Source organism: Barbus barbus, assembly GCF_936440315.1.
Source record: "Barbus barbus genome assembly, chromosome: 28".
Taxonomy (NCBI): domain Eukaryota; kingdom Metazoa; phylum Chordata; class Actinopteri; order Cypriniformes; family Cyprinidae; genus Barbus; species Barbus barbus.
In genome coordinates, this window is record NC_136756.1 from 18532255 (window position 1) to 18647196 (window position 114942).

At 37.0% G+C, this 114942-nt stretch overlaps 6 protein-coding genes across 9 annotated transcripts; 2 read left to right on the forward strand and 4 right to left on the reverse strand.

Moving 5' to 3' along the window:
- Positions 1-2138: 2138 nt before the first annotated feature.
- Positions 2139-9765, reverse strand: LOC306848344 (TBC1 domain family member 25-like). Of its 2 annotated transcripts, XM_079382832.1 has the most exons (8): positions 9573-9765; positions 8973-9027; positions 7932-8041; positions 7611-7765; positions 7083-7207; positions 6473-6661; positions 5312-5587; positions 2139-5223 (listed from the first exon to the last, which is right to left on the reverse strand). In XM_079382832.1, exons 4-8 carry the CDS (start codon positions 7705-7707, stop codon positions 3511-3513), a joined length of 2400 nt encoding a protein of 799 aa, XP_079238958.1. In that variant the 5' UTR covers positions 7708-7765; positions 7932-8041; positions 8973-9027; positions 9573-9765; the 3' UTR covers positions 2139-3510. The 2 variants fall into 2 exon arrangements, with proteins under 2 accessions (XP_079238958.1, XP_079238957.1); XM_079382831.1 differs by lacking the exon at positions 8973-9027 and having other exon boundaries at positions 9573-9760.
- Positions 9766-10887: 1122 nt separating this feature from the next.
- On the reverse strand, positions 10888-20575 carry LOC306848345 (5'-nucleotidase domain-containing protein 2-like). The gene is made up of 14 exons (XM_079382833.1): positions 19947-20575; positions 19454-19638; positions 18507-18581; positions 18350-18405; positions 18164-18257; positions 16967-17095; positions 16037-16097; positions 15418-15520; positions 15128-15229; positions 14444-14525; positions 13638-13724; positions 13294-13434; positions 12150-12214; positions 10888-12059 (listed from the first exon to the last, which is right to left on the reverse strand). The coding sequence occupies exons 1-14, from the start codon at positions 20314-20316 to the stop codon at positions 11798-11800; spliced, it is 1812 nt and encodes a 603-aa protein (XP_079238959.1). The 5' UTR covers positions 20317-20575; the 3' UTR covers positions 10888-11797.
- A 489-nt stretch (positions 20576-21064) lies between these two features.
- Positions 21065-39282, reverse strand: LOC306848471 (coiled-coil domain-containing protein 22-like). Its single transcript, XM_079383036.1, has 16 exons — positions 38901-39282; positions 38584-38761; positions 33062-33194; positions 31875-31981; positions 31676-31760; positions 31302-31471; positions 29933-30145; positions 26947-27138; positions 26646-26765; positions 26370-26486; positions 24631-24732; positions 24086-24193; positions 23839-23934; positions 23120-23179; positions 22687-22761; positions 21065-22570 (listed from the first exon to the last, which is right to left on the reverse strand). Exons 1-16 carry the CDS (start codon positions 38948-38950, stop codon positions 22457-22459), a joined length of 1920 nt encoding a protein of 639 aa, XP_079239162.1. The 5' UTR covers positions 38951-39282; the 3' UTR covers positions 21065-22456.
- Positions 39283-40681: 1399 nt separating this feature from the next.
- Positions 40682-59106, forward strand: LOC306848472 (sodium-coupled neutral amino acid transporter 3-like). The gene is made up of 16 exons (XM_079383037.1): positions 40682-40849; positions 50148-50286; positions 51030-51099; positions 51416-51531; positions 51933-52006; positions 52493-52585; positions 53219-53300; positions 53512-53594; positions 54316-54374; positions 54566-54682; positions 54929-55008; positions 55278-55378; positions 55589-55713; positions 56751-56895; positions 57164-57261; positions 57387-59106. The coding sequence occupies exons 2-16, from the start codon at positions 50228-50230 to the stop codon at positions 57489-57491; spliced, it is 1407 nt and encodes a 468-aa protein (XP_079239163.1). The 5' UTR covers positions 40682-40849; positions 50148-50227; the 3' UTR covers positions 57492-59106.
- Positions 59107-63228: 4122 nt separating this feature from the next.
- LOC306848538 (actin nucleation-promoting factor WAS-like) lies at positions 63229-68701 on the forward strand. 2 transcript variants are annotated; one of them, XM_079383148.1, is made up of 12 exons: positions 63229-63540; positions 64107-64247; positions 64577-64663; positions 64788-64884; positions 65000-65026; positions 65109-65144; positions 65457-65649; positions 65736-65778; positions 65927-66080; positions 66514-66905; positions 67233-67344; positions 67944-68701. In XM_079383148.1, exons 1-12 carry the CDS (start codon positions 63439-63441, stop codon positions 67997-67999), a joined length of 1440 nt encoding a protein of 479 aa, XP_079239274.1. In that variant the 5' UTR covers positions 63229-63438; the 3' UTR covers positions 68000-68701. The 2 variants fall into 2 exon arrangements, with proteins under 2 accessions (XP_079239274.1, XP_079239275.1); XM_079383149.1 differs by having other exon boundaries at positions 66517-66905; positions 67944-68189.
- An 8-nt stretch (positions 68702-68709) lies between these two features.
- Positions 68710-105296, reverse strand: LOC306848534 (semaphorin-3F-like). 2 transcript variants are annotated; one of them, XM_079383143.1, is made up of 18 exons: positions 104816-105296; positions 90614-90745; positions 77447-77607; positions 77187-77249; positions 76961-77080; positions 76643-76736; positions 76118-76237; positions 75869-76014; positions 75580-75694; positions 75416-75485; positions 74331-74475; positions 74013-74235; positions 73762-73850; positions 73608-73649; positions 73227-73384; positions 72909-72976; positions 72694-72821; positions 68710-71794 (listed from the first exon to the last, which is right to left on the reverse strand). In XM_079383143.1, the coding sequence occupies exons 2-18, from the start codon at positions 90711-90713 to the stop codon at positions 71378-71380; spliced, it is 2259 nt and encodes a 752-aa protein (XP_079239269.1). In that variant the 5' UTR covers positions 90714-90745; positions 104816-105296; the 3' UTR covers positions 68710-71377. The 2 variants fall into 2 exon arrangements, with proteins under 2 accessions (XP_079239269.1, XP_079239268.1); XM_079383142.1 differs by having other exon boundaries at positions 68716-71794; positions 72694-72818; positions 104816-105186.
- Positions 105297-114942: the final 9646 nt, after the last annotated feature.

Here is a 114942-nt window from a genome sequence, read left to right on the forward strand (position 1 = left end):
ATGAGGTGTGTTTACCCATCCGTACGGCTTGCTGTCTGTCCTTCAGGAAGCTGGAGATCCATTGGCACAAGTATGTGCTGAGACCAAGGACCTCCAACTTGGAGGTGAGTGTGGAGGGAATTATGGTGTTAAACGCTGAACTGTAGTCCACAAACAGCATTTTTACATAATTCCCTTTTCTGCAGTCCAGGTGACTTGTTGTGGTGTGGAGGAGGTGTGAGATGGCATCCTCCGTGGAGCGGTTATGCCTGTATGCAAACTGTAGTGGATCCAGTGTGTCTGGTAGTGATGCAATGATGAAGTCTCTGACCAGTCTCTCAAAGCACTTCATCACCACTGATGTGAGGGCTACAGGGCGATAGTTGTTTAGGCAGGTGGGTTGGGGTTTCTTGGGGACAAGAACAATGGTGGACTGCTTAAAGCATGAGGGGACTATGGACTGTTCCAGGGAGAGATTGAAGATCTCAGTGAACACCGGTGCTAGCTGGTCAGCGCAGGCCTTCAGAACCCGACCTGTGATGCCATCTGGTCCTGCTGCCTTCCTGATGTTCACTCTCCTGAATGCCCTCCTCACTTAGGTTTGGAACTACTCTTCAATATGGTGGCCATGATTGTTTTCACTCCAACAGTGCAATAATATAAGTGGCATAGGTAATTTGCCATATGTTCCGCCCCCTCATTGGAGAAAAATCACATTCAAAAAGAAGACACGTGACGCTGTAATGATAGAAGCAGACGTAGAGTGGGATGACTTTCTTTTAGCCTATTTTTTTTTTTACAATGTTTTTGTAATGTATTAATGATCACGTGCTGTAATAAAAAACAAATAATCATATCCTACTAAGAGTAAATACATAAAAAAAAAAAAACATTTTTTTACCTCAAAATAAAGCACTTTCTCTCTGTGTATGGCTGTGGGGACGAGTAGTGTTGTGGTGCTTGAAATTCTTTATAATTAATTAAAAACAAATATTGCCACATTGATGGCTCAAGAAGGTGTAATTGTTCAAATGACACATTGTTTCATTTTAAAATATATACAAATTGTAACCAAGTGTTTTTCAAGTGTAATATTTCTGTGAAGGCTAGGGACAGAAAAATTGACATTTCCATAGAATGACCCCAATATATTTTAGGCTATAAATATGTGCCTATAGTACAGCTCCCCTCACAGGTGATTGGAGATGAGTTTTTTTTCCTACTTGTTGCAGTTTGCTGATTTTTGTCAAATAGCTTGTTTTTGCTTTTCAGATAAAAGAGTGGTTTCAGTTTAATATGTTGCAGGCTCATTTATTGGTTATAAATAATTGTTAATAAATAATATTGATGATAATAAATCATGGGCTTGTTTTGGGCTTGTTTTTGAAGCCGTGTTCCGTATTGTAGTGGGTATGATGTTCGCCTTCACACTTCCCGTCCCTTAAAAAACTCTCTTGAACATTCTTGATTTTATCTATCTTATGACCATCCCAGTAGAATCCTGCAAGCCAGTAGACAACTACCGCATTGCCCTGATCGAAACTTTTGCACAATAGTGGAAGCTGGAAATCGCACTTCTAATAAAATATGCTTAGGTCACACAATTACATTAGAAAGCCCATGCAAAACAAAACAATAAAATGACATAAAGCTGTGTGCCTAGAATATTGCTTTTACAGTTATCCAATAGCCAAAGATAGCCTACATGAAATAAGTTATTTCATCAAACCAACAATGCTTCCAAGACTTACCATTTTCCCGACCATTTCAAACTAAAATCTACACATTTCTATCAACAACAAAAAACTCAAATGGCCTATGGTGTTACAACAAGAAGTAACAAACATAATAAATTAATTGATAAATAAAAAATAATTTAAAATAAGAAAGCTTTCTCTTTGTAATCACTTCCACATTGAACTTCAGTGTTTTGGAACATGGTAACTGGTCATTAGCCGAGTGACCAGCTATCATATTCTAAAAACCAGCTCGACCGGCCAGTTGCAGGTTTGTTGCTTGTCCAAGATGATCTACCACCTTGCACCAGCTAGAAACCAGCTACCATGTTCCAAAAAAAAATTAAAAAATCAAACAAATTAAGATGCAATTCCAGCAGGGATTTAATTAACTCTTTTTGTGTCTAAAGAAAGGTCACTGATCAATTAATATTCAGTGAATTTATTGTACAAATAGGAGTATTGCAAGCATTCAATCTAGCAAGTCTCTCCATTGGTATGAGTAAAATACTATCATACAGAACCAAACCAAAATCAGAGAAACAAACATACAAGTATACGCAGGACTCATCACTGTTCCACTTTCCAGGAAAATCATTTTTTAGTCCATGTGCAGGTTTATCATTTTAGCACTTAGAAAAAAAAAAGAGAAAAGAACACTTGGTATTAAGACATAAAGAATGAGTCTAAGGTCTCCAATGAAATGCATTCTGCTAAAGGCATTAAACACTTTTATAATACTCTTGTGTAATTCTTTTTTTAAATTTATTGTGTTGCCTCTTGATGATAAAGTCGTTATGGCAACAAAATAACAGACAAACTTTTGGCGGATGAAAGATGAAAGCAATGAAATTATATTTACCTACAGAAGAAAGAAAGACAGAAATGCCTAATTCAGTGAAACGAGGCACTTCTCCAACAAAGGCGAGGATAAGTGAAACCAAATTACCAGCCATTCTCCATGCTGAGTGCTGCTTTACCAAAACACCCACTGCATGTAGAGCTACAGCTGACAGGTCAAATAGCTGTTGTACACTAGAGAAGATTTCTACTCGTAGTTCAGAGATCAATTGAAGATTGGGGCTGAATGTTACCTATTCTACAACAGGTGGTTTCACATTGATGGGACACTGGATAATGCATCAGCACCTTCATCTCTGGTCAAATGTTTCGTACAAACAAAAGTCAAGGCTTAAGGTTCTCATAAAGCACAAATGACAAGTATCAGTATAACAAATACACCCTTGCTGCTGGCAATGTCAAACAAAATTCATGAATACATTTCAGAGAGCGTCTCAAAAGCTTTACTTGAGTAAACATTCTCCGCCCTACAACATCAAAGCCACGATAACCTCAGAGGACGCTAATGACACCCTTTTTGCCAAAATAAAGATTGCACACAGAGAAATAAATAACAGTATAATCTTGTTGTTTTGTTTTACGCAAGTTAGGTTACTATAACGGGTTTTACATGTCCATAATTTGTCTTTTGAAAGTGTTATTTACAAAGTGAAATGAGACACAAACGGGCCTGCCCTTTCAAAGGACAATCAATAAAGTGCAATTAAAAAAAAAAAATACAGTACAATGAAAGGGGCTTGACTTGTTGGACATGGAAAAGGAGACATGAGAAAGTCACTAAGCTTTGGTTGTTAACATAAAACAATACAAGTCTTATTAAGCATGTGTAAAGCACAAAGGTATGCTGTGATTCGGCAAGGTACAGTAAAACTTGCTTCTGGGTCCGTTTGTGGTCCGGAGCTGGTTTCTGGAGATAATCTCCTACTGCACAGAATCAGGAATCAGATGGATAGAGAACAACAGGAGTTGTTGGCGAGGGAATGGTATTGGCAAGATTATAGGTTGAATTCGGTAAGGTACCCTGAGAGGGCTGTACATTGAGGAAAGGAGGTCTAGTTGTGGGTGTTTGAGGGGATGTTGCTGCTGTGGTTGGGGAGTCCAAGCTGACTTCATCCCCTTCCTCCGAGTCCCATACCTCACTCTGCAGGTAGTCTGCAAAGAGGGCTTTAGCTCGCTGCAGAATACGCCCAAGGTTGTGGCGACGGACCAGGCGGTCAAAGTGCATGGCCAGCTCATTGTAATCCAGGCTGTTTTTGACAATGTGGTCACGATGTTCCAGCAGGATAGACAGGCAAAGGAAAAGCATGAAGGGATTCCCTTTCCCAAACTCTTGAGGAGGAGGAAGCGAGCAGGGTTTAATTCCGCCTCCTTCTGGTTTGTTTGTGTTTGGAGAGGTTACGCCAGACCCAGTGGGTCTGCATGGTGAGGGAAGATTGCTGGAGAATGCTTTGGGCAAAGATGGTGACTTGCCAAAGGATGAAACAGGCGAAGAGAGAAGCGAACGATTATAACCCTGCGATGGAGACACCAGTAAAGATTTCCCTGGGACCACTGATGGGGACTGAGCCCCAGTTTCATTTATTACAGCTTGTGAGGACGTGAACCCCCCAGGAGGTTTATCAGGAGACACTCCTTTGTCTCCACTAGAGGAAGAGGATGTGCATTTTGAAAGGGCATCGGGAGACGCCGTTCTCCAGCTGGATGGAGAATTAGATGCTTCCGGTGAATGATTTGAGCTACTCTTCCAATTTGGTAGACCAGAAGGAAGAGATGATGCTGGGGAAGCTGCTTGACCATTGGGAGAGTCTCTTTGCCCTGGAGAAGACGGTGTATGATTACCGATAAGAGGTTCCTGCTCTCCAGGGTCATCCTCACTTTCCTCTGTGGACTGACGGACCGAGAATGACAATGTGGAGTGTGCAGACTGAAACCGTACTGGAGATAACGTAGGATCAGAGAAATCGTTTTCATTCATGTCAAAGCTGTCCTCGTTTCGGCCACTATAGTACTTGAATTCCCCAAAACTTGCCTGCTTCTCAAATGAGGGAGCTGGAGCTTTGACATCATTCTTGACCATGTCATCTACACCGTTCTCTCCTTCACCTTCCTTCCGAGGCCCCTTCTCCTCCTCTACGATGAAGTTACGTCCCCCATCTGCCTCCTCTCGGGATGGTCTTAGCATGTGACGTTTTCTCTGCCTTTCTGTCTGCTTCTCTTCCATCTCCTCCATGTCCACATTCTGATGGAGATTCTGCAAGCCATTGGACTGATCTGCCTCAAGCGCTGGCCCCATAAGCTCCACCTCTGTCTCAGGTGGATCAGGCGGCAAGGAGCTCCAGGTGACCTCCAGCATTCTCAGGGCATCATCAAAAGCAAATTCACGCTTTAGCTCCAAAAGCAGCCAGCGGTAACAGAAAAACAGATCATCTGCACCTTTAGAGACTAGGTAGGCATAAAACTCAGGGTCTGAATACTGCAGAAGCAACTTGAGATGCTGGAACTTAATGGACATAAGTTGTCCGTCAGGGCGGAAGTTGCCCTCAAGACGTTTCATAATGCCACAGAAGCAGATAAAGGCATGAGCTTCGTTGTCCATGACGGCGAGGATTGGCGAGGCTATGTCGCTCATGCCTTGGCAATAAGACACCTGTGAAACCAAAAGAGGACCTTTTATTTCCCACAGAATTAAAAGGCACATCCTAGTGTTAGATTGAAGGGTATTACTGTGTGTTTACCTGTGGGTGTGTAATAGCAAAGGTGGTGAGGAGGTCTGTCAAGGCGGTGAGATGTGGGCTGTCCTCTGAGCCTGCGTAGTAAGGATGTGCTCGGTCTGTTCGAAGAACATCTTTCAGAACGTTTCCCCTGATGAACTCCAGGTCCTCTGCGCTGACCCGTTCTGTCCATTCGCTCTTCAGCTGGTCGTACTCTCTTGTCTTCCTCTTCATGTAGTCCATTCTCTCTTGCCCTGTCAGACCATCTGGGTACACATTAAGGAGGTATCGCCAAACAACCTGTCACAAAAATGCAGAGATGGAAGAGAAATTCAGCTAAAAAGAGGACTGTCTGCCACATAAGACTCTTTAAAAAGCTTTTTAAAATGTGCACTTTATTATTTTATGCATATATGATATAAAATAATCCATAATGTAATTTATGGTAATTAATTATATAAAATATTTTCCAGCCCTGAATAAAAATGATTGAGCTAATTAAGTGTTTTATTAGCTTTTCATTAAATAAATATTATAAAAAAACTAATAAAAAAACCATTAACTATAATCATTTGTATTATTTTGTTAAAACAAAATGTCAAAATTACAGAAAGTAATATGATGATATCCTCTAGTGGTAGATTAGTGAAAGGGTTCATGAACTGAGAAATCAAAATTCCCTTGATCTTTTGAGTCTTGGTCATTGTACTATAAAAACATCCTGTAAGTTTCAGAACTCAAAACTTTCTCATTAATCTAAAAACATCTTATATTGAAGCTGCCAAAACAATAAGTTGTGGAATGTGCCACTTTATGTGGATTTGTTTACAAACAAGGCAGTCTGACAGGATTTTCAGAAATATTGAAAGACGATGATCTGCTGACTATATTGGATATGACAGTTATGTTGCAAAACACACAAGTGTTTTTGAGGATGTACGCTGTGAATCATACACAACTGTTAGCCAATTGTACCAGTGGGCTTTAACTTCCGAGTCTACAATCTGCCACGCCTATTCAAACAAAATGTTCTGATGAGGGGGGTCAAAACAGGACAGAAAATAGCCTATTGCTTCTAAATTATGATATTTTTGAGGTAAAAAAATCTTGATAACATTATGTACACCTCAGAGAACAGTAAAAAATACTGACCGCTTTAAAAAAAGGCCAAGTCAGTCTGATTACCTTGCGTAAGGATGGCTCAACTCCACCATGATATATACGAAGTCTAAGTTCCTCTGGTCGGGTCAGTTGACCTTGGCTGTTCAGGTAACTGTGGAACTCAGCATCACTTAAGGGAGGTTTGAATGGTTTCACCTCCTCCCCATAGGACCAACTCAAGGCCTGCTGCACACGTGACAGAGTGCGACCCACCTAAACGTGAAGTTAGTTACAAAGTGAGAAACAGTCATAAAAATGTTCACTATTTATATAGCCTTTTTGCAAAAATCTATGGTATTAGGTGGAAGACAGGTGGAAATAAACATTTCTATCACATAAGATATCTGGCCCATAATTAACTAGCTATCAGTGAGATGCAGAAAATATTCCCTCTATTAAAATTAATATATCAAATTAATATATCAGTTTGTAAGCACAAAAGCATCACAAAGTTGCTTCTCACAAGAGCAAAAGTGGCCTTCAAGGACTCCTGAAATATCTAATGACTTCAACTGTTTGGGGATAATTGCCATCAATTAAAGTATCAAGGCAGTAGACTGCAAACCTGACTGACTGCAGCAGACACTAGCTGGAAAAACAGCTGGCTAATAGGGTGAAGAACATCATGACTGACCTGGGACAGCAGCGTTTGTGTGAAAGGAAGTGCGGCAGAAGCCAAAGACCTCTTCTCTCCCTGCAACTGGTCTGAGCCGATCACATCCTTAGGGCTGATTATGTCCCAATCCTCCAAAACAGGACCTTAGGGAGAATATGGTGCGAAATCATTAAAGAATAATGATAATATTTTTTTTAAAAAGCATTCGAGACTGGATTAGTTTTATTTGCAGGTAAATGCAGAATGTTAAAATAATTCTTGTAACCAATAAATACAATATGTAGACTCTACAAAACAACAAACATAGTGGAAAAATGTGCATATTCTCAGGAAAATACACAATCATTTGAAATGAACAGCAAATACCAAAAAACAACTTATAATTACACAGTTTTTTATTTATTGATTGATCGATTATTGATTTGAGGTTGAATGGCTAAACTGGAGAAATCATAAGGGAGGCAGAGCAGTCGAAGATTTTCAGAATCTACTGAGTTTGCCAGACATTTAATCCTCTCCAAATAGAAGGATGTGGAGTTCACTCACTGTCCTCTGATGGTTTGATGTCCATCTTGAGCTGGAGGAAAGGCTTTGCCGCACTGACAAATGCTGCATCTAAATCCCAGTCGGACAGCAGAGACATGTAGAGCTCCACACCTCCGCGTTCACGGGACAGGTAACTTATCCCAAAGTTGCGTTTCCTATAGGGAACCAAAGAAAAAAGACAGCATTTATGTTTGCTGCAGTTCATCTACCTATAATTGCTATTAAACATTCATAAAAACTGGATTACCACTGTATTTTTTTTTAAACATATCTAAATGAGAATTAACACAAAACAAATATATTTTGCAATTTCACACTCACCCATTCAGCTCAAATGCTCGTATCAGGATATGCTGCAACACCTCCAGTGAGGTTATTTGAGGATCAACAGCAAAAGAGCGGAACTCCACCGGTAACACCCCTTCACACTTCTGCAAACAGACAGATTTTAAAGGTATGATTTTAGAAAAACGGGTAACAATGCGTATTTTACATAACCCAACTTTGTAAATTATTTTAAGGTCCTGAAAGGCTAATCACACTATCCTCTGAAATACAAATCACCTAATGAGGTAACATTATACTTATTCAGGTGGATTTACTGCCTGTTGAGTCTCTGTGAATGTTGCAACCAACCATGGGAAACTGACTGTGGCTTTCAGATTGCTTGAGTTGGAACTTTACTAACATGAGCGAAAACACCTGCTAAACACCGCACTACAAGGTCATCTGTCCCAAGCAGACCATACTGCAGCACACCTGTCAAGGTTCACACTGAACTTAAATTCTTTTATTATTCCAAAATTAAAATTGAATCAATTTTCTAAAATAGTCACTTATGTGTCTCCAGCTATTTTTTTTTATCTCCCTTGCCAAAACGTGGTTTACTTGTTATTTCAGTATTTCTTATTTACTATCATAGCATTAATATTTTGAATTCTTTAATTTTTATATTTTAATTTTAAGTTTAAAATCTTAAAAATACTCACACAACCATATTTCATACATACTAAATTGCATTTTGTTTGTCACTTTTCTCAAAATCATCTAATTACTTGTGTACAAGCTGTGTGACAGCTGAGAGGAAAAAACATGCATGTAACCACAAACTGAGTGGTTTGAGTTGTAAAATCTTGCCATTAAAATAGCAGATCATTTTAATTCCATATCTCAAGAATTAGTGTCATGGCAGTGATTAATCAAAAGTTCACTGTGATTTAACTACAATTCAGTGACCTACATTCTCGTCTAAACAGACTTCTTAAAGAAACAGAGGTGGTGTTTTAAAATGGGCCAACATGTCAAGTGCCATTTAATCATTTATGTTGGTTCTCTTAGGCCTGCATCTGAAACAATACCTACATGGCTTTCAAAATGCGGAGCTTTTCGTATTCATCACAGCAGACCTGAGAAATGACTGAAAAACAAGCGAGGGAATTCATGGCAGGTTGATCATGTGACACTTGAGAGCAAACATGACACTATCAGGTCAGTTAAGTTTTTCTCTTAACGACGTGGCTTCACAAATAAATATACAGACATAAACATTATTACTATAACACAGAATGATAACGACGTAACTGCAAATGATTGACATGTTTATGTCGAACAGCTATATGACACGAACAATAAAATATAACTAAAACAAATTAAATAGAACAACAAATGAACATATTTCTACATAAAGTGTGTGTAATTTAAGGATTAAAGCAATATGATTATTACACACCCTTAAAGAATGCACGTATGCTCAGTAAACGAATGATTAAGATGTGATCACGATTTGTAAACAACAAAGATGCCAGCGAAGCCAAGCGATGATGGGCTGATTAAAAAAGCTCCTCGACAGACGCAGACACTGTCTCCTGGCCTGGCCGTACTACATGGACTGCTGTGTGTGTGTGTGTGTGTTAGTGTGTAGTTGGGGTCTGTACCTGCCGCTCGGTCCCCACAATCTCTCACCTTGACTTTGACACGAACTACCCCCCTCTCCTCCTCAGCCGACATGGTGGGTAGTCCGCTTTAGGGGTCCCGTTCAGAGATGCGTTGTCGTCATCCAGTAAAAAAGAAATTAAAAGTACAATAACAATGGATGCGGTTACCCGTTACCCCTCTCTCACTGCTAGGCAGGTTCAATGAAAACACCGTTAACAAGAGACTAAAAACAACCAATATCCTACTGACACCTTTCAAAATAAAAGCCCCGGTGCAAGACAGCAAAAGGCTTTCGTGTCTTAAAAATGGGAAATTTTGATTGTATTTTAATACAGTTCGTGTGTGATTGACTCGGGAACCAGAGCTTCGTCTATTTAGATAGATAATCATGATATAATTAAGGCGGCATTACGTTTGCTACGTGAGATAACAGCAACAGGATATGACGCCACTTTGGCATTACATCATTGGATTCATCTGGGAATGCATGATGCATGTACAACAAAAAGAAAACAAAATATTCAACGATGATTTACGGTCTGACAGATGCAGACATGTAGCTATTATTTAAATGGATTTTTACAAATATGTTACCTATGACAAATACTATTAAGCTATATAATAAATAAAATTACCAAAAATATTTGTATAAGCGAACATATCTACAAAAATATGTTTGCGTATGAATTACACCATGAAGTAGCGGTAGACGTTTTATCATGCATAACACAAACAAACAAAAACACATAGCTTTGCCTTGAACTTCTGCCGTGACCCGGATTCGAACCGGGGTTGCTGCGGCCACAACGCAGAGTACTAACCACTATACGATCACGGCGAGCTATTTGGCAGCTGCACGCAGATGGCAGTTTCAGGCCATATAATTAAACGCAACAGATTTCTTGTTTATATATCAGTTTCTCAGAGAGATTTTGTGATTATACGGACACTTTTTTTTTTGGATTCTTTAATGAAAGAAAAGAGTTTAAAATAGTTTTTTTTGGAACGTTATAAAGCTTTTTACTATTTTGATCCATTTCTGCCTTTGCTGAATAAAATTATCAATTTGTTAAAAAATTCCCAAACTCCTGAATGGCAGTGTATCAAGGTTTCCTCAAAAAAATAATCTGTTTGTAACATTAACAATATTATATCTTTTAGAATGATTTCTGAAAGATCATGTGGCACTGAAGAAAGGAGTAATGCCTTTTTTTCTATCACTGTTCTAAAACAATATTTAAATAGAAAATCATTATTGTAGTAATAATTCGCTTTTTTTCACAACTTTTAAAAGATGTGGGTTATGTTTCATTCCTTAAAGTTATTACAAACCAACACAACATGTATTAATACAAAGCCTTTTATTAAATTTTATAAATTGCAGAGCAAGTAAACACAAAATATGACATCTTTCTTGTTCCTGGAAAACTGAATTAAGCAGCATAGCTAGTCACAGATTTAACTGTAAGCAAACAATGCTCTCATTGTACAGAAGCTTATTCTAAAGACACAAACAGTAAGAGCTTTCAAGGTCAAAAATAACAACAGCATTTGGTTTGGCCCTCCAGGTGCTTCCATATATGTAAATACAGCTTTCAATTGAAAAAGAAAGAAAAACAATTCTACTAAATAATGAGCTGTGGAGACTGGTATTACTTGCTCAAGTTTAAACTTTTATGAGGCTTGGCTACATTATTACTGCAGTGTGGGGAAGGCAAGTAACATTACAACACCAAATCTATGAAGCTATTTGACCTAATCATATTTGTAATCAGACCTACTGTATTTGTAACTCATATTGTGCATTTTTGGCCAGCGGCTTAATACTTTGGCCTACCAGAATAAAAATTTTTTAAAAAAGTCTGGGTACCCCAAGTATAGTTTCATTCCTGCTGCTATCATGATTCATGTTAATACAACCATCACCCTGTTGCAACTACAAAACTCGTGACGTACAGGTTAATCTACAAAACTGACAGAACTGTAAACCACTTAACATCTAACCTGGTTTAGTAAGACGTAATGCAACAGCATTAAATGTAAAAAAGTTAGAGATAAGAACATGAACAAGCCAGTCTTTAACTGAGGCTTGAGAACATTAAGATGCATGGTAACATAACATCCAGCAGGTGGCCCTGTTGTATGTGGAGTTCATGCAAAAAGTGCCACGTCTCCAACGCTGTAGAGACAAACATACCCCCCCTTATTTAACTTTTCAGTTCATATTTGCACATTAAACCTTTTTAGCGGTTTTAACGAATATGGGCCATGTCCTCCAAGAAGGGTGTCTTCATGCAGCCAGTGCAGAGCTGGTCCATCCAGAGGGGGGCTTCGTGCTGCAGGGGCGTTCGGCGAGGGTAAAAGGTGTATGAGAGGTCGTAGTTCAGAAGGCAGCTGATAGAGGCCATGTAGAGATCTGAAAAACGGCACAGGCGGCGGGAAAAGTAGGTGGGGTTGTGGCAAGTACGGAATATGCTGCCAAAGTGAGGGTTGAAGAGGTTCTTGGTGACGGCCCTGTAAAAGGAAATTGGGAGACGTGTTACAGTCCTTGATCTGTTCATCAAGTGAGTTCAAGAACTTGTCTTTTTGTCTTGCTTTACTCACCGTAGCTCCTCCCTCTCTTTCAGCCACTCCTGCAGAACCTTCTTGGACTCAGGATCCCGATGCATCTGAAACCCAAAATGGAAATAAGTCACTTGACTAAAGAAAGTGTTTCTTTTTTTTTTTTTCTGCGAATCAACAGGGATAAAAAAGACAAAGACTTTTATTATAACTAATATTTCATAAATATATACACTATCATTCAAAAGTTTTAGGGCCAGTAAGATTATTATAATTTTTTTTTTTTAAGAAAATAAGACTTATTCAGCAAGGGTGCATTAAAAGTGACAGTAAAAACACTTAATGTTACAAAATATTTTTTTTATTTCAAATAAGTTGTTCTTTTGAACTTTTTGTTTATAAAATAAATACTGAAAACAAAAGATCACATTTCCACAAAAATATTAAGCAGCACAATTATTTTAAACATTGATAAGAATTGTTTCCTTTGCACCAAATTAGCATATTAAAGCATAAGCATAAACATTAATTGAAAATTCAGCTTTACAATCAGGAATAAATCATATTTTAAATTATATTCAAACAGAAAACAGTCTGAAATTGTACATTTTAACAATATCACATTCTCCTGTAAAGGCAGCCTTGGTGAGCATCAAATCTGATCACTTCAGAATTTTATTGGAACAGTGTCTGCTTAAATTTTATTCCTAAAAGATTCCATAGCATTTCAGTACCAGATATTTTACTGTAGCACAATTTAAAACAATTGTCACCCAAAACCTTAATCCAGAATGCATTTGACCCCATATTCTGTTATATAAACAGAAAAACCGATCACACCAAACGTTTCTTACATAAAGATCCAACTTTAGAAACGAACACTCAAAACAGTCAATTCAGATCAATGAAAAGCGAAAGGACCGCTGCCAAACCTATCAGGTCATTCCTATGCAACCATATACTATAGAAGCAGATCTAATGCAGATGTTTATTTTGCTCTCATTTGTTCTCTAGAAATTTGCTTATAGAGATACATTAAAGTTAACACAAAGAAAGTTTGAATACTTAAAATGACTTTATTTTTATACTTTAACCTGAAATTGAATAAAGTAGACACTCATCAGGATAATATTTTTCTATTCTAAACGAGAAGAGTGTTGGTGAAGTTCAGAGCCCCACTGCATACCTGCATGCGCTCCAGCATTCCGGTGAGTGCCTGCAACCACGTGAGACTTTGAGCGTACTGCTCTGTGTTCACCACCTTCGTCTCCACCTCAAGTTCAGGCACGATCGCTCCTGTCCTCCACCCATGACGCAGCATCAGGTCCTAAAATGCCAGGACGCAAGATGTTTAGACTAGAAGCCACTTCAAGAACCTTTTAACAGTCATTGTTACTGTGGACTCTGAAAACTACAGGCTGAGATTTATTTCCACTGTTGTTGGAATCACTGAGCTGAACGAGTAAATACAAAGTGAAGAGACATATGCGCAACAAATGTGAACAATACAGAAGCATGAGGATGACTCACTGCCAAATCACTGTAGAGATGATCTCCAAAATAGAAAACCCTGGATCCTCGCCATCCTGTTAGCTTCAGAAAATCCACAAGGTTTCCCTGAAATAAAGCAAAACAAAAAAGGCAGTTTGATTAGCAAGTTGCTAATATTGTGATTGATTTCAAGGTTGAGCTAGAAACTACAACACCCTGCGGTTTTTCCCCCAGTACTCATTCGGGTTTCTGGAAGCAACGAGTCAACAGACCTTTCATTAGTTTTGTATGGCAGGAACAGTTAGTTCCAAATTTCCTGCCAAGGAACTTTCCCAATCTAGGATGGTTTTCATATGCTGCTTTAACTTTATTTTGCCCGAGGGCGGGTATGTTGTCAGGCTAAGCCTCTGTTCTGGTCAGCCAAGTCTTTTTGTACATGCCTGACACCACTAAACTGTTAAATTGATTTTCCATTCAGTCTGAAGTTGACCTCGCCACATTCTTTTCAACTTTTTCCAAATTAGCCAAATTAAGTGGATAAATCATTCTACAATTAACAGACACTCAATGCTGAGCTGGAAAGATTTGGGTTTATTCCCACAGGGACAGGAAAATGTTAACCATGTAAGCTTTAAAATAACATATTTTTGCAAGTTGAGGACATATAAATGTCCTAGTTTCTGAAAACATTTCACCAGATGTATTTGTAATCTCTGATTTAATCCAGACTCAGAGATGAGTCAGCATAAATGTACCAACTAAAAGCTTCTAATCTGCCTGTATTGTTCATAATCATTTTACCAGAATAAACAGACATGATGCAGGACAAAACAAATCTGTGTTACCTGTTTATAGATCTGTCCCTTATCCAAACTCTTGATTCTATCCCACTGTAAGTCTCCATTGCTGTCCAAACGTCTAAATGGTCTGGAAAATTAAGAGATAGAGATGCTTTAAATCACTGCAAAGTAGTAACTCCATATAAAACTAAAAACACCCCTGCTGGAGAAAATATCATTTATTAGGAATCAGTACATTACTGTTTATCATCCATTAAAGTCATCAATCAAAAGATATTTATAATGCCATAAAATACTTGTCTTTCAAAACAAATGCTGCTTTTGTTTTGAACTTTCCATTAAATCAAAGAATGCGGATACATTATCACCATTTCCACAAAAATATTCAGCAGCAATTCGGTTTTTAACATTGATAACAATAATAAATGCTTTTGACAACAATATCAGCATAACAGAATGATTTCTGAAGGATCATGTGACACTGAAGACTGGCTTAATGGCTGCTGAAAATTCAGCTTTACATCACAGAAATAAATTAAAATGTATAACAAAACTTAATATTTTACAATATTACAGTTGTACTGTTTTTTTAATTGAATAAATGTAGCCTTAAATGTTTGAATATTGGATAATAAATCACCTCTTTTAAAGTGCACAATGAAACATTTTAAAGCAGAACTCTAATGACTGTAAATGAGATATTTTCCATTCACAATAAAGCAGACTTACTTTACACAGTCATTAAAAAAATGAGGTTTGTCAGCTTGAACAATGACAACGTCAAAGAAGTCCCTCCACTCCTTTCCAACCATATACTTCATGCCTTTATCACTGAAAAAAATACAGAAATAAACCCCACACAATTACATAATCATAACAGTGAAAAAAAACAAAACATAAACTAATGTTTAAATTTATGACTATGTAAGAAAGTGATTGTATGGAGAAATTCTGAGTTTCACTTTGAGGTCCTTTATGAATTAACCTGCTGAATATGATACAACAGAAAAGAAACTCACACAAAGCTGAAGGGGCTGTTAGTAATAAGGAAAAGCTTCTTCCCATCACTGGCCAGTCGGTGCAACACAGCGTATGTCTCGTCTCCTCTGAGAATGTATTTCTCTGGGGACCAAATAAGGAAGGAAAAGGGGTCAGAAAAAACACAGCCTTTTAAAACCAAGTCTATTCTGACTAAAACCAAATCAATCAATTTTACAGACTTTTATGAATGTAATACAGATTCTGATCAAATCTATTTTCCTGTTTGCCTAACAAGTGCAATGGAAAACCTGTGATAAGGATTTGCAGGTTCCCTGCTTGTCCGCAAAGATACAACAAACATTAAAACCAAAGATTAGATTGGGCTAGCCCAACAGAACTGCTCGCTACAAATCTCATTCTCCAGAGAGGTCGGATTATGCAACAGTCTGCTCTGAAAACAAAAGACTGCTCTCCACCTATATACACGCTGCACAGACTAGGTCGGGAGAGTCAACTTCAAGTCTGGTTGTCATTAGTTTCAGGTTTCAATAACAATCTTTACTTGGCTCAGTGCAAATCTTACTGTAACTAAGATTTTAAGTCATTTTTGTGCCACATGTTTGGGTAATGCACATAGTAATATTTGTTCCTACTTACCAAGATCTTGCATGATCCATTTGTACATGTAACCCTTGATATGCACCATTCCAATTGCATCCTGAAAATACAGATTTTGTCCATCAATCCAGTGCTCATATTTCTCAAACTATAAGAGTTTATCAAACTCTAACAGGCGTTTTCACAAACCAGTGCTCAAGGCAAACACTTTCTATTCTCTTTTTTTTTCACCTTTGTTTGCAAAAAATTATTTTAAAACTAATCCTTCACAAACTTTACTTTGATCTGCTGCCAGGTTTCCGGTTCCCTATGACATCTTACGTATCCACACGTCACACTGCGAGTACAGTACAATCTGTTCTACCAGCGCAGACAGAAGTCAGTTCAAAAAGCTGCGCTTGAAAGATAAACAAGCTCAGATGACGCTCTACTTCCTGACAAGCACACTAGTGAATGTGTTAATGAGGCAAACCCACATACTGCAGAAGAATTCATTTGATTCTTGTTGACACTTTGGAGCTCTGACAAATTTGAGATTTTAGCCATTTATTGCTCAGCTAATTTGTATTTTCTATTAGTCAGCGAAAGCTCAAGTAAGGAGGAGTAAAGAGTGGGGCTGAAAAGCAGAAGTGAAAGACAAGACTACATTCTGCAAGTAAATTGACCCAAAACAGCATGAAAAAATAAAGTAACCCAATTCAGGACCACCGTGATCTGGGCTTAATGAAAACAAATCAGTCAGCTGCACTTAGCCACAGGCAGAAGAAAGAATCCGCTCAGCTTGACAACAGAGTTTGCAAAACGACAGACAAGAAACCGCTCTCACGGATTTAAATTACAAAAGCAGTTTGTAAACTATTCCCACAGTCTGTAAAAACAGCCTGGCTTTATTGTGCAAATGCTCCTAATCGTCAGGAAGACAAGTGGTTTGATCAGGATTCACGAATGGTATATTGACTTCACACTTACTGAGACATCTTTGTAGAGATGCACTGGGTCGTACTCTATGTCATTTGAGATGAAGTAATCATTCGCAGCTGCCAAGAGAGTCATCTCAGGGATAGAGAACACGTCCATAAACTGCTTCATTTTGGGACCCTGGAACAAATAATAAAATGCATGTATTTTACAACAGTAATGAATAAGTAAAGCTTCTTTATATGTAAATTACATGTCTTCTCTAAGAGAAGTTGGAAAATTTGGTTGGTCTATTGTGAGGAAATTGCAGGTCATATATTTTAATGACCATTTCAGTGCAAAACCTCACACAAACAAAAAAACGTTAACCATTTTTTTTTTTTACAAAAATGTCCAGAGCCATGAATGTGCATGACAATATCAGTCATTTGTGATAAGAAAAACATCAACAAATAAATTCAGAACGAATCTTCAATGCAGTGGTTCTCAACTGATTTTGATCTAACAGAGTGCTAAAAATGTATTGTAAAAAAAAGTAGCCATATATGTCCTTAAAATCAAACATTATTTATTTTTAAATAAATAAAATAAAAAAAAAAGTTAAAATTTTTACTAAAATAAACTGCATGGCTTTCACATAAATCATAGCCTGTACAATTTAACAGGACAGTTGTGGATGTACCTTTTTTCCCAACAATGCTTGAATTTTATTATTTATGGTTTTCACTACTTTCTGTGACCTCATCAGAACCACTGCTCTAACGAATCATTCATACAGGTTTGCAAACCACTTTAAACATTTGACAAAAAATTGTTATTCACACAAGTCAGACAATACTAGGCAAGCAAGTCTTACTGCACCCTAAAGCAATATTTAGCTAATGAAACATTTAGCAATAGAGCATAAGAAAAATCCTCATTAAGTATCTTTGACTTTTTTCCAGAATGCAAAACACCATTTTATAAATCCCTGATACATTTTTGTTTCCCTTGACTGTGGAAATCCTGCAGAGAAGAAAGTGCCTTATAGCCATCTGATAACAAAAAGGGCTGTAATGTTTTTGTTGTAGATATACAGCGCACATCCACTTACTCATGGTGACTGGACACACAATATCAGATCTGAGCTCCTGACAGGGTGGTACCATTTTAGCCTCACTGACCTCTTAGTAATGAGGCACAAAAATGTAAGCATGCCAATAAAACCATGCAAACTTGAAATGAAATGAAAATGCAATGTGGAATCACCTTGCCGTAAAATCCACTGACTTGGTGGAGGGGAACATGATTAGAACCTCCATAAAGTTTCATGACCTCATCATCAGGTACAGGCTTCAGACCCCTGCGAATACAAGAAACAAAGTCTGAGAATAACATAACACAGTTCCCCACACAAACACACCGATTAAATTGATCAAATGAGGGTCAATTTACCTATAAACAGTGCCCAACTGGATATAATGGAAGGCATCAATTTTCATCAGTAGTCCCTGTGGCATTGAAATAATAAAAAATTTTTTTTTATTAATTTTATTGCACAGCTACAATTAAACAATGCTGCAAAAACTCAAACAAAGAAGGTTAAATGCACCTTTTGGATGTCATAGTGAAGTCCCCGAGTTGCAAAGTTGGGAATGTAGTCGTACTTACTGATTCCCTCGGGATACTAGTGAAAGAAACAAAAGTCAAGTTATCTCAAACATGCCAACCTTTAACCCCAAACACTGGGACTCCACATGATCCCTCAGGCAGGTCACCATCATTAGAACTATTAAGCAAAACAGACCTACATATAATCTGAGGACTTGAGCTAAAAGCCCAGCATACATTTGTATGGGGCCGTTCACTCAAAACACATTTGTGTGTTACACGGCACTGCTTTTCCACTGTTATCTATGCTAATATGAGCTAGATGGACATATTTTGACTGTTGCGCTCGCGTCTTTTGCAGCGACCGAAGCATAACGGTGCTCTAAAAAAAATGAGTAAAAAAAAAAAAATGAAAAAATGAAAAGGTCTGGAGACCTTGTGTTTTTATTTGTTCCTATTCCAGTGCGTCTCACATTTTTAAAAGCAAAAACGCAGTCTGTACATGGCCTCTTAGACTTTCTATGGGGGCGTTCACACAGAATGCTTTTTTGACTCCACTGCACTGCTTTCCATAATTTTTCTATGTAAAAGTTTGCTAGACAAACCAGTTTGACCATTGCTCGGGTCTTTCACGGTGTTCTAGAAACGTGGCACTAAAATTAAAAGAAGCTGACTTAAAAATAATAAACTTTTTTTTTTGTCTTGCATATATAAATATAAAAGTTAAACTTTAAAATAGACGTTTCCTAACGTTTTTTTCTTCTTTCCCCCATTCCACAGCCCCGCCTCTCGCGTTTTTAATCTCCAAAACGTGTTCTGTGTGAATGGACCATAAGTGTTTATTGGTTATGCGTTTTACTTCATAATAGCGCTCGGTAATAATAATTATTTGGTATCATAACAATGAAATATGCAAATATGGCATTAACTTGGATATTTTTCTCGGACCTTGTAGTGCTGGACGAGAAACTCTCGCGCCTTGTTGTATATCATCTCGTCCAGCGCGCTGGAATAGAGCGCGAGCGTGTAATCATAGTCAAAGCCGTAGATGTCCACCTCTTCCAGATTCACCTCATTGTTGGCATAAATGGTGGAAGGGTTCAAAAGATTGCACACCCCAGGAGGAATCAAATCTGTGGGGCGGCAAAGGGAGATTTTAAGTTTATTATTACATATTTAAAAGCATTGTGTGTCTTAAATACTGTTTCTTCTGTGCATAAACAAGGCAATTATGAAAAATCATGTCTCTTACACTTGAAATAGTTATGAACATAAAATGTCGATCAAGCATTGGACATGTGAATGGCAGCTGGCAGTTGTTTACAAAATGTCCAGAGGCCAGCGCCTCTTTGGAATGGAGGAAAAGTGGACAAATAAGTTTTGCAATAGGTGCAGAGATTACAGAAAATCACATATGAAAACTAAAATTAAATCAACATACCGTGCACGAGCCGTTTCATCTCATTGTATCTCGCCCACAAGTACGTTTTATTGTTGATCTGCGGGGCCGTGGATGAGAAAGCCCTGCCAGATTTGGCGAGAGATTCTTCGCCTCTATTTTTGCCCACGATCTGGTGTTTTTGCGGTGTGACTGCGGCTGCAACAGGGCTATGATTAGCTGCTAAATTTCTCGTCGGGCCACAGTCGTGTCCATCTTTGCAACAGTTCTGTCCGTTCATTGTTGCACCAGCCGAGGTGAAGCTTCCACAGGCAAAAGCAGGAATATTCAATCCTGCGCACAGCGAAACTCTGCAAGTGGAGCTTCTTTGCCACACCGCGTTACTTACACTGCCTAATTTTTTGCAAGCCATGTCTAAACTATACTAACAAAGTTGTTTACTTCTTTCACCCGTGCTTGCCCCGCGTGTTCAGTAAGATCGCTTCTGTGGGAACTGATACAGCTTCGTTGAGGGCGCAAGCTGTCTTAATAACCAATCAAATACCAGACTTGTAATGATTGACAGTTCGTTAAACCAATAAGACGTGGATTCTGCTGCGTCGCTCATCTAGGGGTTTGGTTTAGCAGGAAAACGTGTTTACATGCCAGTCCAGCCAATAAGTTTCCCTGATGAAAATTTTGCAGTATTTCATGCCTAATGATTGGTCAGACGACCTGGCAACTGCCTACATGTGCTACGTGACTGAATATGCGTTGCGTACTTTTTGTTCCTAGAGACATCATGCATGTACAAGATGTGACCATAGAAGCCACTGGAAAACAGGATTTTTTTTAAGTGTATGACTTCAGGACTGCGGCCAGCCTAAAACACTGGAAAAGAGACGCATTATGACTGTGGTTTAATGTAGTAACAAAAAGTCCGATGTAATTAGTTTACCGCTTTTGATTATGTTCGACTTATGTTACTATCTTATCCTAACCGATAGACAAAATAGATTTTTATTTATGAGGCCCTTCCGGAGTGCACACTTTTTTTGTCAGCGAGTCGATTTTAGGCGCTGCAGTGAATCGTAAAGTCACGTTTCGCACACATTCACAAGTTGTCAAAACGTGTTTACTAGGCTAATCAGCTTAGAAGCATAAAATAAGAAGTGCAGAATAGTTAAAATGTTGTCACTTTATAGCCACTCTTGTCTGAAGTAACTGTTTGTTTACAGTTGCATGTATTGGTGTTCATACAGCATTCGTTTGAATGTGTAGTACATGGTGGCAGAAGCAACAGGAACGTGTCCCAGGAAAATCCTCATAAAACCATGCAGAAACTGATACAAATAAATTACATTTCCTTAAAAGACAACGAAGCCTATCTTTTTCTACCGTTTAGGACAACCTTCAGTTGGAGTGAAATGTGGGAAAGGTTTTTGTCAGATTTGATTATCTGATAACTTCCTCAGGACAGTAACTGGTAGCAAATTGGTGAAATATCAGGACATCAAGTTAAGAGATTGAGCATATGTATACAAGTCATGGTAAATTACAAAACATTAATTACAATATAAATTATCAATTACACTTTTTCCCCAAATTGTGCAGCCTTACTCTAAATGTCTAATTATTACAGCAAAGGTGGACAATTGACTTAATAACAAAGTCAACGTGTCCAATACCTCATTTTAAGAGTCAACACAATAAAAACTGGTGGCAACATGGTGAAATATCAGAACATCTTGTTCAGAGATTGAGCAGATGTATACAAGTCATGGTAAATTACAAAACATTATTTTCGATATCATCTCTAAAATCAAACATTCCAAAAACAGGCATAAACTTTGAAACTGTTTTGAAAACCAGTTTGATTGGGCCAATCATCAGTGTTAATCAATCAGACACTTAAATGTGTTCACACAGCTTTCCTACAGGCAGCCTGACAAGAGCACTTTTCTATCACAGAGGTTCAATGACAATATAACTTTCAATGACGAGTATTTGAGCAGCTCTATGGATCCATCAGAGCCAAACAAGCAGATACAATATCAAATGTATGCTTTAATATGAAACAGGCAAGCTGTTTATGAGTATTCACTTGTTATCAGTCCACTATTCTCCAAGCTCAATCAAATCGCTTAAATTTTGTAATGTTCATGAGCAGCTCAACCCATATGATGAATAACAATCAGAGGTCACTGTTAACGGACACTTTCATGTACATAACATGGTTATCGCCGTATAACTAAGATGTTTTATCAAGCCAAACCACCGGTACCAGTCCTTCTCAAATTATTGCAGTCCAAGCTTTTTGTTAAAAAACAGAATCTCATCAATGATCAGAATTAGCTTTAACTAACATTTCTTCAAATTTGTGTCATTTTGATGCAAAAAACTTTTGTGTTCAAACCCTCAGTAAAAGCTGAAATTTGCTAATGTGATGAGGATTATTTCGGATGGAGGGCTGACGCAGATGGGAGCCAAACTGACGTCTCTCACAGCAGCGCTCATTTCAGCAGGCCGGGTTTTCACTCTGCAGTACCATCAAACATGGACGGAGCAACAGGTTAACCTTCCCGGATCTTCGCAGCAAGGGCCGAGTTCTCCTGACGAATGGCCTTGTAGTCTTCAAGGATCTTCTCTAGATTGCTAACTGTTCTTTTGCCATTTTCAGTCTCAATCTACAACAAATATATACATAAATTAACCGATGGCAGTTGAAAAGTGACAATGAAATGTTTAGATCTAATTGATATGGCTAAATGGCCATCTAAATGGCTTTGGCTTGTTTTTGCACCTGCTCCTCAAGATCTCGGATTTCTCTCATGATGGTTCCCGTGTCCTCAATAGTCTGAATCAGCTGAGTGCAGTTCTGAGATCACAAAAATGTTAGAATGCTTAAACTGACAATTCTCAGGCAAAACAAAACAGCCAGAATCCGCAAGGGCATTAGCTCTAAGTTCAGTTGTGTAGTTCAAAGGTTGAACAGATGGACTAAAGCACTGCTAATGGCCTGAGCTAAAGGAGGACAAGCCATTTTGTAGGTACACAAGCAGCTTGCCCTTTGGTGGTCTTGTCACGAGACAAAAATGTCTTTCAAACACAGTACCTGCATTTTAAGACTCCAATATGCTACTTAAAAAAAAAAAAAAATATATTCAAAACCACAGACAACATCAAAGAATACAATACATTATCACATTTATTCGTAATGATATACAGACTCGTACCTCATGTAAGGCAGCCAAGTACTTGTAGGATTTACGGACAGATTCATCTTTCTTGGCATCCTGCAGTTAAAAATTTCAGTTTTTTTATATTGAATTACTATTACAAAACAATAATTACTTCAGTTTATCGAAGAGGGTCTGAGATCACATTGAAAATAAACAATTTGCAATGTAAAATTAATAAGACATTTTTTTAATTTATATACACTATTGCTCAAACATTTTAAAAAGAAAGATATTAATATTATTATTCAGCAAGAATGCATTCTGCAAAAAGATCTGCTAACAAAGTAAATGATGTTCCTTTGAACTTTCTATTCAAAGACCCCTAAACTCCCACATTTCCACAAAAATATTATGTAGAACAAACAGCTTTCCAAACTGATGATAATAAGAAATGTTTCTTGAGCACCAAATCAGAAAATCAGAATGATTTCTGAAGGATCACTTGACACTAAAAATTCAGCTCTGCCATGTCAGGAATGAATTACATTTTAAAATACAAATCTGTTATTATATATATTGTAATAATTTTTAATAAAATTACAGTTTTTACTGTATTTTTGATCAAATAAATGCAGCCTTGGTGAGACTTTCAAATATATAAATATATATATATATATATATAAATAAAAACAAAAACCTACCCCAATTTTTTGAACAGTAGTGTATATATTTATTAAAAAAACATCTTTTGAACCTTTGGAAATAAGACTGACCTTAAACACCAGTTCATCAGTGACAGCAAATGTTCGGTCCAGTTTTCCTGTCAGGCCGTTAATCTCCTTCTGCAAGTCCTTCGTGTCGGACAAAATCTGCAGGGGGTCGATTAATAGGGTCAGAGGTCAAAAGGCTACTGAAGACCTGCCGACTTCAAACACAAAGCTAATGTCTGTGGACAGAGGTCATGAACTCAGATTAAGTATTTTATTGAGTGCTAGATAAAGGATAAACTCAATCAAAGACCTTAGTGATTTCCTCCTTCTGTTTCTTTATGTTGCCTACTATCTCCAAGATCCTCATGGTGTAGGCTGAGCGAGACACATCTTTAGATAGCGTCTCATACTCAGTTAGCTGTAGAATAATATTAAGAAGGAGAGTAAACAAGCACAGTGAATGTTAAAACAACAAACAATAAAAATTAGACAGACTTAAGATTTAAATAATTTTTTAGACCATGTCCTAACCATGACACAATCCCAACCAATCAGAATGTACATTTTTGTTTAATATGCATTTATGTGGAGTGACAATTTGAGACCCCAAAGGGAGTGGGGGGGGGGGGGGGGGGGGGGGGGGTTTACACAGTCAGATGTAACACACATGGAAACCAAAAGATCATATGTCTTGTGATGGCTAATGAGGACAAAAACTCATTTACATGGAACAGATGGCACTGAGCACTTGTTTTTGAGTGGTACGACTGGTTAGGACATGGTGTAAGTGCTAAATGCATGTCTTGGATGACTGAAAGGAGAGGGAAGGGATGAGAAAATAAAAATGTTTCGTACCAGCTGCTTATACAGACTCTCCTTCTTTTTGGCCTCCTCAGTAGACTGTCTGATTTTGTCATGCAGGTCTTTGATCTCTGACAGCTTCCTGGAGGACTCAGACTAAGCAAAAGTTTACATAACTGGTTACTTCATGAAGTTACACAATGCAGTCAAAGTTATAATAAGGGCTGCACAATTAATTCAAAAAAAGAAAAAAAAAAAAAAAACAGTTGTACTGTAAAATAAAATTTTACTTACTATTAATGCTCCATAATTTTCCATAACCTACTCCAATTTTAATTTTGGAGTACTTTTATTTTGCAATGAAACATCACAATAGAGATATTTCTTACATTTACTCATTTAGCAGATGCTTTTATCCAAAGTGGCTTACAATTGAGGAACACAATAAGCGATTCATTATAAAGGGCAAATAGACACAGGAAGTGCTTGTAATACTAAGTTTCAGGCATTGTTCAGAGTAAATACCAGCTAGACAGGGAGAGGTTAAGAGGTTTTTTTTGTTTGTTTGGTTTTTTTTCAAGTCAAGTGATGACAGAAGTGATGAGTTTTCAGGTATTGCTTGAAAATATTCTTATTTACTATTTTTATTTAGTAATAATAATAATAATAATAGATATTATTCTTATTCTTATCATTATTATCATCATTATTGCTGTTATTATGTTATGTTATGTTGATATACAATCAAAAATTTTTTGGGCAACAAATGTGCAGCCACAACTCAAATAAGCACTGTGCACAATACAAAGAAGCACAGCAAACCCAGCACTTAAAGTCAGCATGAAATCAAAATAGAAAATTCTTATTTTTTAAAGAAATATTATAGTGTTTATTATAAATAAATTATCCATGCACTTCATTATTTTTTTTAAATCCATGTGCCCTCGTAATCTTTAATCAAAAATGTTAACCTCCCCTCCCTGCCAAAACAATTCATCTTCTCTTCTGGTCACGAGCTATGGCGCAAGGTCGGAGCTAGTGACGTCAGCGGTAAACGCTGGGATAAACGACAGGGGGGAATGCTGAAGCTGATACTTCACTATAGAAATAAATGCATTGACCAGTGCTGATGTGAGCCATGGGGGAGTACACTAACCTTAAAAATTGAAAGGATATTACCACAACATTACTCTTAGGACAATTATACTTATTTCCCAAATTCGTGCAGCCCTTTTCATACTTTCTCAATGTTATAGCAAATGTCACAAAAATGACCTTAAAGCGATAGTTCACCCAAAAATGAAAATTCTGTCATTATTTACACACACTCAAGTAGTTCCGAACCTGTATGAATTTCTGTTCTGCCGAACACAAAGGAAAATATTTTGAAGAAAGTTTGTAACCAGGCTGTTTTGAGGCACCACTGACTTCCATAGCAGGAAAAAAATACTATGGAAATCAATGGTGCCCCAGAACTGCTCTGTTCCCCACATTCTTCAGGATATCTTCCTTTGTGTTCAGCAGAACAAAGACATTCATACAGGTTTGGAACTACTTGAGTGTGTGTAAATGATGACAGAATTTTCATTTTTGGGTGAACTATCCCTTTAAAAAAAATGAGTCAAAGAGTCAAAATCTCATTCTCAAAACTACTTCGCAAAAACAACTAATGTAGGATCAATAAATCAGCCTGTTATTATTCAGGAATTTGATTTGAATTGATGGCTGTTCAGACAGGAGTGCATATTAGAGTTAGATGACTACAGTTGTTAGGGGGCTGTAACACATGGTACCTCTCTGTTGCTGCACAGCTCTTTTAGTCTGCGGTGCTCGTCAATCAACGGGACTCTGTGTTTCTCCCACTGAGAGGCTAAATGAACCACTCGTTTAGAGCTTGCCTCAACCAGACTCTACCAAACACAAACACACAGGACAAAGAGAAACATGTCATTAGTCACACGGCTTAATTCTGTCTGCATTGTACTGTTATTCCTGTTTGTATTGTTTAGTGCTGAACGGGGGGGGTGGGGGGGGGAGATACAGGTGTGTACGGCGTGTGACTTGTGTACCTGCAATTTTAGCAGGTTGTTCTCAGTGTCAGGTAGCAAGTCAATGGTCTGTCTCTTCATTTTGATTGAATTCTCCTTCTCGTCATTAGTAACCTCTTTCTGTTGCAGCTCATCTGACACCTGCAGACAGGAATGCAACATATCAAGGATTAAAAATAACTTCTGCATTTATTCTCTAATTCACTGAAGATTCTGAGAATTAAAATATTTCCCCATATTATTATTGTTACATCACTACATTATGTGTGATATATATATGTGAGTGTGTGATATAATGTCATTTTATCTGACTGGTCACTACCTGCTGGATGGACACAGTGAGCTGCTTGATGTCTCCTCCCACTTCTTCCATTTGGACTGACAGCTGCTGCAACTGCTGCTGCAGAGCAGAAAGTTCTGCTTCCTGCTGGGCCTTTAGGTCCTCCTCTGATTGGTGAGAGCTGGGAAGTGCACTTGCTGCTGCTGCCATCTGCTGGGCTGCCTTCTCAGGTTCCTAAAAATCATTTTGTCCTTTTCTTTAATTTGCCTTTTTAGTTAAGAGCCTAAACATCTCAAGATCCACTAATTCAGATTACATGCAGATGAAATTAACTGGATAAAGAATCTAAAATTATGGTTTTAGTTTTAATAATAAATAATAATAATAATAAGAAATGGCTTTAAGTTATTCAAGTACAGTTTGACGAATACAAATTTTTTGCACTTTTGTAAGTGTTCAATTACATACACAGACATATATAAAGGTGCTGGTCATAAAATTAGAATATCATGAAAAAGTTGATTTATTTCAGTAATACCATTCAAAAAGTGAAACTTGTATATTAGATTCATTCATTACACGCAGACTGATATATTTCAAATGTTTATTTCCTTTAATTTTGATGATTATAACTGACAACTAATGAAAGTCCCAAATTCATTCTCAGAAAATTTGAATATTGTGAAAATGTTCAATATTGAAGACCCCTGGTGCCACACTCTAATCAACTAATTAACTCAAAACACCTGCAAAAGCCTTTAAATGGTCTCTCAGTCTAGTTCTGTAGGCTACACAATCATGAGAAAGACGGCTGACTGGACAGTTGTCCAAAAGACGACCATTGACACCTTGCACAAGGAGGGCAAGACACAAAAGGTCATTGCTAAAGAGGCTGGCTGTTCACAGAGCTTTGTGTCCAAGCACATTAATAGAGAGGCGAAGGGAAGGACAAGATGTGGTAGAAAAAAAGTGTACAAGCAATAGGGATAACCGCACCCTGGAGAGGATTGTGAAACAAAACCATTCAAAAATGTGGGGGAGATTCACAAAGAGTGGACTGCAGCTGGAGTCGGTGCTTCAAGAACCACCACGCACAGACGTATGCAAGACATGGGTTTCAGCTGTCGCATTCCTTGTGTCAAGCCACTCTTGAACAAGAGACAGCGTCAGAAGCGTCTTGACTGGACTGCTGCTGAATGGTCCAAAGTTATGTTCTCTGATGAAAGTAAATTTTGCATTCCCTTTGGAAATCAAGGTCCCAGAGTCTGGAGGAAGAGAGGAGAGGCACATAATCCACGTTGCTTGAGGTCCAGTGTAAAGTTTCCACAGTCATTGATGGTTTGGGGTGCCATGTCATCTGCTGGTGTTGGTCCATTGTGTTTTCTGAGGTCCAAGGTCAACGCAGCCGTCTACCAGGAAGTTTTAGAGCACTTCATGCTTCCTGCTGCTGACCAACTTTATGGAAATGCAGATTTCATTTTCCAACAGGACTTGGCACCTGCACACACTGCCAAAGCTACCAGTACCTGGTTTAAGGACCATGGTATCCCTGTTCTTGATTGGCCAGCAAACTCGCCTGACCTTAACCCCATAGAAAACCTATGGGGTATTGTGAAGAGGAAGATGCAATACGCCAGACCCAACAATTCAGAAGAGCTGAAGGCCACTATCAGAGCAACATGGGCTCTCATAACACCGGAGCAGTGCCACAGACTGATCGACTCCATGCCACGCCGCATTGCTGCAGTAATCCAGGCCAAAGGAGCCCCAACTAAATATTGAGTGCTGTACATGCTCATACTTTTCATGTTCATACTTTTCAGTTGGCCAACATTTCTAAAAATCTTTTTTTTTTTCCATTGGTCTTAATTGATATTCTAATTTTCTGGAATACTGAATTTGGGACTTTCATTAGTTGTCAGTTATAATCATCAAAATTAAAAGAAATAAACATTTGAAATATATCAGTATGTGTGTAATGAATGAATCTAATATACAAGTTTCACTTTTTGAATGGTATTACTGAAATACATTTTTCATAATATTCTAATTTTATGACCAGCACCTGTACATATAATTAGACTGCACTGATATAAACATAATTTATCATTTTTTCGTATTGAACAGGAGGGTGGCTAATCACACACAGATCCACTCAAGACTGGAAAAGTCCACAAAAACATTTTTTTAAATTATATAAATTGCATCATGCAAAATGTGCAATGTGTATGCGCGTTAAAAACAGATGGACATGAGCAAGTAGACATTTCAGCACAATGCTATCTTCAGTGCTCACTCAAACAACATTCACCTTTTTATTTTTTCCTGTTCGGAGCGCTACAATTTTCTCTAAATTTACTTTTTTTTTTGGAAAGGTTTATGTATCGTTTATGATTTATAAATATTATTACTACTACTACTATATAATAATGTTTATAATAATAATAATAATTTAGTTTTTTGTAATGTTTATGTATAATTTATAAAGCTGTATTATAGTCCATTAGTTTACTGGAATAATCACACACTGTAAGAAAATTGAAAAAACTGCAATGGCCAATCACAGAGTCCTGCTGAGAAAGTAAAGTATATTATCAGTATTAATAGTTTATCTATGTTTATCTCAGCCTAAATTACATGATGACAGCCTACTGGCACACCACTATTTTTACCACAAGTTTACTGTGAGAAACAGTCAATACATGCAAAAGTACTATATAGATGTGGCATATTAGCACTTTGCTTCTCACTCAAAACAAAAACTATTTCAGACACATATTTCTTTTGATTGAGCTTTTGGCATGCATTTCTGGTACATTTCCATGTCTGGCAAGCTTAGTCACAGCTGTAGTCCCAAAATGTCTACATTTTGAAAATAACCTTGTTAGTAACACAGTCATGTCACTATTATTTTCCATGACATTTATGAACTTTTTCATGACTGGAAAACAGCATTACAAACCCCAAGATTTTCCAGCATGTGGGAACCCTGGCCCATTGGTTTGAGTAAAAAAATTCTGACAGGTACCTGTGTAAAGGTGAATTTCTCTGTATGGGTGAAGCGTGTGCCTTTTGTCAGCACATCTCCCCCAGTGGAAGCACCACCGAATGACTGCAGCAGTTCAGCAAGGTCAGAAGTCGATCGTGTGGCTCCGTGTGTGTCAAGACGAGGCTGAGCCGCTGCCCTTAGCTGCTCCTCGATACGCTTCTGCAGTCGGGCCTTCTTTCTGGATCGGTACTCCTGAAGAGATGAGATAACAAGAGTGCCAAGGCTTTAAATCACCAAATGAAATGCTTAACATGATTATATTTCTTTAGTTGAATATCACATTTTATTAATTTACTAAATGATGACAGTTCTGAATGTGCTCTGGCTATTTCCAAACAGATACAACACAACAGAGCTCAAACACAGATAAAGCCTTGCGATTTACAAATAAAATACATGCCGAACCCTTGGAGAACATCTAGGGGTCAGACAATAGGTCAGTGTGTAAGTTAGTTGGAGGGGCAGGTGAAGTGAGAATGTGGAACTGAGATGCGAGCAGGCAGCCGTACAGTCAAAGGACACATACATGCTGAATGTCACACTTTTGTGAAAGACATCTTCTGTGTTCCATCCTCGTGTTGATACATGCCTTTACCACAGAGATGCCATCAAGGAAAACAGGACAGCAGCAAAAATATTACATAATATTAAGTTACATGCTAGTGTTATTGTTATTATCAAGACAGGAAACCTAGGTGCTGTGCTAGAGAGACGCCATGCTGAGGCTGTAAAAAAGACGTCTGTATGAGTAAACTGAGCCAAACTGAAATGAAGTGCTTGGCAATATAACTATACTATTAACATGAATTCCAGTTTCAGACATTGTTAAAGGATGCACAATGAGGAATTTATGAGCTTAATAATAATAATAATAATAATCAAATCTTAAAGGGATATCTACTCACCCTCAAGTTTTTTTCCACATACCACAAAATGTCATTTTTTTAAGAACATCATGGCTATGAGGATGGGGGCTGTCAAGCTTTAAAATGATAAATAAAGCATCATACAACTCATTCAAACTAATTTTTAGATTCAACTCAAATTAATCGTTCATCTACACATCGGACACTGTTAACTAAAACTATTCAAAGGGTTCTTGGTCATCTGAATTAAAATAAATTATTAGATGATTATATTCGATGAAAAAACTGTACATACCAATAAGTACCAGAATTACATTGATTATATAATTATAAAATATTAATATATAGTATTATAGCATATAAACAAAGCTAAAGTAACACTGTTATAAACGCCATGGAGACCTACAAATTATGTCACACCTATTACTAAGCAACTAATGACAGGATGTTCTCTTTAAAATTTAAGGGGGGATGAGAATAACCTCAGGTGTAAGTCTTGACAGAAGGCCTTGGCTGTTCCATTCACTCTCCCACTCCTGTGTGGCACTAAGTTCAGAGATGTGGTTCTCCAGGAGGGATGCTGGCACTGAGGCATGCTGGGAAGGCTGGGCAGTCACAGGCAGCAAATAATTCTTCCAGTATTCTTGCACCTCTGAGAGAATTCACAAAGAAACATCAAAGACATACTAATGTTATCTGAATGAATCATAAGAGCTGAATTTGGTTTTTGCCAAATTCTTCCAAGGGGTAATCGCACTTCAGGGGCAAGTGGCAACAAGGCCAATACCACAATGTATAAGACATCACACCAAACCTAAGGGGGCTTATTGAGTTGAGTAAGTGAAAATGAGCATGCCTTTTGGCTGTTTCCTGGAAGAAACCTTCACTGAATATGGGAGGCTCAGTGGCTGGGCGTGGAAATTGTGACATGGGCCAGAACTCTGAAATTACATTGAAACACATTTGTCAGTTAGTTAGGTAGCTTGCAAGAAGGTTCTAGAGTTCTGCATATAAGCCTTAGCCATGGATTTCAAGATGTATGCATGCTGAGGTACCTGAGTTTTACGATGAATGGGGAGTCTACAGGACGGAGGGAGCCAAGGCACTGACAACTGCGCTTTAATTTGAGCAGCAATTGCTCTCTGCAACAGTGAAGACTTCCCTAAAAGAGAGATACATGCAAAAACCAGACAATTCTGAGAAACTAGCCTCACTAATCATTAAATGTTCATTTAACCCAATAATCAAAAGCAACATGTGACGCTACAAAGGCAAGCAAACTATTCTTCGGAAAAAAATTACAGTAATGTTTGCGATAGTGAGTCTGAACCAGTCTACACTGTTTCCCATTGAGTTTATAATCGCATTAACAAGCTATTAACTGAAATTGACTCTGGATTCTTTCCAAGATAATAAAACATTTTAATGCATTTTTAGGCAGTCAAGAGAGCTTAATTCATGTAGGAGAATTGAGGGGGAAGTATAATAATTTCTAGTTTATTGAAGAAAGCTGGGAATAATCAGCACTCTAAGCTCTTACATGAACACCCTAGTTAATCACATTGCCCTTTGATCCCAGCATGAAGACCACACACCCCAACCGCATAACTTTATTAATACGCAGCCAGAAATTAATCTCAGGTGTTGGAGAATTTGTTGGAGACTTTGAGTCACACCAGATTTAATATGAGGTGAATCACGGCAAATCACTATTACGTCATTATTCTCCAGTATTATCACACGGTGTGTAAAGTTACTGATATAAGAGAATTGCAAGTATAAACTCTCAGAAACAGGCTTCCATAGTTGCTAGATTGCAGTTTTACTATCAGTATTGCATCTAATAGATCATGCCGTTTAAGCCGAAATAAAAATAGCAACATCTTTTCTTCTATATCGTGACGTATTTTCTAATGAAACAAATTATTGGAAAAACAAAAAGCAGGGAAGGGACTTGGTTATAGTTGATCTGAATCTGAACTTGAGGAGGATTTTAAGAAATGGGCAAGCTTTAAGTCGACAAAATGATTGCAGAAGTCTGGCAAACATCACTAGAGAGAAGACTATTGTTTCAGCAAAAGATTAAATTATGACAGTTTGATTAAAAATTGGATGGATGAATAAATCCCAATAAGATGCATTTATAAAATAAACACTGTGAATTTCCATTTTATGCTGAGTTTAATATCATTATCAAGCATATGCCAATTACATAGATGCAAAAAACAGTAGTCAAAACTACCTGCAGGCTGGTCCGAGGCCTCTGCACTCTCTCTGGGCAGCTTCTCAACCAGAAACATGAACAGAGAACGAATCTCTGGCTCATTGCTGTAGAGAAATGTCTGGTAGCCAATTTCCCCTTTAAAACCCACATCCTAAACATACAGAAGAATGCAAAAATCAAATGTGAGAGTGAGTTACAAGTCATTGCTCAACCTTACAAGTCACTGCTCAAAGTTCAACATATAGTAAACTAAACGTAAGGTCTTATTTGTGACCCTGGACCACAAAACCAGTCTTAAGTTGCACTGGTGTATTTGTAGCAATAGCCAAAAATACATTGTATGGGTTAAAATTATCGGGGGGTTTTTTTTCTTTTATGCCAAAAATCATTAGGATATTAAGTAAAGATCGTGTTCCATGAAGATATTTTGTAAATTTCCTACCATAAATATATTAAAACTTAATTTTTGATTAGTAATATGCATTGCCAAGAACTTCCTTTGGACAACTTTAAAGGTGATTTTCTCTATATATATATATATATATATATTTTTTTTTTTTTTTGCACCCTCAGATTCCAGATTTTCAAATAGTTGTATCCCGGCCAAATATTGTCTGATCCTAACAATAACCATACATCAATGGAAAGCTTATTTATTCACCTTCCATATGATATACAAATCTCAGTTTTGAAAAATTGACTCTTATGGAAAAATTGACTCTTTTGTGGTCCAGGGTCACATTTGTTAACATTAGTTAATTAACTAACATGAACATGAATTTGTTAATTAACTAACACGTAGGGCTGTGCAATTAAATCAAATTCGATTATCAGACGCATCTCGTCAGTAAAGGCGGTTCAGTGATTGCCAGTAAATCATCATCACCTGCTTTCAAATGGAGCGGGAATTACTACACAGAGCTGTAGTTCACCAACAAGATGCAGACAAATCGCCTTCGATTATGAACACGAAATTGCCTAGCTTGTCAGTGAATTACGGTTCTGTGTAGTAATTCCCGCTCCATTTGAAAGCAGGTGATTAACTACTAATCACAAAACCGGTTTTACTGCAATTAATACGAATTCGATTAATTACACAGCCCTACTAACATGAACTATATATTTTTAATTTTAATTAAATTTTTTCTTTTTATTTCATTGAATTCTTAATTATATATATTTTTACCCCAGTTATTATCTTTTGTTAATGTTATCATCATCATCATCAAAACTTTACTAAGGACACACACAGTCCAAAAACATAGACAATACAACAGACAAAATAAACATCAATACTAGTTAAAAACAGACAGAATCCACAGCATCACAAATTTGCATACAGACTAAAATGCCAGTGGTTCCACAACCTGGAGAAAAATCTGACTGAACTGAATGCCAGGTTCATCAGCGTTGAATTTATACTATTTGCAGAATCTGATAATCTACACATACACTTGTGCAGCACAGCAGAGCAAGTTGGCACACCAGCACTGACAAACATTTGGCTTGCACTCTCCATCATTATAATGTAACCGTTGTAAAAACAATTCATGTTACACTGCCCTCCAAAAGTTTGGAAACGCCCTAGAAAAGTGGGGCTTTGGACAATATTGGCATGCATCCTTTTTAATTTGTGATTATTTTGCACTGATAAGGGACAACACAAACTACGAAAACATATTTTATTACATAAACAGTTTATACATAGAAAAATTACTTGCATTTCGATTCATCAAAACATCCACCATTAGCAGCTATTATAGCTATGCATAATCTGGGCATACGAGCTGTTAGTTTATTCAAACATTGACTTGATACTGTATGTTACTCCCCTATTATACTGTATATAAGCCTCCTGAAGGATTGCCCAAAGATGATTCACACTGGTTGGACACTTCTTACGGACATCACGGTCCAGTTCGTCCCATAGTAGCTCAATTGGGTAGAGGTCGGGTGATTGGGGAGGAGTTTCCTCTCCAAATAGGATGTGCACAGCTTGGAAGTGTGCTTGGGGTCATTGATAAGGATTTATGCTGATATCGTCCAAAACCACATTTTGCCAGGGGTGTTTCCAAACTTTTGGAGGGCAGTGTAGTTCACAGTACATTAAAGGGGTCATATGATGCGATTTCAAGTTTTACAAGCTGATTGTGCATAGATAAGATCCCTGAAGTTGCAAAGACTAAAGTCTCAAAACCAGAGATATTCTTTATAAAAATTAAGACTTGACCACGCCCGCCTAAAACGGCTCATTCAAACATGCCTGCACGTGTCTACGTCACCGTGTGCGAATGTATACGCAAAGAAAGAAGGTAGAACTTTTATTCTCGCTGTAGTATTGTTGCTGCTGCCAGCGCCATGTCCTGGAGACGCTGTGTTTCATTGTGAAAGCGAAAGTACTTTGTTTGGGTTTTCAAAAGAGGATACAACTGGAAATCAATGGTTAAGTTGTATTTACAACACTGTTCCAGAACAGTTCAACCCAAATATTAGAGTGTGTGCAGCGCATTTTACAGAGGACTATTTCCTGAACCTGGAAGTAGAGGTCTTCACGGGTACACTTGGATCCGAAAACCCGAGGTCCGACCCGAGACCCAAGCGAGTTCGGGTCCAAAACTTTTATGAGTGCCTCAACACGGGTCGGGTTCGGTATTAGCAGCCTCGGGTCTCAGGTAATTAAAATAAAAGTGCTTTTCCTAAATGGACCCAATTAGACGCAAATTCTTTTTAAACTTTCCCGGATGCGTACCCTACTTCTGCGTTAATTTTTGAGAAACGCATGTAAAAAAGGAACATACGTTTGTAACCACAGAAATCCATCTTATAGATATGGGATCCATCAGGAAAATCCACTCACTTCATTACGCTGCGTGTCAATGCAAGGCTTTTCTTTTTTCCTTTCACCAGCCTTTCACCAGAGATGAGGTAGCCTACATAACATTGCAGACAAAACTAGCAAATCCATGATTTATTAACCTATCGATTTCATTTTTATAAAACGATCACGTTCATATTTCAAATCCACTGGTTACAACTGAAAGCCAAACATGTATCCATCAGGCAGGCAAAAATATAAAGTAATATGCTAATAAATAAGTAAATAAACCGAATGAAAGTAATGGAGCACCGGCCAAATCAGTCAGCAGGAGCCCGGGGTTTTTCTGGACCGATGCAGGATGTGCATATGTCAATGCAGTTTATGTTCGGGTCCAGTCGGGTTCGAAAATAAATGCGGTCGGGTCTGTCTCAAGTCGGGTTTATCTTTTTTTTTTATTATTATTTATGCACGTCGGGTTCGGGTAAGTGATTCGGGTCAGGTACGGATTTTCAATAAAGTGATTCAAAAGGACCATAATGATAAAGATCTCAAAGGCTGTTTCTATAAAGTGGGAAATTCCAACTTTGCAAGGACAGTCTAGCGCTTGTGACTCACAGCCTGTATGTATGTTTTCTTATTTAAAGAATTTGCCACTGACTATTCAAACGCGAGTTTTAAGCAGTGTAGAGTAGCTATTGTTGTTTGTTGTTTCTCCGATCACAAATGCAGACACGGCATCACAATACAGTCCGGGGTGAAACATTTCCGTCACACGCTTGGGGAATTCGGTTATCCAGTTATTCACTGGATAACTGGCCAATCAGAGCATGCTTAGCTTCTCAGAACGATGAACTTTGTAAAAAATCTACGCGTTTCAGAAAGGTGGAGCATAGAGGAGCAAAAATAACGTAATATGTGTTTTTTGAACCTTAAACCGCATAAACACATTGCATTACACCAAATACACAAATTAATGTTCTTTATAGCAACATCATATGACCCCATTAACTAATGTCAACAAATACAACATTTGATTCTAATAATGTATAAATAATGTTGAACAAAAGCTAAGATTAATAAAAGTATTTTCATCGTTAGTGCATGTCAACCAATTTAGTTATGTAGTTACAAATGAAACCTAACTGTGTTTCCGGGACCAACTACTTATGAAACAAAACTGCCAAAAAGGATAATTATTGATATTACAATAATAACAATAAAATATTTTACTTTCCTCTGTAACAGTTAAAGGTCATCTGAATGAAATCACAACAGATTAATTCAATCACAGAATATCTACTGTAAGATTCTACAAAATCTATTGTATGCCATAATGCAGTTTGTTCATAATTTATCTACAAAGTCTAGTTAACTGATCTTGGTAATATTATTAGAAAATATGGGATTAGCTTCCATTGTTATGCTGATGATACTCAACTATATATTTCAAAAAGACCAGATGAAACTTCAAAATTAAGATAACAGTGTGTTAAAAATGTAAAATATTGGATGACCAATAATTTTCTCCTATTAAATTCAGATAAAACAGAGATATTACATATTGGACCAAAAACAAAACAACAGTAAACAGAATCTCTTGGATTAGAATTTGCAACTAGTATTGGTGTTATATGAGACAGCAACGTGTCTTTTGAAAACCATATTTCCAATGTTACAAAAACAGCACACTTCCATCTTAGAAACATTGCCAAGCTACAAAACATGTTACCTGTTCCTGATACAGAAAAGCTAGTTCATGCATTCCTACTTACCTATAAGGCCCTTAATGGTTTAGCTCCTGTGTACCTAACTAGTCTTCTACCACGCTACAATCCATCACACTCCCTAAAGTCGCAAAACTCTGGACTTTTGGTAGTACCTAGGATAGCAAAGTCCACTAAAGGAGGTAGAGCTTTTTCGCATTTGGCTCCCAAACTCTGGAACAGCCTTCCTGATAACGTTTGCGGTTCAGACACGCTCTCTCAGTTTAAATCTAGATTAAATACACATCTCTTCAGCCAAGCATTCACATAATGCATCTCATAATCTTGTACTGCAGTTATATCTGATAAAATGGACATTATTATTATTCTTTAGCTTGGGTTGAACAAATCATTTTTGCTTGGTTGGAACAACAGCTACGCTAAATATGTCTCTATTTGTTTCTCTCTTTCTACATTGATATCCCGTGGTAACTAGGAATTACACAAGCTTCAGTCTGGATCTAGAACACCGGAGAAGAGATGATGCCAACCCCTCAGAGTACCTCAGATGATACCAACCCTGAAACAACATACAGAACTACCAAATTTTGTTGATTGCAACATATAATCATTGCTGTTAATAGTGTTCATCGTCTGTTTGATTACATCATTAGCTGATTTTTATCGTACATTTCTGCCATATGCACATCAACTTGATATAGTCAACACTGATAAACTACTACTAAATATATAGTAGAAACTTTAATTTTTTGTAAAGCTGCTTTGCAACGTTTTGTATCGTGAAACGTGCTATACATATAAACTTGAATTGAACTGAATTGAATTTTTTTTTATATAAATGTCCACACTGTTATATCTTTACTCAAACCCAAGATGAAAGCAAAAGTGCTTATTCAGCAGGAGTAATGCATTTTGAACGGCTATCAGCTGACTCTGTGAGTTATGAGGGGTCAAGTTAACTCAAGCACACAGTGGGACGTCCAGAGCGTGTCTCTCACCTGACAGGCCTGTGCCAGGCTCATGCCCAGTCTGAAGCGGGCAGACATGCCAGGGGGGAGTGAATGGGACAAGCCGTTGCCCAGCGCAGGGTCGATCACACGCAGGCATTTCACCACCGCCTCCACGATCAGCTCACTGGTGAACTGCTTCACACTCTGAACATCCTCATCAATGTCCCTGGAATTTGAGGAGGTGACCCCAACCACGCAGACATAGACAATAATTAAGTTTGACATGTCCCGAGACGCATATCACTCCAAAGATGAGGAAATGACTTGTCACAACTGAGGAGACCTGTTAGATTGTAAATACTTACGTGCCAGCTTGACTTAGAGAGTGAATTAAAATCCTGTCGACTTCTTCCATCACGGAAAGAGGTCAGATATAGCTGCTCGACTGTCTTCCGTAACAAAATTAAACCCCCACCGTGGACAGGGCAAATGAATATCATAAGGCTTCAGCTAACCCTCAGCATCGCCTTTTCTACAGCCTGTGCAGGGCTGCTAACCAGGACGGCCGTTCGGTTGCCATGGTTACATTTAAAACCGCAGCTTCAAATGAACCGTAAATTGTTTTTCAACACATGCTCCAACAAAACTGCGTGTCAAAATAACAGCTTTTTTTCACACAGTCTCTTCAAAATCAGCTTTTTCTGGAAAGGAAGTCATTACCTAGGAGTGTCCGACGCAGTGCACCATGGGACATGAAGTTTTAGATCTTTGAGCCTCCCGTGCTGAACTACTCATATAAACTCGCGTTCCCGACATCCACAGCGCGGGCAGGTCTCGTGACGAGACCGACGCGTAAGCACGTGCGCTGTTTTTGTAGGTTTGAGAAAAAATCAGATGATTTTTTAGATTATTAGATTTAAAACAGTCTGTTATTAGCAGATGCTTAAGCCATAAAGGACAAGCTTTTTTATCGTCAATATTATTAGTGCTGCTGACTAAATATGTAATGATATATTTAAATCTATAATGATTTGTAGCACACAGTAAATGTTTTTAAACTAGATCCTTAAACTAGGAAAACTACAGGTTTTACATATGGCTGCTACTTGATTCACTTCTTCAAGAAATACTGTTTTCACATTGATCAGTGACAATAAATAAATCTTACAAGACAATGAAGTAATGTTGACATTATGCTCCCCTCCCCAAAATAAAAAAATAAATAAAATAAAAAAATAAAAGGCTAAAACAAACCTTTAAAATTCTATAGAAGCCTGACAATAGTCTTGTGTGCTTACATTTTTTTGTTTTTTTAAATCTTGCTCTAGACCAGCGGTGTCAAACTCAATTCTTTGTGGAATCATTGACACTCTCTACAAAAATGTGTTACAAATGACCCAATCTGGGATGTTTTTAGCCCAGCGTCTGAGTAAATATATATAGGACAGAACACGTTGGGCTAACTTGACCTAAGTTGGGTAGTTTATGTAAGCCAGCATGATGAGTTGATTTTACCCATTGATTTTTACAATATTATTATATATTTTTCTATTATAATTTTTTTCCTTGTATATGAATTAGTAATTACAGATTAAGTTAATCTTCTCAATCTTTGTAAAATACACAACCCAACCACTTTAGTACAGTTCTTAATACAGCATATTTTATACCTTCTTAACATATTGACAATATTTAAACTTGTTTAACAAACATTTTAGATGTAAAAATTAAACATTTAAAAGTAGGCTACTTCAAGTGTAATCAACCGGTCTCTCAAAGCCTAAAGATACTGTGACTGACTCCATAACCTGCATCTGACCCAGCCAAAGGGTTACACAAAAACTACCCGACACTGAAAAAATAACCAAAAAAAAAACAAAATGCACAATAATCGAAACCTAATTTTATTCACCCGTCTTATTCTGTGTTTTGTCTTCTCCGGCTCAAATTTTGGAGCTTCTTGTGGAGTGCATGACACTCCATCAATATGAAGAATGAGAGACAAGCAGATGTGAAAGCGTGAAAGAGCCTCTGAATGGAATGCTGTTGCCTGCATTACCAGAGTGGCTTGAGTTGTACGTGACATCACAAGTAATTCGAGACTGCATTAAGAAGCTCCCTCCCTTTTTTTCTCCATGTGCTTCCCACCCTTGCCTTATTTCCTTCAATAGAACCACACTGTCCTTTCTCTCTTGGGCTCTATTTAAACCTTTTAACAACTGGGATAAAAAGCAACACTTCAACCAAGAAAAGCTCTCAGAGAATGCTTCATTAGCACTGCCTTTGAGAAAACACCAACAGCCATTTAAAAAGGGTGAGAGAGTCTGAGTACGTTCTTTTTTGATTATCTGTTGTATTACTTGAGCACATGGTCTATAAAATCAAACTACTGTTGACAGGAAAGGCTTAATGGCTAAGGAGAGTTTTGTTACCATAATTACATTACAACTTTCATTATGTTCTATTACAAGTTTTTTAGCCATACGATTTGTTCATTGATTGTAATTAACTGTGCTTTCAGGTGGCTTTTTAAGGAAAATTGGGTTAGTAAGAATTACAGTCTGATATTCCCCTCAATGACCCTACAGTGTTGTGAAGAATATGGCTATATATGACTTAAGATAATAGCGTGTGTGAGTTGCAAAGGAAAATCTTTCTATGCACACTGTACATGACGTTATGTGGGTATCATATGTCAGATCGCAAGACTAGAATTAACTCGAGCCAGATATAAAAGGCCAGTAGCTGATGTGGACTTGCATAGACTATGAAAGATTGGAAATAGATGGCGATATATATGTTCTTATGTCTTTTACTATGTCTTGAGATGTTTTCTGTTGAGCAGTGTGTATCCAAAATATCTACACAAAAATGTACAAGTTACTCTCTCTATGTGAGGTTGTTAGAATAAAATTTAAGCTTGGAATGTTTCATTTTAGCTAAACTCCCATGACAATGTTAGAAAATCAACATGATAGACATGTAGGTTGAATGTAAACTGTCAGTATAAGCATGTTTACATTCTCACAGTTCTTCAAATGTTCCACAATGTCTTCCTGGTCAGTTATATACTGTTTTGTACTGATACGTTTTAGACTAAATTGGGACTATGAACAGCTCAAAATATCCAAAACATTAAAAAAATTGTTGCGCAACTTGTAAGAGTACACCCAACGCGCTGTGAGAAAGATTTATTCTGTAAGAGCTTTTAAAGAGCAACCAGGTCATGTATTTGGGGAATAGAGACATCAAATTTCATTCAACTTGGTAACGTCAGTTTGGTTATTTACTAGGATATTGGCAAACTTAAAAAAAAAATATATATATATATTTTTTTTAAACTTCAGAAGTTAAATGGGAGAGCAGAAGTGTGTCATTTCTTTAGTGTCGTTTATAGGAATACGCTTTACTTTCCAACTATAGTAGTCATTAAAATGTATATTTATACATTTGTTGGTCATAAAATATCATCTGATCTTGATCACAAGTGTACATACAAGTCACAAGCATAGACAAAATATAAAGCTAATAACACAATTATAATCTTTCATATTTACTGAACACATTCCGTTAAACATTCACGGTGCTGTGGAAAAAGTAAGTGATTTGTTATTACTTGGAAGACCCACAATTGTTTTTTGATAGTTGTTCATGAACAGTTTTCTAAAGAACTGTCCATTGTTCAGTAGAAAAATCCTCCAGGTTCTGCACATTGTTTGGTTTTTCACAACAGATTTTGAGATCCATATTTTCACTAAGGACCAGTGATGGATTCAACTCAACTACACGACTATTACTAAAGATAGAAAAATTTACTGATGCTCAGGAAGGTTTAAAAGCTGAGGGTGTAAACTTTTTGAAAATGATGATCAGAGTAAATTGTATTTACTATGAAACCTTCGTATCTTATGTAGCTTCTGAAGGGCAATACTAAAAAAAAAAAAAAGAAACAAAATAAGAAAAAAAAGACACTATCACCCGGTTCAAAAAAGTTTACTTGTCATTTTGATGAAAATCAAACAACATTTTCTGACCAATAAATGTAAAAAAAAACAAAACAATTCCAAAGGTTTCAAATACTTTCGCTTCTCACTGTATATAGTATGTGAAAAGCACCCAAAATATGTCAGATGAATAGGTTGTCTGAATACACATGAAACAGTAGGTAAATAATACTCGGATGTTTACCTGCTGTGACTTTGAATTTCACAGCCTATGGACACACTATGTAATCCCAATGAGGCCATGTGAACTGTAACTTTAAGCCACTCTTTTCAAATGCAATTTAAGTGAAACTGCAACTGATACCAAGAATGTTGTTCATCATGGTTAAATTATACTTGTTAACTCCCAAGTGCATTATTTTTGCAGTTATTCTATGTAGCATGTAGCACTCAAAAGACAATGCTTGATTGTTTAACAAATGCATACCAAAAGAACATAATTCATCAGTGATCAAGAAGTATATTCCTTGTCAAATTCAGTACATATTTTGAAAGTACATGATCTTGGACACAGCAGGTTTCACTGTGCACTTTACTTATCTGCAAATTGCCGGACAAACACTTAGTCCCACCCTAAACTCGTGCCATTGGTTGTGCTAATGTTGCTATGTCGGGTTGGACAGGATGCTTCACCAGAGTGTATTGATAGCACGCCGGTAGTTAATGGCTTATTTATAGTTTCTGCATATGTGACCCTGGACCACAAAACCAGTCTCAAGTGTCAATTTTTCGAAACTGAGATTTATAAAACATGTAAATAAATAAATAAGCTTTCCACTGATGTATGGTTTGCTAGGATTGGACAATATTTGGCCGAGATACAGCTATTTAAAAATTTGTAATCTGAGGGTGCAAAAAAAAAAAAAATCTAAATATTGAGAAAATTGCCTTTAAAGTTGTCCAAATTAAGTTCTTAGCAATGCATATTACTAATCAAAATTGAAGTTTTGATATATTTACGTTAAGAAATTTACAAAATATCTTCATGGAACATGATCTCTACTTAATATCTTAACGATTTTTGGCATAAAAGAAAAATCAATAGTTTTGACCCATACAATGTATTTTTGGCTATTGCTACAAATATACCCCAGCGACTTAAGACTGGTTTTGTGGTCCAGGGTCATATATAAGAAAGTATTTCAACATGTTAACTTTAACTTAAATGTTGCTTAGTGCTAAAACCGGATGGCCAGTATTTCTTCCACTGTTTGCTTGGAAAGCAATTTAAACCACAAAGAACAACAGCCCCTTCACCCAGTGTTTAATATTATGCGTCTGAGATCATGACGTCATTTTGCTTACCAATTTTAGCTGTTGACTTCAGGTGAAGCACTTCCTGTTGTGTTATAATCTTTGAAGCACATAAAGTTCTGTGGCTAGAGTGTGAAAAAAACATCACTTTCACAATATTTGCTAACATACCACTGTTATCTGAAAGGAAAAGTAGAGGAAATCATTATCCGGTGGAAAACGAAAAGGAATGTGTTTGATTTTTTGAAGGGGTGTTTAAGGCACAATGTACACACCGAAGTTGTGACCCACACAATTGATAAACCTCAAGAGGTTTCTGTAGCTCTTTTAAACGATGTCCTGGACATATTGAATATACATGGCCACAACAGGGAAATGAACCTGCAGAGAGATCACCGAGTGCATTGTGTGGTCTACAACAATGACCAGACCTGGCCAGTCTTCTTACTTTGGCTTCCACTCTTTGAGGCTTTCGGGTTTAAAAGTAATTCTGATGTGGAAAATGCATTCTGTTAGTGCTATTATATTAGCAAAAATTACTACGCGTTCACTCGAGCCTGCGTGGTATGTGGCCTCTAAGGCGAGGGGATCGTATTATCTCCTGGGAAATACTCTGGAAATTCAAGTATGGGCAAGTACACTACACTGTGTCTGCCATAAAAAAGAGCATTTGAGCACTCTAATACACCTCTAGCCAAGGCCTTAAAATGGATAGCAATAGTGTGAGATGTTGACTTATAGGGAGAGAGTCTATAGAGAATGAGGGTTGAACGACAGGAAATGGATGGAGGCAAAGAGAGGAATGCCAGTTAAATGGGTGGAGAGATGGTTGCTCAACTCTGATGGTGAGTGGGTGAAGATAATATAGAGGGTGGGACCTGTGAAATCTTTTCCACAAACCTTGCTGCAATGTAGGTTTTAGAGTACAAATGTGCTTTAAAACTACATTTGATCTCTGTTTTAGGTCAATGCTTCTCAAGTGGTTTTGCTTCAGATCCAGATTAGAGTGGTTACAATCTAGTACTATTACACTAAAGTAAACAAAAATGCTGTAAATATTCAAATAATGAAAATATATAAATTATGATATTAACTATAATAATTTAAAATCTCATATTTACATTACTATTTACAATTTAACATTTACATTATTTTCAACGTTAAACAGTTTGAGCTCACAATGAATTTGTAATGTTTTTGAAAGTATTTTACTTTTACTTGCAAAGGCTGCATTTATTTAATCCCAAATACAGTAAAAAGAATACTATTTTGTAATATTATTACAATTTAAAATAGCTGTGTTCTATTTGAATATATTTTGAAATGTAATTTAATCCTGTGATGGTAAAGCTACATTTTCAGCAGCCATTACTGCAGAATCACATGATCCTTCAGAAATCTTTTTAATATGCTGATTAAGTGCTGAAGAAAAAATATTAAAAACCACTTCTTTGAAAAGAAAATAACTATTCATCAAAGAACAGCATTCATTCGAAATAAAACTATGAACCACATGTGCTAAATAATATTCAAAATTGTGACAGTTTTTAGTTTCTAATTGTATTTTTATTGCAAGCGAAGCTATATATTATTTTAGCTCTTGTAGCTCTTTTACAATGGTTTTCAAAGATGATGGCATGTCACAAAAGCTGTCTACCTGTGGCTCATTTGGTTATCTTAGTAAGTAACCTGATATGTTACTTAAATGAATTTTGCATTCTTTTCCCTGCAGTCCAAAAGTTGAGTTTTACTATATGAATGTTAAGTCTCGAGACTCTCTTAAATTCAATCCTGCAACAGCGAGTAAAGGGTTAAAAGTTATTCGATGTCCCAGCACACCTCACCCTCCTCTCTTTGCTACCCTCCCCCACCTCTTTCTCTGTCTTTCTTTCTCCCAGCCCCTCAATAATGTCTCTACTACCCACCCAGTATGTTTTAACTGAGTGCTATGAAGTTTAAACAAATAACTCAATGACTCCCTGAGAGTGAAGCGGAAAGGTTGTCTGCACCAAGTAACATTTAGCATTTAAAAATCAGATCCAGAGAACGTGGGATTACCAGCAGTCATCTAGTGCTGCATGGAGAAAAGCTGCTCCAGGTAACAGCCAGTCTGGTCACACTAGTATTTCACACTTACAGGCAGTTATTGGGAGTGGTGCTGGGTAAAAGGTGGTCTTGTCACAGAGAGGTTAAAATCTCTTTCTCCTCCTGACTGTAGGCAAGTTTCCTTCAGGGTGAAATTCTTGGCATATACTCAGTGTGACATTTTGCATCTGACAAATTTATAGGGTATTTTTCCATGAAAAGGATTTTGGTGTTCATTTAGTAAGACTTTGCTCTGTAGAATTATGCAAGTTGGAATCAGTTCCATGCCTTTAAAGTCAGTAATATTTGATAAATGATCATTTGTATGTTGTTTTAAGAGTAAACTTAGTAAGTTAACAAGAGCTTCCCTTCAGAAATGTTGTCCAGTTGGTTTTGGCTGTATAGTTTAGCTTATGACTCTATGACTCATGACTTTGCTTTTACAGCTCACATCTTCCACAGTCTTCTTACTTCTGGTTTGTGCTATTGGTAACACTTTACAAAATGGTTCTATACATTAACAGTAGTTACTGAAATAGCTTACATGAAATAACACTTAAACCATTTATTAATCTTCATTAATGTTAATTTCTACATAGGTTTTACTAATGGCACTTTTTCAGGAGTCACGGCAGTAGAGGCGGCGCAACTATAACGGCACGTGAATAATCACGCTTACTCTAAAGCGATACTAAACTGCAGTGGAAACGCAGTTACCACAACGAGCTGTGCAGTACTGAGCTGTGCCGAGCCGAGTCGTACCACGCAGTGGAAAAGCGCCATAATATATCATTTTAATTTATATATAACATTACCTTAATATCCTGTAAGAAGAGTTGATTTTATTTTTAGTTTATAATGGATTAACTAATTGCCCTTTATGATGTTTTACAGCTATATACAATTCTCAGAATGCATCAATAGGGTAAATTGTATTCTGCATATACTGTGTTATTTTAGTGTAATTTACATACCATTACAGTATGCATTAATAGCTTTTATATTTGTTTTCATTTTTATTTTTTGTTTGTGTAATTTGTGACCCTGGACCACAAAACCAGTCTTAAGTGTCAATTTATCGAATCTGAAATATATAAATATATAATCTAATATATATCTGAATAAATAAGCTTTCCATTGATCTATGGGTTGTTAGGATCGGACAATATTTGGTCGAGATACAACTATTTGAATATCTGGAATCTGAGGGTGAAAAAAAAAAAAAAAAAAAAAAAAAAGAGAAAATCGCCTTTAAAGTTGTCCAAATGAAGTTCTTAGCAATGCATATTATTAATCAAAAATGAAGTTTTGATATATTTACGGTAAGAAATTTACAAAATATCTTCATGGAACATGATCTTTACTTAATATCCTAATGATTTTTGGCATAAAATAAAAATGGATAATTTTGACCCATACAATGTATTTTTGGCTATTGCTACAAATATACCCCAGCGACTTAAGACTGGTTTTGTGCTCCAGGGTCACATTTTGTTTTGTGCTGTTGACAGTTTTATTAACTTTTAATATTTATTTTTAACTATAGTTTTTTTCATCTATAAATATATATTTTCATTTAAGCTGAAGTTTTTCATCTATATTTCATTTGATTTAATCTTTTTTCAATTAACGAAAACGGTTTTTGATAGTTTTAGCTTTAGGCATAAATAAAACTGATTGTTTACGATGTACTTGTCACGGTGCACACAGCTGGGAGGAACAAGGAACACGCATACGAGGATGTAAACTCAAATAATACTTTACTAGGACATCAGGGTAGGACAAGGCAAGGCAGACATCAAACACCGGGAAGTAACGAGTAGACCAGACAAAATGGCACAACACAGACAGGACTATAAATACACAGGTAAATTAACAGACACGGCTGGATTCGAATAAACTACTAATGACATGAGACAAGGACAGGAAACAAACCAAATATGGGCACAAGAGGCAGGAACACATGACACACACACAACAGTTCCCTTACAGTACTATAATTGTGCGTTCACATACATGATCTATCTCTCTATATAGTTTCTACTAAATGATCAGGGTTTTAAATTACTGTTAGCAGTTTTCAATACTGTACAATTGACTTCATTTACATATATGGCAATAAATGACTTAATAAATGACTTAAAAATCTATCAGTCTTTCAGTAGTGAGTTTAGGCAAGAAATAATAATTGTAGAGTTTATGAGAAGGTGCTATAACTATCCAAAACATTCTTCCACAATGCTTCATTATTTTTTAATTGTGCTCATGTGCCCACAGGCATACAGAAGCATCACAGATTATGTAATTCTCCATTCCAGTCTGCAGATACTTCAGAATTACCATTCAGCCTGATGGGTCAGACACTTTAATGACTTTTACCACACAGTGTGGAATTTTACCAGACCACAGTACAAAAGGTCAACATCTCAGGCTGGCAACTCGATGTTAAATTTTGGAATCTATATAGTGACAATCCATTAATCAGTTGAGGCTAATAAGAGTCACAATCTTTTGAAACAGTTGTGTTGCTTATACATAGATTTTCCTCCAGATTTTCTAAATATGCACTGCATATTCTCAAAGCATGTTATATTTTTAAACTTAATTACTTTTCATTTCATAAACCTATCTATTACAAGATTTTGTGTGTTTGAGGAAAGACCAAAGCGTTAATCACCATGTGCTGCCAGTATGTTATTATTACAACAAATCTTATCAAGTTTTTGGGTGTACAAGGTTGTGCTCGGAAAGCAGTTTGGAAACTACAGCTGGTAGGGGCTGCTGGAAAGTTTCCAAACCCCCGAAGCCTGAGCCACGTATTCAGACTTGTGGCTGAATGTGACTGTGAATTTCATATCCAACAGTAGTTCACCTTGTTACTTGTTACCACAGCAGGGTCTTATAAACACGCTGATCTCATATTTGTTTACATTTTTCCGTTAGATTTGCCCAGGCATTGAAGAGGGATTTTTTTCCATTTACACTTTCTTACGTGTTCGAGACACTGTGAGATAATTTGCATACACGTGGCAAGAAACATTCTTAGTAGAGCCGTTTGAGTCACATACTGTGACGTTTGTTAGCATGTGACCATTATCCCCGCCATATGGAATAGATCCCATGATTTCAAAATCTGAACCATCAGTACTGACTGATGTCAGTCATAATGATGGAGTACATATATACATGTCATTCAATACTGTGCAAACACTACACAATATTGTAAAAAAGCTATAATAGTCTCTCAGTAATACTAAAATAACACTGACCTCTAGTCCTTGTGAAAGCTAAAAGACAGAATGTCAAAGGTAGTGTCTCTCCAGAGGCAGTTTTGGCCACTCTTGTCAGTCAGTAAAGATTGGATGTGTCCCCTTTGTGGATGAGTGTCATAGCAACACAACAACAAGAAGTATACTACTAAATCTTCTAGAGTTTCGGTCACTGTTATGGTGTACACAATGCTTTTAGAGTTACGAAATGACTAAATGGAGCACAGAAGGTTTTTCAGTCTAACATTAGGACCCAGTTCCAAAGCTCTCCGTTCATCAGTAAATTCACACACATAGAGAACGTTGTGTCGTACCAGAACAATAATTTTCCTACAAGTGTGGTGTTTGACATGTTCTTAAAAAAATGTGCTTTCTCAGAGGCTTTTTTTGTTTTTTGGAATGTTCATTTACACAATTGAAAAGGCAAGAACCCAAAATAAACCCAGAATTACAGATCTCTTGTGTATTTTTATGCTCTTTCCCTACTTGAAACATAACCTTAAGAGCCAATCACAATAGAGGTGGTGGGAAACAGACACATGGACCTCATGTTTCCTGGACTTTTATCTATATCCTTGACAGCTCTCACGGTCTTATTGGATAACTTTCAGGAAAATTATGAAAATGAGTCTACATAGAAAGGTATATGAAGACAGGGTCAAAAAGCGCATTTAACAGTCTCAGATATAAAGTAGCGGTCGTCATTGCAAAGATTGTGTAACATTAATATAGACATACTAAAATATCTATACGACCAGCAAAGATTTAATTATGCTTTGATTCTGTGTAAATGATGCAACATTCCTTTGTTGTTGTCATGACAGAGTACATACTATTCTCTAGTTTGGGGTCATTAAAGTATTTATATTTTTTGTTTTGTTTTGTTTTTCAGTTAATGCAGTTAATCAGTGTAAATGCAATACTGTATATATGCTTTGACATTCTTTTTGTAATATTTTAGTCTGCTTTAACTGCTTTTGTTGTCATTTATTTCTTGCAGCTCTAATTTAGAGAAAACGCTTAACTCCACACTTCACAACTTTCACTGCTCAAAAGAGAAAAAGAAAGAAAGAATACATCATGGAACTTCAGAAACTAACAAACGGTCACCACAAAGACTTTCAACATCTTGAGGAAGGGTATGTGTCATTCATTAGTAGTGATTTTACTTTAAAAACGGCAAATACGCTTCCTGGGTCACTAAATCTGTCACTACATATCTATTTTCTATTGGCCTGCAGATTCATGCTAAAAGCAAACACGCTATTCGGTTGCTTCACCATCTGCTTTTATAGAACAACACCACAGTCATAAGCAGAGTTGCATTTATTTTAAGTGAATATTTGGATGAACTTAAAATTAACCTAACAGGAAAATGTGAGCATTGCAACATCATTAAAATATTTTTTCCAGGGAGTGAGAAATTTACCAGCCTACCACAGCATAGCCTCCACCTCATTAGCACACAAAAATATCCTTGGATTTATGGTCACATTAATGCATTCCATACAGGTTGAACAAATCGGCGTTAACTGTTCAACATCAACATATTATATGATATCATCCTTGACACATTTTATTACATATAAACACCATGACAAACTGGGTGTCTTTTAATGAGTGTCTTGTAAGGCAAAAGGGTTACCTTTGACACATTTATGAACCTGAACCCCGTGATTTACTGTTTACTGCCTAGAAAATGAATATCAGGGGACAATAAAATGTAAAGAGTAAATGAAAAAGGTCCAAACGGTTAACTATAGTGAACAAGCAGTCTATGCTACCAATACTTACACATTAGACATTTAAACGGAAAGCATCATAATTGATGACCTGATAATTGCTGCATTTATAGAGTGTGACATTCGTCTATATGTTTTAGAGAGTCACCTGAACAAGAGGAGTTTTTACCACACAAGAGTGATGGAGGAAAACCCCCTCAGTTTACAGATGTGAGTGCAGAAATCAAGCTCATATTAAAAAACAGCCAGTTTTCACCAAGATGCTGTGCTAAAAAATGCTGGGTTAAATATAACCCAGTGCTGGGTAAATATTGGACAGAACACATGCTGGGTTGTTTTCAACCAACAGTTGGGTTAAATGTTTAACCCAGCCTTCTGGGCAGTAACTCAACCGCTGGGTAAAAACAACCCAGTCGCTGGGTTCGTCCATATTTTACCCAGCACTGGGTTGTATTTAACCCAGCATTTTTTAGAGTGTGGTTATTTTTCCCCCTTCTCTTTCCCTCTTGACTGTTGTTTCTGCTAGTTCGAAGGAAAGACGTCCTTTGGAATGTCTGTCTTCAACCTCAGCAATGCCATCATGGGCAGTGGGATTCTGGGACTGTCTTACGCCATGTCCAACACTGGTATCATCCTCTTTCTGTGAGTATCCCAGAATGCACCTCAAATCCCCCAGTTTCACAACCAGACATAATGTAAGTGCCCTTACATGGCATTTCAAATGATTTGAATGATCTAATGAACATTAAATAAATCTTTGATTGTTTTTAGCACATATTTTCAACTACATAGAGCAGGGGTGCCTAAACTCGGTCCTGGAGGGCTGGTGTCCTGCAGAGTTTAGCTCCAACCCCAATTAAACACACCTGAACCAGCTAATCGAGCTCTTACTAGGCATACAAGAAACTTCCCAGCAGGTGTGTTGAGGCAAGTTGGAGCTAAAGTCTGCAGGACAATGGCCCTCCAGGACCGAGTTTGGACACCCCTGACATAGAGCTTTTACATGAGACATTCTGTTCTGTGTTTTCTGCTTGTTTTAACAGGATCTTGTTGACCTGCATTGCTGTCTTGTCATCATACTCTGTCCATCTTCTGCTGAGGAGCGCAGGGGTTGTAGGTACGGCCGATTCAAGAGATTTGGTCATTATTGTTTGTTATAAAAATACATTTTAATATCGCTTCTTTTTGTACAGTGGGGTTAAATGCTTCTATATAGTAGCTAAATGCTTCTATTTTGCATTATTTTTCAATTAAATACTGTATTTTTATTAAAAATCACTATAGCAATTTGAGTGAAAAGTTGAATTGAGAATATATATATATATATATATATATATATATAAACATAGATATATACACATTTCAGAATGTCTTATTCATTGTCACCCATTTGATATGATGACAATGATGAAGACATAATAGAATATAAACTTTAAAACTTTTAACTAAACTGTAAATCTTCGATCTAAAGCTTTTTGATTATTTCCAGGTTAAATAAAATTTTTAATGCCATATTTTCAGTGTGATGTCAGACTTTTGGACCCCATAAGGATTTTAGTTTGTTCATCAGGATAAATCATTAATCACTAACCTGTCTGTATAGGGATTCGCGCTTATGAACAACTGGGTAAACGAGCATTTGGACACCCGGGAAAAATACTGGCAGCTCTTGTCATAACAATGCACAACATTGGTGGTAAGTTAAGAGTTTTGGGTCAGTTCTGATCTTATTTCTTTCGATGAACACTGTACCAGATCCAGTTATGCTGATTATAATTTATTATTCTCCATTAGATTGAAATAATATCTCTGTATAATTTGGTCTGTTAGTAGGAAATGACAATGTAAATTTATAAAGGCCTTTTATTGAACATAAGCCTTTAAAAATACAGTGGTTTAGTAGCAGTCCCTGAGTTTTAAGAGGAAAACATTGGACGTTGTCCAACGTGTATTAGAGAAAAACATTTATTTCATAATGATATTTCCCCCCATTTTAAATTCTTATTATCCAATGAAAGGTTAGATTTTTGTGATTTTTTTAAAATAAAAGATCAAAAGGATTAACAATGCAGATTAATTTTCATATTTACCAAGGGTGCTGATATTTTTGGCCATGACTGTATGTCCATATGATAACAGTAATGTTCTCTCTCAGACGATGTAACAAAAGTTCTATTTTCCTGCCAGGGCTATTATAACATATTTGTATATATACTGCACAGGCAAAAGTCACCTTAGGCTACAAGCCAAAAAGATCTGCCATTTAATGTACACGGGAGTCAGTATGACCAAACTGTGTTTGATGAATCAGTCTCTCTCTTTCTTTCAGCTATGTCTAGCTACCTCTTCATTGTGAAGTATGAATTACCTCTGGTTATTCAGGCTTTCCTTGGCCTTCAGCACAGCAGTGGGTGAGAAAACAATCATCTGCTTATCCCCGTGTTCTCCTAATGAGTCTAATTTAATCTAGCCAAGAATTAGATAACATTTTTTGGGTCATCCAAGCTAACTGCTGGAACATTGCAGCCTCAGAGCAATCCAAATCCTTCAAATGTTGTTGAAATACACAAACATTTCCTAAATTCCTTCACTTAAACTTATTCTCTCTTTTTTTTTTTGAAGTGATTGGTTCCTGAATGGCAACTATCTGATCATCATTGTGTCCATTTTAATCATCTTGCCCCTTGCCCTGATGAGACAACTTGGTAAGGCATTCTGCTTTGTGTTTGCTGTGAATCTATCCTTTTCTCATCCTTTCTATTTGTTTGTCACATTGTCAGTGTTCATAATATTGTCCTCTCACAATCTACTTTGCTCAGAAACAGATTTAAAAGGATCCGTTGTTTTTTTATGTAGAATCCTAAAGTAGAATCCGGAGGGATTTATTGATGTTATAAAGAAAATTTTGTGACAGGTTTTGGAATAATTGGACATTTTTCAGATTTTAAATCTACAGATCTGTAAATGTGTTAAATGATTTCTGTTGAAAAGACTGATTTTTAACCGTAAACAAAGTGAAATAACCACAGTGAACTGTTGACAGAACCAAGTCAAGTAAATTTGATTTGTTATAGCGCTGTATACACTCTAAAAAAATGCTGGGTTAAATGCAACCCAGTGCTGGGTAAATAGTGGCCAGAACACATGCTGTGTTGTTTTCAACCAACAGCTGGGTTCAATGTTTAACCGAAGCTTCTGGGCAGTAACTCAACAGCTGGGTCTAAACAACCCAATCGCTGGGTTTGTCCATATTTTACCCAGCGCTGGGTTGTATTTAAACCAGCATTTTTTAGAGTGTACATGTTTACAATATCTTGCCTACATGGATCTTCATGCCTTACAGTCCCATATTAGTAGAATAGAGCTGGGTGATGATATAGTATAATATGAGCATTTTGTGGAATATTGTCTGTTTTTTTGTTGCAGGGTACTTGGGTTACACCAGTGGCTTCTCTCTGACATGTATGGTTTTCTTCCTGATCTCAGTAAGTTCACTTAATGCTGTGGTCTGTGTGTGGGCTTTTTGTGAAAGATCAAAAGATCACTCAAAACATTGCTAGTTCTCTTATGAACTCTTTAACATTCTTCAATATTTCTGGCTCTCTTCCTCCTTGTCACATTTTTGGCTTTCGTCCTCTCCTGTTTGTCATTTTAACTTCACGTTTTTGTTCCCTAGGTCATCTATAAGAAGTTCAACATCCCTTGTCCTTTGGATGGTTTCACCAACCACACTGCTGAAAACATATCTTTTGATGGTGAATGTGAAGCCAAATACTTCACTATCAACCAGCAGGTCAGGAACTGTCCTTATCATTGCAAAAATCTATTCAGGATGTCCATTTCTAAGTATCATGTTTAACTCTTTATGACCTCCACCCCAGGTCAGACAGAAACAGACAGGAAATGCTTAGTACGTAGATGGAAATAAAGTTACCTAGCAACTACTAATTTCAGTATGATGACATAGGTGTGAGACCGCCTCACTGTGTGATATTAGGAACTGCCTTGTATAATTTCAGTTACTCTGGTTGTTTTGCAGACAGCCTACACGGTTCCCATATTGGCCTTCGCTTTTGTATGCCACCCTGAGGTGCTGCCGATCTACACTGAGCTGCGCAAGTACGTTCAGAAAACACGCACTCTCTATGAAAATATTCATGACCACTAATAATAATTGTGGTCACTGTTTGAAAACAAAACAGATTGTATTTCATTTGACAGACACTTATAATGTACACTACCATTCAAAACTTTGGGTTATAAAACTTTTAAATGGTATCAAGACATTGGGTGTTTAAAAGGAAGCGTCTCTATTATTATTTTTTGCAAAAAGAGAGACATGAGTAAAAAAAAATCTCCTTTTATGATTGTTGTTTTGATACTTCTAGTCCCACAAAGAGACGCATGCAGGCCATTGCCAACGTGTCCATCCTGGGGATGTTTGTCATGTATCTGCTCACTGCCATCTTTGGCTACCTCACCTTTTATTGTAAGCACTCTGGATTATAAATTCAAAATGTTGTCTAATGGTGCAAGCGAGGCATCACTGATGCTGTCTTGTTATAGGCTAGACTCACATTTGTCTCTGCCATAGGTGTTTAAAAAAAAAAGTTTTGGGACCTGTATCTGTTTACTTGTGTGTGTAATTTAAGCACAGCCTAGAAATAATAGTAATTCTCAATATATGAATCTCTCTCAGTAAACACAGAGGCAGAACTTCTACACACCTACAGCAAGGTGGATCCTCTGGACACGCTCATCCTGTGTGTGCGTCTGGCCGTGCTGGTGGCTGTGACTCTGACTGTTCCTGTTGTGCTCTTCCCGGTAATGAGACTTTTTTTTTTTTTGACAGAGTTATATGGTGAAGTCCAGCTAGCTTTCCTGGTTTATATTTCTGAAAAGACGAAACCATGTTGTAACATACTGTCAAACTGTAAAGGGATACTCCACACGGGTGGTGATGGTGCAGTGGATAAGACACATGCCTTTGGTGTGAGAGACCTGGGTTCGAATCCACTGTGAGACACCAATGTGTCCCTGAGCAAGACACTTAACCCCTAGTTGCTCCAGAGGCGTGCGACCTCTGACATATATAGCAATTGTAAGTCGCTTTGGATAAAAGCGTCAGCTAAATGAATAAATGTAAATGTAAAAATGTAAATGTCCACACAAAAATGATACTCGCACATATGCTGTCCCAGATGACTGTCTTCAGATGAACATAGAAAAGATTTTTAGAAAAGTTTTTTTGCTAGTACATATACTGCAAGTGTATGCTTCAAAAACCACACAAACTGAACATGATAACAATCTACAGTGTATGATCCAAGTTGATAAATCAATGTCTTCTTAAGAGAAATGATAGGAATGTGTGAGACAAATACTAACATTTTCAATTTTTTGGACTATAATCCAGCACTTCCAGCCAACTGTCTTATACTTGGTTCATGAAAGCTCGGTAAAGTGCTATGTCAGCACTTTCACACAATGTGGTCATGCTTACATCAAGCGTGACCTCATGAACCCGTGTAAGACAGTTGGCCGGAAACAACGGTTTTCAGTTTAAGAAGTTTCAAATATTACTTAACTGGGGTGAAAAATATTGCATCAGCTTTGAAGGTCCTATACACTTGCATTATTTGGACAGAGATGGGTTATTTTTTGAAAAATCTTTGTGTTCATTTGAAGAATGAAAGACATACATCTGGGATGGTATGAGGGTGAGTAAATGATAAAAGAGAATATTTATTTTCATTTTTGGGTGGAGTGTCCCTTTAATGTTGAAAGACTCAGTAAACAGTTTTTGAATGCAGGGCAGATGTCTGAATTATTTCAATTTCTTTGTCATATTGTGTTTTCAGATTCGCAAAGCCCTCCTTCAGCTTCTATTCCCTGATAAGCCCTTCCATTGGGTGCGTCACATCTCTATTGCATTGTGTCTCCTTTTCGTAGTCAACCTGCTTGTCATTTGTGTGCCCAACATTCGTGACATCTTCGGAATCATTGGTGAGTGAATAATGAAAATTGTAGACATGCACCTAAAGAAAGTGCTTGTAATGTAGCGAAAGAATATTACTGTAATTTTAGTTTAGCTGCAAGAAAATCTAATAAGCATCAAAATTCCTATCACAAATGCCTGAAAGCGACTTCTGTGTAAGCTGTGCTACCTATCTCTTTGACTACAGACACTATTGACAGTTACCAAACCAAAATTTCACTACTGTGACCACATTTTCAGCTTAGAAGTGTCATCCATTTTTTGTTCATTTCATAGGTGCAACCTCTGCTCCGAGCTTGATTTTCATTCTCCCAGGTCTTTTTTACATCCGTATTGTTTCCACTGAACCAATGAACTCAAGACCAAAAATTCAGGCATGTCTTAAACTTTCTCTACATTTCGAATCAATATATGGTTCAAATAAATGAAAAGAGAATGCAATTTTATTATTGTTACCTGATGTTTGCAGTCATTAAAAGCTCCTGCTCTTGTGTTTCAGGCTGCCTGCTTCACTGCTCTGGGCTTCCTCTTCATGAGCATGAGCTTGACGTTCATCACACTGGATTGGGTCTACGGAGAGAATCGAAGTGGAGGAGGTCACTGATCTTCAACCACAACACTGTAAGGGTCCAAAAAGCCTTCTTAGAGGAACATCACTACCCCTCTCCTGAACTGGAGAGAAACCAAAACATCACTTAGGCTGGACCCAACTCACCTCAGATCTGTTTTCCCACAGAGTAAGAAAAGGACTGATGTCCTGCCATCTTTAAAATAAAAATGGATAAAAATCCTATGATGTTTCATGGTGGAGGATTTCTGGGGGACACAGAAATGTCATGCCAATTTGAGGCTGTTTATATAAACGGGCCTGGTAACGATAAATGATGCTTGTGTTGGAGATGGAAGTCCGTTAATAGCTTTAAATTAATGCTAAAAGATACAGCAGAAACCAAAATAAACAACTGGAGAGGTTTGTCTGATGGTTACCAGGAAACAGTCAACTTTGTCACATATCATCTGTTCTGTTGTCCTCATCAAATGAAAGCCATAGTCCCAGAGTGCAATACTAGGGAAATTGAAATATATTTTCCTGCTTCAGTTTATTCATTAAAAAATGTTGTTCATGATAAGGAAATTCAACATCATCTCAGAATGGGTGCAGACATGAACTGAATATGTCAGTGTCTGTTATATCCGAGAATGAAATTGATGAATTTGTGAAACTGACCAGAAAAAAAAGTATTTCAGTTGAAAATTGGTCCTGAAATATTGTGTGATATAAACTGCACTACAATTGAAAACAGACAATCAGCTTTACACCATTTCAGGGTTTTTTTTTCTGTTGGATATCATATATTATATCAAACAAATGTGAGGTACGTACAGTTGCAGTATTTTGTGGTGCAGTGGGTGGAATGCCATCTATTGTGAGGAACAGGTGAATAACTATGCTTAAGGTGCTTAATTGCATTAATTACATTACTGTGATGCATGTAATGATGCAAACAATGCCTAAGCTGTGAATTCTGTGATTCATGACATATTCTCATTGATCTCTCACACTCTAACAACAGTATAATGTCTCATTGTCCAACTCATCTCTAATTTTAATCTTATTTTAATTAAGTTATATTTTCCCCAGGATATGATGGAAAAGTAATTGTATAGGCTGTTTGTAAAGGAAAAACAATTAAATAGGAAACTTTTAGACCCCACTAACATTTTTACTCATGAAAAAGCACCAACAATTGCTGAAAACCCTTACACAACAAAATCAAAAATGACTTTGCATGTCATTAAATGACATCTTTTCCTCCTGGTCCCCTGTAGACTGTGAGACAATGCAACGCTTCAAAGTGATCTCAATTCACACCCACTCACAGTATCAGACCATTGCAAATAGCTTTAAATAATGGAAATCCCCCTACCCTTCAAGTTCCCACTGTCCTGCAATGCCTATTTATTCTGTTTTAGGGGAAGTAAATATGTTTCAATGACTCTGTGTTTGTTAGTTAATTAAGAGAACAGGTGCCAAAATTGTATGAGGTTAAAGATTGACAGTTCCCATGTCAAACACAAATGCACCAAAGAGAATAGGCAGTTGAACAAGTGCCTTTTTCTATTGCTTTTACATTTGTTTGTTGGTTAACTGAACTGGCCTTTGACTTTGTCATACTTGCCGTTTTCAATAAAGATTGTGTGGTCAGTATTAAAAAGTGTAACGTATGTATTTATTATTTGTGTACCCCTGTGAGGACAATGACATTTACAATGTCTATTTATTGAATCCCTTATGACATATGAAAGCACTCTGTCAGTATTGACTTTTGTTCATTCCTTTACTATTTTTTCCTATTATCTCTTTATATTTAACATGTAATTTTTTAATATACTAATACTAATAATAAATATGAACACATTATAAATAATCAATGAGTTACATTTTACTTAAGTGTATTGTTTAATTATTTACAGTGCACAGCATAAATGAGTACACCCCCTCTGAAAATATAAAAGACGTATTGTTTTAATGATCACTAATATAATTCATGGAAAGATGGCAAAATTGAAATGTATTAAACATATACTTAATAAAAACAACAAAATATATGCCAATATTTTCTTTAAGATAAGTAAATTAGCCAATTTCGTTTAAATGAAGGATTGCAGAAATGAGTACACCCTAGATTTAACTCAGCAAATGTATAATATTCTAGTACTTAGTATGTCCTCCAGAACAGAACTTTAAGTATATAACTTTAGACCCTTCTTGGCACTGAGTGTACAAGTTCATGACCAATTTTCACATCTGTCTTATTTAACTCCTGGAGGACGACCTCTTGAATGCTCTGGTCTTTAATGGGGAGTTTTGCTCAGCTCGTCTCTACAGAATCCCCCACAGCTGCTCAAGAGCGATAAGATTGAGTGAAATACATGTCCACTGAAGGATTTTCACCTTGGGAGAATGAATATCTTCATTGTCATGCTGAAAAAATGCCCAATAATGCAGGGAATGAGGAGAGGGTAGCATCTTCTGTTTCAAGTTTTTGTATTCCATCACACAGTAGTGTGAATTCATGACAGTATTGATAAAGCACAACTCCCTCACGCCTTCAGCACTCATTCATCCCTATATAAAAGCTATACTACCACTGAACGTCACTATGGGTACCAAGCACCACCAAAATGATTGACTTGGTCTCTTCAGACCAGAGTATGGATTCCCAGAAGTCTCTGTAATTTTGTAAATATGGGCCTTGGAAGAGGTTAACCCTTTATAGGGCACTCATTGAAATACTTGAAAATTAAAAATTTCAACCCTGGAGTGTTATTAAAAGACTTTTCAACTTTTGTGACTTTAAAAGAAAACAAAAATAATTTTTATGTTGAAAATCAAGGTCAATGAAGTTACCATATATGGTTCCTCGCCAGTCTATGGTCATTTTTTTCTCCAAAATGCATATATATTTAAAATATCAGAAACATATATAAAATATAAATAAATACATGAACCTATACAAATTTCATTTTTTTTATTTAGGAACTTTTTTTTCATGTGTCATAATGTGTCCATTTACTTAGGCAACGGCTTCATGGTACTTGATGAAGCAGTTGCGTTCAGCATTGAGGCACAGGTGGACCTTACAGACCACATTTGACCTCAAAATGTTCCCCTTACTGCTGCAGTACTTGCAGGTCTGGCGGTTGGTGTAGACAGGGGCATGGAACAGGGACATGTCAAACCGCAAAGAAGCATCTGGGGTGTGGCTGCGGTGTCCCCGGATAGGCACGGGGACATCAACAGAGGTGCTGGGTGCACATGGAAATTATGAGCTCCTTCGGGGGTGAGACATAACTGGCCTCTGGCTGCTGAAACTACTAAACACTTGGATCTGGAAGTTCTTCAACGACAGGCCATCCACAGCAAGAGCCTTGATGTCCCGCCTGTACATGATCCAGGCTGACATCTATTGCATATGCAAACATCCGCATGTACCACCTCTTGGATTTCATGGGGGTGTGGTAGAGGTGGACCAGCATATCTCCAGGCTGGTGAAGAAGTTGTCCACAAAGATGGCTGTGGTGGTGGAGGAGGACAACATGGTGCTGGCCAGGACGGAGACTATCTGGCTGGTGACACCCATGGCTCCTCCACTGCAGTCTGCACACACTTCCTCTTGGCAGAGGGGCCCATGTCACTCGGGCATTCGTGGGTAAGTGGGATGAAGTCGGGGTTTGCCACGTCGTCGTCTCCCTCATCAGAGCCCTCATCGTCACTGATGGCGGGGTCAGCTGGCACAACAGCAGTCACCCTCTTTCCATAAAAGAGCCGAGTAGACAGCTGCAAAAGAAAAGTATGTTTTTGAGTCAATATCAAGCCCACTTTGAGTTATTTGTGATGGAAAACAGTAACAGCGAAGTGCAAATCTACTGAAAACAAAGAATATTGACGTAAATTGTAAATATATAATAAGAAATGAAAAATAGCACTAAGTACTGGTGGTACCACTTATTTTTGACAGCAGTAATAAGGCTCACAGTAAAAATAAGCACCAATATATGCCATTTAAGTATAATAAATAATCTTACAAGGCCATAAAACTGAACAAAATTACACATATTTCCCTATTTACGGCTTGATAATTTCAATAAATGGTTTATGTTTTGCATTGGATCACTGCATAATGTTGCACTAGTTTTACCTGAACGGAGCGTATGATCAAATATGATCACACCATTTTTCATGTCCAACGTTCACTCATTTCTAGACATCCTACACAAACAACATCGATCTCAGCATTTAACACAACTATTCAACCACATAATGTGTGAGTTTCATTAACATACCATTGTTCGTTTCGCTGGTATTAATGTTTGTGTCTGAGGAGGTCGGAGCGTAGATCCGTCTTTCAGAATTTCCGGATGACACTGAAGTTTGTAATGGCCCGGGCAACTCCTGATTGGTCAGATGCCATGGTGTTACTATCGGCTGGGAGAAATCCATGTGCTTTTACGAGCTCACGGAGAGATATGTTAACGCCATTATGAATGGTCGATTAAGTTACCAAATATAGTTCTTCTCCCGATAAAGGGTTTATTTTGAGTTTATTTTGCTTTGGCAACAGAAGGTAATTCTAGTGGCGACAACAACCATGCATATCAATTCTGCAGGCTGCATCATATGAGAGATAAAGTGTCACTCTTTTCATAGCTTTTGCCGGCTCTGAGACACTTGCATGTTATTTCTCCTGCTCTTTTTCTAGCAAAAATTCACTCATCACTAAATGAAAACTTAAAGTGAAGACCTGATTATTTCAGGAGCCTTGTCACCAGTCCATTGTTTCTGAATGTCGGTGCTACTTCTGCTATATTTTCACACTTAAAACAATAATTTGGTATTCCTCTTGTACCAATGTCCTCTTTTATGCTAAGAAATAATTCACCTGGCAGTTCTCTCCCAAGTGGTTCCACTGCTGCCAGCATTAAAGTCTGAATATGATTCAGTAGGCTATATAACACTTTTAATTGTCAGGAAATTACTTGTCTTTAAAAGTTTTGGTTCAATATACTTACCTGTTGATCAAAAATAGCCTAAAACCTATAAACATTTTTTATTTTTTTTTAGTTTTATTTAGTAACTTTCAGGAGGGTGTACTCATTTTTGCGACAACATTTTATCACTTTGATAAAAAAAAATCTTATTTTGCCCCAATAATTTTGACATTCTTCTTTGGTAATTGATCAAGCAGGCTTCTTGGAACATTACATCTTCAAAAAAAGAAGAAGTAAAGAGTAATTGCTGAATATGTTAAGTATTAGAGGGAGTGTACTCATTTCTGCTGTGCACTGTATACGTGCCCCTGGAGCACAAAACCAGTCTTAAGTCGCTGGGGTATATTTGTAGCAATAGCCAAAAATACATTGTACGGGTCAAAATGATCCATTTTCCTTTTATGCAAAAAAATCATTAGGATATTAAGTAAAGATCATGTTCCATGAAGATATTTTGTAAATTTAACAACTTAATTTTTGATTAGTAATATGCATTGCTAAGAACTTCAATTGGACAACTTTTAAGGCAATTTTCTCAGTATTTTGATTTTTTTGCACCCTCAGATTTTCAAATAGTTGTGTCTCAACCAAATATTGTCCTATCATAACAAACCATACATCAATAGAAAGCTTATTTATTCAACTTTCAGATGATGTATAAATCTCAATTTTGTAAAATTGACTGGTTTTGTGGTCCAGGGTCACATATATATCTCTTATATGGGTGAATGAGGATGTTCAAGGCGCTCCTCCTTTCTTTATGTGAGCAAAAGAACACGTGCCTGTCCACAACATTCTGAGAGCAGATCTGCGCAGTGGTTTCGTTCTTCCTGTTCTCTTTTGCTGTGCTGCATTTACATCAGATTACAGAACACGGAAGCAACAGTTCCTTCGAACCATTTGCCTGTTCTAAAAAGGCTTCAGGCAGGTACTGTGGGCTAAGCAAGGGCCCTAGACGTGGAGTCCCAAAATCTGAGTGTCCATTACATCAAGGAGAGATGAGCAGAGGTAAAACCAAGGGGCAGGAGAGCGTGTCCAGTTCTCTCCTCAGCAGCCAGGAGAATGAACGCTTGCTACAGCTGCTGGGACGGAGATGTGTGGTGAGTGAAGTCACTTTGATTAGAAGGCCAATCAGGGATGGACATTCTGTCCCATAGAGGATGCTTCTGGGATATAAATCAATCAGGTATAAAAGAGAGTCTCCTGAAAGGACAGACATGGTGCAGAAGTCACAGATGAGATTGCTGCTGTTACTGTTGATGTCAGTTAAAGGTCAAAGTTTCGCTGTGTGTGTGCGGAATGAAAAAGATGAAGAGAATGTATACAAATAACCTGTTACAGAACATGCTGTAAAAGCCAAAGTGTTTAATCCATAGTCAATAAATTTCGTAATTAGCTCCACCTAAGAAAATTTTATTATAAAACATAACTAATTTCTTTAGAAAGTTAATTTCACAACATTGTTAGCCTTTCTGTAGTGACAAATGATGTATGTAATGGCAAAGTTTAACTGGAGAGTGACAGGAAATGCTGTTTGAGGCCACTTCCTGTTGTTGTAGAGGATGCTGAAGTCTTTTGCTTTCGTTGTAATACTTTACTCATTAATCATTTATTAATGCTCTTTTATGTCAGTTTATTGTGTTTGTGTTTGCGTGTGTGTGTGCAGACCATAGCCACAGCGGTTGTTCAGTTGTACATGGCTCTTCCTCACAGTCCGACCCAATGGAGTCTCCAACATACTGGAGTTGTTTGTTTCATTAAGGACAATCCTAAACGTTCATACTACATCCGGCTTTATGACATAAAGGTTAGAAATTCAGATTTTAATTTGTAGTGCAAAAAACTTATCATAACTGCTAATTGTTATGCAGAATGCTTATACATCTAGCATCTTTGCAGATAGAGTTGTTCTCTGAGATTATATATTATTATGATAAATTGATTTATACTGACTCCTGTTAGCATGACCAAGCTTAGCCTGTAGCCACGCAGGCTGAAATTAAATAAAGATACACTTCTGCTTTGTATTATGTGTCACAGTAACTCAATTTAGCTCATGAAGTCATACGGTGGTAGCACCATTTAGACTTTGATCATATTTGTGCACGTTCATGTTATTTATTTATTTATTTTCAGGAAGGCAAAATGGTTTGGGAGCAGGAGCTGTATAATCACATGACATATTGCTGTCCAATGAGGTTCTTCCACACTTTTGCAGCTGATGTGGGTACAGGCCCTTTAAAAATCTCAATTCAAGCCAAAACTCAACGCTGTGCCAATTTTTACTGGAAAATCAAAATCTCGCAATCTGAGAGATCTAATATATTTGAATGAACTTGTGTCTCAGGACTGTCAAGTAGGTTTGAATTTTGCCAGTGAGACAGAAGCAGAATTTTTCAGAAACATCAGTGTGGAAAAGATTAATCAGAGATTCAATCGCGAGGGTCAGTTACTGCCATTCTCATTCATGTTTTATTGAATTTGTACTAGGCTCATTTCCCATAAATACTCATATTTCATCAATATCTCTTTGTGCCTTTTTTATATATGCATATTTAGAAAAAAAACAGCATGCTCCGTCTGAAGGTATGTATGCACAAGGTGAAACATACACATAGTATTAACCGTTAGATTAACATTTTAAGGCTGGTTTTATTTTGATTAACAGAAAACCGGGCACTACCACAAACCCCTCCGACAAATGGTGAGTCACTTTTAAACATTTCAAACACTTCATGCAGAAGTTTCAATTCTGTCATCATTACTAACCAAACCTGTGTGACTTTTTTTCTTCTGTGGAAAGCAAAAGAAGACATTTTGAAAAATGTTCCAGTGTTTTTTTTTTTCTTATGTAATGAAATTCAATGGTGTCCAGTGTTGTTTTAGACAGTGTTTGTTCTTCAAAATACCTTCTTTTGTGTTCAGCAGAAATGTCCCCTTAACTTATCCTGCAGTGTTCACATGGTGTAACACATTGCAAATGCAAGTGTTTAATCTATATATGTCCAATAACCAGGTCCAGTTTCACAGCCAACTATAATGACCACGGTGGACATACAGAACCCAGATATTGTGGCATCAAGATACCGCTCCACCCCAGTGCCGATCCCTGCACCAGCCTCAATTTCCATAGGCAAAAAGGACAAAAAGGGAAAGAAGAAAGGGCCAAAGCTCACTAAGGCAGATATCGGAGCTCCTAGTGGATTCAAGTAAGAGAATTTTCCCATAAGTTGGACACTCACCTTGTGTTTTGTTTCATTTGTTTGACGTGATGCTACCTCTCATTTCTCTTCAGACATGTCACTCATGTTGGGTGGGATCCAAACTCTGGGTTTGATGTAAGAAATATCCTTAATAAATGTCCTTAAAAATGCATAAAGCAAATTTAGTCACATAAACTGATACTCAATGCTTATTCTAATTGCAATTATAAAGTTAAAAAGTAACAAACCTGTATATATGAACACTGACTTTTGGTCCCTCTAGACCAACAATCTTGACCCTGACCTGAAGAATTTGTTCAGCAGTGCTGGTATCAGTGATGCCGAGCTGGCAGACAAAGAAACATCTAAGCTCATCTATGACTTCATTGAGCAATCTGGAGGCCTGGACGCAGTAAAAGAGGAAATGAGGAAACAGGGTTAGCTCATTCAAAAATTAAAATGTAAAAGGCTCCGTGTTGGATATTTGGACGTTTGATTTGGATAATTTTACCTTGATAAGATCCTTAATATCAGCATGACATGGAAATTCAGATCTATTTTCTAAATGCATCGTTTTATCTTACTGTAAGTAATTAATCCATACATACTTTATTTATTTAAAATTTTGAGCTCATAATTTTTTAATCAAAATGTCATGACTTTATCTTCCGATGAAAAGGACAAACTTCTCTGCTGACAAATGCCAGACTTCTCCAATCATTTAGTCCGCATAAACCACCCCTTTCTCACAATCGACCACAAACTCACATTCAGATCTGCCTCCATCCAATCAACAACCAATTAATATTAAAAGTCCCGGTTCCTTTAAAAAAAAAAATTCATTTGACTTTAATTATGCTTATTGCTCAGAAGGTCCTCGTTCTGCCCCTGCACCTCCTCCACCTCGCAGCGGGCTTCCCCCAGTCCCAGGTCCACCTGGACGTACTGCACCACGCAGCCCTGGACCCCCGCATCGCGGTCCACCCCGACCTGCACCGCCTGGAGGCCGTTCTGAGCCTCCTCCCATGCCATCTTCTCTCCCGCCACCACCACCCCCCAGTCACAGTCACAAGCCACCTCCTCCACCTATGGGTGGCGGTGCACCACCTCCACCCCCACCTCCTCCTCCACCACCGCCTTCTTCAGCCAGTAACTTCCCCAGTAGCCCTGGCAGCTCAGCACCACCTCCTCCTCCCTCCTCTGGTGGTGGAGGACGAGGAACTTTATTGGAGGAAATTCGCCGTGGACGTTTGCTAAAGAATGTACGTGAGATGCAGATGCAATGCATTTTGTTCAATTGTTTCTATAAGTATTAAGGACTGTTCATAATAACGACAACTTTATAATAACCGTTCTAATTCAGTGAGAATAGGGAAGTCCACATCACAGCTATAACCATAGCTAATACCATTGGAATCACTTTCAGAACTCATCATTATCATAGCATAGGCCTAGTTATATTTAACTTTATAGTTATTATTTCATATAGGCCTATATCATATCTCTTGGTGTAAATGTTTTTATTTTGTTTGTTTGTTTTAACTGTGCTTTGGTGGGTATAACCATTGTTTTTGTGGTGTTTCTGCCAGGTGTCTGAATCCCCGGACTCTAATCCTCAAGCTCAAGATGAATCCTCAAGTGGAATTGTGGGAGCTCTGATGATGGTGATGCAGAAAAGGAGTAAAGTTATCCATTCCTCAGGTAAACCATTTAATAAATCTAATATTTTCACAACCACAGGTCATTCAAAACATGGATTAACAAGATCCTAGGCTAACTTTTTCCATATTTCACATCTGTGAATCGCGTCTTAATGTTCTTATTTGCATATTTGCATACACTCGAGCTGTTTAAATAACTCATTCATGGCCATCAGTTTGACTTACATTTTTCCTGACTGTATATTCCAGTTTGTCATGGACCATCCATGTAAGAATAAAACGGTATTTCTTCTCTTAAATTAACGTTTTTTTCTGTTACTTTTTGACTCGTTACTTTCTCTCAAACGCCAAAAACGAAATGCCGCGCGGCGCGTCAACGTTTGTGCGATTGCGCAAACCTAATGAATATTTAATGTATTCAACGCGCGCGCGCACACACACAAGAAACTCAAGATATGAAACAGAAAAGAGTGCATTCAAAATGTATTTTCAGGTTGCTGCTTGCATATAAAGGCGCGCTATCGAAAAGCGATTATATTTTTAAACTGTAGGCTAAATGCACAATTATATTTCCTAGGCGTGCATGTTTTAGTAAGCATCTGCATAAATACAAACTTTTTTTCCTCTTTCTTTCTTCAGAAGATGAAGATGATGTTGGGGGTGATGAAGATGAAGAAGATGAATGGGATGAATAATGCTTCTCTCTGTTCTTGGTTCACAAACTTATGACACCCACCAATTCATAAAATGAGCTGATAAGCTGACGCACATTTGAAATAATTTTAGCAATAGGCATGAAATCTTCAGGTTATTCCAGATTAAAGTTGCACTGAATGATCTGAAGATCTTCCGTAAATCCAATAAAGCAATAAAACCCTAACCTTTGCAATGAGTAGATTTCAAGTCTGTTTTGCAGTGTCTCAGTTTCAAAGACTGGTCTGTCTTTGGTCTGTTTTATCTCCATCTTTCACTTTAGCTCAGCAGTAGTTCAGTGCGAGTTCATTTAGAAAGAAGGAACTTAAGTTGAGCCAAACCAGAAGTGGTGTTAGATTTCATCCAAACATATAGGACTGTCAGGCTTAACCACAGCTTTATGTTGGATATTTCCTTCTGTGTGCACATACTTTAGACTCAACAACTGTTTCAATTCCAAATCGGTCTCTTTTAACTACAAACCCAGTGATGTTATTCTTGTCGAGATGATGTAGGCTATCTATATTTCTGAAGCCATGTACAATGTTCGGTATATCTGTTGGCTGCACAAGACTTCCCCCTACAGGACAAATGTGGAACTAACAAAAAAGTTTAAAAAGAGTATTCAAATAATCTAATTTATGATACTTTTTTGATGTAGATGAATATGTCAGTTGTTCAGATAGTTAGTACAATAAATACATAAACAAATAAAAACAAAAACAGCAGTTTATTGTTATTGCTTTAAAAAACACCTATTAGGACTCCCAAATCCCAGAATACCATGATAATAAAATAATATTTATCACAAACAATCACATTAACATGAACCTACACAAACATCGGTAAATACAAAGAGGAAGTATTTAGGAAGCAACCATATTTAGGAAGTTTTTCTTTAGCTCAACACCAAAGGAAAGACACAACAGGACAAAGAAAGTCTGTGGCATTAAAGTTCTTCAGAGAAGTTGTGTCACATGTCATTCTGCACAATAAAATCTCTGTGGAGAGGAAAGAAATGTGGTTTGGACTCTAGAATATGTTCTCCACCCTTTAAGACCAGATAACATGTCTCGGGTTAAAACCACAGAGCATTTCTTTAAGCGCTTTTTATACACAGTCATTATAAATATTCCTCCAACATCCAATGAAGAGAAGTCTCTTTATCCTTTCAAAAAAAAAAAAAAAAAAATGACATAAGTGGACTAGACAAAGTATATGTTCTCAGAAGAAAATTACACAACACGGTTCCCTTACTTTTGTCCTTTAGTTTGGTGTCAAGTGATATTCCATAGAAAGTGCTTGAAGAGGTAGATATTTCTGGCTAAAAAAACACTGCAAATATGAAATATTTCATGCCAACTGATAAAAAGAAATTATTTTTGCCCATATGCTTTCTTGAGCATCCCAAGGTTAATTTAAATGTTTCAAATGTTAATATATATGTCTACAGGTTAACTGATTATAGTTTCTTCAAAAACATCTACCTCTTTCTCCTCAGCATCTCTCTATGTTTCCTGGTCCTGTTAATAAACAATACATACAATGACATTTTCCATCAAAACCAACCCTGTTCCATCACCAAAGAGCACAACTCACATGAATATGTACACTCTCACAATAAATATGTTGTATGGTGTGGGTGAGAGAGAGAGAGAGAAACAGAGAAAGACAGAGGGTCACATGACAGATGAGGAAAGAAAGGAGGTTAGTTTTTAATCCTGACCAGTGACTTGTCGAATACATACATTTTCTATGTACATGTGTCATTGTCACACAACACAAAGCACAGATACTGTGTTCATACACAAGCAAAAAACATGACCACATATCACCATTGACAAACCGTGGAATACAAAATGTTTCAATTCGATGGATTGAGAGTGAGAATGTTTTTAGTGGTCTGACTATCATCAGAGTCCAGAGTCAAACATAGAAGAGACCAGATTGAAAAACTGTATCTATATACAGCAGTTAAAATCAGGGAAGATCCCTTCGCTCATAGTAGTTAGGGACAAGCGTTTGTTTTACAAGACGACAAAAGAAGATAACTGACGTGTATTTTTTGTTTGCAATCAAAATTGAAATGTGAAGTGTGCATCAGGGCTTTTCACATTACTAGCGATCTACGTCTGGTTTCATTGATCACACAGGAGAAATTCTGATGCATAATCCCTATAAACAACTTTTATTTTTTCCTCATTTTGGTCCACAGTCTTGTCCAAATAAAACATTTAAATTTCCAGGGTTAAATTTCCAAGTCCCATTACAAAAAGAGAGACAAAATATATAATATTTTTAGTATTAGATAAATATTTTGTTTTAAAATCCACATATTTGAAATGTAAAACATTTTTTAAATGTATTTTTAAACTAACATCCAATATTTTTATTGCAATGATTTTAAATTCTCAATTTCTCTGTAGTTTTTTTTTTTTTAAACTTGAATAATACTGAAATATCACTTTGATATAAACTTTTACAGTTCCAAGATTTCAAATTTCTGTTATGGATCAAGACTAAAATTAAAGCTCAAATGTATGGAGGACTAGAAGTGACACTTAAAAGTAAAATTACAGAAATAAGTTATCAATTTATTATTTCTAAAATCATCATTTCCATTTTAATGTTTCAGTGACTATATTCATTTGAATTTTAAATTAATATTTTCATAGTATATTAATTTTCATTTTAATTGTCACTTCTAGTTGTCAATACAAATTGACCTGTTCTTCCAAGGACTTTACTACAGAAAAGTCTATAAACAATTGCAAATGCCAAGAAAAGTAAAAGCTTTAGTGGTCAAAATGATGGCAAGATATATTGTGCTATAATTGTAGCGTGCAGATAAGTACATCCAACCACCTTAAAATGCTCCAAAATATTCCTTCCACGACTGTATTTTATGGTCTTGGGGTTTAAAGAGGACTGACTGAATCAGCAATCTTTCAATTTCACCCCAAACACCTTTTGAAGCCTCTACAAAGTACATGTTTTCAAATGTTTCTGATAGTATTTACACTGCAGTCATTGGTGTACTGAATATTAGAATGGAATAGCTTATGTTTAACATAAAACAGCAGTAGTTTTGCTGGTGTGGCTGGACGTTTTAAGGAATTCCTTTCGAAAACTGTGTAGTTTAATGCTAGCTATGGAAGTGAGAACATCACAGCCAGATTTAGATTAGTTAGGGGAATTAAGTGCATCAAACTGTACCTCAAAATGAAAATCAATCTAGTTCAGACACAGTCTGATACAGCTAATGAATCAATTGAATCTGTCTAAACTAATGAATCATTTTATTAAATGGACCGAGGAAGAACATAATGATGGGGCACATGGACGTGACATGGTCAACAGGGTCCCAGGTGCTGTTCCATTCACTGCTCCTGTAGCTCATCCTCTTCTTGTTCTCCCGTGTGCCTGCGGTTGTTGCGTTTGGCTTTGTGTGGCTGGCTTTGTATCTGCTGCCTGTAGGACTGGCAGTACTGGCTGATGAGACGCACTTCAGGCTGTGGGTGGAGCTGGAGAGCGGGTGGGTTGGTCTGAGGGGGAGGGGGTGGCGGTGGAGGGTGGTGATGGGAATGGTGACGGCGGTACTCTGGTTCAATCGGGACGTCCGTCTCGGTCAGCGCCTCCACAATCTCCCGGTCCAGGATCCGTAGGGATATGCGCGCCACGGTGTGTTTGAAGTTGTTCTCGGTTGCCAGGCAGTGGTAAAGGCCGGCATCCGATTGGATGAGAGATTTCAGCAGGATGCCATGACCGGTCTTCAAGACATCTTTGTCTCGACTGAGCTGAAGGAAAAGGAGTCATTTATGATAATGATACAAAACACAAAAGATGATTTTGGAAGCATGTTTCAACTGCTTTTGTCCATACAATGAAAGTCAATAGGAGTGTGAAACAACTCTTTCATTAGAATGACAAAAAAAACCCTGAGAGATTTCTCAAAAGAAAAAAAATCATACAAGTTCAAAATGAATTTGAATGGCAAAAGACTTTAAAATTTTTTAATATTAATCCTCTTAATGGGTTAACAGCAATTTCCTAATATACATTATACAACAATAAATCTAATGGGATGTTTCTTGTCAAATTTAAACTCAAATTAAGATATTTTTGATGAAATCGGAGAGCTTTCTGACCCTGCATAGACAGTAATGCAACTGACACGTTCAAGGCCCAGAAAGGTAGTGAGAACATCATTAAAATAGTCCATGTGACATCAATAATTTTTTTTAAAGCTACAAGAATACTTTTTGTGCAAAAAGAAAACAAAAATAACAACAATTTATTTTCTTTCGTGTCTGTCTTCAACCTGCGTTCACGAGAGTACCACCATATATGCGTGTGGTGTTGCTGACGGAAGAGAAGAAATTGTTGAATAAAGTAATTATTTTTGTAGATTCATAAAATTAAGGTTGAGATGAACGTAAGGTCTTACGGGTTTGGAACGACATGATGGGGAGTAATTAATGACAGAATTTTTATTTTCGGGTGAACTATCCCTTTAAGTATGAAAATTTTTGAAAGTGAAAAAGAACAAATCATCTTATAATTTATAGTGAAAAAGCATAAATTATATCCCTGTGTGAAACTTCACATTTGATACTTTTTCACTGAAATGTTTCTTCTAGCATTTTTGGGTGAACTATCCATTTAAAGCCTTATAATAGTAACATTAGTGTCTTACTGCTTTTCGTTTGCCATCCTTCTGGTAGAGCCATTTGACGGAGGCCTGCGGGGATCTTGGCTGGCACTCCAGGAATGTGCTGCTCCCCTCAACCCCAAACTGCACCGTCTCCCTCAGACGCTTCTCTACTGAGAGGGTCAGAGAAGGGCCACATTCAAGTTTCTGAAGATCTCCTGCATCATTAAGCAGTATCATATGAGAGGCTGTTTACAAACCTTTAGCATTGAATCCTCTGCACTGCCGTAGAGGATCACCGTGTTTGATATCTTGCCTTCTGCTTCTCCTAAGGATTCATTCACAAATGATTTCATAGTTAAAAGTTTATTGACTATTATAACTGTGAAACTGCTTTTAAATCAGACCATTTATTTTCTATTCTGTTTCTCTTCAGCACATGTGATGAAGACCAATATGCATTGTACATGTACTGACTGTGTTATAAGCATTAAAATAGACAGTTAATGAAGTCAAGAAATTCATTTAATACAATTTGGACCATGGACTACTCAGTAGGGTAAATGAATGTGTCTGACCTCTTGGTAGCCGGGGTGAAAGCAGAGCAGTGTTCTCCATCCCAGGCACAATAGGGGTCACGGGCCAGGCAGCAGTCTGAACAGGCCTTTCCATAAACGGCACACCTGTGCAGGGACACCTGGGTAAGACCCCTTTCTGAAGACACGTACAACTGTTGCTGTAAACCACAAGAGAGAAAGAGAAAATGTTGAATGATTTGAATACCGATTGGTATTATCATATAATACCATGGGTTATCATCATATTAACTAAATTCATTACTTGGAATTTGATATATATAAACAATTTACAAAATATAATATATAAAAATAAGATCTAATTTAAAATAAAATTTATATCAAATGATACTACAATAATGATTTTACTACAACAATATTTACCCTTTTAGAAGAAATCTTCAGAGTTTTAACCGCAGCTGGAGTCTGAAAAAAATTTAGGAAAAATATTTCAAAACATTCAAAATCATGCATTATGGTATTTTAGGCTAATTCATACCCAATAGCAAAAATTCAGCAAAAATCTGTACTTTTGTACCTTAAAAACCTCAACCTCTTCCAAAATGAGCTCTTCTGTTGTGCTGATGTCTTTTGGTAAGACAATCACCTTCTGGACTGTTCCACGATCTAAAGGTGAACCATGAGTAAACCTATCAGATGGCCCATATTTCATAAGCTGTACAAATTAAGTGGTTCATGTTGCAATGCTACACCTTCTCATATAACTTCAGGAAGAAATCATCCTGCATATATAAGAAATAGAAACTTGTATGATGAGAAATGTCTAACCTGTGCCCAGGAAGAGCACCTCGTATCTTCCATCCACAGCGTCCACCAGGTCCACAGCAATAGTGGTAAAACGGTAGTCAACTCCAGTCCTGACCACCAGTGGGCGCTTGTGTATTGGATATATAGGTTGATACATTAGTGGATGGGCGCGTACAAAGTTTACAGCCTCGTCAGAGAAGGCTTTAGTGGTGTGGAGATCAGGGGTGAAGGTTCCTCCAGGACACTAAGCAGGAAAAATATGCAAAAAGAGCAAAATAGAATGAGATATCAACAAAGAATTAATAAGGTTCCAAACTGGATTTCATAAGCAATGCTCACAGTCCCTGGGCGAGGGTAAGGGATTTTGCCAGTATAAGGTGTCCACTGGTAGTTGTGACCATGTTTGTGAGAGAAGGGTCCATTGAAGACATTTCTGATGTCTGCCATTGAGTACACACATACGGCAGAGCCTTTAAACACAGAGCTAGAGAGGAAAACAGAGAAACAGCATTAGCATCATTACTCATTTAACAAAAGACAATTAATATAAACACTAATCTGAAGGAATAGAGATGTTACACTCAACACAGGGATTTCAAAGCTAAATAATAAGTTAGATACATTAAAACTTTTTTTCACTCTCTATTTTTTGTTACCTTCCTCAGTTTATTGATTTTGCTTACTTTAGTGCTAATATTTATTGCTTCACAATGAAATAACCTGTTGTCAGAGGCTCTTTTCCATAAAACAAAACAAATGTGTGACTGTCAAGCTCTAAGAGACAGAAAAGTAACAGAGAAGTAATTTAATTTGCCTTTTCCACCAAGTTTTCCATATGCTATTCAAGGGTAATATCCCAAATTATATTCATTTCCATACATTAAATGGGAAAAATAATTTTTGAGGGGAAAAAGCTAAATATATTCTTTTATGAAAGAAAGTCAAATGTGTTTGGAATGGTTGAATGCCAGTATATAATGAAATAATACTTATTTTTGGTTTGGGAAGATTTTTTTAATTGTTTTATGGAAAAAGTGTCTCATGCCTACCAAGGCTATATTTATTTTATTGAAAATACAGTAATATTTTTTAGTAGACATTACTCAAGTCTTCAGAAATCGATTTTAAATTCTTATTTGAAGCTCAGTTAATATTATTATTATTATTATTATTATTATTATTAATGTTGAAAATGGTTGTGCTGCTTAATATTTTTGTGGAAACCATGTTCCTTTTTTCCAGGATTCTTGGATGATTAGAAAGTTTAAATTACAGCATTTGTTTGAAATAGACTATTTTGTACCGTATATCTCTTTACTTTTCACTTTTGTTCAATTTAATGTGTTCTTACCAAATAAAGTTTCAATTTCTTTCTGACTACAAAAGTTTTCGATTTTAGATCTGTGTATGAGAGGTTTTCTCACCCAGCTGTGGAGAACACAGCATACACAATGGGGTTCCGTTCATCATGGGTCCTCTGGATGAAAACATCCCCTTCAGAATAAACAGATATCAGGCATCAGAGACAGACAGAGAGCTGATTAAGAACATGTTATGATCATGTTGAAGAGAAACACATAAGCCATACTCAGTTCATCAAAGTAAGTCTCAACACCATCTGCACCAATCACAGAACAGACCAGTCGTGCTTTGAGAAATGTTGTCCACTTATTCACCAATGACCTCTGACCTCCATCATCATTCTAAAAGGAAAAGCACACAAACAGAAACAAAGATTAGACTTTAAACAAACCATGGGTTCGTCTGATTTACATAATGATTTGCATGACAAAAATCATCATGCTTAAAAGTTGATTATTAAGTCAGAGTGTGGCTTAAGGAGTCAAGTCTTGTGTCTAGCATCTGTATTTTCTCACCAGACAGACTCGGCCCACTCTCGCGAGGACACTCGGAGCGCTGCCCCCCGAAGCATCTAAACTCTTCTCCCGAAAGAAGAAGTAAAGCTTATCATCATTCTTCTCTGCACTGTCTGGAATTTTCTGTATTTTTATAAACACAGGCTCTGATGGAGAGATAAAGGGGTTTGTAAAGAGATAAAAAGGATAGAAATTGTCACAGGTCTGACTTTTCATTTTAATCACTTCAATCCTCTGCTTATATCATACCATTCAGCCATCGGGAGTCATACTGCTCGGTTCTGACAGCTGGACGGTCTCCCAAGGTTCTGAAGATGGCTGGATCTGTACCCATAAAGTCCACATGTACCCCAGCATACAGGTTCCCATCTGAAGAGGGTAGAATTAGTGTAATGTGGAGAGAAAGAGATCATGATGGATGAAGACTGGCTAAATTTATTCTACTGGCCCATTTATACTGCTTGAAGTCTCATACAACTAAGTGCTTAACAGAATAGTTCCCACACTTCTGACCAAGGAATATCCAGGACTGGTTAAGTATTATTAAAAATAACATTTGAATTTATAGATCTAAACCATTGCACAAATGTTTTCAGCATTGATTATAATAAAATACAGTTTCTTAGGCAGCAAATTGGATATTGATTTCTGAGTGATCATATGACACTGAAGACTGGAGTAATGGCTTCAAAATCTCATATGTGCTTTTTGGAACTTGACTACATGCTTTTACTATTAGAGAAACAAGAGAGCAGGAGAAAGAGAGAGTCTCACTTATCAAAGCTGCTGCGTTCTCCTGGCGCGGATCATAAGGAGACTTTCCTTTTCCAGAGTCCACATAACCAGGAACCAGTCGGAACAGGTATTCCTACACACAAATCACACACACAACTTATAAAAACTAATTTTATAATTACTAATGTGTGTAAAAAAGATAAATTATTAGCCAAATTATTTAAAATCTTTAAAAAAACGCATCAAACAAAAATATCTAAAAAGTGTCTCTCTTTATCTAAAAATTGACTCTCTTTGTTATTGCTGATGAAACAGAAAAATGATTGTCTTCTGAAACTGTAAACATTATGTGTGTACCTCAGCTCTCCAGCCTCTGTTGATGAAGGTGCAGATGGGTTTATAAGCTCCTGTGCCGCAGGTGTACAGGTGAGTCCTGTTCCATGGCTCAATCAGACGCACAAAGTTAGCACACTCTCCCTGAGAACAAACACAAATGAGAAAAAAAACGAGGAATTTTAGCAATAAATCTATTTCTTTGCCAAAATGATTCAATATTGAATCAAAATAGACTGTAAAAGTGTACCTGTCCACCTTTGCCAGTTAATTTACACTCCCCTTTTCTTTGTGCTGTTACTGGCCAGTGAATCTGAAAACACACAAACCTTATTTAAAATACAACACCATAATCACTATAAAAGTAACAAAAGTACCACTTCACTACCATAAAATTGGAACGGTCTGGGTTCAATTACAGTAAATGAACACTTAAATTAACTCCAAATCCACACAGCATTTTCACTTACATTATAAGGAAAGAATTAAAATAACTGTATAGTGTCTTACAATAAGGGGTTCTTTATTGACATTTTGCATGTCTAGAGAGACCAGATATTCACAGCTGCCCAGGTAGAGCCGGCCTTGGTCTTGGTCCATATGCAGGATTCTGTAGTCGCTGGTGTTGAAGGAGAAACTGAATGGCCGTATGGTTTTTGTCTCCAGTAACTCTGAACGAAAATATCAGGTCAAAGCAGTTAACGTCAACAAAATCTTACCAAAGTAACAAAGGCTACCATCAGTAACACACTACGCCGCCAGGGACTCAAATCCTGCAGTGCCAGACGTGTCCCCCTGCTTAAGCCAGTACATGTCCGGGCCCGTCTGAAGTTTGCTAGAGAGCATTTGGATGATCCAGAAGAGGATTGGGAGAATGTCATATGGTCAGATGAAACCAAAATAGAACTTTTTGGTAAAAACTCAACTTGTATTTGGAGGAGAAAGAATGCTGAGTTGCATCCAAAGAACACCATACCTACTGTGAAGCATGGGGGTGGAAACATCATGCTTTGGGGCTGTTTTCTGCAAAGGGACCAGGACGACTGATCCGTGTAAAGGAAAGAATGAATGGGGCCATGTAGTGAGATTTTGAGTAGGGGTGTGCGATATGACGATTTTTGATCATGGACGACAAAAATGTCTCCACGATCTGCTTTTGAAGAAATATCGTAGTATCGTGCTACAGCACACATTATATCAAATACAGTTCTGGTCTCCGTCTCTATGTACTGTACAGCACGACATACAGCAGTAGAGTTTCTCTGACAGGACACTGCACTTATTCGCGATCGCAAAAGTACATTATTTGCACACAAGCCTTGCTGGCTAAATGTTTAATTCGCGCGCTGGTCTGATGTGCGCTTTTTCTGAGCACATACACCTGAAGCACGCGCACTAAAAAGCCTGTCTAATGGCGCCTGATTACTCAACTAACTTATTTTTTGCGCTAATACTGTCAAAACACACAAGGTTTACATACAGACTCAGTTGGTTATCTCTAAAATAAAAGTAAATAGTTGAGAGAGAAACAGATGCGTGCCTGTATATTAGATGCGTGCAGCTCTTAAAGAGACAGGACACTAAACGTGCTAGGGAAAAGGGATAGTTCACCCTAAAATTTAATTTCTGTCATTAGTTACTCACTCGCATGTTGTCCCAAACCTCTATTAATTTCTTGTGCTGAACCCAAAATAAGATATTTTGAAGAATGAGGGTAAACAAACAGTTGCTGGTCCACATTGACTTTGATAGCAGGAAAGAAAAATCCTATGGAAGTCACTGAGGACCAGCAACTGTTTGGTTTTGCACCTTCTTCAAAATAGCATTTATGTTCAGCAGAAGAAAGAAACGCATTCAGGTTTAAAAAAAACTTTTGAGTAAATTATGGTATAAAAATAAAACATCATGACAGAATTGACAGACAGATGACTATTTAGTTTTGGGGGGAACTATTCATTTAACGTTAACAAAACAACAAAACGCAAAGAGAAAAATCCCTCACTATTCTTGACTGAAAAACTTTAATACAGTTGCTTTAGGAATCAGTCTATCTAGTGTTTTATTTTTATATTTGTTCATTCAATTTCATTGAATGCTCCTGCTAAATACACCTATTGTACCTGAAAATAAAGCACTGTTTGTTTTATTTGTATATTATTTGTATTTGTAAAGTGTATCTTTGTTCTTATTTTTTAATAAGAAAGATAAAATGACGACAAAGATTTTTATCTTCGCCCACTTTGGCCTAAATATCTGCCATCTCTTTTTTTTTTTTTGTTACCTTGAAAGGCTTTGTCTTTCTAGTTTGGCTGTAATGCTCAGACAACTTGTAAAACCAAAATAGTAAAACTAACATGACAAAGAATCGTGATAAAATCGTGAATCGTGATATTTCTAAAAAAAATCGTGATGATATTTTTCCCATATCGCCCACCCCTAATTTTGAGTGAAAACCTCCTTCCATCAGCAAGGGCATTGAAGATGAAACGTGGCTGGGTCTTTCAGCATGACAATGATCCCAAACACACCGCCCGGGCAACGAAGGAGTGGCTTCGTAAGAAGCATTTCAAGGTCCTGGAGTGGCCTAGCCAGTCTCCAGATCTCAACCCCATAGAAAATCTTTGGAGGGAGTTGAAAGTCTGTGTTGCCCAGCGATAGCCCCAAAACATCACTGCTCTAGAGGAGATCTGCATGGAGGAATGGGTCAAAATACCAGCAACAGTGTGTGAAAACCTTGTGAAGACTTACAGAAAACGTTTGACATCTGTCATTGCCAACAAAGGGTATATAACAAAGTATTGAGATGAACTTTTGTTATTGACCAAATACTTATTTTCCACCATAATTTGCAAATAAATTCTTTAAAAATCAGACAATGTGATTTCCTGGATTCTTTTCCCCATTCTGTCTCTCATAGTTGAAGTGTACCTATGATGAAAATTACAGGCCTCTCTCATCTTTTTAAGTGGGAGAACTTGTACAATTGGTGGCTGACTAAATACTTTTTTGCCCAACTGTATATAAAGCAAATATATATAAAAAAAAAAAATTACATTTTATTTTTTCAACCCAGGCTTCATTATCTGTCATATTTTTCACACAGCAGGTGCTGGTGGTTTCTATCTCTCTCTTTTTCTTTCTCTCTGAGGGAGGACACAAGGGAGAACAGAGCAGGTGCAGAGATGAGAGACGGCTTCAGCTGTCTGAGCACGCAGTGCTCCAGTGTACCAAGTGTCTGTTCCCCATCTCTATCACATTCAGCCACTAATTTCCCCAAAGACATATCACCAATTAAAGCTGTGCGTTTACACCAAATATTTAGTGTTTCCGTCCATGTTCAGATAGCTTTAAATGACAAAACATAATCATATACATCACAACAATAGTGCGAAGGTCGGGCCAGGGAATGAGGAGAAGCTAGTTGACTTTAACCATAAATCTGAGGTTACGAGGACGTGCTGACATTGTTGCCCTCTGAGAGTACGAGAGTAAGTGCGTGATTTTAGCGGAGCGGAACGGCGCAACTGACACAGACCGAATCTATAAATTACTCTATGTTAGCGTCATACCACAAACCACTTTGATCTCAGAGGTATTACTGTGCTCTCGTCCAAACGCCTGTCCAGCGTTACACATTGGATAAACAGAAATAGAATGGGGCCGGTGACAGGAAGGTCAGAGTGAAGTACGTGGAAAAGGTTTTAGATAATGTATTAAATAAAGACATGATTAACCTCTTGTATACATGTTTAAAGGAAGCAATGGTCTGAATGAAGGTCCTACCTAAAATAACATTTAGTCATTCAGAAAGATGTTTATGAGATCACATGTGAACAGGTGAGATGTCACATATGCTCTCAATGTGTGTGTCTTCACATGTGTGTTGGGTGTGCTCCTCAGGGCTCTAAGTAGGTGGCGAAGTGTACTAGAGTGTGTGAGTGTGTGTGTGTGTGTGTGTGTGTGTGTGTGTGTGTGAGTGAGTGAGTGAGTGAGTGAGTGAGTGAGTGAGTGAGTGAGTGAGTGAGTGAGTGAGTGAGTGAGTGAGTGAGTGAGTGAGTGAGTGAGTGAGTGTGTGTGTGTGTGTATGTATATGTGCGTGTGTGGTTCTGGCAGCTGTGTGGGTGATCCTCCAGTCATGTACAAAATCTCCCTGGCCAGATCCACAGGGGCAGGCTGGGATTCCAGACCGCTTGCAGCGCACTGGGGCCACGGATCTATTCTCAGCGCTCTCTCTCATCCCTGTCCAACAGGCTTCATCCACAAAATCCACTATCTTTTGGCAAGCAAGGGCACCTCACTTTATTCAGTAAGGAGGCACCTGACAGCCTGTGGACGTCAGGTCAGACCTTGACCTTTACCACTCTACAAACAATCTGAAGCACTCAGATCTGAAAGAAGTGATGGGAAGTGATGTCATTTGAGAGGTCGTTAGCGCAAACAAGTGCTGTCAAGGAACTGACACATCAATGTTTGAGTTTGCTTTGAAAAAAGCTTAAAATTGATCAAATTTTATAACAAATGTTAATGTACAACAATAATAACAAAAATAAATAAATATAAAATAAAGTATTATGATGTTTTTGATATTTTAAAATAATAATAAAGTATTTGATATTTATTGTTTTAGAATAAATCAATATTTACTGTATTAATTTAGATTTTCTAATAAATAAATATAAAATTTTTTTTTTATTATTATAAATGTGTTTGATGTTTCTCATTGTATTATATTATATTATAAAAACAACAGTAATAACTAAATATCTAAATGGTAAAATCTCCCCATGGTACATTAGATGTGTGTTTCTGAACGCCTATCATTTATTAGGTGACGCATATCTTTTTATGTGTTTTTGAGGAGCTCTGCTAGTATTGGTTTCCAGCTGGCTGGACCAGTTGTGACTTTCGTCAGTGTTTGCCACGAGTCAAAATCAAATTTAATAAAAATCACAATGGCATCATTTAAGGAGGACAAAAGCAGTCAGATTTTCCACTCACAATGTCCCAATTGCAAACATTTAATGTTTGCCAAACCTAACTATAGTGATGGTGCCAACAACAGACAGATCAGGTTTGAAGCAAGAGGGGGAGAAAAAACTGTTACAGCCTAGTTTTTATAACATGTTTAATGGAAAAGTATGGCATTTTGTATATTTTTCCAATTAATTATATGAATTTATAGTCTTTTGCACATTAAAACATTGTCGCTGAAGAGAAATGGCACTGTCTCATTAAGTCAGAAAAAACAGTTACGAAGATCCTTAATTCAAAGGGGATGTAAAATATCTTCTGAAACTACACAGATGGCAGTAATGTGAGCTAAACTTGTCTTTATGCTCAACTGTGGCTGGAAATACTGAATGACACACACACAGTTTACAAATCTGATTATCTCAATACATGTTTGAGAGGTTGTGTTTAATTTAGTGGGTCATTATAACTCATTAGGGTCCCAGAGAAGTAGAGAAGAAGAGCACTTGAGTCCAGAGTTCTCAAAACAGATTTGTAGAGCGACTCCGTGTTTGTACCAATCTCTTGCCTAATACACAAAGACAAGCTAATAACTGTGGAACATGCTGAGCATTTGGAGTTGGGGAAAACTTCTCGTTTATTAACAGCCCCTCTATTGCCTGTAAAAAATCTAATAAAATATAAAACATTATGCAATGCTGTGGGGAGGAATAAGACGCCAGACCCCTCAATTAACGTGCAGTGGAAAACTGGATTTTATCCCTTAAGAGGCACACATCTGAAAATCGCTTTTAAATTATATATATTTAATTATCTGAAAACTCTAAATTATAACAAAACTCAGATTATAATTTCCAAAGGAGCATCATGATTTGACTGAGACAGTAATCAGAGCCCAACTGCTGGAGGCAGGTGGACAGCAGTTGCTGCCTCTGTGAACAAGGACATCTCATTAAAAAAATAAGTCTAGAAGAAACTGGCATATTAGGAGCTGCGTCAGCAGTTCAGTTCAGTCTGCTCAGAAAACAGACACAGACTGTATAAAAAGTACAGCGAACTATCCACGTCTGTATATTTCTTTTGGACGTCTCTAGTTTGAGCCTCGTCTAAACTCCTGCTGCGAGTCGGCCCTGACAGCTTCTTTCCAAAAGCTGCTTCACTGACTTTATAACCCTCTGGCCAAAGACTTTTTTAGGAAATCTAAATATTTAGGTCATGACCTAAATGCACAATGTTTCCATAAGGAAACATGTTTTTATTGCATTTCTAGTTATTTAGGAAGCTCAAAAATGACTTATGGAGCACTTGTAGCAATCTGGTTAAAAGAATGTTCCAGGTTCAATACAATTTAAAGAGACAGTTCACTCAAAAATGCTAATTCTGTCATCATTTACTCACCCTCATGTCATTCCAAACCTGTATGACTATTTTGAAAAATATCTCTGTGTTTTTTGTCCATGCAGTGAAAGCCAATGTGTTCAATGTTGTGACATGCCATCTAAAAAAAAAAAAAAAAAAGTTATACAAGTTTGGAACGAGATGAGGGTGAGTAAATGATGATAGAATTTACATTTTTGAGTGAACGGTCTGTTTAACTTGTACTGAACTATTCCTTTACGTTCAGTGCCCTAGTGTGCAGTGATGGATTCAGAATCATTTAAAGGAACCGTTCACCCAAAACTGAAATTTTGTCAACACCCACCCTCGTGTTGTTCCAAGCTAGTATGAATTTCTTTCTTCTGTTAAACACAAAAGAAGATATTTTGAAGAACATTGGTTCAACAGAAGAAAGAAACTCATATCGGTTTGTAGCAACTTAAATGATCACAGAATTTTCATTTCTGGGTGAACTGTCCCTTTAACTGGCTGTAGTTTCTGGATCAAGCTGAACCGCTGACCTTTATTGAAATCTTAACTGTTATACTGCACCAAACATATTTCACTGCATAGCTCTATTTTAATCTGACAAATAACAAGGGAGATGGATCATATCACATTATTGTTCACATGCGTCCATGTATCATGAGCACGTAGGCCTGGCTGAGCACTGACGTGCTTGGTCACAACCATATACTATTTTTACCAACTGCTCCCTAGAATGCAAAGAACTATATGTTTGGCCCACTTTCATTGATTCTATCAAATTTTATCACTGTACTCAAACAAACTGGCACACTGTGCTAATGATTTATCCAACTCATTTCTATACAAGTGGACAGTCTCCTTATAAAGACCACCTCCATGTTTTCAAACATTATTTTCTATTTAATTTGTGGCTGCAAGCCAAAACCTCTGCAGGCTGAATGCCAGACTACTGGAAAAAAAAGGGTAAAGAGTATCATGAGAATTCTCACAGATGCAGCTTTTAATAATGTTGTAAAAATCGGTTCGTCTGTGCCACTCCGACCTGTTTTTTTTTTTAAAAGGCCAAGATCATTACTTGAACATGGCAGCCAAGCTCAAGGCCAGCATGGAAGAAAAAAAAGAGAGAGAGCATTTTTCAGAGGAAAGGACATAGGCTAATGGATCTCATCGGTGAGGAATTCCTCGGAGTTTCTCCAGGGAAGGACATGTTGATTGTAGATGAAATGCAAAACTCTACATGACCTCGTTATAAATGCATCTGCCAACAAACACTTTGCACAAAAACTTGGATGGTCATATATGAGCGATAAACCCATTTGTATTGATTTGCAAGGCTTTGATTCAACAACAAAGATAAGTTAGAGCAACACAGTTGTATCAGACAGATGTGTTCAAGAAATACCCTCATTATTGCACAAGGCGCCCATTCTGTAAATCCTCCAGTGCAATACGTCATTTATTTTTGATGTGAACAATGTCTTCATATCTATTGCTATCAACACCATAAAGCTTGAATAAAAGAGCTACATAATTCAACATAGGAGCTCCATTATAGAAGCTAATTAGTTGGTTTATCAACAAGTAAACTTTTTGCTCTCAATTTATGCGCCAAATCTGTCCTACATATGCATATGCATAATCAATTATCAAAAATACTGAATAAACAAACACGCAAGGGTCCCTGGATGTAGATAACTTCATGAATGATTGGAGATTCAGGGCTGTGCAAAGATTTCTGTGTGATTCTGAAGGTGGACTTCATGCACAGACATTCAGGGGTCAAGCCATGTAAGACTAGAGAAGAAAAATAATCTCCCACAGCTCTGTTTCTGATCTTCTATCTCGTAATTCTGGTTTATAGAATTCGTTCAACCACATACCCTTTCCAAAAAATTCCCACATTTATAAGCGGGCACTGCTGTCAGTTTTTAAGTGGCACTCTGGGAAAGTGGCCTGGTTCCAGAGAGAACTCACAGAACTTGAGTGATACTCTCTTAATGCACTCAAGTCACTCATCTTGGTCTGGAGAAGGAATGGGAGCGGCATTGTATAGATGGATAAACAAACAATGATTTGAAGAGTGTAAAACTTAATTATTTCCATTTAAATCTCCTGAATGGGAGTCTTGAAATCTTTAAGCCCAACCCTGACCATAACTCAAACTTAATACCTGAATCTGACAAAGCCAGTGGCTCTGCTGTGGGGTGGAGACGGATTCAGGCTGGATGACACCGGCTGAAGCTCCAAACATTCCTGTTGTCTCTGTGGCATTTTGGAACAGGTTGTTGGCAGTGAGCCCTGTCATGCTTTGGGGGGGCTTCCCTGTACTTTGGCCGTGGTAAACACAGCAACCACACAAGCTAATAATAAACCTCAAACACCACAAACCAATCCTGTTTCTGAGAACAGGGATCTATCCCACTGTCACCTACGCACATAATAACCCCAGTCAACCCAGGGTCATAATCACCCTCACAAACATTTGGGCTCTCAGACACTCACACATACTACATTTCAAAGACTAACATAAACCTCATAGCTGGATGTATAAGTAAAATACTGGGGGAAAAAGATGACTGAAAAGGTTCCAACCACGTCTTTTCTATGCACAATCAATTCTAAACTTATAATCAAGCCTATATATATGAAGAGTTCAGACGCAAAATCCTCTAGATGCAAAAGCCTCTAAGTGTCATCTGAAATGAGCATTTTTTTCAGGCTCCTAAAGGGCCTATACAATGATATTAGAGTAAAATTATATGTGAAGTGACATATGGCCAAGTATGGTGACCCATACTCGGAATTCATGTTATATATATATATTATATATATATATATATATATATATATATATATATATATATATATATATATATCAGTGACGGCTGCTGGTCTTTCAAAGAGGGGAAGCTCATTTTCGGCTTACATCATAAAAATTGTCCATTTATTTATACGTAAATTATTTTCAAGAAAATGCTCTTTTTGGTATGCCCTGTCGTACCAACTAGGCGTCTTTTCCAGTGACTTGACCAGTGTCCTCTCAATGGCCAGCAGAGCTAGGCTGCTTAAACGGTCTTGGCCCATTGTGTTACGGGAGTAGGACTTGAGCCGCTTTAAACAGGAGAAGCTCCTTCTACACCTGCAGATGTAGCTCCAATTGTTGCCACTAATGAGAACAGTTTGTAAAGCTGAGGCATTGCACTGTCCAACTCCATGTCTTTAACCCTCTGGGGTCTGAGGGTGTTTTTGGGGCTGAAAAACTAACATTTTGAAGTCACTGAAATAAGGCCATAAAAAAAAAAAAAAAACATACAGAACATTCGTTCACAAGACTTCTGAGAACTGGATCTTGTAGCCTAGAATTTTTGCTTCAAAATAATGTGAAAATCATCTTGTTTATTTGCTCACAAAAAACAATATATTGATTTTTGGAGTAAAAAGGGTCTATGCGAGAAGGCGTCAACCTTCACATTCACACCTGAGAAGACAGGCCTGCATAATGAGCTTCATAATGAGCCATTTAGTCAAGTATGTGACTGAGAGGAAGAGTTACAAGAAAGAATATGAGGACAAAATAAATTTAAATATTTTTTTTTTGTTTGTAGTTTATTAAGTATATATTTAGCTATCACACAAAATAACTTGAGATTCACTTGTGAGTGCAGTTAAACATTTTATCAAAGCTGTCTTTTTAGCATCATTACTCCAGTCACATGATCCTTCAGAAATCATTCTAATATTGTGATTTGCTGCTAAAAAACATTTATTATTATGTTGAAAAAAGCTAAGAAGAATTTTTTATTTGTTTGATGAATAGAAAGTTCAGAAGAACAGCATCGTTTGTAACATGGTACATGTCTTTATCATCACCTGTGTGCTAAATAAAAGTTTTAATTTCTATATATGCTGTCTCCAAGCTTTTGCACCTGGCATTTTCATAGTGTATATTGTTTATTTGCTCTGAAGGGGAAAAAACAACAACACATTTAGAAATTCTGGGTTATTTCTCTCAGCAGATCTTCTTCCAGAAACAGAAAGTATCCGGGATGAACTTGTTTGTTTCCGCTGACAGCATTAGATATAATGAGTTGAGATGGAAAAACTGGACATCGCATTGGTTTCATACGGATTACTTTAACATAGAATATTTCTATATTTATGCATAAATATGACCCAAAACATCAGGTTTTCATATAAATCCTGAACGTGAGAGAAAATATTTTCTTTGTCATTTATTTATTGAGAAAAATTATCCAGTGCTACATATCTGTTCCTAAACAGATGTCCTGAAGGTTTCCTTTAGAATTTGCTGGTATAATTCAGAATTCATTGTTCCATCAATGATGGCAGGCTGTCCTTGTCAAGATGCAGCAAAACAGGCCCAAGCCATGATATACTGTATCACCGCCATGTTTCACAGATGAGATAAAATTCTTAAAATGGAATGCAGTGTGTTCTTTTCTCCAAACATAATAGCTTCGCACTTAAACCAATAAGTTCTATTTTGGTTTCATCCATCCATTAAAACTTTCTCCAATAGTCCTCTGGCTTGTCCACATGACCTTTATCTAGTAATTTTCTTTTTGGAGAACAGTGACTTTCTTCTTGCAACTCTGCCATGCACACCACGGTTGCTCAGTGTTCTCCTGATGATGGGCTCATGAACATTAACATTAGCCAATGTGACAAAGGCCTTTAGTTGCTTAGAAGTTACCCTGGGAACTTCTGCAACCTCGCAGACTATTACACGTTCTGCTTTGGAGTGATCTTTGTTGGTCGACCACTTCTCGGGGAGGTAACAGTGGTCTTGAATTTCCTTCATTTGTATACAATCTGTCTGACTGTGGATTTGTGGAGTCCAAAATCTTTAGAGATTATTTTGTACGTTTTTCTAGCCTGATGAGCAACATCACCTCTTTTCTGAGGTCCTCAGTATTGTCCTTTTTTCATGACATTATTCACCTCCACAAGCATGTTCAGACCTGATAGATCCCTGTTCTTTGAATAAAACAGGTCACGTACTGACATTTCATAGTCATTGCACTGACTGAAAACACCTCTGCACAGATGGACTCTAATTTCACCTTTAAATTAACTGCTAATCCAAGAGATTCACATACTTTTGCCACTCACAGATATGCAATATTGGATCGTTTTCGCGAATAAATGAATGACAAAGAAAATATTTTTGTCTAATTTGTTTGATTGGGTTCTGTTTGTCTTCGTGTATGATTTCAGTACAGCAAGGGGGGAAAACTAAACATTTTTTTTTTTTTTTTTTTTAAAATAAACTGAACAAGACGCTCTTTCTTTAAATACATTAAGTTATCTTTGTGATAAAAATCTACCTCAATTTATGCTTAAAACTATGGCGAGCGCCTTGACATTATAAGGTTACAATTAGGGTTAACAACTTAACCCAAACTTAAATTTAATTGCCATTTATTTTTAAATAGATGATCAACACTTAACTTAAAAAAAAGTATGCAAACATGTAAATTGCACATAATGCAGTTTTTAAATGAATTTATAAATAATAAAATTTATATATATTGTTTTTTTTATATATATTTTATTAATATATAATATATATTATTTTTTGTTAAAAGTGTACAAATAAATGTTAAAATTATTTGTTTTGTTAAAAGTGTACAAATAATCATCGAAGGACTGATTGTGTAAATTCACTAACAATTCCTCAATTTTTACAAAATGAATGTATGTGTTCAGCTTTGAGATGCTTTGTGAACACAAAATCATTGCACAGCATTTTCATTTTCAGTGTGGCCTGAAAAATTGTCATTGGAATATTGTTGTGTCGCATCTGGTCGGGACACTGTGTTAGGAAAGTCCAGCATCCTGACAGTAGGGTGTCATGAAGAACCATGTCTCAGCGTGCTAGATTGGCACAAGCAACCAGGTTGTGTACTAAATATACATTGCAGAGAAGACTGTAAGGGTGTGTGTAAGTTTATGTGTTTCTCTGTGTGTGTGTTTGTGTGAATATTTTCTGATGGATTATACGAAGTAATGGGGCTCCACTGCAGAGGCACCTCCTTTTGTGTGTGACAGTTTCTGAGAAGTGAGAGCAAATTCATGTCAGACTCTGACCTGTTGTGCTGCTGTGCTTCTGTCAGACGGATGGGCAAAATAGTGTTATAAATGTGTCTGCATGCAGCTGTGCCTAGTGTCTTTCATTATATAAAACAATATCTCTTTAACAACGCCAATGTATCTTTTCAAGCCTGGTATTTGACCGCCGCTTGCGAGCTGAATGGGGAAAAAATGCTAATGCTTTTGTTCGAGAGATTTGACTTTTCAACTTCAAACATCTGCCTCGCTCTGCTTGCATCTCTTTGTGCCCCGCTGTGACACATCCCCCTGCAGAGGGGATGATGGGTAGTCCCCTCTCTGGGGCATTAATTGGGAGATGAGGCATGCTGGTGCCAGATTCAAAACATACACAGGAAGACAGGAAGCGAGAAAGTGAGAAAGAGTGTGACATGAGGAACAGTAAGAAAAAAAGGCGTTAAAAAGCAACTGATGACAGAAAGTGTTCAGAAGCTCCACAAAGCATGATAACTACATTCCACAGACTTTCTAAAAAACTTAAACAACCCCTTCAAATTAACCGTTTCAAACCTGCATGACTTTCTTCACAAAATATATTTTTTTGTGTGTCCAGGCAATGAAAGTCAGTGGGGTCCAGTTCTTCAAAATATCTTCTTTAGTGTTCCACAGAAGAATGAAAGTCATACAGGTTTAGAAAAATATGAAGATGAGCATTTTCGTTTTTAGAAGGGAACTTGTTATTTTGCTATAATAACAAAGCTGCTTGTTTTCAAACTTTTTATTTACAGAAACTAGGAATGGTAGTATAATATATATATATATATATATTTTAAATAATAATCAATTCCTGTAATTCAAGAAATTTAAAAAAACTGAATATATAATTTCCATGATTTCGTGATTTTTTACATTTTTAATTTAAACCTTTTTAAATTTCCAAAGTCAAATGACACTTTTAAATTTCCTTCATATGCGGTATTCAGGAAAAAAACCTCCATTTGCTAAAAGTTTCACATTTGTGCCTGAATGGTTGTACTTTGTCAGACCCAGTTATTTTCAGGTGTTAGTAAGGATTTTAATGTGATAATGAGATGAGGTCTAATAATTAGGATCACCTCAGTGGCTCACTTTATTACCAACAATGGAAAAATGCACAGTAAATATGGCCTGTTTTGTTATATATCAGACCAGTAATGTATTGGTAACTCAAAAAAGAATACACATACAAATAAAAATGTGTGTGCATGTTTTAAAAAACACATTTCTCACCTTTATATGACAGGTGCACTCGGGGTGTTGTGCGGGCATTGCCATGACAACCCCAGACACATAAGCTCAGGATGAGGAGCAGGGTTTGCATCGTGATCATGATAATGACAGCAGCAGTTTACCATCCGAGATCTGCAAGCGTGAGAGAGACAGACACATTCAGTTCATGCGTTACATCACTAGCAAGTTCATTCATTGGTAACTGACAGCAACTGTATAGATTTTATGAGTAGTTCCAATTTGTTTCCATAAATGAGGCTCATAAAACAAAAGCGATTTCAACTATGCTCATGTCTTGTTAGCACAGAAGCACCCACCCTAAAAAGCCCGGCCTCGAATTTAGGCCTGTTTACAGGTCACTGAAAATCTGAGAAAAGTCCCACCCTTTAATAAAGAGGCCCTGAAGAGAAAAGAAAACAAAGTATTAAAGGTGTCAGTTGGCTTTTTAATATTTGACTACTGAAATGTTTCCACACAGTAACACAGGGCTGTAAGTTTCTCTCTCTTTTCTCAGAGCATTTACAGCCATCCACCATGAGGACTATAAACACCTTCCCAAGGGCAGGCCAGTTAAACCACAACGAGTTATTTAAACACAACAGCTCGAAATATCCATAGGTACACAGTCTAGTTTTGTTTTTAGCTTTTTATCTAGAGACAAAAAAAGACAAATATCTTAAGACAAATGGCCTTTTCCATGAAAACAGTGTTAAACTGTGTGGGAGAGGGCAGCAAGTCTTTCTGCAGTGGGGACGTGCGCCCAAAAGAGATTAGAAAACTATGCAGTCAGAGAGAAATGGTTTCTCAAGTACGTCTGCCAAATCCTTCCAGCTACGGCAAATCCATGTCACACAGTCTTGCTTTAAATCTTAAACTCTTAGTCCCGGTCGGCAGGGAACGGCAACATACTGTGAGCCTCCGTATCTGCAGAAAATCACCCTGTTCTGAGGTGCTAAACATGGCGGGCACGTATCTACGCAAGCTGTGTACACAGATTTACATGCTTAATGAGGGATAACCATAACACTTGCTAGCATGTTTTATAATGAGACTGCTCAAAGATGTTGAGCTCAGAACAATGCTGATTTATATGTACAATATGCCAGTTACTTTAACTTAAATTTAAAGTGGAGCTGACAGCGAGATACAATATATTTGTTTTCAAATGATTATTCCATGTTCAGTACGAGTTAAATCAACAGCAATGTAGATTACCATGAAGAAAGTTAAAGGGATAGTTCACTCAAAAATGACAATTCTGTCATTAATTACTCACTCTCATGTTGTTCCAAACCCATAAGACCTTCAATTCATCTTCGGAACACAAATTAAGATATTTTTGATATGAGAATACTTTGTGTGCAAAGAAAACTAATTTTTGGTTTCTTTGTGCACAAAAAGTATTCTCGTAGCTTCATAACACTACGGTTGAACCACTGATGTCACATGGACTATTTTAATGATGTCCTTACTACCTTTCTGGGCCTTGAACGTTTCAGTTGCGTTGCTGTCTAAGCAGAAAGCTCTTGGATTTCATCAAAAATATCTTAATTTGTGTTCCAAAGATGAACGAAGGTCTTACGGGTTTGGAACGAAACAAGGGTGAGTAATTAATGACAATTTTCATTTTGGGTGAACTATCCCTTTAACTGTGAAACACAATGGAAGAAAATGGGTCCAATTTTTGGAGAATTTAAAAGCAGAAATTTGAAGCTTAATTTTTCATAAGCACTCACTATTCTTTCACTATTAGAATGATTTCTGAAAGATCGTGTGACACTAAACTGGAGATTTCTCTCTAAAATCATGTTAACACATTGTTTACGTCTTGTGGCTATATAAAAAAAGAGGGACAAACCAAAAAAAAAAAAAAAAAAAAAACTGAACCTGGAATAATCCTGTAAAATAATTAGTGTCACCACAAAAGTACACTTTGCTGGTATTTAACAGATTTGTTGTGGTTCTACCACTAACGGCCTCTTTGCTGAGGTCGTTTTGTAACACGCTATGATGTGCTGTACTTTGGCCATCTTCCAGGATAAATGACACTCTTCCAAGTGATTAAAAATGACAGAGGAACAATAGCCAAGACAGCGCTCTTTATCTATGATAAATGTGCTACAGTATTATTAATTTGAACTGGAGACCAAAAATGCTTTCAGAGTCGAAGCAGACCAATTGGACCAATAAAAGATATTATAGTCAGCATTTAGCATAAATAATATGTGAGATTCATAAAACAATAGCACTGCTGAATTCTCCACTGTCTGCTACTCTTGAAAGGCACCAGAGGGAATGACCAGTCTGTGTAGATTTCAGAAGATTAAAACCTGGCACAAACACATTATTGTCATCATGTCAAATTTATCTTACAGATCCAGACAGACCGGAGAGGCCGAGCGCACCCACATTATGTCTGATTTGCTTCCTATTGGCTCACTTGTCTTGTTGACATGTAAATATACCCTAAACCTTACAACAGAAGACCATTAACGAATACTGAAATATAACAACATCATTAGCTGCTGCGTTGAAGAAGCTACTTTAAAACTGCATCTTGTCAAACTAAAAATAGTAATATATGAATCTAGATTTGAATGACCGAATAGCATTTGAACAATTCAATTTACACTATACCACCAATAAAGAAACAAACAAGTAAACATATATTTAAAAAAAAAAGCATTTGACAAAATACATTTTAAAAATTTAAAAAGATTTTTAAGTGGTTCATTGAATCAGACTTCCAAAATGCTTGTGCAGCTCGCTTTGGAACAAAATATTTGCTTACATGAACACCTACACTATTTTGGAAACAACTAGTCACGCTACTGAAAATTGTAGTTAAATTAGTAGTGCCACTATTTTAGTAACCCAGCACTGATTAACTGTAATAATACACCACTTTGACTTCTGTGCTTGTTAACAGTACACTTGGCAGTACAGTTCCAAACAATCAGCATCATGCTTTTATTTCTGAACTTGAGGGAGTGCATCTTTTATTTTGAGATTCACTGTAAATGTGAGGGTGCAGTCATGGGTGAGTCCCGTAGCCTGGAGAATACCTATCGTTAAGAGTCAGCACATGTCTGCTCTCTAATTATATACCTCAAGTGGCTACAGGAGTGTCATTATCACTCTGTCTCTCTGTCTGTGTGTGTGTGTGTGTGTGTGTGTGCATGCGTGTGAGCCACACCTGCACACGGAGCAACAGAATGATGAGGTTCTTATAAAACAGAGAGGAAACTGAGTGAATCTGAGAATAAACAGAGGTCAAGGACAAGGGTGAGGCAATAAAATGAGCAGCAGAGGGTAAAAGACAGAGAGCAGCGAGGATGAATTGTAGGTCTGAAAAACACATTATCTAGATATGGATTTAAAGGTATTATGCATGCTTATTCATAATATTACTGAATCAACTTCTTTCAATGGAAAATTAACTATACAAATCAAAATTGTCATCGTTTACATACCCTTTTCACTGGAACTAAATGAAACAAAAACACTAGAAAGAAAAGAGCACCATAAATAAATGCCAATTCAATTCAAATTAAATGAATTATTGCATGTTTCCAGAAGAAGTAATTCTTTACATTATTTTTAAGTGGTTTTTCTATAGTGTGTCATGCTTGTGGTGTGGAAGAAAGTGTGAATAGATTCTTTATGAGCCACTGTTTAAAAAAAAAAAAAAACATACAGATATGAATCAACAGCAAATTGAGTAATAACGAGTACACCCAAAAAATGAATCATGACATGTGAAAACAAATATATTTAATCTGATAAAAAGTATGAACATGGTTTGATAGCTTCCTGTTGAACATGTAAGATTCAGTTAGTATGAAAATTAAATAAATTGGATTATTAATGATAAATATATAAACCTGTTTACTGTGTATTTAAAGTATATGCAGTGCATTATTAGCATTACAAAAATCTCATTCATGTTTCATTTATGTATGACTGACAAATATGCATCAAATTATTAGTTTATGCTAAAAATGTATAATCCAAATAGATGGAAATTTGAAATGCAATTAAAATAAACAAATCTTAATTTTATAATGACATTTCTGGTGGTTCTTTAATGAAAAAAGTATAAAACAGAAAAATAACCTGAATAAAAATATAATTTGGCAAAGACTCTCTCTCTCTCTCTGCGCTCATTTCGGTCCCAGTCTCTAACACTCTATTTTTCTCTCTCCAGCTGAGCTCCTCTTCAAGTGGAAATTAGTTTCCATGCAGCAGGCATGAATACAGAAAACCAATAGCGCAGCGCATTTACCATTAAGGAGCCTGGGTATCTGGAAACAGTAGGTCATGGGGTGACCTGACACAAAGGATTCTGGGAGACTTTCCCTCAATGATTCAACTGCAGTGGCTCCCTCCTGCTGAACCAATGTCTGCATTTTCACTCACAGGACCCTTTAGAGCAGCTCTAATTGACAAATAAGTAAATGCTTCTCAAACCTCATGCTTTTGAGTTGATGACGATATTTAGAGGTCATTTTGAATCTAGATTCAAAACTTTTAAAAGAATTTGTACGTCATTAAATGCATTAAAGAGAAATGCACAAACCTCTTCAATAGGCCCCCGACAAAGAAAGACTTTTAGCAGGGGAGCCCCAAGGAATAAAGCGAGACATGATTGATCACATGACCAACACCCTGCATGTCCCCCATTATTTAAAAGAATGTTAAATCTCTGTGAATCGGTTGTTTTTACATCAAACTATATGGCTAAGAATTTCAAGGGTGCAGTTCCAACAGCTCATCTAGTCAGTAAAACAGATCTGAGAAACTTCAGAATCAAGTGGAAGGCCATTTCTGAGCTCTGAGGGATCGTCTAGAGCTGATAACCCTGTGCCACACATTCCGCCACATAAGACAGGCCATTTCTCAATTCAAAGACCTGTTGGTCCTCATCAGTCTCGCAGTGACAGAAGACTCGTCCTTACATGTCTGTCCAGTCTCCTCTTTGACATCTTTGTTCTTTGATGTAATCTTTTTAACGCTTATGTACACCAAACCTTCGGTTGGAGCATTTTAAATGGCTTAGAAAACCTGATAATCTTCATTTGTTTTGTTTTATCTATGTTTGTTTACTCTGTTTCAATCCGAAAATGACTTAAGGGTTCTCCATCTTAAATTTCTTGTGCACAAGTCACTAGATTAATGAAACCAAGAAAACCATCCCTGTTTCTGTGAGTTGGATTACTGTTGGCTTCTCATGTGATGAAGAGGCCTAGAAGCCTATAACTCACTACAAAAACAGTCACAATTAACTGAGAGCTTCAACTGAGACTCACACTGTGCTTTTAAACCACAGCGGCCAGCAACCTTTAACCAAAGACACACAAAACACAATGACAGCATCACTAAAGATGGATGATCAGGCTAAACCCTGCATGCCAAGAAAACCAGAAACATGAGCTCCTCAAAAATCAAGGGCTGAGATGTTGTTCACTTTCGTTAGATTTCACTTGATTTGCTCTGTTTTTTCAAGGATGTGGTTAATTTTCCATTAGTCATTTTTTTCATCCATAAAACTTGTTTTCTACATTATATTCGATGATTTATTTCTGGTAAATGATGCAACAAAATGGATGGAAAACTGCATGAGGGTGACTCTTTTGTCTATCAGTTGTGGGCAGTGACAGATTGCATATGTTTATCTGGGCCACCTGATCCCCAGAGGCATATTGGGAATAGCCCATGGGGAGAAATCAGAGGGGTACGATCAGAGACTATTGTTGACGTCCTGCATTTTAGCCTGGAGCGGTTACTGTCTGACAATGAGTTGCATCTGCAATGAATAATAATTCTGTGAGTTTGTGCATATCTTCTCTGAGGTTTTGTTCGCTCTAGTCATTGAATAAATAGGCCAATGACTAAACAAGAAAATAATTTATAAAACCAATCCATATAAAAACTCAATACAACTATAAAGTGACCTCCTTATGTGATTAACTCAACCCAGCCTCATTTGTAAAAACGTGCCTGTGGCGACATTTCTGCTAAATTATATTTTACGTTACTTCTTGTTTCAAAGTAAAATGTCCATTGACTGATCCTAAAAGCAATTTTCAATTTTCTCAGAAACAGATGAACCAGAACTCTTTTGTAACACTAAATTAAAATTAAGATGGTGATTGATGATGTTTAATTCAGATTTTTTTGTAAGGGCTAAACAGAAAACATGATGATGCACAATAAACAAAAGAAACTTCACAAGTGAGAGGAAATAAACTGGCCTTTAAAAATTTAAATGATCAATTATATAAATGTCAGAAAAAATGATATTACGCTTGATATTCTGTCCCACTCATTTCTGAAATGATGGCTACGAACCTGAATGCAAACATTAAACAATAGTTTACAAATCAAAATGGTTGTGCAAAGAAACACTTGAAAATAAGTGTTCATTAATCAAAATCATTTTCCACTGCCCTATTATAATTTGAGTGAAAAGGAATAAAAGTTGTTTTAATTCCACTAGAGTTAATTTCAACTGGAAACTGCAGTGAATTGTGTTGTATGTTGTACATACATATGTGTGTATATATGTGTGTGTGTGTGCACAATTTTCCAATGAGTCTATGTTGGATTAATTATCAGTTTCATGAACCAATCAGTATCAGTTTGCTCCTTTCCCAAAGTCAAGTGCATTAAGGCCAAAATACCATTTAAATAAAAAAAATTAAAAATCACTGACTGTCATAGGATAAAACAACATAATAGATCTAAAGTAAAGCATGTATGTAGATAAACCACTCCGCATGACACCACCCAAGATATACGGCTACATGACAAGCTGAACTACAAACTCCAAATCTCTGAAATCCCCTCCAAATCCTCAGGCTACATTTCATTCTCCCGTGAAGAAAGTGAGAATGAAAAGCATATTCTGCACCCCAAACCTTCAAGGCCTCTGAAGATTTTGTGACCACTTTTCAGTTAGCAAATCTGAGTAAACAACAGAAAAATGGGAAAGAAAGAGAGGAAAGTAACAAGAGCTTTAGCCCAAGCAATTAAACCACTGAGGTGGAGAAGAAAAGGTGAAGCAGTCAACCCTATCACCTCTCAGAGCGCAGGCTGGGTGGGGCTAATGCGGGCTGCTGTCAATGTTAGCACTCATTAGCGTGACGCATTAGTTCAGCAATAGAGCTGCCACTGACTCGGAAAACAGCCCCAAGGGACTAACAAGTGTACAAAGGGGTCAAAAGGGTCATGTTTCGACATCCACCACAGAAGAAATAAAATAATCATTTACCAGGAACTCAGACTTTACTGTTAAGTTTTACTTTCTTCCTGCTGAAAAAATGGTGGTTTTCACTAGTTTAGCTGGCCACTAGCAGGTCTTCCAGTCAAAAAAGAGCCTAAAACACCCTTAAACCAGCAAACCAGGCCAGCAGCTTAAACACTGAAAAACAGTCTGGTATAGACACTCAGAAATTAATAGTATATATCACAATTAAAAAGACATGGCAAATGACACACTGAGTTAAGCATTACATTTTAAGTAGAAAAACTGAAATCGTATTTCCTTGTAAAACATACTCCAATAATCTGTATTTACAACTTTTTTAGCAGCGTAGGTTATTGGAACATGCTTTACAAGAGATTACCGTTAGTTTTTCTACTTAATGTCATGTTTAATTACTTGCCATTTCTTTGTAATTATTTGTGCTTGAATACATATGTAAATTTTAGCAAGTTTTTGAAATTGAAGCAAAAACTGAAAATTTAAACTGACAAAATATATTTTTTTATATTATCAATCACACTTTTCAAAAGCACATGGTCAAACAAACTGTAAAAAAAAAAAAATTTAAATCTCTTTTAGGGTTTTATTTTTTTTTACTATAAACTGTAAGAAAAAACTATTGAAAAATGTACTGTTAATTTTCTGCCAAGACATTATCCATTAAGTTTACAAATGTTTCCATTGACCCTAAAACACAACTCAATTTATGTGTAATTTAAAAATAAAGTAAAACACATGTGAAGGATAAATATAAAAAACTTCATATTATTAACACAGTATACTGGGCCCTATTTTTACCGACTTTTCTTAGTTTTACACACATAAACCACATAAACATGCACACACACACACACACACACAGACCTGCCCATTGTAGCTTTGATGCCTGTTTTTGCAAAAATGGCTGACAGCCAGTCCTGAAGTATACTGGCAAGCGGCATAACAGATTGGCTTTCTCAGGGCCAGGTCTAAAGTAAGTTCATGTCGTGCGCTTAGCAAGTGAGGGAAGGTTTTCACAAACGCACATATGCTCTCTAGTGTCAGGGAGCTAAGTGCATGCCACTGTTGAGGGAATTGTGGCCCTTCTCCAGCTCTAATGTTGGCTGCCCCCTACACGAAGGTCCAGGACTGTGCATTTAAACTGGGCGGAGCAGACAGCTTTGGAGTCATTGGCTAAGCTTCACCACCCTTAAGGACCGGATTCAGCTCCTGTCTTCAAAGGCCGCTAAGCTCCAAACATCTTATCTGTGGGTCTTTGAAGTGACCGCTACCCACAAACCAAAGGGACATTTTCACCTTCACACGTCAGCGATGTTGTGCAGTCACCAAGCAACACGCAACAACCATTTCCTCATGCAAAAAGAAAGAGCAGCCCAGTATATATGATAGGTTATCGCGAATGATGAAATGAGGCACTAATTTAGAAATAACAAAAAAGGCGCTTTTGCATCATGCAATATTAATGCACTCCATCATTCTCAAGCCACACGCGCACACATAAATACGCACACATGAACTCTGCCCATCTCTTTTTCTAATCCCTACCACAATGCTCTCCTCCCCTCTGGCAAAACCAGATCCCTGAAAGTGGTGCTCGTGTTGTTGTAATGCTACAAATTGAGAGCAGGAGCATTAGAGAGACTTTACGCAGAGCGGGGCGAACAGCACATGGCCCACCCGGTGCATACCAACACCTGTTTCGATGGCCTCTCTTATTTTATTTACATGATAAACACTGAATTCCTCTACAATTACCCCACCAGCATGGCCTCTGCTATTCATAGCTGACAGCTGTTTTCCAGCATCAGGGGACCTCATGATAGGATGCAATGTTGTTATGCTCTGCATCAAAAGAATAAAGGAGATTTAATCCATTAGTTCTTGGTTTCAAATGGCATTTTGATTTGTTTAGATTTGACTTTGCTTAAGGACCAAGATTTTACATTGGAGATCAAATGATAATCCAAAACATCATACAAAAGTAAACAAAAATTATAAATATTAATATTGCACTTAACTGTATATATGCAAATTTTAGAAAAGTTTTAATATCATATAATGTCTGCTATTTTTTGACAATTTATTGGCTTATCAATACATGCACATAAACTGACAAAGCCAATAAAATATTCTATTTAATAAATTCAAATTTTTTATAAGTAATAATTGTATTATTTAAATGCTACAACTTTACACTGTACAGTATTAAAATTATATTTATTTTGACATTTGAGATTCCATTTAAGTCATATTATTAAATTATTATTCTTTTTAAACATGTACTTCAATTGAGTGTTAGGCTACTTTGGAAAAGTAATAGGTTACAGATTACAAGTTACTCTATTTAAAATGTAATAAGTAGTGTAACTATTTCAATTACTTTATTAAAGTAATGTAACCGATTACATTTGATTACTTTTCTAAATGTTTTCAACTGTAAATCATTTTCAAACACGTAAACCAGGCAGGGTTAACCTTACAGGTTAGTGCTCAAAACCGATTACTGTCAGACTTTTGAAATCCTTCCACACTTGAATAAAGATTATAATATTTTAATTTTAAATCATAGCCACCACAAAATCAGACTTACTTTGAGATCATTCTGAGGTTAAATACAGATTTAAAATCATAACAAGATATAGTTTAATAGATATTATGTTGTTTTTTAAAAACAAATCTTTGTATAGCTATGACAGGAAACACTGGAATCTAATAATGCCTTGAAAAAAAACTGTTAATCTTAATAAAATAAAGCATACATATAACCCCAATAAAAGTTATCGAATAAACGTGTGTCCTATTCTGTGTTCTAAGCTCCTGAAACATTGGCGTCTCATATTTTAGAGCAGTCAATGCAATTTAGAAAAAAAAAAATCAATCAAATCTGTACGTGTGTGAAAATACTCAGATGTAACCGCTTTTGTAATCGTTACATTTATTTTGTAATTAAATTACATAATTCCATTACATGTACATCTAAATGAAAAAAAATGATAAGCATGCACAATTAAATATCAATATCAACCGATAAAGTAAAAAAAAAAAGATATGGTAACGATATACTTGGCAATAGTTCCACAACCCCATTCAGACCTAAAGTACGACCAACCGAGCAACAGTTGAGATCATCTTACATATGGCAAGTAGTCGAAGAAAAGAAAGGATTCAAATCTCTAGGTTAACAAGTTTTAATTTGCCATTCCTGGCATCCCTCACTCAACACTTAATTCAACATTTATTTTTATTGTTTTGTCATACCATCACATTTTCCAGATAGTCTGAGAACAACCAGACACTACAAGTGTGACATTAGTGTAGCATCACTGGACCGATGAACACCCTGCATCTTTTTTTTTCCCCTAAGCCTTTTCTTGCCCTTCTAATGTGATGACTTCATTTTTCTTTGTTTCCACTGTCCTCTCCAGCCAGAGAATAGATTGTTTGGTCATCAGCGGACACTCGCAGCAACTACTGTTGGTCTTTGATTGGCAAAGACCCAAGAATCTTCAGAATGGAGGCTTAATACTCCCAGGGCTGACAGCTGCAAGGATTAGGCACTCTTGCTCACTGTTATTGACGCCCCTGCATTGTGCCTTTCTCCGTAAATGTGGCACCAGGTCCGGGGTTGATGAGGGGGTCTGTTTGAGGGGGGTCAGCATTCTGAAATCATGTCAGGTGCTTCTGCTTTGAAGCCTGAACGCATGCATTAATGAACATCGAAAATATGTAATGTGCAAAAACCCACTGTTCGTAAGGTGCACGCCTCCCCATATCCACAATGACATCACTAAATTATCACTTATGCCCCCAGATTCCCCCTTCCACCAACCCCTAGAGTCCGGTCTGACCCCACTCTGACCCCCCAGCACCACTGACGCTGTCATGACAACCGTCTCAAGAGGCTTGTTGTATGTGTAGAGAGTGAGAAGTGTATACATGAGTGCATCTCTCTCTATGTTTGTGGGTGTGTGTGTGGGGGGGAGAGAGCGAGGCACTTGTGACAAATGGGAATTTAAGTGTGTCAATTACGTAGTGAACAAAAAAGCTACATGAATGTCGAAATGCGCAAAAATAAACAACGAGCTAAAGACCGTTTCCCTGAATTAACAAAACGGGGAGAGGGATAAAAGCTTTAATATTCATAAGTTAAAAGGAAGAGATTAGAATAGGCCTATCCATTCAAATACTTTCACTAGGAAGACTGCAGGGGGTTTGGGATTTAGTAAGGCTGTGAACTTCTAGTCTAAAATAATGTTAAATGTAAGAAAGGCAAACGTCCAAACATTGACAACTGATACCCAATAAATTGTTTGCAAATTACAGCTGATGAACAGACTATTTTTGTTCTTGTGACAAATGCTCCCAATTATGCTTGAAACATTATGTCAACAGGTTTGTACAGGTATTAATTATCCATCTCTGGATTCTTTGAAATACGCTTGGAAGAGTATCAGTGTGAATATTTATGTGTCTTTCAGGGGCTGTTTATATAAAAAGATTCCCATCTTAATGTTCAAAGTGTGTTAATCACAAAGACATCAGCTCGGAGTTCTCACATACTCTCTTCCCAAACATGACCTCATAATGTCTTCAAGAAACGCTCAGAATAGAACAAAGTGACCAATTTAGAATATTTATTTCAGTCTTTTATCATCATCTTCTTCATCCTCATGACAAGGGAAACAAAAAAAATTATTAAGAAAGGATAAACTTGGAAGCAAAACATTTGAAAAAAAAGTGTAACATCATTGCATTAAATAAAGCATCAAACCTAGTGGCATTTTTAGAGAACATTTAGAAAGGTATAAAACAAGACATATAGTGTTTGAAATTAAGAAAGTATTTGGACACTTTGTAGTTCTGAAATGATGACAATGTGATGAACTGCATACATGATTACTCTGTTAGGACACCTAAGTGAATTTCAGAAGAACTTCATACATGCATGAAAATGTAATAAAAAAAAATAGCATCCGTGTTTTGATATTTTTTTCTAATGTAATCAGAGGTTACAGTGTAACCACTGTATTTCTCTACAATTAACTTAAATGTACTCAGGCAAAACTTCAAAAATGACACAATTCCATCAATAACAAAGCATTCAACTGACTCGTGTAATTGTCAATAATATTTTTTAAAAACCCTGTTTTATTTTTTTATAAATAAATAAATGGCACAAGCAAGAGATTTTAGTATGGATGGCACAGCTTCTAGGTAAGTCAGTATATAGTGTATTCTATGATTGGCAAGATTAATATTTCACTAAGGCCTGTCAACAATACCAAAATAAAGGCAGATCCAGTGAACCCCTCAGGGCAAGATGCCTCTCAATCGATTTCAGACTTTCTTTCCTCGCCTGCCTCAATAACTGTTCAATAATTGATGAGATATGATCCACATGGATCCCAGAATTCCACTGTCAAGTCTTTCAAGCAGCAGGTTGGTTTTGAATAACTTCAATAGGTTGGTGGAAATTATACACCACTAAAACAGTCCATCTTCATATCATATCAAGGCCAGAAGCTTTTAGCGCAACATATTAAAAAAAATCAGCACACAAATATGCCAGCGTAACAACACTGAAGAGGCATTTAGGAAGGATCAAGGTAACACACAGAGAATTGCATAAATACCTTCATGTTGTGCATTTAAGGATTCTAATCAGTATTTACACCCAGGAGCACATAAACTGAGTTGCTAATCAATTCCTTATTCATTTCCTCTGTCTTAGCATAAAAAAAATCATCCTCAAGTTCGCTGAGCAAGGACGTAAATGAAATACATTTTTTATATTTCAACTGATACAAGCGCAGGACATGAATTTCAAAACAGCCTTAAAATCATATTCACTAAGAGCCTTTCATGTTTTGTGCAGGATTTTGAGTGTCCCACACATCAAGCATCGCTATTTGATACCAGAAACCACCAAATGTTGTACAGCCAGGGCAGTGTTTCAGACAAAGTTTACAAATCAATCAATGGATTGATTAAAGGACCAAATAAACCACACATTCAACAGTTTTAGTCTCTTCTATGATGACGGAGCTGTCTTGTGTACCTGTAACTGTGTACCAACTGCAATAAAATTCTCAGCTAGACTAAAATAAGCACTACTGGAAATAATACATAATTCATGCCCTCTATTATTCTACATTGACAAAATTTAAGATTATAAAACTAAAAATTTTAGGGACCATATCTAATGTTATTTTTGATCTGTTATGCTTTTAACTTCAGATCCATAATGTATTACTTTTTCAGGTAGAGCTGTGAATGAATAATAAATTAGTCCAGTGAACATATAATGTGCATTTCGAAATGTCACCTCACGGTTCTCTAAAGTTGCCTGCTTTGTTTTAAAAGAAAACGAAAATTCCTGAGCAACTTTGTCATGACAATGAAGGCTGATGTGGGAACCTCATGGCATCTATGAAGACGCAGGACTCTGTGGACAATGGCTGTGAGAAACCCACCAAGATAAGACTTGGTTATATATATATATATATATATATATATATATATATATATATATATATATATATATATATATATATATATATATATTTGTGTGTGTGTAAAAAAAGATACTTGAGGCTCTTCAAAACTTATAGGTCCCATTCATTTTGTATATTCCTCATTAATCTGACCCTTTTCAATGGGGTCCTATAGGTTCTGTAGAACGTTTCAAAGCTTTTCATATTTACAGTATATGCATTTTCCGTGTCAACTGCATTTTTGAGGATCACATACGCGTGATGATGCCCAAAAATGTTTCCCATAAGTGCTCTCGTCGGGCACCTCACTGTTTGAGGCAGCCTGTAGGTGACAGGATAATGTAAACAAAGAACTCAAAGATGAGTAAATTAAGAAACCGTATCAAACAAACAGACTGCTTAATGTTTCAAACATGTTTCTTTCTTTAAAGAGCCACTTACTTCTTGTCCAGGTAACTTAAGATGGAAGATGTTACATTCCGTGGCACGCAGCTGTCCGATGCGAACAAAACAGTCACAAAACACACCTAAACGCGTCAATGTCCATTTGTTTGCAGGCTTTTAGGTTGTTTCTTAGTTCTTTCTCAGTTGCCAAAGTTTCCAATCGGCGGAGTTAAAGTACTTGCGTTCATTAACCGGTTACCCTTTGAGAATTAACGCGGAGCTCAGAAAAACTTTCCCAATTCCAGTCGCACTGTCATCTTTCACAATATCATGAGGAGCAAATCCGTTAGTATTCCAGAGTCAGCCGCGCTACCTCTCTGTACGAGTCCAGTCAAGTGTTTGCAGGTGTCGGCTGTGCTGTGTGCTGTACCTCGCCCTCTCTCCACTACCTCCCTATTAAAACCAGCCAGCCGTGTCAGTGTTAACCAGCTCCCTGCCAGCACTCAACTGCACAGAGCCCCCGCTGCCTGATTGAGGCACTGAATGAGGGATTGTCATCCAGCTAATAAACCAGGCCTCTTAGTTAATCTTACAAAGAGGGGGATCATTAATTATAAACTAGTACATGAAGTTCCCAATACTGAGTCCTATTAACTTAGAGTTATTACTCTTGGTGTCAGGTTGCATGGGTTATAATAAACCTCCTAGTCTGGGTGAGGCCTCATATTTAATTCTCTCTGATGTGAAACAGAGCAGGTTTCTGTCAGCAGCTCTGACACTCTGGTGATAATAGTCTTATCTTCTAAGGGCAGATATGTTTAAATGAATAGAAACCATTTTAACATTTAGTCAGTAATTTTGGTCTGAAATTATGTCGATATTAATTCTGTGCTGTTTCTATTAGAGCACTGCTTAGGACTATTTTGAAAACAGCCTGACAAAGCTGCATTATTGGGGTTTTTACCTCTGACTGTGATTATATGTTGGGGTTTAATGTAGCTTTACATGAGCCTTATGGGTTGAGCTGAAAAAATCACTATAAACAACAGATGTGCATCTCTGTGCTGGTGTGATTTGAGCAATTGTCTGTACAGTGAACATGAAACTGAGGTGTGATACAACCTCGGCCAATTAGAAGATAGTTCATGTTTAATGTACATGTTGAGCGGATTTTAGACCAATCATATTGAACAATGGGCAGTGCTACACAGTGCAATGATGCATAAATAGAAACCAAGCAACCAACAAAATGTGTCCTGGCTCTTTAGGACAAAAATGGAAGAGATTATTACTTCATCATGCTACATCTGGTGTAAAAGATACAAAGTAACAATCAGGATGGGGTTTGCTTTTGAAAAGCTATAGCTTCTGTATTTTCTTTTTTTTATATAAAAGGTAGGAAAATTTTGTCTAGAACTTGTATTTGAAAATTTTACTCATTCTAACCCTTGAATTATATGTTAATTAAGTGTTACTTATATACTATTAATAGTTTGAATTAGCTTTCATTTTTATATTTTCATTTTGATTTAGTTTCATTTTAATAGCTTTCATTTATTTTTATTTCAGTTTTTGTAATTTTAGTACTTCAACTTTAGTTCAGTTAGTTGCCAAGGCACTAGTTCTAAGTTTTTCATGTAATATCTATATTTTATTGTATTTCAGCTTCATTTCTTTGACCAAAATCTAATAATAACTGTTTTAGTTTCAGTTAACAATAGCAAAACTGCTTGTATTTTAGATTTTGTAAAGTAAGTCAGTCTAGCACTTAAAAATATGAGAGGGACTCATTCATTAGTATTCAAATGGCTAATTAATATGTTTCTAAAATGTTATCTTTTGTCCCCCTCATTTTTAAATATTTGGTTACATTCTTACATGTGCATCTGAATTGCCCGTGATACTGTAATCACTGTCCCTCCAAATCAGTGATTTTGCTGTTCTCTATATGTTGTTACAATATCCAACACAATAGCTAACAGGTTTTTGGCACATCACAGTTGAGGGGTAAGAGAGCGGAAAGAGGTGGTAGATAGAGAGAGAAAGACACTGAGGGGGATCTGACCCTGTACACAGACAGGGCAGTGCTGTCATTGTGCCCGATGTCTCCATGCAGGAATAGGGTAAAAGCGCTCTGGGAATTCTTGAGATTCCTGAGAGTCCAGCCTCGGTGGCCCACAACGAAAGAAGCAGGGTGACCAGGAAAAAGGATTAAAGATGGCATTCACATCAGGGCATTCTCAAATTCCTCTCTTAATGTGTATGTGTGTGTCTGCCTGCAAAACAAACCCCATGTCTCTGTTTGGCCTTTTGTGTGGGGGTCACCCTGTTCTCCAGTGGAGCCCAAAACCTTTCACCTCCCCAAGTCACTCATAAGCCTACATGTCTCACACAGCCTATTCAATCCCTCACTCCTGTAGATGCTCACGATTTTACTGACAGGCATGCTGGAGGGCTTCTCTACCTGCTGGGAGGATGAATCGATCGGTCTTGTTTGCTTTCAGAAGGAGAAAATGATTTGGGACGGCCGACCGAGGTATGCAGCTAACTGGATGAAGGGGTTTAGGGAATGCAGGCAGCTCTGTGGAAATGAGAGGTCATTCTGGCAATGACACAGATCTAGTTGTTTTGCAGGCTTTGACAATGCAGCAAATCTTAATGAAAAATCAGAAGTCTTCAGACCAAATTGTTTTTGCATGTTTGTTACACATTTAAAATATCTGAATTATGTCAGTTACCACAAATTTTGGAATAAACTCTGAAAGTTCTTTTCTGTGACGGTGAGGTGTGTAACCTTGGATTTGAGTCCACTAGACCTGCTTATATTAACTAACCATGGCATGTATGACCTAAGAGCCATAAATTATTGCTATCGGATATTACCTTTTGCCAGAGGATGGGCTTCCACTGATGAGTTCAGAGACTGTCAAGATTTTTCTCCAATGCTTCATCACCAATTTTTTTTCCTTGACACAGTCACCTTAGCTTCTTGGATTGTAATATTTGAAACATGCATTTTCTGTAAAGCTGCTTTGAAATGTTTTGCATTGTGAATTGAATAGATGTTCTTTAGAAGGTGGACATTTATGCCATAAGTCACATGTATAGGTCCAGTTGATTGATTGCTCGGATGAGCAAGTAAAATAAATATTGTTTCTCACTCATAGTATTTGTTTGGGCAGGAAAAGTGTTCATGCATCATTTTTGAACAGGTAATATTGCATGTAAATAGTTGTAATGATGAATATTTTAAATGAAGTAATTTGCATAAAACACATCCCACATCATGTCCATATAGTGTTTTTTCACAACATCTTTCTCTCCTGCTTGTTTGCTTGCTCACACACTTGTGTGAGAACGTGCAGAATATCTAAAGCTAAGAATTTAATTGTCAAAACCAAAAAGTTTTCAAGTAGGCCTAGACCTCATTTAGTCCTCTCATTTTCCAGCTGTCCATATGCATATACACATGTTTTTTAGCAATGCTGTTTTTATTGAAATTTTTGTTACTCATATAATTGGACAGTTGGAGTGATGGAGCTCTGCTCTACAGTTGTATTTGGTACCTCTGGTTGCTTTGGTGTTGAACAGGATACAAGAGTATCAGTAAAGGGTGAAATGTAATTTCCCACCAAGGGCAGTCACTAGGATTTCCTCGGAACACCCAATCTGATGTAGCTGACAGTCACATGCAACAGACGCATGTGGAACACCTACATGCTTCCTCTACAAGAGGAAATTACTAGCTAGGTGCAGAATGCACACAGGATCTTCTTGTCACTTTTAGTGTTTTAATTTGTTATGTATTGAGTCCATATTTAGATTTTTTTTCTATATTCAAAACTCCATAAAAGACCTGTAAAATATGAGGGATAGATTTTATACCTGGGGTATTCATCTTTTGCCTTCCGGAGAGAGTTTGCAATGATTATATTGTTGGAAACTTACTCTAATTTAGTTCCTGGTTTGCTCATGAGACTTACGTATTCGTTCTGAACTTTTCCTGTGGTTTTTCCTGCATAACTGCTTTGCTTTGGCAGCTATACCATGGAAATATATCCATATCCAAAACCTGTGTATTACATTCAGTCTAGAGTGTGTATAGAGTCACAGATGCATACTGAAACTTACGAATATTTTACAGTCAGAATGTGTTATTTTGACTTCACTTGGCCTGCAAATGTATTATGGAAAGCACACATACAATACCACTGAGAATGTGTGAGCTTCATTATATATTACTCTCAAACTCACTGCTATTTTGTTTAGCTGTTAGGTTTTCTCAAAAACGGCGTGATGACAAACATGAGCAAAAAAAATAATTAAAGGAACTTCATATTCTGTATCTTTGGCTATGCATCATTGCATGAGTTTTGCGAGGGTTGGTTTTCTCCAACGGATATATACAATTTCCCATCAGACAACGGGACAACAGGAAGAAGGTCAGAGGGAGAGTCAACAAAACCTACATGTAACTGTCAGCTTTTCGCAGAAGAAGCCTCTTTCCGTTCTCTCTCTGGCCAATGAGAGCCTCTGATTATATCAGTGAGAACCATACCGAGAAATTCTGGTTCTGCTGAGATCATCATGAGTCAAAGCATTAAGATCACAACCTCCTCAAATACAAAAAGTGGCTGAACTCCACTGCAACAAGAATTTGACCTAAGGTCAAAGAGATATGAGCTTCTATTTCTAATAAAACCCCAACCTCTAATAATCCATAACGGAGGTCTTAGTCTAAACTAATACCTCATATCTAATCTAACATAATTTTGGATAAGTGATTTGGCAGACACTCTCTATACTGTTGAAAATTAGCAGCATGTGTCATACTGATTTCCTAAGTCTTCTGCACCAGAGCACTGTGTAAAGACATTTAAGGAAATCATACTGTTTATTTTATGAGAAATGCATGAGAGAAAAAAGAAATAAAGACACAAAATCCTAAATGGATTACATCAAGTTTATATCTGCTTGATAAAACTGGGTTGCAGTCATCATTTTGGTAATGAGCTAGTAACTCTAAGCTTGTAGTCTTGGAAAAAGACGACATCTTGCAATGCGCAAAATGCTTGTTAAAACAAGATTTTTAACCAGGTGTTCCGTAAACATTCAATAAACAAACATTAATGACAACCACATATTTAAGGAAAGGAATATTTCAGGAAATAGCCTACACCCAATAATTAACTCAAAGACGCAACAAACATAACACAAGTAATTGTTCTATTTATTTAGTGAAAAACATTTTTTGTCTACACCAAGCATGTCCATTGACATACTGTTTACTCTGGACACGTCAAAGCAAAACTTCCAAAAAGAGCACCTCAATGATAAGTTTCTCAGTCATTTGTCAAGTTATCAGAAGTAGTGCAAGTATGTCAGATATAGAATGGGGCATCTGTCGGCGCTACGCAACGCAGTGCATCAGGTGTAGACAGCGAAAATGAGTATAATGGATTCTATTTGCATTTATAGGATGCAACACTATGCTCATTACTTATGTCAACTAAGATTACCAAGCATTAAGAAAAGGAAATATGAAATATATGTAACGTAATAAAAGCGTAATATTAATATGTAATTTAAAGAAATAGTTGAATTTAGCTCAAAGGGAATAATTTATGATTTTATAGGGATTTGAACAGAATCACTGTTACGGCGATTCACTGAACATATATAACAAACACTGCACTGGATATTAAAGTCCAAAATATAGTGAAAACACTATTTAATAGCACAGTAACAAGATCGGCAGATTAAGACATTAACTTATGAGCACAAAACACAACATACTTATCTTTTCAATATAAATAAGATTTTATTTATACAAACCTAAGAAATAAACTAATCTAACACATGAACACAAGGATTCACACATTCACACGTTGCAGAAAGAGAGAAAGTGAGGAAAGCATGAGTTTAAGAGAATGGAAATATGATATCCCAAGTTTACAGCAATATGTTCAATTGCATAGACCTCAACAACCATCAATCACTTATTTAACCCTCGCTTTGAGTTTCTCAATGAGGCTAAAATTTATATTAACTGCACCTGATTCAGTTAGAACCTGGAGGTACTTGCTTGCTTTGCTAAGGGAATCCCTTTTGTCGTCGTTCTTGCAGGAAAGGGGGTTCCCCGAAGTGTCTGATCGGTTGAGAGTTCAGTAGTCTTTGAAGTGAGGTCTTGGGCGTTGGCTGAAGATGTGGAGTTGGTCTGGTTGAAGTTTGTGCAGTCGAAGCTGGACTTTGCAGCAAACTTAAATTAGAACACGAAACTCCACGGAAAGAAAAGAAGCTAACGTAAAAGAATAAAAATAAAATGAGATTATGAGACTAGGTGGTTTTCTTCTCATTATGGTAGCAGCTGGCACGTGGGCCAGAGCATGCTCGAAGAGCAGCGTCAAAACGCGGTGGCAAAAGAGAGTAAGAGTGACTAAGAGAGAGTTTGATGGTGTCCTGAGTTTTTAAACTCGGCTTTCAGACCGTCCAATTAGATACTGTCCTTGCTTGGGGTATTGCTTTGTTTCTCCATCCCACTAATAAATCGTTGTTATCAGTTCAGTCAGAGGTCCGAACTTTACAAGCTCTTGCAAAGCATACTTTTGAATGTGATTTCTATAACTAGAATTTGATAAATTTTACAAAGAATTAATTGGAAGAAACATTTAAAGCATGAATTTTCAAACTCATACATACCAAACATGAATGTTACCCTTTAAGGCTTAAGCCATTCAGTACTTATTAAAAGCAAGACATACACAATGAGTGATTAAAACAAGGATAGTCAAATGTGTGGGTTACAAACATAACATGGGGTTCTGCATAGAAATGTCCTTTTTTAGGATGATTTTATGTGCATATGAAAAATGAAGTCTTTGTATAGTTCTATGGAGAACAAAGGCATGTTCTTTAGACAAAGGAATTTTGGTTTGGTCTGTCTTCTATGTGTGGAGACCTGCCCAAGAGAGTCTGTAGCTCGTGATTTTCTATCACAGGTTTACATGTGATGGCCATCTCTTCTATCATCAGTCTTGATTACTTGCAACAAATTTGATGGCCTCCTTCCTGAATTGGAATTATCAATAAGTGTTCTTTTGTCTCAAGGTTGTAAGCTATTCTGTGAAAGAGGCTTGCTGTTTAGTTTGCTTGCTTCAGCTTTGAGGCCCCTCTTTGTGGAATCTTAGCTTCTCATGTTTCGATGTTCTGATGGAATCTTAACTTTGTCTGATTCAGTCTCTGACATCTTACATATAAAATAAGAGACATAAATTGAAAGTGAAGAAAGTGATGCTCTCAGTCAGTACTGAGGAGGGATTAGTTATTTGTAAATGTATGTTTTTAGTCTGCTTTACTGAAAATCAGACCGGCGACCAGCAAAGGGCCTTCTGTCTGGGAAAGAGAGGGATTGTGTCTTGTTTTAGAAAAAATATCTAAAAGGATTTTCTCTGCCTAACAATGTTATCTTTCCATGATGGTTATCCTGGCATCCTGATACGAAAAGCTCAAAGCAACAGGATCAACTTCTGTTCTGGGCCCAACAGATCTCAACAGGGCCCAGATCTCAATAAATCTACACAATTTATTTTAAAGAATAAATCATTGACAATTTAAATAGAAATGAAAAGATTTATTTTATTCATACGTTGGTGAACTTTTATACAGTATGTACTTATATTTCTTTAATTTTCAAATACATATATATATTTAATAAAAAATAATTGAAAACTAACTGTAGGATTGACAGTGGTGCTCAGAAAACTCTGCTAAGGCTCTCCGCTAAGGGTGATTATTTTTTTTTTACTGGAGTTTTGTGGCTTTCTTTGTCAGCTATGTTTAAAATTGTGTTTTTGTCTTTCAGACTCTCCTCGCTGACTTCTCAGAGAGGTTTTCTGGGGAACGATGGGCTTTTGATAACCAACCCAATAGGGATGCTCTTACTCTTTCTCTCTCGCTCTGCCTCTCTCCGTAGTCCCGTTTGAATGCTGGAACGGGAAGAGGATTTGGGGGGGATGGGTGAATGGGGGAAGGGGGTGGACTATAGGCTTTATTTTTCCATGGACTCCATCCATCTCAACCGCATATTTCTGTCAGGTCCTGGGAGATGAGGCTAATTATCCTGCTATTCATCTTCTCGCTCTTCATCCTAATCTCTCCATCCCCCCTCCCTCCCTCCTTATACTTCGCTGTATGTGCATATATGCATATGTGTGTGTGTGTGTTCCCACATTTCCCTGTGTGTGCCTGAACATGAATGTGTGTCTTCGTGCATATAAGATTGTTTATACGGAAGCTGTTCGTATCATGATCTCTGCTTTACAAGACTGTCTCATTTAAAGTCCCATCAACAGAAACACCAGTCTGTCAGAGTCAACCCCTTTGGAAATCCCTGGACCAGAATTAAGCATGACATGTCTGTGCCTGTGTTCACATCGCCAATCTAACAGGCTTCAAATCCCCTCTTCGTTCTGCTTTCTCTGTGTTTGTACGTGCGTACGCATTCGATTAACAACAGCGGATTGGTTTGTTCCGTATGATCCAGGTAGTCTACTATTACGCTCTCTAAAAATTATTGACAACTTCAGTCCCATGAAGTAACTTTCAAAAGCTTTTAAGGTTCCTTATAGTGGAAAAGAAAGTTGTTCAGATTTCTTAAATGTTCTTCACACTAAGAAAAAAAATCTTATTTTAAGAACTGTTCAGTGAAAGGTTTTTTGGGGAACCCAAAGATGGTTGCAATACTCCCTTTTGGAACCTTTATTTTTAAGAGTGTGTTCACACTTGGCATGTTTGGTTTAGTAAATCAAACTCTGGTGCAATTGCTTTGTTAGTACATCAAACCGGTGTACCAAGACCCCCTGAAAAGGTGGGTCTCGGCCTGCTTCCAAACCAACTCTAGTGCTTTTTTTTTTTTTTTACTCAAATATGAATGCAACATGGACTAAAAACATTTTAAAAAAACAAAAACACTCTCTTCTCATCGGAATTATGATGAGCAATATGAGTTTGTCATGTTTCTCATTGTAGTTGAGTACAAGTGTCAACTGCCGTCTCCTTGCAGCAGATTTCCTTTTGTGTTAAAATTGATGAGTTCCTGGAGCTGTTTTGACTCCTTTTGTAACAAATTCTTTTTGAGTTTTCAGCTGCTAATATACCATTATATGAGCACATACACATACAACAAGCACATATAGCTGAGTACAGCATTGTTTGGAATATTCGATAATTTTAGTTGCAAAATATATGTCATAAAAGCTGTTGAATTAGATTGCGGCATTTTCATTACGTTCCATTTGTTTTGTTATCATAAGGTTTGCAGTTAGAAATTACAGTGTGAATGCTAAGCGAACCAGGACTACCCTTACCAAAAAGTAGTATACTTAAAGTTTATTTTAAGTATACTTAATTAAAATTCAAGCATATTTTTAAGTATATTTTATGTAGTAAGTATACAAATATAAGTGTACTAGTAATATACTTGTAAGTGTACTATTTCAATAATCAATGGGATTAAATTGGCCCACTTTAGTATATAAAAGTACACTTTTAAGTATACTTTAAGTATAACAGTAGTAAACTTTGAGTAGACAACTGGTTTACATCAAAGTTTTTAGCTGGTACTGCAACTATACTAAAAGTGAACTTATAGGTATACTGATAGTTTACTAATTAAATACTTGTAGTAGTATTTTTAGTACTTTGAAGTATAGTCTCAGTAAACTACTAGTTTAGTAGTTTTATACTGCAAGTATACTCGTAAGTTTTCTTTAAGTGAACTTTACATCATACTTTGAGCACACTACTCCCTATTTAGGAATTCATTTGTATATATTTTGTTGTATGAATATCTGAACATACAAAATATCAAAAGAAAGAACAGGGTATCTGCTTGTAAACAAAAACATTGTATTCTAGTTTCATGCATTCTTTTTTTAAACACTTGAATGTGGGTAAGTTTCATAAATAAAAAATAAACAACATTTTGAACAAAAAGCTGAAAAAAGACTACGAATTGGATTCAGAATGATCATCAAAACGTAGATCAACACCCCAAAGCTTGACAGTTGTTATTACCTCGTCATTGGTTGACATTTTATTCCGTAATGCAGTTTTGATGCTGTTTTAACACATGGAAGCATCTGTTGTTTTGGTTTCTTCTTCACTTGTGTATTTTAACAATGAAA

What these genes read in the sequence shown, in the direction of transcription:
- LOC306848344 (XM_079382831.1), bottom strand. Translation starts at nt 9,617, where the DNA reads ATGTCGGCTGAGGAGGAGAGGGGGGTAGTTCGTGTCAAAGTCAAG. An exon ending in CATCAAACCATCAGAGGACA is followed by an intron (nt 7,208 to 7,610) that starts GTGAGTGAACTC and finishes ATTCTCCCTAAG; the next exon opens with GTCCTGTTTTGGAGGATTGG. An exon ending in TTGAGCCATCCTTACGCAAG is followed by an intron (nt 5,588 to 6,472) that starts GTAATCAGACTG and finishes TTTTTGTGACAG; the next exon opens with GTTGTTTGGCGATACCTCCT.
- LOC306848345 (XM_079382833.1), bottom strand. Translation starts at nt 20,316, where the DNA reads ATGGCTTGCAAAAAATTAGGCAGTGTAAGTAACGCGGTGTGGCAAAGA. An exon ending in ATGGATCATGCAAGATCTTG is followed by an intron (nt 15,521 to 16,036) that starts GTAAGTAGGAAC and finishes TTTGGTCCCCAG; the next exon opens with AGAAATACATTCTCAGAGGA. An exon ending in TTTTTTAATGACTGTGTAAA is followed by an intron (nt 14,526 to 15,127) that starts GTAAGTCTGCTT and finishes TTAATTTTCCAG; the next exon opens with ACCATTTAGACGTTTGGACA.
- LOC306848471 (XM_079383036.1), bottom strand. Translation starts at nt 38,950, where the DNA reads ATGGAAGAAGTCGACAGGATTTTAATTCACTCTCTAAGTCAAGCTGGC. An exon ending in TCTCTAAGTCAAGCTGGCAC is followed by an intron (nt 38,762 to 38,900) that starts GTAAGTATTTAC and finishes CTCAAATTCCAG; the next exon opens with GGACATTGATGAGGATGTTC. An exon ending in CTGATGAACTGGTGTTTAAG is followed by an intron (nt 23,180 to 23,838) that starts GTCAGTCTTATT and finishes TTTTAACTGCAG; the next exon opens with GATGCCAAGAAAGATGAATC.
- LOC306848472 (XM_079383037.1), top strand. Translation starts at nt 50,228, where the DNA reads ATGGAACTTCAGAAACTAACAAACGGTCACCACAAAGACTTTCAACAT. An exon ending in TGGCTACCTCACCTTTTATT is followed by an intron (nt 55,379 to 55,588) that starts GTAAGCACTCTG and finishes AATCTCTCTCAG; the next exon opens with TAAACACAGAGGCAGAACTT. An exon ending in TGACATCTTCGGAATCATTG is followed by an intron (nt 56,896 to 57,163) that starts GTGAGTGAATAA and finishes TTCATTTCATAG; the next exon opens with GTGCAACCTCTGCTCCGAGC.
- LOC306848538 (XM_079383148.1), top strand. Translation starts at nt 63,439, where the DNA reads ATGAGCAGAGGTAAAACCAAGGGGCAGGAGAGCGTGTCCAGTTCTCTC. An exon ending in TCCACACTTTTGCAGCTGAT is followed by an intron (nt 64,664 to 64,787) that starts GTGGGTACAGGC and finishes CTTGTGTCTCAG; the next exon opens with GACTGTCAAGTAGGTTTGAA. An exon ending in ATCCAAACTCTGGGTTTGAT is followed by an intron (nt 65,779 to 65,926) that starts GTAAGAAATATC and finishes TGGTCCCTCTAG; the next exon opens with ACCAACAATCTTGACCCTGA.
- LOC306848534 (XM_079383143.1), bottom strand. Translation starts at nt 90,713, where the DNA reads ATGATCACGATGCAAACCCTGCTCCTCATCCTGAGCTTATGTGTCTGG. An exon ending in AGTGCACCTGTCATATAAAG is followed by an intron (nt 77,608 to 90,613) that starts GTGAGAAATGTG and finishes ATTTTCGTTCAG; the next exon opens with AGTTACTGGAGACAAAAACC. An exon ending in TAACTGGCAAAGGTGGACAG is followed by an intron (nt 77,081 to 77,186) that starts GTACACTTTTAC and finishes GTTTGTTCTCAG; the next exon opens with GGAGAGTGTGCTAACTTTGT.